At 37.6% G+C, this 144,179-nt stretch overlaps 1 long non-coding RNA gene across 1 annotated transcript; it reads left to right on the forward strand.

Moving 5' to 3' along the window:
- The first annotated feature begins 9,368 nt into the window (after nucleotides 1–9,368).
- LOC307000489 lies at nucleotides 9,369–78,468 on the forward strand. Its single transcript, XR_013798044.1, has 4 exons — nucleotides 9,369–9,588; nucleotides 9,938–10,019; nucleotides 10,807–10,906; nucleotides 76,191–78,468. It is a non-coding gene; the product is annotated as an uncharacterized lncRNA (long non-coding RNA).
- Nucleotides 78,469–144,179: the final 65,711 nt, after the last annotated feature.

Here is a 144,179-nt window from a genome sequence, read left to right on the forward strand (position 1 = left end):
ATGAACACCTGAGAGAGAGAGAGAAGCGATAAAAACTGATAAAAAATGCAATTTGCATGAGGTATTGCTGTATGCGAATAGCAGTGACTCAGACTTACCGCAGCGCTTCAAAAAGAAAAAGAAAAAACATGAAGAGGAGGGTTAGAGAGAGGGAGGGTGAGCAGGGGTGGGAAAAGATAAACAGTTGCTCCTATTGAAGCCAGTTAGAGATGATTTTTGCACTGCGCCGAAAATAAGGTTTCATTTTTCACGCTTGCGAAGCTGATGAGTACAAAGCGAGACGGTTCTGTAGGAATAAGCTATTGTTTTTCCACTGTGACACTTCACTTGAGAAATGTGATCATGGTTTAAATGGAAAGAACTCCCTCCTAATGCGTTTCTGAAGAGGTTGTGATAGCTTCACTAAAGTTCTTTATTCATTTGAACAGAATTGGCTTCAAATCTATACCAGCAAATGACTACATCACCTTTTGTAGCAAACACGGTTTAAACTGTGGCTTTTGAAACCCTATTATACCTTCAATTCATGTTTGCGCAAAGGGACAATACTATTATTGTGCTGATGAGCCTCTGTATTATTATCATTTGTTTTATTGCTATCAATGTGACAGTATATTTGGGAGCTGAAAGTATATAATAAGGCACTGCATTCTACTGTAGTGAAGTGAGTAACTTTTTAATTTTTTTTACTTTCTTTAGTGGGTAATGTTGCTTTTTAACCATGAAAAAGATCTGCAAATTCAAAGTCCACTCTAAAGGAAGTTATTCAAAATGTTTCTAACCGCCCTGATTGCCTCGATTAGTCTTGAGGTTTCTCACACATTTCTCACACACACGTCACAATATCCCTCATTTAAATAATTCCTGCCTAAGGCATACGGAAAATATAGGCCTGTTTGAGTTGCATGTTGCGTTGAAACTTGAAAGCGTGACATTTCTGAAACATGCTCGAAGTGGTTGACCAATCACAACACACTGATCCAGCTGACCAATCAGAGCACATTGCTCTTTTTGGAAGGAGGGGCTTCTCAGGGACCTAAATAATGTGTTATTTGAATTGTAAACTTATTCTAGACTCTAAAAGCAAAAATCAAGACTTTGAAAAAGGACATAACAGGTCCCCTTCAAGGTCTGCTAAAACACTAAAACAATGTCCAACAACATTAAAGTTTTAGTCACCTGATAATTATTAATACCCACAATAAATTCCCAATATTTTTTTATATTTGACAAAAAAAACATGGAACTGAAAAAAAAAAGTTTATGTACCAAGGAATCATTTTGGATTTTTTCCAGCATGTTCAGCGGTATTCAGTTACGTTGGATTTAATCTTCTGAGTTCTGACAAATTTGTCTTCTCACAAAATGTTTTCTTTGTCTTTCATTCATTATGTGTGAAAACTGTCAGAAATGCATTTAGTTAATCTCATGTCAAGATTTTTATAAATATTGACAAATCTAGCATTTAACTACAGTACGATTAAGAATGAATTGAGTAGGCTACACGATGGTTTCAAAGTGATTGTCAGCTCCGTTCTTTTGAAAATTTGAGGGTTGACAGCTGACGATGTTGCTAAAATAACATTCACATTATTTTTCTGCATTTGGCAGACAATTTTATTCAAAGCAACTTACACTGCCAAACATTTTCATGCATAGAGGGATCAATCCCACGACTCTGAATAGCTCACAAAAAGTGTTTCCTACTTGACAGATATCACAAAAAAAAGTGTCCTGAGATATCACACCCTGGGCTTTGTAAACAGTAAAACCGAATCTGACCGCAGGATGCTGTTGTTTAGCCAATCAGTTTGTTTTTCCAAGTTTTCAGGTTGATTTTTAGTGTTGCTGGAGTTTTTGGAGAGAGCAAGCTAATTCAGACTGGCAGAATTTAGCGAAATGGCTAACAGCGCTAACGGCACTTTTTAAGTTGTTATGCTAAAGAAAATAAGTGTTAATTTCATCTTAATTAAAAATAACTTTAACCTGTGAAACTATATTATCACTAGTACCTTAAAATAGCAAGAAAAAACAGCTCTTTGGGTGCAATTCATAAGGTGGCATCTCGCTGCTCAAAGCTCTCTGTATTCAGTGGACAGATGCTTTTGTTTGTTCCTTTCAACTCAACTCTGAGAATCCAAGGCACGGGGGAGGAATGTTTAATGCCTTGAATGTTAGGATGGCGAAGTCAAAGTAATTTATCAAAAAAACACAATATTAATTGATAATAATGGTTTTGATGAGATATAAACGGTTGACCTGTATATAATAATAATATTGTGAAATATATTATTACAATTTTAAATAACTGATTTGTTTAATGTTAAGTGATGTGATCCTGCACAAATCATGCTGATCTGGTCCTCATGAAACATTTTTTATTAGTTTCAATGTTGAAAGTTTTGTGCTGATCAGCATATTATGCTATATTTATGATGTACAGTACATTGGTCAACAGTTGTGGTTTTAAATGGTGCTTTGTACAGTAAATAAAGTGACATTGACCAATGGGAACTGGGATACATTTTTCAGGATTATTTGATGAAAGTATATTGGAAATAGTCATTTATTGGAATAATGTAAACGCCTTTACTTAAAGGATAATTCCGGTATTTAACACTTTGAGTGTTTTTTGTAGTTTGTTTTGGATGAACAAGAGTGGTGGACAAAGACATTTTGACAATGGTTCCTGTCTCGACTTTTTGACTATTTTAGAATTGCCCATGACCGCTTTAGAATGGGAGTGTATGGCCATGCACAAACATGTCCTTAAAACAACCCTTAACGTTCGTTTTCAAAACTGTGCAACTCACCAAGTGGTTAGTGGTGTTCGTTGATGTTCCAAAACATGTAGCGTAGCGAAATACAGTTTCTGTCGTGTTTTATTTGGCATTTTGTAAAATCCCATTGATTTGCTGAGGCCTTGGGTATGAAGTTGAACTCGACTGTGAATGTCTCGTGAGACCTTTTTTTACTCTATGCGCTAGACACGGAGTTCCGTACAGCGTATGGCAAAGTGGTTATCGCCATCAAGTGGTCGGGGGTGTGCCTACGCTTCAGACTCAAATATCGAACGGAAGTTTATACGCGGTTGTGAGGTATCTGAAAAAATAGTTCCACTATAGAAATATAAACGGATTGAAATCATACATTTCGCCGATATATTTGTTTTTAATCATCAACGAACACCACTAACCCCTCGGTGAGTTGAACAGTTTTGAAAACGAACGTTAAGGGTTGTTTTAAGGACATGTTTGTGCATGGCCATAGACTTCCATTCTAAAGCGATCATGGGCAATTCTAAAATAGTCAAAAAGTCGAGACAGGAACCATTGTCAAAATTTCTTTGTCCACCACTCTTGTTCATCTAAAACAAACTACAAAATTCACTCAAAGTGTTAAATACCGGAATTATCATTTAATGCATCACTGATTAACAATAACAATGCAATAGTAATTAAAATAAAAAAATGAATAATGATAATGTCTTTCAAAAATATTAAAAAATCTTACTGACCCCAAACATTTGAACAGGGTTGTATATTTATTTATAAAAAAAATTGTACCATGCCCATATGCAGTTGAATGAAAGATTGTTTCTGAATAAAATCTGTCCTTATCCATTTTTGTATTGATATATGTTTTAATTAATTAATATTTTGCTGTGATTCCTGTACTTTTAAGCATGCACCTTGAAGACTTTTCCACTGTTAGTTACTCTTTAGCTTCTGATTCTGTTGACCATTTTGAAAAGAAAACTGATGTCCTTCAGTCTCACATAGACAGTCTTTTGTTAGCAAACAAAGTCTGCTATGTTGAATGGTTGATTAAACAAAAAAATTGTAAGTGCAGATTATATTTCACAAACATAACCAAACCATAACCTTCGTTTTGTAAGCCTACGCATTGTAAGCCTAAGTAGATCGTAGAACCATTGCCATCAAAATTATCCACTTAGATCACAATGCTTTTGAGAAAACGCAGTCTTGGACAATACAGCCCTTTTCGATAGCTATAACTTTAGCTGCTGAGTGCCTCTGATGCCACTAATGCAAATCCAGTGATTCATTCTTCCTCGAGGGGAACTTTTGTTCAACCCTGTTAACTAGACGAGCAGCTCCAGGCTGTAAAAAGCCATGCTGTGATCCAGTGCTTCATCTAGTCTCTTCTCAGCTGTGCTCACCTCAGAAGATGGAGAAATACAGTTACTTCTCTGTGCCCTGGTCAAGCAGTCAGCCTGACATCTTACTTAAAGCCAAAACTGCTTCAACTACTCGCATTAAGCAGTGCTCAGCTCCTGGCACTGGCTTCAGAACTCTACCACCTCGAGTCCCCAGCCATTTTTATTTTATGGCTTTCGGAATTCACGGAATCGGAGAAGGTAAAGTGCTCGTATAAGATAGCTATAAAGCCCGGCTTCCCACTTAGCGCTGGAATAAGATTAAATACTTTCTGCTTTTACACTTCAAAAAGCAGTAGACTGCTTGAGCTCCCCGCGGTTGGTTTCTGAGTTCGGTCTGTGATTACACCGGCGTGCGCTTACATTGACGGCAAACGTCTGAACGTTTTCAAAGCATCAGAGCCTGATCACATCCTGTTTCAAAGAGCCTCGTTCCCCGCGCAGCCACATGCTAATGCAATTTAACCTCTACACACATCCATGCTGGTTTCATCAAGCAGCAAAACACCCCGGCTGCAACTTAATAATGATGCAAAGGCAACTCGAGTCGATCTCTCAAAGGCGACACTTCTGAAAACATGAAATAGCGAGAGGGCTTCTATCATCTCGCCTCAAGAATATCATTCATCTTTGTCTCCCCCTCTCACTTTTTGCCTTGTCTCTCTCTCTCTCTCTCTCTCTCTCTCTCTCTCTCTCTCTCTCTCTCTCTCTCTCTCTCTCTCTCTCTCTCTCTCTCTCTCTCTCTCTCTCTCTCTCTGTGATATCCTGAGCTAATTTGATGGTGGATTTTGCAGTCTAGTCACTGATTAAGGCGTCTCCATTCATCATGGTTCTGGCGAGGGTTCCCGAGGCTTTTTTGTTTGTCGCCTGTGAAAAGAAAGCGATGGCATTTTATTTTATTATAAACAGTTTACTTACCATCACTTATCCATCCACACGATAAGCTCGTCAGTCAAGAGGCAGGGAGGCAGATCCCATCACATCATGAAATTAGGAGCTGCGCCATTTCCTTGCCAACTTCCCACCCCGTGAAACAAAAAGACAATACAGCCTCGGCATCCAAATAAACACGTCAATTTATCTTTTTGATCGAGAAAGTCAAGGAGCTCTCCGCTTGGAGAGCTATTAAAGCGAGATGCTTTTAACACCGCTGAAATAAGTGAGACGTTTTCATTTAAGTTTGTGAGTTTTGTCATTAGCTAAAAATGAATGCATCAGTATCTTTCTTGCATTTTCAATCAAATGAAATGATGCTTCCATTAGTGCTATGGAGGAAACGTTAACACCAAGACATTATATATTTGGTATCTTGAAAATGATGTGTTGGTTTCTTGGTGTTTGTTGTCTTTTTTATTTGTGTTGTTTGAAACACTCCCAGTCGCAATAGATTTGTTTTTGGACTTATTATGCTGTGCAGACAGTGTTGATTTTGAATGAAGTTTACTCCACAGGGGTTCATTCTTTGTGCATGTCTTATTTCTGTGTTTATTTATTTTTACCCCGGAGAGAAAGAGAACTGGGTGAAAGTGTCTCAAGAGTTACTTTTGAAGATACTTTTTCTGACCATTGTGAGTGTGTTTTTTCATTTCAAAAAAATCTATTTTGTAACTAGTAGGCTATGGGGTTAGAATTGTTGCAACTAAATAGATTGAGATCGTCAAATACATGCAAAGAGATTCACAAAAATAAATCAAATTCACAAATAAATAGAGATATTTGTATTATATATATATTTTTTTTTTACAAATGTGTTTTATGTCACAAACACAACTATGCAGGCATTCATTTGTGAATCGCTTCCTGTGCATTTGCGGATGGCTGAACTCATTTATGGATCGCTTTCTGTGCATTTACTCAAACCAATTAAATAACGGCCACATTGCGCTGACCAGCCTTAGCACGTTCTCGCTACAACCAATCGGGTTTGACCTTACTCTCTGGGAGGAGGAAACAGTTTTGGCACGCCTGAAAGGAACTGTATTCTATGGGTGCTTCATTCAAACTGAGCTGAAGTGCTTTTTGTGTGGTTAAAACCATAGATATCATACAATAAAGGCTAGATGTCTCGTCCGCGCTGCTGGCCAATCGAGGTCGACATCCGCACACGACGGCCATCTCGCTCACTCGTAACATTGTTTTAATGGTGGATGTACTTTTTAAATAACCATAACTTGCTCAATTTTCTACAGATTTTCAAACGGGTTGGTTTGTTATAAACGTCAGAGATGTAGTTATGACACTGCGTACTTATGAATAATTATAATATTATATATTTCAACATGTTCAAGCATCTAGAATTATAGCCACGCTAATAACGTTTGTAAGAAACCAAACCGTTTGTAAAGCCGTCAAGATTTCAGCGAGATAAGAGTATTTGTGTTCGTGCTGATCACTCACCTTACAGAAAGCTTCCCTGTGACAAGATGGCCACCGGGTGATGCCGTTCGAGACTCCGCCGTAAGACATCTAGCCTTTATTATGTAACACCCTGTTTCCAAAAGATTATTGGAGTTTAAGGCTTCTTTATATTTCCATCACACTGGATCAGTGAATCAGGATAATACAATAGGATACACAAATTATGATTATTCACAGATCCCTAGCATCATGATCAGTGACACCCTTTCTACACCGGACGCAAGCGGCACGACAGTGCGTCAAAGCAAATACCCATTATATTATATAATCATTGATACTGTTTACACTGGACGCTGCACAGCGCGACAATGATTCACCAAAAGTAAACATATGCCCGGGCCGTTCTATACAGTACTTCTGAAGTAGGCCTACTGCAGGCACTTGCGCTAATTTAAGGACAACTGATTTGCACAGTCGCTTTGATGTGTCCAGTGTTGACCGCATTGCACAGGGTTGACACAATGTAAGGCATATAGCACAACGGCTGATTTTACCCTTAAAAGCACACTCATAATTACACATATAGGACATAATATCATGTATAATACAAAATATGAACCCGGAACTATACGGTGATCCGGACCACACGTGTGTCTTTTAGTCCCTTATATAGTCCGTATAGTCATCCCTGATTGGTCTTTACCCCAGTGACGGGTAGGTTTAGGGCCGGGGTTAGGGGTAGGCCATCGTATGATTGGTCTTAACCCCAGTGACGGGTAGGTTTAGGGGTAGGCCATCGTATGATTGGTCTTAACCCCAGTGAGGTGGTCCGGTCCATCGTGTGGTCCGGATAACCGTATTCCGGATAACCGTTTCTGTCATTTTAGTGTGTGTCTGCGTGAGGTAATCGGAGCTGCTAACACACACACACACTCTTGAAACCCCACCCTCTGTCTCGGGAGCAGCTAATTTGCATTTAAAGGGGCAGACACAAAACGGTGCATTTTTGCTAACCCTCAAAAAGTGACAATTTTAACATGCTAAATAAAAATACATGTGAGGTATTTTGAGCTAAAACTTCACACACACACTCTGGGGACATCAGAGATTTATTGTATATCTTGTGAAAAGGGCATTTTATCACCCCTTTAAAGTGTGTATGTCAGGTTAATTTTTTTTTTTAGATATATTAAATAAGGGTTAGATGTCTGAGTGAAAATGTAATTAGCATTAAAATTATTACTGTAACTGCCCTGCAATAAGATTTATAGCCATTTCTGTCAAGATCATATTTTTAAAACAAGGGCTGAGCTGTGACGTCATACAAGGGAGTCGCGCCAACAAAGTTCTATTGAAGTATGGAGAGTTTTGAGTCTGAGGAGATGCAAAATCCCCCTCAAACCTATACGATGCCCACAGCCATACAATTTTGAGCCTCCCAGGCGGGAGACAGATGAGGAGCCAAACATAAATGTAAATAATTAATATCGAAGAAACATAAATATCTGGTGTGAAGAAGAACCAGTGGAGAGTTGGTCAGGTGTCTGGTAGTATAGGCATAACTTAGCGGTGGAACGGTACATGTATTCGTATTGAACCGAAACGGTACGGGCGTCACGGTTCGGTGCTTGAATATACACGGAGAATACACGGTATGAAAATAAATAAAACTCGCGTGCAAATTAATTCATGCGGAACTAACGTTGGCTTACTGTTATACGCGGGTTATTTAGGGACACCTAATCTGTAGCTCCGCCTTAGCTCTGAAGCTCCGGCTATAATGAACAGGCTGCGGTGTCAAGATTGCAATGCTGGAATATGTTGGTGTGTGTGTGTGTGTGTGTGTGTGTGTGTGTGTGTGTGTGTGTGTGTGTGTGTGTGTGTGTGTGTGTGTGTGTGAGAGAGAGAGAGAGAGAGAGAGAGAGAGAGAGAGAGAGAGAGAGAGAGAGAGAGAGAGAGAGAGAGAGAGAGAGAGAGAGAGAGAGAGAGAGAGAGAGGCGCTTCAGTAGCATACACCGTAGGCACCGCATCAGCTACAGTCTCACTCGGGTTTTAAACATAGTGGAACATAGTGGACTCTGTGACCGGTTTTAACGGTGTTTTTGCACCCAGCACAAACAGTAATTCACCATCGTGAAAATACGCCTGCGTATACTAACGACCTAACTTAAATAACTAACTAAATAACTAAATAAATGTCCTAATCACTAATTCTCTCGCTCTATCACTCGTACAATTATCAACACAGCTCAGCGAGCGGGGGAGACGTCTCCCTCGTATGACGTCAAACGATTCGTTTGGGGGGATGGGCAGTTTTAAGTGAGGACTGAAAATAACGAACTTTTTCATCTTATATTCTGCCTTTAGGTATCGAAAAACATACAAAACAGTACATCAACTTGTCAAACGTGTATTTCCCCTAACTATTTTGTGTCAATCATAATTAAAAATTTAACCTGACATACACACTTTAACTGCTTCTATTGTTCTCATTTGTAAGTTGCTTTGGATAAACGCATCTGCTAAATGAAATGTAAATGTTTTGATTTTGTTGTGACTTTAACTTTTATTAGCCTACCATTTATTCAGGTTTATTCAAAACTTTTTCACTTTTGAAGGTACAAGTTCCAGGAGATAAATGAGAAAAAATATTATAATAATAATGATATTCATTATAAAAATTAAATTAACGAGTCGTTTTCCCGCTGTTTTTGTCTGTTTCAGCGATGAACGAATCAATCACTCGTATGAGTTTCTCTAATGAATCGGTCAAATACTTTAACAAAAAGGTCTGATTCGAATCGCGATTCAGTCGGAATTTACAGAATTATTTGAGCAGATCACTCATAAACATTGGGTAGCTTGGAGCGGTTTTTCACCAAATAAAAGAGTCAGAATAGTGGGACAGGCCAGCCAGCCAGCCAGCCTATAACACCGAAAAGGAAAAGAAAAAGAGCGCAAGATGTCTGGACGTTTGCCTACAACAAGCGATTTGCCGCCGATGAAGAAAATCTTCACCCCCTGCTGCACGCGCTGCTCGTGAACGACAGGTAGCTATAGACACAAACACAAAGCGCTTAAAGTACCATGCCATTGTCATAGTACCGTGTTGGTGATTTTATGAAACCTCAGTTGATTTTAGAGATGCTCTACATTGAGTAGGCTACACTAACACTGCTGTTTTGAACTAACGTTAGATCTGTTGAAAACTTTGAAAACAGCTATGCTACTGTCACTGAAATGTAATTTGTTACTCAGAAAACATGAACCAACCAAGATTTGTTTAAAAACGTTTCTGAATAATTTTAGTTTAGTCTTTGCCCAGCCACAAGGCAAAGCATGCACTGATACTTCTTCTTTGTGTGTGTGTGTGTGTGTGTGTGTGTGTGTGTGTGTAAGTTGTCAGACAACCTTGGTTCAGCCAGCAAAATGTTGAAAGAGAAAAGTTAAGAGAGGGGGAAGATACCTAGAGAGACACGAGGTAAGACGGAGTGCATTTTATTTAATAGAGAGAAATTGGTGCCTTTCAATTCAAAGAAACTGTCAGAGTCATGAAACAATATCACACACAAAGTCACACTGTTATTACAATGAGGCACACAAAGGTTTATAAGTACTCTGAATCCTCAGCACAATTTTTTTAAATAAAATAAACAAATAAATAAAAAATAATAAAGCTGAAGAATTGAAGCAAAATTGCATGTAATGGAGGCATGAAAGTGAATCTATGGTGGAGCAGGCCTTTTGAAACTGAGCAGGTATTTCCAAAGTTTTCTAGAAGCCATAAGATGACATAAAACACATATGTTTTTGAACAAGTTTAGTATTTCTTTAAAGGAATAAGTAACCCCCCCCCCAAAAAAAAACAAAACACTAGAAGTGTCATAAACAGTTCATTTGACAGTTCTGAATGTCTTCTGAAGCTAGCCTATCTGATAGTTTTGTGTGAGAAAAAGACTTTAATTTAGCCTAAGTTGTTATTTAGTTATGATAGTCCATTAACATACTGAGCCTGAAAAGTTCCATATTTTTTATTCACTTTCATCACATAGAAAATATATGTATTCTTTAACTCCAGTTCTATTTATCCATTTGTTTTCCAAAGAAGAAAACAAGCAGTATGTGTTAATTTGGTTATCTGAGCGGAGTAGTCACTGAAAAGCACACACATACTTTTTTTTCGGGATCTTCGGAGGACTGAGGAGATTGGAGCTTTAAATTTAACATCTAAATTTCTATAATTAATTTACAAAAAAACTATTGCACAGACTCAGGTCCCGAGATGTCAGCGCCATATCGGGACACTGGCGGCTTCACTTCTCACCAATGGAAGAGAGCGAAGGGGCGTCGTCCATCTTTTTTTACAGGGTGAGTAAATGACAAAATGTTCATTATTTGTTTATTTTTTTTTATTGTGGATGAAAATAGGAACCTTAAAACAGACAGACCACATGCATTACTATTATGGCAAGCTAGGTATAGGTGAATAAGGTTACCAGAAGATTATTTGTTTTGTTATTTTACATCAGTTCTGAATAATGCAATACTAATCTAACATTCTGAAGTGCCGTTCTGGTTAGATTAGCACAACGCTCAAGAGTTTTTCAGAGCTTCAAGAGGTATTTTTTTTATGCAAAGGAAGTAATTTGTAAGGTGGCTGATTGTTGCCCATTATTTTTTCAAGTAGCCTAAGGCTTCAATGCCATTCAAGAATCCATAATTTTTCTGTCCTGGGGCCTCATTTATAACCGTTGCATACGCACAAAACTGAACATCCCTGAACATGCCCTGAAAGAGGTGTAGCTACGCCACTTGCGACGCATACTTTGTGATTTATAAAAACAAACTTGACGGGACAATTTTCGCACCTGCACGCAAACTCTGACCCATGTGTAGGAACGTTTTGGAGACGGAGCAGTTTGGCGACACCGATGTTGAGCTGGAGTTAAATGGCTTTTTGGTCACTTTTAGACAGAAAATTTAAAGAAAATTACACATACACAGCAAGATAATACATATAATTTCACAGCCTATCACTTGAAGCAAACATCCATCCCTTCTTAAATGTCCCGCGCTAGCGAGCGCGTTGTCCCGTTTAGTGAATCTGACTGCTGTAGCATATATCTAACGGCAGATGAATGAAAACCGTAGGCTAAATCTTCATTATGAATCCTAATCATAAATACAGTGCATAATCACAATAACAGTTTAAATAAATAAAAGAATGATTTAAACTGTTTTACATCAGATGAAGATGAATATGAAGGTGAAAAGATGTATATGAATATGAAAAGAAAGATGAATATGAAAGATGAAGATGCAGATGAATATGCGAGGATTGCTTGCCATGTTAATAGAAGATAGTCTGAGAAAATATTTTTGCGCAAATAATGCACATTAACCTGTTAGCCTTCACCAGAGCGAGGACGCTCTGAAGCGTTTTTTTTTTTAAATAGTTCAAAGTTACTATCAGATTTAATGTTATTACCTTGACAAACTATACATCATTAAAAATATATAAGTCTCACGTTTCAGTATTTGACCACTATTGTATTCTGAGAAACTTATAGTGACAGTTATGTCTTAATTTGTGTCAGGATTTATGTAATGAAAAAATGAGTCGATACCTTTAATGTGAATTATGAGCATCAGCGCGTCCATTCATAAAAAAACTCCGGTGCTGTTGTCTTGAGAACGCGTGACAAAACAACGTTCCTCAGGGCTTTTGGCTCAAAAATGTGCAGATTTGGAGAAATATTGATATATTCTCATAGGTTTACATCAGATTTCTATAGACAGGAATAATATTTATTGAATTTATATCAAAATGCGTCCATGTAATCATATGCGCGCTGGATACTCTGATGTACTGTGTTTTCAATTCATACAGCAGACTGAGGGCGCCAGAGATACACAGAATAATCCATATACGGATGCACTGCACATGAAGAAGAGCCCTACCATGTGACCTTCCAGGACGTCACTTACATAAACACAGCTAGCTTTCAGAGATCGTTGTAACATGCAGATAAAGATGTTTTGAAGACAATAAACATGATTGCAATGATATTTGATTTACCTGTGTTCTTCGAGCCATGTCAGGTATTTTTATAATAATAGATTATATGTATAATGTAATGCTAATCTATATAGACTTTACAATAGTGCAGAATAACATAAACTCATTTATTTTCTGTCTGATTTTCTTTTCTGAAGCCAAATAAGCTCATAGAAGATTATTTAAAACACTCGACTTGCGCTTTAAAGTAAGTTTGGAGCACAAAAACGGTTTTAATCTCATAAATTGTCGTGTATTGATGGTGTGCTAAGCTAACATGCTAGCTAGCTCTCTAGTTGCACCTGCCATCTAGCTGTTATTTTTTATGATTTTTTTCTAAATCGGAATGCTTACTGAAATATTTATTTATTTAAGAAAGGCATTTGATACAGTTATAAATGTGAAAGGTGAGAACTATGAAAGAAATTAGGGGGTGAAACGGCGTGAATAGCCAGATCGTTAGCCATTATAATGGAGACAAGGGAAAAGCATATTTATGGCCATAAGCCGGCTGGAGAGGTGTGAATGAGTGCAGGAGAGACTGACACTGAATGGGGCTCGTTTGCACCACAAAAAAATAGAGACTGAATAGATGCTAATAGATGACAATAAACACAAGTTTGCATTTTAGAGTCAATTCAAAATAAAGTCATTTGAGATGATCTTGAAAAACATTTAACAAAATACAGAGTTTTAGACTTATCACCTTCAAATTTTAAATATAACATGGTCAGACATGTGGCTTTAGCTGGAGTGCATTTCTAGAGTGCTGACGGGCCAACTTCAATTTAATTTTCATGAAGATGTTTCATAAAAATAAATTTCTAATAACTTACACAACTTTGAAGCTATTCATAATTTTTTTTTCATTATGACAATAATTCATTCTACATTTCCAATAAAGTGCCAGGTGTCAGCTTTCAAATGAGATCATGCTTGTGCTTTTAGGACAAAGGGTCAATTAACTGAATCTGTTTTAGGTTCAGAATGCAATTTCTGGGGATTTTTCAAAAATGGCGCTGAAGGCTAACAGGTTAAGGCCTATCTGTTTCCATTAAAAATATTATTTGGCCAGTGGAAAAGATTGAGAAAAACTTTTTGAAATGTATTTTATACTATAACATTTTTATACTATAATTTTTAGCAGTTTAATGTGACGGCACATCCGTTTCTCATATTTTCCTAGTCTTGTACCGTTAAATATGGTATCACGTGGATGAATATGCATATTCAAATAATATGCAGATGAGGATGCATAGTAAAACGAGGTGTTGTAAGCCATATATGGGTATTTATTTTGGGCTGGAGACGCATGTGGGCACAATCTTACACTAATTGGGATTTATAAAGGGAATTTTGCGCAGGTTCTGGCTTACGCACGGTTTTATAAGTCTGAATATTTTTTGGCGTACGCCAATATTTGGCTTTTGGGCGCACACAAACACTGTTAGTAAGGATCCTACGCACAGTTTTATAAATGAGACCCCAGAAGAGCAAATAGACAGGTTTTGATATTTTCTCAAGTAGTTTGCCAATGAAGTTTGTATAAGTCAGATGGCTTTTCGATGGTTAAAAAAAAATATTAGTTTGGCCCTGGCTCAGATTGATTGTCACTCCAGTCCAGACAGACTAAAACCAATATCAGAATTTCACTTGCATTCTGTTTTGGACAGAATTTTTTTTTTTTATCAGAGAGGTCTCTCGATCTTTTTGATCTTGTCTGTCTGTTGCTCCATGACGTCTGACGGAGATCCATGCTGATGTATGACAGTCTTGCCGTTTTTGGCACTTTGTCTTTTTTTGTGAAATTGAACCTTTATTTGACTGCCGGTGAAATTTTTAAGGCTGCCAAGTTTAATTCTCGGCTCACTGAGCTGACATCTTCAAATACAGGAATTGGCTTTGGAGTGAAAGAGACAAGCAAAACATTAGCTATGGTGCTGTTTTCGACTCAGCCTGAAATGACTGAATCTCAGTTGTGAGGAGTTCGATAACCTTTGCAATCACAAATTGATTAAGTTAGGATATCCGTCCTTGTTTCTGCTTTGTAATTTAAATGCTTTGAACCAACACTTTAAGAGGCATTTTTATTGTTTTCGAATTTAGCAAGTGACCACAATTCATACCATTCCTGATATGTCTCCACTAGCTCAATAAATAAGTGTTACCACTTCAGTTGTGTTTATCAGTGTAAAAGCCTTCTCTTCTACTATGATAACAGTATTGTATGTGTTATAGTTTTAATAATTAAGATGTGGAATATAACTTATAATTTCTGGGAAGAAACTTGAACATTTTAAAGGTTTCCTTGTGTGTGTGTGTGTGTTTTTTTTTTACATACTTAAATCCAAGTCATCAAATCTGTTACGTTATCTAAATACATTGAATAATTAATAGGAATCTTGAATTATAAATTTTGTTTACAGTCCAGTCATTTGAAGATTCTGTTTTAATGAGTAGGCTTCTGAGAAGTTTGGTGCTCATACCTAAATTATGTCTTTTTTAAAACTTGTAATAATTTACTAAACGCATATTTAGCTGGTCTTGATGTCTTATTTGATCTCTTAGAGATGGATAAAATTGCAGTCACATGACATGGAAATAATTCAATTAAACTAGTATCATGTTTAGATCTTGTGCCTATACTTTAAAACACCATATATTTTATTGTTTATTACTTGGCCCTTTGTACTTGCATTATGGCATTCTTATTAAGAAAGGGAACATTTTTAATTATATTCTGTAGTTATCAAAATTCTGTCACAAATGCCTTTTATATAGAGAGCTGTACAGCTTAAGTTGTACTCAAATTGAAGCTATTTTTTAATGCACTGGTCAACTTGAATACGTTAGGCTAGTACTTCATTATCACTAAATACGTTGTGAGCTTCAAACTTGCTGCAAGGCAGCCAGTTTTAAAGTTTTGTGAATTTTAAAGGTGAAGATGAGGCCAGACATTTTCTAATCAGGCAAAATGTGAGAAGTCTGATGCAGAAAACCGCTGCATAGCCAATCGAGGAAACGTACTCGGTTACTATCGTAACCTCGGTTCCCTGAGAGTAAGGGACCGAGTATTGGGTAGCTATACGCAGTGGGGAAACTCCTTTCCTCGAGAAATACTGAAGCAAATAATTTAAAACGCAGTGTAGCTGAACAGCAGACACAGCAGAGCGTTGGTACACCACTAGACCTGGCCCATGACAAGGTCATGCCTCTGGTAGAATGAGCCCTAGCACCTATGGGACAAACCTGGCCCACGGAGGTGTATGCTAGAGAGATGGTGTTCACTATCCATCTGGACGGTCTCTGCTTCCTGACCGGTAACCCTTGAGTGCGACCACCGAAGCAAACAAAGAGCTGTTCTGTCTGTCTAAACGACGCAGAACGCTCCAAATAGACTTTTAGAGCTCTGACAGGGGAGAGCAAATTAGCCTCCCCGTCGTTCTCTGAGGGTGGAAGTGCTGATAGGGTTATCACCTGGGCTCTGAACGGAGTCGAGAGCACCTTAGGTACATAACCATGTCTTGGTTTGAGAGTGACTTTGGAGTCACCTACCCCAAATTCTAGACAGGAAGGGCTCACAGAAAGAGCCTGCAAATCTCCCACTCGCTTAACTGATGCCAGGGCCAGCAGCAGCGCAGTTTTTAGTGAAAGGGATTTGAGATCAGCCGATTGTATCGGTTCGAACGGAGGCCCCCTTAGAATGAACCATCCATCCAGCAGCATCTCGGCGTCTGAGTTTGTCCTGGTAGCTGCAGCGCTAGCACCAGACTGTGAAAAGCGGGCTCGACGGAGCCTGACCACTCTTCCTTAAACGCGGCAATGGAGAGGCTGTCGTCTTGTTCATTGCCCGATCTGCCAATGGAGACAAGACCTCGGTCGGAGGGGCGCTGGTCTGCCTGGGTGAACAGGACCGATAATGGAGACTGAGAGGGAGACCGCAAGGCACGCGGGACTCGGTCGACGTGGGCTCGCTTACTTCCATCTGCTCGGGCTGCCGTAGATTGCGGCGCTTCTTCTTCCACGGCTGAAGTAGTGCCGGGAAGGGAAGAGGTGTAGTGGTGTCGCCGTCTCGGAAGAGAGCTAACCGCGTCCGCAGCGTCAAGATGGGCATACTCTCTCAGTGTGAGCAGGCCGCGGCAGAGAGTGCATTTTGAGCATGGGCGGGTCCCAGGCACATGGCGCACTCCGTGTGCCCGTCCTCCTCGTGTAGAAGGAGAACAATGCTCGCAATTTGCTCTTTTGTGAACTGAGTGTTGCAGCGGCGAACACAACAGTAGCAGAAAAGGACATAATAGCGATTCTCGCCGTATGGCCTCAGGAGAGATTGGATCGCGCTTCAGAGGCGCTTGGCCATAGGATGTGCAGTTGCCGCTGCACAGCCAATGGGCGAGCTAGACGGTCTACTTAATTATTTGCTTCAGTATTTCTCGAGGAAAGGAGTTTACCCACTGCATATCCAGCTACGCAATACAAAGTGACCGTTCTCGAAAGGGAACTTGTATTTGCTTGAGTAAAGATAAATTAAAAGCAACATGAAAGTCAGAGAAAGTGAGCGATATTGAGGCAAAACAACTTTACTTTCTGGAAATTAAGATTAATTCTCACTAAGCAAGCGTTTAGTAACAATATTGAAGCAGACAGGATCTAATTTATCTCAGTGCACCGCAAGTCCAGAAGTTTGCTTTGGGTTTGTGTAGGTTGGTACATAAATATTTAGAGAGATTGCCCTAGTGACAATTTAAGTTTCTAAACTCACTGAAGTGTCTGTACTGACTATTCCACACAAATCAATTCGGTCTATAAGTATAAGGCCTGAATCTCTAGATCAGAATATGCTTGCAAAATGTAAGTGAATGCTGTTTAACATTCAAAAGTGTGGCGTTGGTAATATATAAAAAAAAAAAAAAAATTAAAGTTTTTTTAAATGCTCAACAAGGCTGCATTTATATACAAAAAACAAACAAACACTGTAATAGTATTATAATTTAAAAAGTATTTTTTTTTCCTGTAATGGCAAAGCTGATTTTTTTACCCCAGTCCTTAGTGTCACATAAACCTTTCGGAATCATTCCAATGTGCTGTTTTGCTGCTCAAGAAACTGCTTATTTTGCTGCTTATTTTTATTAGTTATTTTAATGCATGCTTGTTGTGTTAAAAACATTAATTTCTTAAATAAATGAAAAAAACCACCTACCCCAAATGTTTGAACGGTAGTGTAACTTTACACACATCCACCTCAAAGCTAAACACCTAAATGGGAGCACGGCTGCATTTATGAACTCTGCAAATGTAAAACTATTTTGTACACTGAAAGAACCACAGTGTAGAAAAGTAATGGAGCATTTAATGGTAACTCTCGCCAAAATTTAACCTAGGCTCTTTTTGTTAATCTACCCGAGTCAAACATTCAGAATTTTCGGTTTCGGTTCGTGTACGCAGAGTTTAAAAAGAAAGATTTTGAACAGTTTGAACAGTTTGAACAGTTCACAAGCTGCCAGCTAGAAGGAAATGAATACTCTGGTAACAATCAGTGGAGGGTAAATGAAATTCACAAGCGAAGCTAGGTGCCTTGGTTTGCTCTGATATTGGAGATGTTATTTGTTTCCTACACACAGATGGCACATAATGTCCATCCAGATCGTTCCTCTGCCCTAATCAGTCTCTGCTTTTGTTGTCATTAGACATTGATAAATTGGTAGCACTCTGTTAAGATCCAGCCTGACTTTATTGTTAGGTGAGAAATAACACATTCATTCTCTGCCATATTTTATGGTTTTCCTGATTTGAATGATGGTTCACTCTCGCCAAAAGATGGTTACAGCGTCTGCTCTAAAGACCTTGGCACAGCTTTAAGACAGATATTAAAAAGTGCCCTTTAAACAGAGGTAGGTGGGGAAAGTGCAGTGAGGATTGGATGACTGAGGGACTACGAATCACCTGGATTGGGGAGAAACGAGTCGAGTTCGGTGGTGTTTTTACTCTTCATTTTCTTTCTGTCAGCTTAATGGTCATCGGTCTGTCTGGCTCCTCTCTGCCGACTGCGACACACGCCGTGATTTACATGCTGTATAATCGGCTCAGTAATGGTTCTGATGGGCCTCTGTCACACAATTTGTTCTCTTAATATTGGCTTGGCTCACCTTCAGGGTCTCACTGATAAAAATGTGCGTCTCAGAACTAATTTCTTGCACAACACATCCTCTGTATAATGGCATTAAATGGCAGTTAAAGAACCAAACATTTTTGAAGGTTGCCAAAATGTGTTCCAGGAACTCGTGCTGTAGATAGCAAGATATTGAGCTTCCTTTTTATTAAAATTAACAACGTTTTACATAACAAGCAGGCATGTCATTCCATTTAAAAGTTTAAGGGAATTAATTATGATATAGAACTGTTAAGCAGAACCTTTTGAACTCTAATTGGAAAAAAAAAAAAAGTTATCTGCTTGTTATTTATTTTATAAAAGAGTGAACCAGATATGCTCTGCTCATGCATTTAAACTTTATAAATGTATTTTTTTTATACAATACTTATCCAGTGTTCAGTGACAGACTTAAAGTTGATTACATTTTGATTGAAATATGATTGAAATATTGATACTAACAGGATGGAAAGTGATGTTGGGGTCTTAATGATAATCAATTAAAATTATTTCCATGAAAACTTGTTTTGCTTGAAACATTTTGATTACATAATTATTTTTTTTTAATTGACAGTATTTCATTGTAGATGATAAGAGGAAATTTGTCTGGGGATATGGCAAAAATAGAAACTGAAGAAGTAAAATGATTTAGTTTTAATTCATTTAAAGCAACACCAAGTAGTTTTTCAAACTTCATAATATATTTCCAAGACCCTTATGATGGTACATCGACTTACAATAGGTTGAATGACACGTCTGCCATAGCCTGACTGGGTCTGTATCGCTTTTACTGGCACTACGGAACTTCGGGGTTCGGGTAGTAACCCGAGCACAAGAAGAACTACAATATTTGACTGCTTTACGGCATACCTCACTTCCCCCACCACCCCCCACTTCCTCAAATTCGGACGTGAGAGCCCAAATAGCGTTTGTTTGCCGGCTGGTATATCGTCTGTATGTTGTTGTCATGGCCGAAGCAGCAACTAAACTGAAGGAGGCAAAGGTTTTGTCGGAGGAGGACGAGGATCAATATTGGTCCAGCGTTCGCTCGCTGGCGTGAGCTAAAGGAGGAGGAGGGGTGCCCGACCGATGCTGACTTGGCCGGACTAGTAATAGCTACATTATTAGACGGACAAAATCATCTTTTAGGATAACTATCCTAATGACTGCAGGCTGATAGTCATGTTTGTTTATTTATTTATTTTTCTGGTGAAAGTGTCTTGCCTCAGGCTATAATGCAAATCGATTTTTCAACTTTGCAGATTCATCTATGGTTGCTTGATATTATAATATTGACGATATATGTCTATTACCTACCACACAAACATTGAATTGAATTAGCATATCCATTATGTAAAACAGTAGCCAATAGGCTACTATAATGACGCTGGCTTGTAAACGTGAGCTATGCGATCTTTTGGCTTTTGAAAAAAATAAAACCCATGAAATTATATTCACATGACATGCTGACATATATGCTACTGCACCTGGGATGAAGACATTTCACACGCAACGCAGGCAGTCTGCCCAAGATGTGAGAACTCCTTCTGGAGAGTTCGGGGTATCGACTTGTCAACAAATGCACGTATATCCCCTGGTGTAACCATGACAGATTTTGCGACAGTAGAAAAAGACAATACTGTTTCCTAACTGTAGGGGGACCCCGAGAGCAAAAGCTACTTGGTGTTGCTTTAATCGACCTTTGCAGTTAGTCTGGCTATCTCCAGACCAAGCTCATTCTTTTAATATTGAACATCAGTGTGGGGAGTCTGCTCTGTATTTCTACTGCACAAGAGGCGTGATCAACGGGCATAGTTCAAATGAGTGTACACAATTGGATAGTCCTTCAACCAATCAGACGCGAAAACTCCAGTTTGTACAAAACAAACGTGTTGGTTTGGAGCACTGATCAGCAGCTTGCAGAAGCAGCAATGGCATTAAGCGATTTTTGCAGGTTGTGCAAAAAAAAAACATGAAAGGTTAAAAGGAATTGGATTCGTCGCTTCTCTATCGTCATCGTGTTAAACCCACCAATAGCGCACCAGGTGGATAAGCCAGTTTGTGATTGGTTGGTTCCCGCAAATTTGTAAAGGAAGCAGGATAGATAAATGTACAGGTTTCCAGCCTGAGTTGCAGGGTGAAATCAAATCGCCGCCAGATTGGGCTGGGTTTACCCAGTCTACTTTGCAGTCATTTAATTGTGGTAATGGGATGACAGAAAACTTTCTGTATTTTAAAACTTTAAGATAAATACTGCATTAGAGGAGCTCCCCTCTGATTTTTCTTCAAGTTCAGATGACCCCTTGTATTAAATAAAACTATGGCAGATGTGTATGCATGAAACTCGCTGGAAGACATAGGAGTTCAGAAAGCAACCAACCCCACTCCTTACCCTCCCAAAAAGTTTATAAACAAAATCCATCTTCTCACCAGACAGAATGGCTCATAATTAATGCATCTAAGACTGCAGTTGTGTGGCTGTGGGCAAGATGGCATGCTGTTCCCCTCTGCAAGGTGCATATCCAGCTCGCCCTTTCCTTGAGCTGCTGCTTCAGTTCACCCGGAGAACTCTGGCGTTTTTAAACCGTTCATAACAGTTCATAATACTGGTGATTTAACTAATTACAGTTAGTTCACCCTGAAATAAAATTCTGACATTTACTCACCCACACATTTCATTTGCAGAATGCAAAATAAGATATTTTGAAAAATTGTACTTCGGACCCCATTTACTTTCATTGTACGGACAAAAATTATATAATATAATATAATATAATATAATATATTTATTATTTATTCTTGCAAATGCAGACATTAATGATTAAAGGACAGAATATTCTTTTTTTTGTGTGAACTGTCATTAAATGATCTGCATTTAGTCAGGTTTACTGAGTAGAAACTACAGTTTGGTGTGTCTGTCACTGTGAATGGTGAAGTAGTTCACTCCAGTATTTTGTGTTGCTTCATAAAATCCTATATTGCAATAAATAAATATAATGATAAACATGTTTATAGTTCCTTTCCAATATTTTCACAAGTTCAACGTGGTAAGTGCAACACCATAGCCTGATTATTGTACACTGTAAACCAATAAGTTGGCTGAACTCCAAAAATGTAAGTAATCAGTTGTCAATTTTTTTCTATCAAACTCAAAGATTAGGCTCTACTATTCATCACAATGGTAACCCTTGAAAAACTGCAACCTAACATTAAGCCCTCAGTACACCACTGATGCCAAAAATAAATTCCTAAAAGAATCCTAACTTGTTGGAATCAGACAAAAAAGGAAAAGAAAATCAAGTATGTTTGAAGTTGGCAAAGTCAATTTTAAGAAAAATTGAGTTAGTTTTCTACCGATGCCGATGCCGAAGCTCGAAGTGAGCAGAGCATTTTTCATGGACAAAGGAAATGTACTCCTCTCAGAAAACGCACACATGAAGATACTTTTAGATGTTTAATCGCCATTTAAAGCATTGGGATCACTAGACGAGGGCCTAAACTAATTTTTGTGAAAACCTCAAAATTGATTGACATTGAAAAGTGAAATTTTTCACTTGTTTTGCCTGTAGCACAAAATTAGTCTGTGTGCATTCATTTTGCCATCACGGGTCACTTTTCAGTGTACACTTGTGGGCATTGTTTATAAAAGGTAACCTTGACACGGCCCTTCTTGCTGGAGGTTGATAGTGATCAGTGGGGCACAGAGGGAGATTAACTCCGGTTTTTATTTAGTCCCAAAATTGATCTGTGTGAATTTTGGGCTGACATTAATGATGTCGGCTATTTGGATCTAAGCTGCTCGCTCTGGTGCAGGGTACTATCTGAAATCGATAGGGCCTTCTGTTCTTCTCTGTCTCGCTTAAACTTTTTCTCCTCTCTCAATCTTTTTCTTCCAAGATCCTGAGGTGTTTTTTTTTCTTCATATATGGTGAAAGCCCACGCTGTGGCCCGTGTACTCATGTGTAATCTTTGCCACACTTTTCACGTCCCCCCTGCCGCGAGCCGGTGATCAACATGATGATCCTCTCTTCTCTCAGCCAGACTGTCCCCTGTGGTCATTTTCATTCTCTCTCTTTCAATGTATCTTTCCTCATCTCTTTTTCTCTCTCTTCTCATTCATGTCAGTGTGAAAAAAAAGTTCTGTGGGGTTCTGAATATATTTTTTAAAGAACAATTTTAAAGAACATTTCATGCCAAAAATGTTCCATATAAGGAAATGTCTTAAATGATTGCATAATACTTTTATGTTTAACGTGTTATTTCATTTTTTTTTCTTGTGATAAAGTATGTTGTAAAGTACTAGCTGTTTAATTCATAAATGTAATTAAAATGAACAATTAATTAAAAAAAGTAATTAAAACAAACTGAAATGAGAACCACTAAATGGATATGAAGTGCCAGACAAAACCCTTTAAAGTTCTACAGTATACAATTTTTTTCTAAGAGAGTACAGTGGGGTTCAACATTCTGAGATCAGAATTTAGAATTGAGATTTTATGATGTAAAATAGATTCTGCTGCAGAATTTCTGCACTACATTTAGTTATAGGGTTGTCACGGTACAAATTTCAGTAGTCTGTACCAATAAAAATACATTTTAATTGTGTTCATATATAATTTATTATTATATGTTATATTATTATTATATGTTATATTATATTATTATAAGTTAGTATTATTATGAAATTGAGATATCTAAATTCTACTGTACACCAGTAATATATTATCAAGTTAAACTGAACTTTTATTTTGATGTAGTGAAGACCTTCGTATTCGTATTTAAAAAGTCTTACTCTCGTGCCCAGATGTGTTCTCAGGTACCGAAATTTGGCACCGATTGATTTAATGTGAATCGGTACTCTGTAGTACTGACGTAATTTGGTTGGTACCATTAAAAGTACAGAGTTCCGTACCCAACCCTACTATGTAGGAAGGTCACCAATCAAATAAGCAAATTTGTGCTTTTTACAGATGGTCAGATGCATTTGCTTCCATTGAAGCACAAGATGCTCTTTGGCTCATTCTTTTAAATAAAATAAATTAAACTTTTCTCAAATTATGTTGATAAAATAATTATGAAAATATATGAATAAAAAAAACTGTGTACAGATGTGCAAGTCGTTTCAGTATGCTTGTTTTTGTTTATTCTGCTGTATCAGCTGCATTTGATGTCATTGTAGATGAACTTAGAAAAACACATAAAAGCACAAAGATATTGTTTTGAAATGACAGAAAATAATCTAGTTAAGTCACTGGCTTTGTCTTAGAATTGCATTAGTTCTGTCTCAATTTAAAAATAATTTATATTTATGCAATGTGCAGTTTGATTTGTAATCTATAAGTCAAATTGACCCTGACTCTACATGGCAAGATCAATCTTTTCATTAAAGCTGCAGTTTGTCTCATAAAGTCTGGCAGATTGAGGGGACTTAGCCAAAATTGTGAATGTTTGCAAACTCTCATGCCCCTCCCCCACTACCATCGAGTACCCTCCCATCTAGTTTGCAAGCTCGTCAGTGTGTGTGCACTTTTTCTCTCCGCCATCACACTTTGTACAATCCAACACACCTGCAAACTTCAGGCTTGTGCATGTGATATTGTAACTAGGATGGATACCCGACCCGAGCCCGACGGGACCCGCCGGTACCCGACAGCTAGGGCCGGGTTCGGACAGATATTTAGAAATGATGTTCGGGTTCGGGTCGGGCTCGGTCACATCAGCGCGATAAGGCATTGAACATTTTAAATTTAAAACAGCTTATTATGTAGGTAGCCAATGTGCCTGATGCTTTCAATTCATGCAAACGTTCGTTTTTGTGATTAAAATGCATGTAAAATATTACCATAACATCTGTCTTCCTGTGTGCAGAAATTTGTTTATGTAGCCGTGACAACGAAACACGTGCATGTGTGCCTGTTAAGTGCGCTTGTTGCTCCGTGCGCACTGATGCGCTCATCCTGTTGACATTTCCGAATGCCTTCCTACAGTTGCTTAATAAAAGCGGGCTTTCCACACAAACAAACGTACATGTGTCATTAGTATGAGAAAAAATGGGATTTTAACTGTCTGTCTCGGGTCGGGCTTGGACATAAATATCTTTATGCCTGTCGGGCAGGGGTTGGGTTCGGTTACTGCTCTGTTGGACGCGGGCCGGACTCGGACAGAAAAATTCGTCCCGATCCGCACTCTAACCCCCAATTTCCACCAGATGCGTAACGGCTGCGTAACGGCTCAGCTGCGTGACAGCTCCGTGTTCCGTTGTCCGTCAATACCCACCAGGTCCGGATTTGTTGCGTAGCGGCTGCGGCCGAGGACCCACGAGATCTCGCTAATTCACGTGTGATCGCGCGATATGTAGTTTCAATAAACAGAACCACCAAACCAGGAACAGTTTTCCGCAATGATCATCATATTTTCCGCCAAATATGATCCGCCATGATCACGGTGTATTTTATTTTGAAAATTAAACGGATATTTTATTTTGTTTTGGTTTGGTCTGTTTTTTGCTCGACTTCCTGTCCTGCGCACTCTGCCCTGTAGTGCTGCGGAGCTCTCCGGCATCCGGCATCCGGCAAAAATAGAAGCTCTGCGTATCTGCTCCGGAGGGCTGCGGATCGCCGGAGTCGGAACGCAGCTGTTCTGCATTCAGTGGAAATACACACATTGACTTTAATGGAAACCGATTGACTCCGCCGCCGTGCGCGAGCCGTAACGCAGCCGTAACGCATCTGGTGGAAATTGGGGGTAATTGTAACGTGTGCGAGGGGGGATCTTTGGCGTGTGCACAAACTGTGATTGACAGTTAGATCTCACACAGCCCTGCGCTGATTGGACCAGACAAACCGGGAGCAGTGGATTCTTGCAAAACAAACAACAGGCTCCAGGTGGAGGTAGAATTGCAGATTTTTTTCTAAAACCGGCTGATTTATGTTTTTCTGTCGGATCATAGTGTCGGTTTCAGGGAATATGATCAAAAAATCTTGTCGACTTCAGCTTTAAGGGAAACAGACACTGAGCAGTAAAAGCTCTACATTTGACCGGTTTTGTCATTTATAATCATGCCGTAATCCCAGAACAAGAATGCATTGCTGAAGTCCCCACACCGCTCATTAAAGTTTCAAATGGAGGAGCATTAATCTTCACGTCATTGTCACTGTGCTGATGTGTTACAAGAAGTGAGGAGAAATTCCTAGAATGTTTCATGCTACAGTGGACTAATGTTGCTATAACATAATTGCAGGATGAGCTAAATGACAAAATAGAAACAGGAAATGATGGAATAGTAGGCTAGTCATTAAACTTTGATGTTTTTAGTTTTTCTCACTCATAAATAGTCATTGTATGTGTCGTTTGTAAACTTGTTACAATCTCCTTGCAGGGACCTCCTTCCTAAAATATGTAGGCAACTATAATTTTTTTATGAACAAAGACCCATTTAAACTGTGTGGGAAACATGGTAAGCATATTATAAATATGCACAAAGATGATGTTGTCACAACAATGAAGTGGTTGGATTAGATTTTTTGTCATTTAACTGTAGCCAGAACAAATTATGATATAAAAAAATTATAAAGTACGCTGCATATATGATCACAGGCTTCAAGTCGACTAAATTTCAATTAGTCAGTTAGTTGCAAAAAAATTAAAAACTCCACAGGAAGTGGTCACGCAGTCCATGACAGACTGATCGTAACACAGCTGGTGCCCTGTCCCAAATGGCACCCTAAACATTCGCGGTCTTCCTATGAGTTTGCACTTTCGTGACGTAACTCCACTTTGACTGTCAGGAAGAAGGGGGCGCTCACCTTCTGAAACCTAAAATGATAAATGGGATATCCTACGGTCTCACGGACTTGACGTACTGTACATGCACGCGGCAGCCATTGCAAGTCCACAAGACCGAAAGTGCTTATGAAGTGTTCCATTTGGGACAGGGCCGTGGTAATTACAGCATGTCGGGCAGGAAACTAAAATGTGTCTGTCATTCATTGACCTAACTATGGCTTGACCGCCCGCTCTAATCTGGAAAAACGGACGTTATTATTGGCACATGTCCAAGTGTTCGTGTGGACAGCTGATTTTTCTAAATAAGAAACTAAAACTGCCAGTAGGCGGCGGTAAATGTCTTAATGAGTAAGTCATTGAGTCATTCATTCATTTGGTTGTTTCCAACAGATGATTCATTCAGGAATAAAGTAAAAATGGCTCTCTTTATAAATCGGCCATTGAAGCATTGGTTCACTCGATTCATTTGCTCAAAATTCGTATTCATTTAGAAATTAAGCACCGCTGTGTGTTGCTCGGAGACGCACAACGGTTCTGCTCTGGATTTACAGGTAATATTTTAGTTATTACTAAAATCAGACAGTACTGTGTCTAAAATGTAACACAATATTAACTTTATTTATTGAACTTGTATAAAATCAAAATCACATTTGCGCTTGTGCTATTCGGGACAAAATCAGCACTCGTGTTATCTCCCTCATTACTCGTGTGAGATATCTTAACTATATTATAAGATAGAACAATTAGACAAACTCATACAGGGGCATTTTTATGGAGTTAATATTGTGCCACAATTAAATAAACAAATCCAGCATTTTGCAAACTAACTCGATCTGCTTTGCAAAGTAAAACTCGACTCGCAAACAAACAGAAAGCAATGTGCAAGTACAAAGGTCAATTTGAGCGAAAATGCAGTGGAGTAACAAATATGCATTGTGTTTTGCAAATATAAATAAATGAGCCTAGATAATATTTCACAAATAAATACAAACCATCCTACAAATTGCATGTAACCTTTGAACAAATACCAAATCTAGTGGAAACAAATGCATATCTGTCTGTTATGATGGTGAGCTTTTTATGAGATCTCTCGGCTCGATTTTTTTAAAATTCTTTTTGCACAATATTAACTCCATACATTTTGCCCTGGTATCTTGATTTTCAGGAGCATTCTAACTGCATTCTATAGGCTCCATCACACAGTGAGTTGTTCCCCTTCATCATGTTTGTCATCAATCTATTGTATGAAATGTAAATTGATCTACGTGGGGTGTCGCAGGTGCGATAAATGCGTTAATGATTTTAAAAATTTTTTTTCCCATAACTAATTAATTAAATTAGCACATTAAATCGACAGCCCTATGATAGAGTTTATAATTCATAAAACATATCAACTATTCATTTATTCGGACAGGTGGACTCATTGCGCGCCCACCCTGCAACATATTTATAGCACTATTTCTTAAACTTAGGTTTAAATAAGAAAACTATTAAGACGGATTAAATCAAGTGTTGTATTTCTCTCAGCTTGGATTAGAAGTAATATATTTGTCCATATATTTGGGGACACAATGTGATAAGATCCACACCCTTATTATTTGTAAGAAAGCAGAAGTTTTCCGATGAATGTTAACATGACAATTTTATCACATTACCCTAAAACATAAGCAGATATATTATATTGTATTGAGCCATATGGTGCACACAATACCACTGAAGACCATTTGCTCACATATGCATACAGCCCACACCAATATATATATACAGCATTGAAGTCTCCCAGGGGAAATTACATTTCCACAGGCAAATTAAATTTAATAACCTGACAAATTTATATCTGTTAGTGTGAATGAAATGAATGCAATGAGTAAAGGAGCATTAATGGCTATTATTTCTCGCCTACTCCTACTCTTAAAAGATAATTCTGTCATAATTTGCTCATGTTGTTACAATATTTAAATATGGCACAACAGGAGGTGTCACAGGAGCTTTGACATCAGTGATGCCAGACGTTATTGGCTCTCATATGTCTTGTGGCAATCCGATCGCGATGTGGCGCTTTTGATGATGCACATAATAAATCATGCTAATTGGAGAGAAATTGCGGAAAGGAAGACTGTCTGTAAATAATGACTTAAATTTTGAGTTGCTCCTCTCACAGAGCTATCAATTGACTTCGAACAATTTAGAAGATGTCTACAGTTGATTTTGTATGGTGTTTTTTGGAGCTTGAAAGCACCTGCTTACATTTCAGTTTCATTGTATGGAAAAGAGTAGCATGAAGATTGGTGATCTGTTAGAAGAAAGAAAATCACACAGTATAAATGACATGAGTCAAGTAGCTAATGACATAATGTTTCTTTTTTGGATAATCTTTAACAATTGATGCTATTTGTTTAAAATGAGTGTTTGGGTTGAGGGATTGGAGGTACCGCACTTTGAAGTGACAATTCCTTCCGCTGGAGAGGCTTTTGATGCTGAACCATCTTCTTAAAAAAATAATGAAGGAAGGGATGGTGTTTGTACAGAGAAGAAAATAAAGACAGGAGAACAGATGAGGGTTGGGAGAAGGAGAACTAACACCCACCGACTTCAGATCTCCATGTGCTAGCTGAGGAAGAAAAAGAGTTGGGAAGACGAGCTGAGATCTCTCTCGCTCATTACTAGCCACTGACAGACAAAAGAACTGTGGCTTTAGATTATAAAACACACACAATGTCGCTCAGTTTCTCCTGCAATCTGTGTGATGACATTTCTGTTACTGTGGCTTGTATGACTCAAAGAAAGTCCTGCCTTTGATTATTATTTGTTTGTCAGTAGATATTGTGGCATGGTATCCAAGCTGGTTATGCTAAAGATCATAAAGAGCAGATGTTATAGTTGTCAGTGAAAATGTAGTAACTGTAGTAACTATAGCGACACCAAGTATGGATGGTATGTACTGTATGTATGTGCAATGTATTTATTTATAGTTTATTTTTTCACTATCTTTATTACTATTTCATTATTTGATTTTATTTTCACATTACTCTCATCTTTTGTTTTTACTTATTCTCCCTTTATTTTATTTTCAATTTTCAACATAATATATACAGATATTTGATTGGCATTTCACCAATTTAGGTAAAAGTCAGTATAGTTTAACAAATCACAGAATTAATTATATCGCTTAAATTTGAATAGCTTGTATTGAATGTAACTGTACATTGACTGTAGCATTGAGTTGAGGGAGCGTGGACAAATGTGTTTTTTAACACTTGTTTTTAAATATTTAATTGCACTAAATTAATACTAATTTTCCCATTCTAATCTTTTCATCGACTTTTTATGCAGGTTCACTGACCCGATAAATTAACCAAAGGAGACTTGGAATGCACATTCAAACCCCACAATATCACACAAGCTTGCATTATATCGTACTGATATTCATATATTAGGGCTTGAGCTGCTCATACTGACATTGACATTTGCCTTAGGAAAGAGTTGCACACCAATCACAACTTTGTTAACCTGAGTGTGGAAGGAGGCTTAGTGAGTACTGCAGAGAATTCATTTATGAGATATGCATATTCCATATTTAACAGAGCAGAGGGAAATGTCCATTAGATCTCAGACTAAGGGGAAAGAACTCAAAAGCGGGGAAAAATGGTAAAATTATGCAAAAGTTATCCTTTTTACTGTCCCTTGGTTTGATGGAGAGTTTTATAATTCAATTTTTTTTTTAATATTACACTGCAGGTTGTATAATTCATAGAAGGTCCAAGGGTTAGTAACCAACTGAAGTGTCTCTGCAGATCTGATTTGCAAGTCTAAATGAACTTCTGAATGTGAACTGCTGTATTACTGAAAGTGACCAGGGCTACTCAGAGCTCAAGGTATTGAGCCTATGTATTTTTAATTAGGGGAAAGAATTTACTTCAGCAAACCTGAAGAGGATTGGGAAAAGAAAGTCTAGACAACAATTACCAAAATGAGGTTTTTTTTATTCATACAGTAGTAGGAGTCAAAGAATTTGCTTTAAAATGATAAAAAAAAAAAAAAAAATTAAAATCTAAAAAATGAGAAGTGTCAGTTAGATGGTTTATTTCTGATTTGTTTGAAAATTATAAGTTGGAATCCCTACAAGTCCAGTGTGAATTGTCCCTTTAATTTTGCATTATGGATACAACTGTTTTGGATTTGCTGTTGTTTTGCCGCTTTCAGCTTGTTTCTCTATCGCTGTTGTGTTGCAATCCCAGAGGCCACCATATACATTGGCCCACCTGAGGACTCAGGGAAAAATGAAGGTGGAAGGAAGCATAATTGAGAAAAGCAATTTATTTAGCTTATTTAAAGTTTCACAGAGCATTTAATTATCTTTCAGTGAATAATTCCCTGAAGTTTGCCACCTTTTCGTAGAGCCGGAGAAGTAATTCTCTAATTTAAACAGAGGACTGTCTCACTTTTTCTCACCCCCTTCCATCTCTTTCTTTTTTTTCTCTCTCTCTCTCAAACTTACCTGCCGTTCTATGAACCTGCTTTATTCACTGGCTTCATGGCTCATTTTTCGTAAAGCAGCCAATTTAACACAGGCTTAATCCTGCAGAGAATACTAGTGTGCTTCCAGTTCATTCAGTGATTGACGTCTGGAAAGATCTAATCGAATGCAATGTATTAGCAGGATTGACACTCAGGTGCGGCACACTGAATCTGTGACTCGGAACAAGGGTTGGTAGGTTTGTGGGAAATTAATTTTTGAAGGCGTTTTCAGAAGAAAAGAAAGGGTGCTGCTGACTACAAAACGTAAAGGGAATTGCTTCTGGCATAATCAGTCTGTAGATCACAAAATCTCTTTTTCTTATTCACTTTTCATTCACTCTGTTCTAAGTTTTGTCAAACTGTACATACAGTACCGGTCAAAAATGTGAGAACGTTACTATTTAAAATGTTTTTGTAACAATATACACTAAACCGTTCAAAAGTTTTTATTTTTTGAAAGAAATCAATACTTTTATTCAGCAAGTAAGTGATTTTTATTATCTATCGGCTCCAACAATTAGAAGATATTTAAATAAATGTTATAATCATAATAAAATTTTTTTTGATCAGTTATACAAGGCATATTTTGCTCAGTGATGGCTACGAAGAATACAGATATAGGCTGTAAAACCATAGACATAACGGTCTTCTCAAGTATACAAATCTTCTGGGTAAAGCCCTGCCCACTTCCGGTTTTATCAGAATATAGATACGAATAATTTTGAGATTGCACAGCCCTGATATATACTATATATATATATAACTTTTTGAAGAAGAAAGTCTGTTGGCACCATGCTGATGTCTGTTTTCTTAACTATTGCGAGCAATGAAGAAAATCACTACACACTGAGACTTGATCACTTGCAAATTGCAGAGTGTACAGTCAGTCAAACATATTGGATTTGAAAAACAATTCGACTTGATAGCCAAAGTTGCCTGGTAACCGTTCCCACTCATAGTGTTTCTCTTCACTCTTCTTTCTTAGTGTTCAAACTGTTCGATGTAGCAATTTCTCCTCTGTTATGAATCTGTTTTTGTATGCTTATAATCTGAGGATGTAGAAACAACATTCATCACTTCAAAACTGCTCGTGGATTATAGTGTAGAGTAGAAAATCCCATCAGAAATAGCTCTCTACTACAATAGTTTTACATGCATAATAAGTGTCTGAAACGGTTTGATCAAGGATCCGGTCTCACTAAACCCCTCCTTGCCGAGAGCCTCCTCTGCTCTGATTGGTCAGACTGCCCAGTCTGTTATGATTGGTCTACCACTTATAGCCCGTGTCGGTAACGAAGCACACATCACCACCGTATCTGAATTTCAGCTCCGGAAGCTTCCGTAGAGCTTGCATACTTTTTGATGTGAACACGAACAGTGGTGTCGGTTTTACTGTAACAATTCAAGCCCATGTCCTCATTCTTTGGAAGTGGATTTGCTTTTGCAGTATAGAAAACATGTCGACGACAACACGAACCAAACTCTTCCGGTCCTTAGCTATAGTGTTTGAGGGCAGACCGAACCTACGTAGGTTCTAGACTGAGTCTGGAAGACTGGAATTACTGACAGCTGGTTTCAGGCAGTTCAGAATTAATTCTTGCTGGTTCTTTTATTTATTTATTGTGCACATTGATCTTTCAAAAAGTCAAGACCTTTTACATTCACAATCAGCTATATTGCAGTAATATCAGAAAAAGCAGAATTTGGGGGCTTTAATGATATAAGATGATTATATGTTGGTTTTCATTTTAGGGTGGCAGCTTTTTGGGCAGCAAATTCACAATGGTAGATGCTAATATAAAGATGAATCTGAATGTTTTAATTGTGTAGAAAAATGTAAAGAGCACAAATAATATAGCCTTAAACGCATGCAGATTTACTTTTAAAACATTCGCAAAAGACATTCATATCCACAGAGGACAAATAAACCATGTAAGCTAAAACTTTATGCTTACAGAATCTTCTTTGGGTTTGAAAGTTGGACGGCATTGTCTTACATCCCCTTCTGTCAGTATCACCATAACGAGCACGTTAGTGACATAAATCTCACTAATTGAATTTGCATGTAGATGCCTAGCTTGATTTAGAGCCCCGTTCCGGGGGTGGGTGAATTGGAATAGATTCAGCTGTGGATGCAACATTAACTCCAAGTGCTTTAAATCAGCACACTGACAGACAGACCGCGGTTGCCATGTCAGTACAGAAGGGCATGTAAAATACATGGGGCCTTTTGGGTAACCTTGTGCAAAGTAGTTAATGATTCAGCCGCTCTGGGAGTTGGAGATGTTCAACACCGTGCCACGTCTTCTTTCAGCTCCTTCGTATGGATACCAGAAGGTTTCATTCTGCTGAAGTTTCTGTGTTCACAGTTTTGACTGCTTTTGCCTTTATTAGTTCAAAACACTGCTGATTCTGTGTTTTTGTTGGTTTTCTGATTTAAGAATTCTTCCACTGATGTAGAGCTTATGTAGAGCTTAAGCAATTTCTTTTGAACGTCTGATGGGAGCTGAGGATATTTTTCTAAAACAGGCAGTTAAATATATGCTTTTGAAATAAATGTTGCAAAAGAGTGTCGTGGAAGTCTAGGAATAATTTTCACAATTTTTAAAGGGTCAAAACATGCCACAAATTAATTAAAAATGCAATTAATACATCAATGCAATTGTTTTTTTTTTCTTATAAGTTATGTTTAAATATTAATATTTGAAAGCTTTTGGAAGCCAAATCAAAGTCATATGGTGCAACCAACATGGAGGAAAAAACATAAAACAGGAAATGACATCATAGAAAGGAACCCCGCAGACTCCCATGACTGTGCGTCAAGGTCAATAAATATCTTAAAATATAAGATAATTGACATTTTATTGACAATGCAAAGGTAGTTCTCGTTGCAAAAAAAATAATAATCTTAATACGTATGAATTAATAATTTATGATATTTGGACTTTATACCCTGAAAAATAATAGATTTTTGTGAACACTCGCAATATATTTTTGGTGTATGGAACACCACATTGTTTTTAGGAAAGCTCCACAAATTCATTTCTAAGAACTCAGCATGTGTTTCAAACTAGATTTCCCCCTCCCCCCACACACAATTATCATGCACTCTCATAGTTGTCACTGACCCTAATAGAATATTTCATATCTTTGTGCTGGTGGCATATGTCTTCTCAACTGTTTCCTTCATTATGAGGCTCCTGTACATGTGCATGTCCTTGTAATTTGGACTTTTCTTTAATAACTACCAATATAAATTAACTAGGAAAGACACCTCAGGTACCGAGAACAGCATACAAAATTTAAATTCAGTACATTTGCACTTTCCTCCAGCTACACACATTAACCCTGAGCACATTCCAGGGCTGCAGTCCCTGTGCGACACGCACGGAATAACACACTCTCTCCAACAGGTTTCACAAACAGATAGTTGTGCTTTCGGGTTAAAAGTTTCTCCTTTAAATCTTGCCTGGAAGTCTTTAAATCCATTCAGCCCGTCTCATGTTCCCGTCCCTTTTCTCATCCCCTCAACCTCCACTCTGCGTGCAGTGACGATAAAAGAAAAGCAAAACAAAAAAGTTTTGTTGTGAGAGAAGCGCAAAAGAGAAATGGAAGACGAGGGGAGCACCTGAAATACTCACTGTTTTATTTATGAAGGCCCTGCCTGCCACGAAGGAGACAAATTACCTTTTAACAATGTGAAATAGAATTTTGTTTACAAGGCTGCTCTTCCCCTTGCTTTTTAAATTAGATTTCTCTATGCTCCCATTTATATCCTCCGGCATTATCATCTCAATCTCTCAAAGCTTATCGCTCTTAAAGGCAAACGCAAGAAAGCAAGGCATGAATCTCTTCTCATAAAACCAGCCATTAGGAATATTCGCAAAAGCTACACCTCTGACTGCAGTAGTCCAGCCCGATGCTAATTCGTTGCCTTTGGGGGCTTTTGCGGCTACAGGTTATTTAAAGCTGGAGCTCTATCGCTAGAGAGAGAGAGAGAGTCTGACCCTCAGTAAGAGGTCACTCTTCTGGATATCTCCGGCACTGAGTGGCCATCTGGAGAAGAACAGAAGGTTAAGAGTATGCGGGGCCTGTAGCGATGTAAAACTGAGATGAAAGGGAAAGAGAGAGGAAAAAAGAGCAAGCAGGAGAGGAGTGCATTTTAAGGGCTTGTTGTATTATGGGGTTCTGCCTTATGGGGTTCTGCCTATATTGAACTGAGGACATCTCATAAATCAACAGTGCAACGCTCCAGCCAAAAGTAAAATGGAAAAGAGTTCATTTATATTTAGCCTTTTTTGGGTCTCCAATATTATTGTGGGCCTCTTGACAAAGATTTTTTTTCTAAAGTTCTTTTGAGCACATTAGAAGTGTCTTTACTAGGTGGAATAGTGTTGGAATAGAGTGTCTCTATTTAAATGGGATTTCAAGCATTTTTGTATAACATTGCAAATGTCCTGTGTTCTCTACCATATCTGCTATATTAGAAAGACAAATCATGTAACTTAAGCAGGGCTCGGATTTAAATGTGTTGCAAAAACTCTTAACAACACAATTACCTAAGGGGGACCCCCCCCCCCATCCCCCATCCCCCATTTTCCCATACAAAATTCAGGCTCTGAACTTAAGGTATAGGGCTTGCAGCAGGGACAGTATAGGGAGGCACTGATTCTAGTACAATTATACATTAGGGAAAACTTTCAATTAAATAACCAATATAGCACCATTATATCATGCACCTCTTGCTGGCAGGACAAATTTTTACCAGAAGAGTATAGTCAATCGACCGACTTGTCAGTGGGTCAGTGCTTATTCCTTATGTAAATTACTCAACATACTGTTTGTGTGCCGCATCAGAGGTATTTACTGTTTCTGACAAGTTTATTACTGTATTCCAGTGTGTGTAAGTGGACAGAATATCTGCACAGCTAAGATGGTGTGAAGTGAAAGCATGCATATCTCCATTCCTTGAATAACGAGGCTTGCATTAGCTGTTTCCATCCAAAGTTGCGAATTTAGCTTATGCACAAAATTGGGATATTGCATAAATCATTTGCGAATAACATTGCATCTGCATGTCAGTTAACTCATTAGAGTATTAGTTGACTATTAGTAGACTGTCTGCTTAATATCTCCTAACACCTAATTTTGACGGTCCCCAAACATTCTACTGACTATAAGTAACTTTGCAAGTACATCCTAACCCCAACCCTAACCCTAACTATCTACTAATACTCAACAAACGCTCTGCGAGTGAGTTTACATGTAGGTAAAATGTTACTTCTAGTCAACAGAATGTCTAAAGGGGACCATACAAATAGTGTAACCCTTTTTTTCCTTTATCATACATGACTTGTTCCTCAGAGCCCACAGACGAAACGCAATAAACACTGCCATGTTATCTTGCATTCGGATGCCTGGTGTTTGGGAACGCAACCATGTGAGACGCTTCTGAAAGGTCATTAAACTGAATCATTCTGATGACAGACTTTGGCTCAGGCATTTTAGAACGAAATTTAAAGTTTGATTTAGATCAAACCAACATTTGAGATGTTGTGCAATGAAATTGGTCTGCTGGTTATCCAATTGTATCCACTCTTGAGGCAAATTCGTAGTGTGTGCGCATGTCTTATCGGATAAAAAATGTATCCGCCTCAATCGAGTGCATATGTTTTTATGCATTTTTTTAAATTTGTACTCATCTTGCTTGTTTCCATTCATCCATTCATTCAGAATGCGATTGTCATACATAACTTTACACTGACCCAGCGGCAGAACTAATCGACTTGAATTTAAACAGAAAGAACTTGCCATCTGTGTATTCCAGTTACAAAGTACATCATGTTTTGCATTTCTCCAAACAACCAGGAATTGCTATTGTTTTTGTACTTTTACAGCTTTCTTCATGAATGCATTAGCATAGCATCTGTTTTCATAAACAAATACAAACTTGCTGATTAAATGTACATCACCTTATATTTCCCTTGTGGCTATCGAATTGTTTGTCAAGCACGGCCCTGTCTAGGCTGTATTATGTGCTCTTTATTTAAAAATCAAAGTGTTTTAGTAAGAATAGCTTAATGTTTAATGTTGGCCAAGGATTTTTAAGGTGGTTTTGCATTGAATACACATTTTTAAGGTCAACATTTGCATTACCGACCCAATTATGGTGCCAAATATGAACACTCTCTCCAGTGATAACATGCTAGACCAATTTGGTTAACAAATTGTATTTACAACACCAGAAGTACTTTAGAGTGCGAGTCTGGCCCGAAAGCTATTTGAATCTGTAAGGAAAAGTCTGCAATCAAATAAAAGAGGAAACATATGTACCTCCACAACTATTTGCAGAAGTGGATGGTAGTTATTTATTCTTCACTGTTCTCAAAAACAAAGCCCTAACTTTGGGTCTTTTGGTTTGAATGAGGTTTGGGTCTCACTGCCGACTAATGTTGTGTGGATCTTTTTGATTATACTGGATGTTTTAATACTCAAGTGCACAACTGAATGTAGCATTAGCTGTGTAAATAAAAAAGGATGTAGTACAGTGTGCCATTTGTTATGCAAAATATATTGTTTTATTAGTTAGAGAATAGCTCATTGTTTGAGTTTTCAGCAGCCATTACTTCAGTCTTCAGTGTCACTTGATCCTTCAAAAAATGATATCATAAATATTATCAATGTGGAAAAAACTTGAGCTGCATAGTATTATTTTGGAAACTTTTGAAGTGTAGTGTATATTCAAATCGACTAACATAGTTTTCCGCCATTTATTAGTATTTTAAAGCTTTAATGTTCAAATTCATTCTCATAGCTAATATTATTGTCCTGCTTGCATCTTCAAAACTTGCATTATGTTGCCGAGTGCTTATTTGAGGGACTGCATATAGAATATTGTATTTTGTCTCCACTGGAATGTGACCACAGTTTAGCAGTTTTTTTTCTTCTTAAAACTAAGGAGACAAATTATATATATTTGATTCGTTCTTATACATGAATTGTGATCAGACATACATAATTATTCATATTTATACATGAATTCTTGTTACATTGCACCTGTGACGGCTTCAAAGAATCCACGAATCAGTCTCTGTAAGACTCAGATGTGAGTCTTATTATTATAAGAGAATAATTAGGGGCCAAGCACTGAAGGTGCGGGCACCTATTGTATCTGTTCCCGTACCAAAAATAATTCTTCTTCTTCTTCCGCTCTGGGAGTCTATGGCAGCCCATAGAACCGATCGCGGGAAAGTTGTAATGGTTTGACATTCGGATAGAGGACAGTCCCAACATTAAATACACCACTTTTGGTGTGTCTAAGTCATTCCCTCTAGCGCCACCAACTGTCCAAAGTTTCACTCATGTTTATTCTAATAACTTTTGAACCACAAGGGCTAGAAACAAAATTCTTTTTTCCTCTGATTCCTGACCTCGTGACGATTCGATTGCACCCAATGACGTCATTTTGCGCCATGAAAAGTTTTCCGCCATTTTGAATTTTCCGAAAAAGCTACTTTTTCGAACTCCTCCTAGGCCGTTGCTCCAATTTCCATGAAAATTGAATCAGATCATCTACAGACCATGCCGACAAAAAGTTATGGAATTCAAGTTGATTCGCTTAGCAATTTTCGAAAAAACCCACAAACAAATTTTACGTAGCGCTTGCGAAAACAGACGTAAGGCTGTATCTCCGCAAGGCTTTGTTGGATTCAGACCAAATTTGCCACATGTCATCACAAGCATGACTTGAGGCTACATGCTGCGTTTCGGCGCAGCCCCACCTACTGGTCCGGAGATATGAAAAATGGCTATTTTTGCTTATAACTTCTGAACAGTTTGCCCAAAAATCATCAAATTGGTCTCGTTAGATTCAGGCCAACATGCTGAGTCGACTGATATCCAATTTTACCATGTCGGCCATTTTGGCTGTCGGCCATTTTGAATTTTGTGCTAAAATGCTGTATTTTAAGAACGCATGAATGGATTGTTACGAAACATGGTATGGGTCATCAGCACGATGCCCTGAAGGAGCGTGAGAAGTTTCGAAACAGCGCCACCTTGTGGTCAAAAGTTATAACAACATTTCCAAAAAGGCTAATAACCTTTGAATACATCTGCCTATTGAAATGCCACTGGTCTCAATAGATTCGCTGGGTCACGCTGAGAACATAGATACCAAGTTTGCCATATTTGGCCGAACTTCCTGTCCGCCATCTTGATTTTCAGTCAAAACCTACTTTGTCGAACTCCTCCTAGACCGTTTGTCCGATTTTCACCAAAATTGAATCGTATCATGTCCACACTGTACCGACAAAAAGTTATGGAATTCGTGTTGATTCGTCAAACCGTTCTCAAATACCGCGCAAACAAATTTTACGTTGTGCTACAGCTACAGATTTAGTGCAAAAGTACTACATCGCCCATAACTCCTAGAGTCCGTTTGTCCTAGACTCAAGTGTCTCACACCACTGTGATCCCTGGCTCAAGGCGGACAAAATGGCTATCTCCAATTTCGATTTAGGCCAGAAAAATTTTCTGCTATGTCGAATTTTGTCCGAAACCTACTTTTGCAAACTAGTCCTAGGTTTTTCACCAGATCGGAACCAAACCAGTCTAGGACATTTCTCTGGACTCTCTAGATCAATAAATATCGAAAAAAAAGTTGAACTTTTGCATTTGGGTGGCTGTAACAGGGTCATTTAGAAAAGGGGCGTGGCAAAATACACTAAAAAGCCTATAAATCCCATATGAAAATTCAGAACTTCACCAAAATTGATGAGCATATGTGTCAGAACATGGTGAGGAAGCATGCAGAGTTTCATGGAGATCGGACCATAGGTGGCGCTGTAACTGGCAAAAAGCCTTCAATCTTATTAGGGGTTCAAGCATGAAATGCTGAAACCCTATTGTAATTAAGGATTCGTAAAACGCATCGTGCAGGCCAAACCGTAAGGCCTAGAGACGTGAAACCTGGCCAGATGGTAGGCCTCAATTTGGGGACAACCTATCAGAGTATGACCCCGAATGGCCCATAGGTGGCGCTACAGCAACCAAAAGTTCAAAATTGATCATAGCTCTTAGACCGTTTGTCCCAGGATCAAGTGCCCCAAATCGTTGGAATCCTTGGCTCAAGGCGGACAAAATGGCCATCTCCGATTTCGATTTAGGCCAGAAAAAATTTCTGCTATGTCGAATTTTGTCCAAAACCTACTTTTGCGAACTAGTCCCTGGTTTTTCGCCCGACCGGAGCCAAACCAGTCTAGGACATTTCTCTGGACTCTCTCGATCAATAGTTTTTGAAAAAAAGTAGAATTTTTGCATTTGGTTGGCTATAACAGGGTCATTTGGAAAATGGGCGGGGCAAAATACAGTCAAAAGCCTATAAATCCTAAACAAAAACTCAGAACATCACGAAAATCGCTGAGCATATGTGTCATGACATGGTGAACAAGCGTGCCGAGTTTCATGCAGATCGGACCATAGGTGGCACTATAAATGGCAAAAAGGTTCCCTTATTATTAGGGGCCAAGCACTGAAGGTGCGGGCACCTATTGTATCTGTTCCCGTACCAAAAATAATTCTTCTTCTTCTTCCGCTCTGGGAGTCTATGGCAGCCCATAGAACCGATCGCGGGAAAGTTGTAATGGTTTGACATTCGGATAGAGGACAGTCCCAACATTAAATACACCAATTTTGGTGTGTCTAAGTCATTCCCTCTAGCGCCACCAACTGTCCAAAGTTTCACTCATGTTTATTAGGGGCCAAGCACTGAAGGTGCGGGCACCTATTGTATCTGTTCCCGTACCAAAAATAATTATTCTTCTTCTTCCGCTCTGGGAGTCTATGGCAGCCCATAGAACCGATCGCGGGAAAGTTGTAATGGTTTGACATTCGGATAGAGGACAGTCCCAACATTAAATACACCACTTTTGGTGTGTCTAAGTCATTCCCTCTAGCGCCACCAACTGTCCAAAGTTTCACTCATGTTTATTCTAATAACTTTTGAACCACAAGGGCTAGAAACAAAATTCTTTTTTCCTCTGATTCCTGACCTCGTGACGATTCGATTGCACCCAATGACGTCATTTTGCGCCTGTTATGGAAATTTTACATTTAGATGGGTACAACTTTTATTAACGATGAAGATTCATTTTTACTCATAAGCATTTAAAAGAATATAATCAAAGGCACATTATTAAAGATATAAAACTAAGTTTTTATAAATGTATGAGTTAGAACAAGGCTTGCAGGAACAATATGTTCTAAGAAGAACTAAGTAGCAAGTGACCTTTGTACTCCAAATGTGAAGACTATGTGTGTGTGTGCAGCTTTGATCGAACTAAAGATAGACAAGATGTGTGAACAAGAGCAGCAGCAAACAACAGGAATCTTTTGCAGACATGACGTTGCTCAGACCAGTTAGAATTTGGGTTGGACATGAGCTAATGAGCTAAGACGTTTCCTTTTAAGGTAAACGAGAGACAAATCTTTATGACAAGATGCAACCCACTCAGGATGTGTTGAGGGTATATAACTTTGGCGAAAGGGACTAGCCTTCGCCTTCTCATGTCAGATGCTCTCTGCGTGAGAATGCCATGGGCCTTCTCATACTTAGACACTGTCTGTATGTTGAACGCCTATTTCTTGCAAGAAATAAAATACTTTGTTTAATCTTTTGAGAATCGACTTTGTCTCCTTCATCCAGGTTTGAATATTGATAAATTTCCACAACAAATGGCGACGAGGATGCGATTGCAATACCGATGATCGTTGTGAGGGGAACAATTGACTGATCATCCCGAGAGAATACTCTACGGCTCAAAATCCTCAATGTTAAGGAAAGAGAATTGTTCAACTCCTCACGACGACCTAGGTGGACGCAATTAAAGAACTCACAGACAGTGAGACTCACAAGACGGTGAGAGGAAATTTCTTATGTAACAAATAAGACAAATTTTGTTGATTGATATTTGCGTATTGAATATTTTTTCCTAAAGAGTCACGTTTGGGATAGACCTGATAGCAAGTTCCCAAACAGGTCCGGGATAAGACCACAAAACGTATTAAAATTTCCCTAAAGAGCCAAGGTTTTGAGAATAGGCCTGGAAATAATTTCTCAAACACCAGACAGAAGCACTGGTCTGGGAAAGACCTATATTGACGAATTTAGGCAATTTTGAAAGACCTGCATCGACGGATGAAGGCAAGGCGTGGGGTGGCTGCGCCAGGGAAAATTTAATACGTAGAGGAGAGCGTGGGTGACTGCGCGAGGAAAATTGATAGGTAAATATAAAGTAATAAAAGAATAAATAAAAATACGCAAATATAAATTAACAAAACAAAATTAATTAATATAAGGAAATTGAACAAACAAAATTGTAAAAGTAAAAATGGGTAATGAAAATTCAAAAAGGAAAGATGAAGAACATGTTGATTTCTCGAAGGGTTCATACAAATTAATGGACAAAGCTATAGGAATTTGGTATCATGAATAGGTGCCGTATTTAAAAGAAAATTATGGGTTCAATGGGGGTTTAAGTATGTCACATTTGACAAAAACAAAAGCAAAATTGGTCTACTCACGTTGTCAAGAGGAAAGACAAGACACAGAGAAACGCATTATGCAATCTTAAAAATGACGTATCTTTGAAAAATGACTGCTCTGACATTGTTTCTTCTTCTCCCTATTATGGCGATTTTTGTTTTGTTTTGTTTTTGTTTTGTGAGAATAAGAGAGGAGGACAGGACGCATCCGGCTCATCTTCCAACTCCTCGCAATCCTAACCAGATTCCAGCCGCCGCAGAAGGACGGGGTCACGCAGTTCCTAACGCACCACACAAAGAACCATGCCACCGCTCTGCAGCCCTCCAGAAAATGAAAGTAAAGACTTTGTTTTTAGATGGCTTGGACAGTGACATTTCAAAAGCAATTCAAAAGAGCTGTGTCGGATGGCAACTGGCCTCCACAGTAGAAATGAGACAACACGCAAGACATCATGAAAGTGCAGCGGAAAATCAACGCAGCCAAGCAAGACAAAGACCTCATGTTGGCCCTGGTGACAATGCAAGGTGTGTATATGGGCAACAACAACTCCAACCATCACCAAACGAACCAGAGAGGCAAGGGCAGAGGAAGAGGAGAGGACGTGGTCGGGGAAAAGGACGAAACTGTCAACCATTTCAACAACAACGCAAAGAGCCCTATGACAAATGTTTTAATTGTGGACGAAAAGGACATTGGCGTGATGAATGCCCACACGGCAAAGGCGGGGATCAGGCGGATTGAAAGGAGGAGGAGGGGGTGAGCGACGGGGTTCCTGTCTCTCCAGCAGATGAGTATAATTTACCTTTATTTTCTGATTTCTGCTCTATGCAATGAAGACTTGCTTGCTAGGGTTTTCTATAAGACTCATATTTCTTTACCCTTGATAGAAATGAATGTTAATGACGCATCTTTGCTATTTCTGCTTTGACACGGGAGCTTCCAATTTTGTAATTAAAGCCACAGAGTTTGAAAAACCAATTCCACTCTCTGGTAAGACGACTTCTTACAGAGGTGCAACTGGTCATGTGGCCATAGAACCATATTCGAAAACCCTTGAGTGTTCAATTGAAGGGGAAAAATAGAATAAAAAAATTAAGCATTGTTTTTTAATTACTAAGTTATGCCCAGTGAATTTAATGCGAAGGGATTTACTTTGTAAGTAGGGTGTTTTTGTTTACTGTGGTGATCAGGGCTTATCAGCTGACATGAGAATGACGCATGAAACTGAAAGCACAGAGGATTTTTCTCTGTTTGTATATGAATGGCAAATTTCTGACACATGTCTGACCACAAAGCGGCTCATGACAGAGTGTTGCCATCTTCTGAATCTATGAGAGACTCAGATTTACATTGCACTTCTCATGTAAGCACTGATCATGATGATGAATATGCGCAGCAATGATTTAATGTTGACATAGAAATTGTGACGACTGACTATGTGTATTGGACTGACCAATGGTGTTTTGAATGTGAAATTGACTGACAAACAGACAGTGTTTTATGACATGGAAAATGCACAAGCCTCATATCGCTGGCCAAACCAGTGAAGGCTGAATGGCGTGACGCGGGTCCCTTCATGGCCAGGTGCCATGAACTGACCGACTGGGTCATAATAGATCAAAAAAAAAGAATGATCTGCCAAAATGAAGGTACCAAAAACAGCCATGTCATGGGACACTGAGAAGTTTGAGAGCAGTCACAGTGTTGGATGAGGAAGTGAAACTAAACAGACTGAGTTTAACACAACTCCCTGTCATAACAGACGGGTTGGAGAGAGTTTCCAAAATGTTTATGGGCTACTGATAAAAAATGATGTCTGATTGCAGATTGTGAGCCGATTCAAATAAAGCCTAAATCTGAAAATAGGCAAAATAAAATGCAGTATCCACTAAAAAGGAAGTGGCAGTTTGTAAGTGCCAGGCTCATACTTCGGGTAGTGATGACGTTTCTAAGGAAAACAGGGTGTCAGAGTTTAGCAGCGAAGGCTGTAGCTCGACTTCCTGTTCAGATAACCATAGCAATACAGCTGAATGAGGAACTAGGTGACAGAAGCGATGAAACAACACGCTTCTGCCTATGATAAAGAGAGATTTACAAGGCAGGCCGTGAATATGAAAATGGACAATGGGGCCCCAGCTAATAATAATAAACCATGTTTACCTTCTCATTTTCTTTCAGGTATATGCAAGTTTGATGCATGGATTGGACCATGTCTCAAAAGGGAGGATGTTTACTATTATGCAAAATAACTGATTTACCAAAGTTTTTCCACAGTGGCAGCAGATTTTTGCAGCAGATGTTTGATTTGTGGTATTAACAAGGTTGGGGAGGGGTCAGGCAATGAGACAGGGGGGCATCCCAGGCCGCAGAGACCATTCTCAAATGTAATGCTCGATTATATTGAATTATCAAAATCTGACAAAAAGAGATACTGCATAGTGGCAGTCGACATGTTTTCAGAATGGGTAGAAGCCATGCCAACAACAAAGGCAGATTAAAAAAGGAATGGCAAAACTATTCCTACAAGAAATTATCCCACCATGGGAATTTCAAATCCTGAAAAATTATTAAGTGGCAATGGTTCACATTTTGTAAACAGTGCAATTTTAGGTTGAAGCATTCCTGGGTACATCCGGAATCAGGAGGAACTAACTTACATGAGAATGAGAAAGATGGACTGGGAGGCACGAAATCCTCGAACATTGCCTGACACCACTATTTGTGAGCATGACATGTTGCAATATTGTGTTGAGCTGGATAAGGTGTTCTGTGATATCTCAAAACAGGTCCAGGCAGCAGTTCCAGAGCCAGCTGAGACGGCCCTGCACAGCTTCCGGCGAGGAGAGTTCGTGTTGATAAAGGATCTGAGACGAAAGCATTGGAAGGCGAAAAGGTGACAGGGACCATTCCAGGTTTTGCTGACAACTCAAAATGCGGTGAAAGTCGAGAAGCATCAGCTCATGCGGCTAGCTGCAACGGAAGAAGAATCCCACTCAAAGCTAACGAGTGCCAAACAGAGATCAGACTAACCAGAGACGTGTCATCCCGTAGGTTACCAATTTGAAAACCACCGTCACTGGAGAGCAGACGAATCAATAGTAAGAGACGATTGTGCAATTTCAGGAGTGGTCAGAACTGTATCAAGGACTTTGTGGAACTTTAACGGCGTGGGCATTGAAATAACCTGTCTGATCATATCAACTAGACCTGCCCTGAGACCAAAAATACATCGAGAAACGGGACTGATATCGTTCAAACAAGAACATTTTCTCGCCTGACAAGGTTGTAATGTGTGGCAATAGGTCACTAAATCTTATCCTCTTAATTAGTGTGGCTGTAAGCCTAGCACGAGATGATAGCATATAGAGGTGAAAATGACAAAGGGAAAATGGGGTAAGACCATGTATTTTTGTAAGGATCCATGTCAAGGGCAATATGTGTACGGAGGTAATCAGAGTTTTTGGAATTAGAAGAAATCACTGAAAATTTAGGAGAATTAATGGGGTTAATTCCATGTACTATGTAGAAATTACTGAATGTGAAAATTCTATAGAAATCAAAATATCTCCAAAGAAAGTCAAAAGTCAGAACCCATCAGAACACAGCACTAGAGACTTTGACAATGTATGGGCAGTGAAACCACAATTAGGCGACGTATGTTTATGTAAATTAGGGACCCAACAAGGGGCAATAATGGTTGGTACAGCACACTGTAAAACCACGATAATCATGAATAATAACAAATGTATAACATATTATTGGAAAATATGCAAAATGTTAGGAACCTCTTGTTGTTTTAATTTGACTGACGTCTATCAAAATGTATCAGACATAATAGAACACATGAAAATGGCCATAGCCACTCCAGATGAAATGTAATCTTCACTAGATAATTGGTTCTTGGGCCTGCAGGGGTGGACGAAATTGTTAATAAGTACCATTATGCCAATCGGATGTTTGATTTTGATTTTGATTTTTCTTTTAATGATTCCATGTTTAATTAACTGTATTTCTAGAATCACTGCTAAGGCAGTGACTGCCACAATGGTGAGAATGAGTCCAGGGGAATGCACAACAGTGATAAGTAGAGCACCAGAGGTGAAGTTAATGTGTCAGTGGCTGATGATGATGAGGATTATGAGAACAAGAGCGAACATGAGTTTGACTAGGAAATTAAGTAACCATGGAAAAATTTACCTGTTGTGAATTACTATGATTATGGAAGAGTAAATGTAAAATTGTGTGTATGTTCTTTGAATGAACATATGGGGGATTGTTATGGAAATTTTACATTTAGATGGGTACAACTTTTATTAACGATGAAGATTCATTTTTACTCATAAGCATTTAAAAGAATATAATCAAAGGCACATTATTAAAGATATAAAACTAAGTTTTTATAAATGTATGAGTTAGAACAAGGCTTGCAGGAACAATATGTTCTAAGAAGAACTAAGTAGCAAGTGACCTTTGTACTCCAAATGTGAAGACTATGTGTGTGTGTGCAGCTTTGATCGAACTAAAGATAGACAAGATGTGTGAACAAGAGCAGCAGCAAACAACAGGAATCTTTTGCAGACATGACGTTGCTCAGACCAGTTAGAATTTGGGTTGGACATGAGCTAATGAGCTAAGACGTTTCCTTTTAAGGTAAACGAGAGACAAATCTTTATGACAAGATGCAACCCACTCAGGATGTGTTGAGGGTATATAACTTTGGCGAAAGGGACTAGCCTTCGCCTTCTCATGTCAGATGCTCTCTGCGTGAGAATGCCATGGGCCTTCTCATACTTAGACACTGTCTGTATGTTGAACGCCTATTTCTTGCAAGAAATAAAATACTTTGTTTAATCTTTTGAGAATCGACTTTGTCTCCTTCATCCAGGTTTGAATATTGATAAATTTCCACAACACGCCATGAAAAGTTTTCCGCCATTTTGAATTTTCCGAAAAAGCTACTTTTTCGAACTCCTCCTAGGCCGTTGCTCCAATTTCCATGAAAATTGAATCAGATCATCTACAGACCATGCCGACAAAAAGTTATGGAATTCAAGTTGATTCGCTTAGCAATTTTCGAAAAAACCCACAAACAAATTTTACGTAGCGCTTGCGAAAACAGACGTAAGGCTGTATCTCCGCAACGCTTTGTTGGATTCAGACCAAATTTGCCACATGTCATCACAAGCATGACTTGAGGCTACATGCTGCGTTTCGGCGCAGCGCCACCTACTGGTCCGGAGATATGAAAAATGGCTATTTTTGCTTATAACTTCTGAACAGTTTGCCCAAAAATCATCAAATTGGTCTCGTTAGATTCAGGCCAACATGCTGAGTCGACTGATATCCAATTTTACCATGTCGGCCATTTTGGCTGTCGGCCATTTTGAATTTTGTGCTAAAATGCTGTATTTTATGAACGCATGAACGTATCGTTACGAAACTCAGTATGGGTCATCAGTACAATGCCCTAAAGGTACTCAAAAGATTATGAGACAGCGCCACCTTTTGGTCAAAAGTTATAATGAAATTTCCAAAAATGCTAATAACTTTTGAATAAATTTGCCTATAGTAATGACACTGATCTCAATAGATTCCTTGGGTTATGCTGAAAACATAGATACCAATTTTGCCGTAGTCAGTCAAACTTCCTGTCCGCCATCTTTATTTCCTTTTAAAACGTACTTTTTCGAACTCCTCCTAGACCGAACGTCCGATTTTCACCAAAATCGGATCGTGTCATCTCCAGACCGTACCGAGTAAAAGTTATGGATTTCGTGTCGATAGACGAAACCGTTTTCGTATACCGCAGTGGCAAAGTTGAGGCATGATGCCAAAATGACTATTCAGGCTTTATATCTGCAATGCCTTGACATATTGACACTAAACTTTGTATGTGTCATTGTCACTTCACTCTGACCACATCACATCAGTTTCGTAACTGCGCCACCTATTGGTCGAAAGTGATAATCATATTTTTAGTTATTGTATGTGATTTTTCAACCATTTTGCCAAAATTCATCTTCAAATGTCTTTAATTGCTCCTTGCTGCAGTGGGTCTCACATTCCCAGCCACTTTGGCATGTCTTGTCGTCTTGCTTGCGCTTGGCCCCGGTGATTGCTGCCTGCAGCTATATTTATAGCTATTTTCAGTCTCTACTCAATATTTTGGGTATTTCATAAAGAACAAGCTGAAAGTGTGTAATCAATTTTAAAGTTAAGCAATCAACCATATTACTACAACTATAATGTAATTTAAATGTAATGGATTTTTCAAGTTTACAGTGTGCAGCCAGTGAGGACCCTCTCAGAGTGCTTCTCCATTTGTATTTGGCCTCTAACGAAATGTTGTACTGTATCTGCGAGGCCAGAGACCAAGGTAAAATAACACATCCATTATTTTCAGCTTGAAGATTGAACGCCCACCACAATCTAGGCCCAAACCACCGTTTTTTTTCCATTTATTTCTTCCCTTGATAAAAGAAAAAACCCCACAGAGTGACAAAGGTGTATTGGAGTCATTAAACACTATAGTGAGAAATGTGGCACACTTGGCATGGCCCTCTCCACCGTGTGATTGATTGGGTTGTTGACCCTCTGCCAATTCCTGTTATAGCAGCCACACTGGCCAGTGTAGTTTAGTGATTCCGCTGTTTATCTCGACGATGCTTCTAAATATAGACTATTCTGCTTCTCGCTGTTTAATTGATTTAGATCGCTGCATGCTCTCTAAATGACAGATGTGATTTCCTGACATGCTGCTTTAGTACGAACTGCAACGTTCCTAATGCATGCACTCATTTGCAAACTGTTGAACTAGCTTGTAATTGATATTTCTAAGTACCATCTGGAAGGCACAAAAAACAAACAAAAAAACAATTGTTTTGAGCTCTAAACGACTAAAAACAGGGGAGCACAAATTATTCCCGGGGTGAGGGGCTTATTCCTTTTCACGTGTTTTGTAAATATCTGCAAATTGCTTTAAATAGCACTCCCGCTTTCATTAAAAGTTATAAACTGGTAACGGTTCCACACCTCATTGCCCTCGCATAAGATAAACACATCTCTGAATTTAATTTCGATCTCATTTTGCCTGCAATTATTGCATTGGTCTGCTATATCTCCTTCCCTAACAGCAACATTTATTTTCCCTCTGAATCATATCACGCTATTGCTATCAACTGCTTATTGCTATGGAGATCTTAAGTGCTTCCTGAATTCTGGCTCGATTTTAACATTTGCTTAACGCTGTCAATGAACAAAGGTAATCTTGATTATAAGTGTTATTTGACATTTAAAACATTTCTGTGGTTTAGAGGGTCATGTGAATGTAGATCACTCGCAAATTTGCTAGTATTTTGTCTCCCGAATGGAGTCTCATAATAATGCCAGTGTATAGTACTATCCATCTGTCCATCCGTCCGTCCATCCATCCATCCATCCATCCGTCCAACCATCCGTCCATCCATCCAGCTATTGTACAGGTAGCTACCAATATACATTTAAATGTGCAAATGCATTTATTTATTTTAAAAGTACTAAATACACAAATAACTATAAATGTATTTAAATACATTTGTACAGATGGCAATAAATGCAATACAGGTCTAAAATATAAACGTGTATAAAAGGCTTACCATAGAGAATCAAGGTAAGACAAAAACACAAATTTGGAAGAAGGATTGATGTATTGACTCATTTACATTTTGTTGATTTTTAACAAAAACTTTACATAGTGTCCCTTTAAATTTGCAAAGATGACACATTTATTTTAATTAATAAATACATAAATTTGCTCTGATGACTGTGCAAATTTACTTCTACAAATACATAAATTGCATTGAGTCAATTGCTAATTTATTTAAATTTGCACAGATGAAAAAATTATTTTCACAGATGACAATACATGTAACTTGTTTATTTATTTATTAGAATAAATATGCACAAATGACAATACTTTTGGTTTATTTAATGAATACATTTGCACAAATGATGATATTTATATAAATAAATGAATTCGCAAAGATTACAATAAATGTATTTTATGTTTTTATTTATTTAAAACAAAAAGTAAAATATCATACACTGATAAAGTGCAGCTTTTATATCACCAGCCTTGTGTCCATACCTGTGTGTGAGTGACAGCCGCAGTGTGGACACAAGGGCGATATTGATATGGTTTAGATTAGCCTCTCCACATCCATTTGCTTCCATCTTCCTCTTTTTTTCCCTCTGTCTACAGAGATTCTCCATAATCTTTTCATGTGAAAATCTTTCTTTGTCATTCTTTCAGTAACCAGACTAACCAGGCATTCATGAAGAAATAAACTAAGACAGGTCTGAGTGTTTGGTGAGGAATGGTCTTGAACTGACGACCGCTTCTCTGTTTATTTGATTTTCTGTGTGGAGGCAGTTGAAGTTGCCGTCACGATGCTGCACACAGCAAAGTGAAGGTAGCAATTTGGGTCATGGACTCCATAAAGTAAATCTCACCAGTTTAGCTCCATGTGCTGTGTGTATATTGTAAACGACACCAAAAATTGTTTGGGTTTATTTTTTTGAATGACTGCAAGAAAAAGACCCTTGAGGTTATGTGTGCTGCATGCAAAACAGTTTGATTAAAAATAAGCATAAAAACAACTTTAGAATGTGAGTTTCAAATGTTATGAAACGCAATTTGCATTTTACTTTTATCTGATGTATTTCTGTGTGAAACAGGAGATTCAGTTAAAAAAAATGTTGAGTGGGACTTGATTTTATCCAGTACATTTAGTTGAATTCTATTTTTTTCAAATATATTATCATTAACAACATCCAAAATAACACTGTTATGGCTAAAATAATAAAATAAAATCCACTTTTTTTCTGAACGTCTCTAGAAATTAGGGCTGTAACGATTTACGATATTAAACCGAAATCGCGACACTCAGATCCACGAACCTGTGTCGCGGTATGAGAAGGCAGATCGCGATCGACACAACCCTTCCCAGACTTATCTTTCTCGTCCAGAATAGATCCTAGGGCTGTGACGGGGTCTGTTACATATTAGGTATGGGAATTTCAAGCAAAAATAATATTCGAAGATCGCTGGGTATCATTTGATTATTATTCAAAAATCGCACCTCTCCCCCACACGCACGCACACACGCGCGCGCGCGCGAGCGAGCACACACACACACAAGCAAACACCAGAGCAAGTGAGCAAAGCGCGCGGTGTTTGCTTGTATGTGTGTGTGTGTGTGTGTGTGTGTGGCACCGGCGCGCGCGTGAACTGGAGCTCACCTCATAAACGAATCGAAACTTAGAAAGCTTGAAATACTTTTACTTGATTTAACGTTAATTCAAAACATAAAGAAATGGTGGCTTAGGCTAATTCGTAGGAAGTGTGCATTTCTCTATATAGGCGCGTTCACTTTGTGGCAAGCGTTATTCCTGCGCTTGAGATGCGGGTCATGCGGAATAGGCAATATATTATTTGTGGTTTACAGCACAGACAGTAAGCCTCGGTTACCTCAGAATAATTTTTAACATGCTCGAATCATCTCCACAATGGAATATAGTTCTGTTTGTTTTTCAAAAGTATTTTGTTACAAGAAAACAGAGTTATAGCTAGCTATTTATTTGGCTTTTAAAATCCTCCCTCCTCGCAAGAATCGCGGTTTGTATCGAATCGTGGGTCAGAAATCGGGATATGAACCGAATCGTGGGTTTGCTGTATCGTTACAGCCCTACTAGAAATTCACGATATTTTCATGCGTTAACACAGAATCATTCATGAGAATGTTTGAAGTTATTATGTGTGAACGAGAGATGATATATTCTTGTTAGAAGCCTTCCTTCTCTTCTGCCTCTGTCCTGTAATGTTGTGCAAAATAACTAACAATAAATGCACATGATCAAAGAAGGATTGGTTTATTAATTGCCCCCGCATGTGCATAGACGAAAGCATATGGGTTCAGATTGACCAGCACCCACCACCATCTCTCCTTCTCTCTCTCAGCAAAAAATAAACAAACAAACAAAAAAACTTGCCTCTCACTCTCTAATACAACTCATTATCCATTTGCTGAGAGCGTTGTTGTGTAATTGAAGGGTCGATACTAAACTGTTCCTCCTTCGTTATGTAGGAGGACATTCATTAATTGGGTAGATGATTCATCTAGATAATCTATATGCTCTCCCTGCCTGACCAGCTCGCAAAACCTCTAAAACTAGCAAATCAGACCAGGCTGTAAAAATACTCCAACTTAAGGAGGTATCTACACTTGCAGACTTCTGCTTTGATCATGAAAACACCAAGTGTAACTCCCCGTTGAGATAAAAGCGAGACACGTGGCAATCTGACCACTAATTCAACCAGGTGCATTACGCGAATCGTCCAACTGTAAATGTAGTTATTCAAGCAATGTACACTACCGTTCAAAAGTGTAGGGTCATTAAGATTTTTTTTTATAGAAAGTAAATTTTATTCACCATGGATGCATTAAATTGATTAAAAGTAACAGTACAGTGTTTTTTACAATGTTACAAAAGATTTCCAATTCAAATATGTGGAGAGCTCGGGTACGACTTACGACGAGTTAAAGACTAAATGGCATGGTTGCTTCAGCAAATGTGTCTCACGCTATTGTTAACACTCAATTCTAGGGTTGGGTTTAGTGTTTTCGTTATTTTCAAACACGATTAACCTTTTGGCGTCATTACATTTCCGAACTGCCGTGCAACATACGAACAACACGTAATAAAAGGTTGCCAGATTCATGTTTATCTGCTATGGATAAAACTGAATGCTCCTTTATCCTTCCTTGCTGGACATTTCACTTTGAAAGTGTCGCGAAATGTGCAAGAATGTAAAATGCAGAAATTTGAACATTTAACCCTGACGACGAAGAAGATGAGACGCATGACAGCTGTTGCCTTTTGTACCGCAATAGGCAAATCAACTTCTATGAGCCACGTTCAGCAAAGTTCATTGTGTTATATTTCCCTATATCACACGGGGGTTACCCAATACCCATACTGTAACTGAGCCACATTGTGTGGTGCATGTGACCATTATTTTCAGTATGTTGGTTGTTTGCTTTGCATCCCTTAACAGTAAAACAAAAAGGATGTTATACTGAGATGGATGAAAATTGCATTTGCTGCCATTGTAATTCTAAATCATACACCTGGCCCGCTGTGTTAAATCGATATTCGCACACGCTCATGTGAGCAGTCATGCAGAGGTAAATCCTGTGGGTAGATCAAGCACATGACATTTCCTGTGTTCTCAAGGTCACCAGCCTTGATTCTCTCTCAATGAAGCCTACAGATAAAGACAGATGACCCTGATATATACTAATAGAGGGACATTAAAGGAGAGAGCTCACCAAAATGCCTCGCCGCGCAGTTCACGGCAGAATAAATTACCCCTTCCATGCCTCTCCTTTGTTAAAATGATCACCCCATGCCTCTCGAGTAGAACTGGCATCTCATATTCACACATCACTTCACAATGTTCTGCTCATACTAATAGGACAGGACTTGAAGACATGAGAGGCGTCTATCATTGTGCCGGATGTCAGATGTGAAAATGTAAGTTTGATTATTAAGGCCCCCTTTGTAGAGGTCATTTTGACAAGTTCAGTAGTTAGTGACAGTCTAAGAGTGTTCACACTTGGCATGCGATTTCTCTGGTAGTGCGGTTCATTTGAATATGTTTGATCGCTGCCATTTGAACCCTGGTGCGCACCAAACAAGCAGGCCGAGACCGCTGAAAAGATGGGTCTCGGTCTGCTTCCAAATGAACTCTGGTGCGGTTCGAATGATATATGAATGCAAGACGGACCAAAGACATGAACACGAATCGAAAACGGGACATGATGTTACAAGATGTGACCCTAGAAAGGACAGAATGCTCACGTCATAGTCGTGATGTTGCCATCACAGTTCAGTACAGGCATCAGAACTGCATCTCCTCGCAGCAGATCTTCGTTTGTGTGCGTGACCGAGGGATTCCTGCTACTGTTTTGACTCCTTTACACATTTTATAAGCTCGACTAGTGCATTTATCCCAGCACACAGCATTGTTTTGGATGTTTGGTAAGTTCCATCTGGAAATATACTTCCTAAAAGCTTTTATAAAAATCTTTAGGTCCAGTGTCAAAAAGTAAAACGTTGTAGAGTTTCTCACCATCTGGGTTGTAACTTTATTAAGGAAAAAAAAAAAACATTGTACGTGAGTTTAATCAAATTATTAAAATAATCATAGCCTCAATCAGGATGTTTACATGGACAAAAATATAATTAAGACAATACTCTGATTAAGAAACTACTGTACCATATAAACAACAATTTCTGATTACCTTAATCTAATGTCATACTCGAAGTAAACACAAATCGAATTAAGACGTGACATATTTAGATTTTAGTCGCATTATCGAAGTGCATTATACAGTGCTCTTACATGCACCCTCATAATGCGATTATAATGGGATTTTGCCAATATTGCGAAAAAGAACACAAAGTTCTACTTTTGGTAAATATAAAGGCCATTGGATTGTAACTTTGTTGAGGGAAAGCAGCATTGTCCATGGGCTAAATCAAATTGTTAAATTAGTTAGACCCTCACTGATATGCCTATTTATTCCTTTAGAATGATGCCACGTATTCTGGCGACAGAATATTCCTTAACGGTGTCACGTTTTTGTGACAGGCGCAATTTCACTAGACAAGACAAGAGACTCATATGTGATGTTGTATGCTACTCGGTGGCCTGTGCTGTTTATCATTAATATGTGTGATAATAATAATAAAAAGTCAGAAGTTTATACAAAAAGTTTATATTGAATATCAAATATTTAACGTTTAACTTTGAATATCGAATGTTTAAGAATAAAATAAGAGGAATAGAGGAATATGCTCCTATGCTCACCAAGGCTGCAATTATTTGATATAAAAAATTACAATTTCTATTTTCATATATTTTAAAATGTAATTTATTCCTGTGATCTATTTTCCTGTGATCAATTTTCATCATTTTCATTACTCCAGTCTTCAGTGTCACTTTGTGTCAGTGATCCTTCAGAACTCATTCTAATATGCTGATTTTGTGCACAAGTAACATTTTGTATTATCAATGCTGAAAACAGGCCTTGGGTTAAATGCATGTTACATTCCCATACGAAAAGCCATTTCAAATCATAAAACCTCATGTTTTATGAATGAGGCTCATGCAGTGAATACACTAATTTTCTAAAACAAAAACAAAAAAACAAGTGTCTTAACATTAACAATATTCCCAGGTTGAAATTTACTTGAACAAACTCTCCGCATCTCGTTGCATTTACCCTGAGCATTCACACTGTCTGTCAGTGGAAGGGCAATTCCCACATGCTAGTCAACTTTAACAACCTTCAGATGCACTCTCAGCCACGACTGCCAGGGTGAATTTGTAATTAAACCTGCTGGTTAACAGGAACACCTGCAATGAAGGAAAAGATTTGGAGGAACGACGGAGAGATAGCAAATTCTAAATTTCATTAGAGATCAAGAGGACTTCAGAGGGCTTGTACGAGCTTCTGAGGATGAAACACAAATTTGCATTCAGCGCGGCTCTCCGTTGGTGTCTTAGAGACAGCTTTTCCAAGTAGGAAATATAATGAAGTACCTTCATATTGATGTTTTGACAAGGCACGGAGAAACATTGCACACGTAGGGAACAAACATCCATGCTTGAAAACAAATAAATCAATGGGGCTGGCCTTCATCCAGTTAGCTCAGCTTTTGTGTCCAATCCAAAAGGTGTATGTGTATAATTAAATGTGTATAATTATAATTATTTCAGGTTCAAATACTTTTTGGGGGCGGGACTATGTTTATCCAGCCAGTGAAAGAGAAGTGTTCATTAAATTAGTTTACAGGCCAATGACGTGCCATGAATGTATGAATTTATTCAGAAATATAGTAAAAATGCAGTTCATATTATGCAGTTGAAAAATCATGAGAATGTCATATCAAGAAAGGGATGTCAAAAGGCATGGCTCCCAAAAACGAAATGATATTTGTTTTAAAAAACACTTTTTTACTTCAAAACATTATACTGTATATACTTATACTGACACAGATATGGTAGTTTAAAATGTTCTACATTTTTTTAAAGTCTTTTATACTCACCAAGGATACTCACCTCATATTCTCACCAAAATGTTTATTTAATAAAAAATACAGTAAAAATGGTGAATTACATGATTTCTGAATATTTTCTTAAACATGGCATAACGTTTTTTTTATTTATTTAACGTATGAATCAACATTCATTTTTAAGAACGTCCACTTGTGGTTTAAACCTGCTTTTAAAAAGATTGTTGCTTGTTTTCTTTTTTTGTTTAAGTATTATTATTTTTTATAATTATGCACAGTCTTATAATGCATGCCATTGACAATTAAAATGGTCATTATTTTAGCAGTTTATTTGGTGTTGCAAGAGAGACAGAAATTGAAAATGAACTTTAAGAATAACACAAGCATCTTTTAGTATTCCCTGAAATGTACAGCACCACGATAAGCTCTCTCCATGCTTCCGTTTTCTTTTGTATAATTAACACGTTGCACTTCCCGAGGAGCAGAAAAGCTTCTCTTGGCTGCATTGAGGAACTGTCACTAGGTGGAGACCTTAATCTAGAGATGCAGAAGGAAGAAAGAAATTGGGTAAATGATGCATAAACATCGTCACAAAGCAAAGTCCTTGTCTTTGACTACTCTGGGAGAAGGGGATGCAAACCCAGACGAACATCATCTTTCTACCCCATACACACACACACACCAAAGCTGTACAAACAATATAGCCTAAAGCTATTTGTTTTCCTACTATATTTTCTTTTGGGGGATACGGGTAGCGGATGGAAAATGCAACCCTATTATGCCACGACCGTGTCCTTTTTGCTGAACCCTTGTGTTGTATGAAGTTTACTCTCATTAATAGAACTGCTGCTCTGCCACCACCAGTTAGTCTGAATCACTGTTGCTTGGCAACAGTGAAATACCTATCCCCTATTCCTCCTCTCAACATGGCAACTTTTTGTGGATAATCAATGTGTTATGTGCAAGGCTAAACATTGGTAGCATGATTAGCTGGAAAACGGTAACCCCCCCCACACACCCATTCTCTTCCAAAAAATTGCTTATGGAGGAAATTAATGCATGCAGTCAAGGTTATGACAAAGTGAATGGGCAATTTGCAGACATTGTTTCTTCCCCATCAAGTGTTTTATAAGTGCAGTCTGTGGTGACTTTTGGAGAAACTAAAGAGCATCTTTGTCTTCACTATCCTTAAGGGTGGGCACTGTGATAAATTTTTTTTATTTTACAGTATTTCACTAATTATTTATATATATATATATATAGTATCTCACAAAAGTGAATACACCCTTCACATTTCAGAAAACATTTTAGTATATTCTCAAGTGACAATACTATAGAAATGAAACTTGGATACCTGCACAGGTTGTTGCCGGGATCCTCTTCCACTCCTCCATAATGACATCATGGAGCTGCTGGATGTTAGACACATGGCGCTTCTCCACCTTCCATGACCCACAGGTGCTCAATAGGGTTCAGGTCTGGAGACATACTTGGCCACTCCATCACCTTCAACTTCAGCTTCCTCAGCAAGGCAGTTGTCATCTTTATGGTGTGTTTGGGGTCGTTATCATGCCGTTCGGCCCAGTTTCTGAAGGGAGGGCATCATGTTCTGCTTCAGAATGTTGGAATCCATGTTTCCCTCAATAAATCTCAGCTCCACAGTACCAGCAGCACTCATCCAGCCCCAGACCATGATGCTACCACCACCATGCTTGCCTGTAGGCAAGACACAATTTTCTTGGTACTCCTCACCAGGGCATCGCTGCACATTCTGGACACCATCTGAGCAAAACAAGTTTATCTTAGTATCATCAGACCACAGGACATGGTTCCAGTAATTCATGCTCTTGTACAGGTTGCTTTTAGCCAACTGTATGCGGGCTTTCTGGTGAGCCAGCTTCAGAAGAGGGTTCCTTCTGGGACGACGGACATGCAAACCGACTTGTTGCAGTGTGTGGCACTAACAAGCTGACCTTCCGCTTCTGCAACCTCTAAAGCAATGCTGGCAGCACTCATGCGTCTGATTTTTTAAGCCAGCTTCTGCACCTGACGCACAGCACGTGAATGTGAAATGTGAAGCAAGATAACCCAGGATTCTGTTAACACAGGGTTAATTATTTCAAGTGTGAAAAGCCCTACTATGTTGTCACCACGATATATATATATCATCATACCGCCCAGCCCAAACTAACCTTACATTTTTGCTTTGTTTTCCAGCAGCTTTGCTCACAGAGCACTGAGTCTTTCGTTTACAGAGATAATGTGGCTTGTGGTTCACGCGTGTTTGCTAGGTGACAGAACCCTAAGTTTGCTGGAGTGGCAGTGCCCCAGTTAAGCTCCCTAATAAAGCCTGACAGGCAGGCCTCTGCCCAGAATACTGATGCTGGCTGCCTGGCTGCTGGCAAGCTGATGGACAGGCACTGAGCAGTACTGGCTTACGCTGGCATTACCCTCACACCTGAATTTTAAACCACTAACTAAAGGATCTAATGCCTCAGTACCCGTTTGGCCCTGAACAGAAGCGAAACCTTAGTAATCCAAGTTTTACATCTCAGAAACCAAAGCTCGGAACTTGTTTCTCTACATTTGGTTGATGTTTTTACAAAGGTGTCATGATGTATCATGCTTCACAGACACAACAAATTCCTGTGCGCTTTCGATTTTGACCCATGATGTATGAGTCGTAGGAGTTTGCTGAACTTTTATTAGATGTGGAGATGTTGAAGGGATAAATCTTCCTCTAAGCACTTTGTTGTAGACATTTGTCAAATCTTGGCTATAGTGCTGGTTCACTAACACCATCACAGTCTCTCTCTCTCTCTCTCTCTCTCTCTCTCTCTCTCTCTCTCTCTCTCTCTCTCTCTCTCTCTCTCTCTCTCTCTCTCTCTCTCTCTCTCCCCTCCCTCTCTCCCCCTCCCTCTCTCTCTCTCTCTCTCTCTCTCTCTCTCTCTCTCTCTCTCTCTCTCTCTCTCTCTCTCTCTCTCTCTCTCTCTCTCTCTCTCTCTCTCTCTCTCTCTCTCTCCCCCCCTTCACGGCATTAATGCAACACACACACATATAGACTTTTTATTTAGTTTCCCACTCTCAGGCATCTGATTCCCCACAGTTCGCTGATTATAGAGGAGAGGAACATCAATTATTGAAGCCTGGTTTTCTATGAGTCATCATGATGTTGCTGAATTAGCCATCTTGACTATTTTCCCTCAGACTGTCTGCATTTCATCACGTCTCTGCAGCAGACAGTGTTCCTTAAAGGTATAGGTCACCCAAAATAAAAATAAAAAACTCCTATCATTTACTCATCGATTCAGACCTGCATGACTCTATTTCTTCCATTTAATATGAAAGGACAGATTCTGAAGAATGCCTCTAATTTTTTTTCATGCAATAAAAAACCCTACAAAAATGACAAAAGATCCATAATAGCAGTCGATACAACATGTGAGCAATACCCCAGCTCATCCAAAGTCATGTCAAAATTGGTCATTAGACAAGCAATCGGCATGGAAGATTAGTCAAGTCACAATTTTGATCACAAGTTTTTGATCACAAGCTTTAGGGTCTTCATGTAAAGTTTGTATCATACTTTGGTTAAAATTCCTCAATGGTTGTGTAAAACACCCTTTTTAACTCCTCAAGAACAGCTCTGTTCACAGCGAATCTGTTCGATGCATGTCTCTTTAAATGATAATGAGCAACAACTTTTTGGCTTTTTGAGGATACATTTTTTTAAAAATTTGTGGATTTTTTGATTGTATGGTGTGTCCACACACTGAAAAGACACATTTATATACAAAATGTTGCATCCGATGACCCCTTTAAAAGCAGTTGAAGAGTTTTTGACTGCATAAAAAATAATTTAGCACAAATGTGGCTATACTCCTCAACATCAGCTCTCACTGTCTTGATCACAGGCAAGGGATTTTGTCCAGGAATACTAAAATCAAAATGCTAAAAAAATAAATATAAAAATAAAGAGGTTCCTACTTCCTACCGCAAACTGCATTCATCAGATCTTGCTCTTCCAACTTCCAACTTCCACTCTGTGTGTTGCCTAGTAACGAACGTGCTTGCAGCGGGAACACGTAATTTACCCCGGAAACTAGTGATGCACTGAAATGAAAATTCTGGGCCGAAACCGATACCGAAAATTTTGGATGCACTTGGCCGAAAACCGAAACTGTAGCCGAAAATGGCTTCTTTTAAAAACTTTAATATAATTTATATTGCTTAATTTTTAATGGATCTGAAATGAAAAATCACAAACAATAGAATAATCATCAAACTTTTATTACCACTAACAGTTACATAACAAAACCTAAAATATTTTATATATTATATAATATTACATGCGCTTCATGAGGCACACGCGCGCGGTCTCTTGCTCTCTCTCCCTCTCTGCCATGCATGCGCTACACGGTTTGGAGCACTGTCTCGGTCTCGCGGGCACATTCGCTCTAGATTCCGGAGATTTTAACTAATTCGCGGGCATCAGTGAGCCGCTATCAATATGCGGGATACTCCCGGAACTTCCGGGAGACTTGGGATGTCTGTATTTCTATACTGAAATAATATCGGCATTATAATTATTGATTTTTCATTACGCAATTTTTTTGGTGCCCCCTCAGCTCTTGGTGCCCTACGCACAGCGCGTGGTGGGAGCGGCGGTGCTGGTCGTCCTCATCTGAAACTTTAAAATACTTCCATACCGCTGACATGCTTAATCTTTGCAGACGCGTGCAAACAGCTCGACCGTGAGTGAAACCTGCTTGAGCACGGAGGGGAGCGAGGGGTGGGTGATGAGTGATAACAGCTCGACCGTGAGTGAAACCCATGCGCTTGCGCGCGGATGGGAGGTGCGCGGTTGACATTAATTTTCGGTTGACATTTTCGGCTGGCTTTTTTATATTTCGGCCCGAAACCGATAATGCCATTTTCGGCGACCAAAATTTCGGTGCACCCCTAGCGGAAACGACTTATTCTAATTTCTGATTTGCTGGTAGCTGGCATTTAACTCTGTATAACTCGAGAGATTCAGAAAGCCCACAAACAGTTGGCTAAAAGCAACCTCTACAAGAGCATGAATTACTGGAACCATGTCCTGTGGTCTGATGATACTAAGATAAACTTGTTTGGCTCAGATGGTGTCTAGAAAGTATGGCGATGCCCTGGTGAGGAGTTCCAAGAAAATTGTGTCTTGCCTACAGGCAAGCATGGTGGTGGTAGCATCATGGTCTTGGGCTGCATGAGTGCTGCTGGTACTGGGGAGCTGTACCTCCGTTTGCCTGCGCCTCGTCCATTAATTGTATAGCGGGACAAGTTATCCCTTACTCCTCAGCGTGAGAAATACAAGGTGTGGCGTGTGAGCGTGTGAACGGGTTGAAATGTGTGTGTCTCACACCCAATGCGTGAGACTTGAGAGCCCTGCTACAAAGCCTCTCCTTCCGAAAAGCTCTGAGTGCTCTGATTGGCCAACATACACAGTGCGTTGTGATTGGTCAAACACCTCAAGCATTTGTTGGAAATGAAACGTCCCTTACCATAATCTCGAGCTTCAGCTTCCATGGCTGTTAACACACAGTTAATAATGTTAATAATGTTTTACCATATCAGTTCGAGTCTGAAGGCGGATTCTGAAAATGCGGATAATCAAGCGACCGATCAGAACCAAATTTGCAAGCATGACTTTAGCAAAATGTTTTACAGTAATGTACTTTCCCAGGTTCAGTAAGCTGCCCTCTGTAAAATGCGCTGTGGACAAGCTAACTTTTGGGTTTTACTGCAGGAACAGCGTTATACAGTAAATAAATCTTAACATCTGATTCCTAATTTCATTCCTTTTCGGAAGGCCAAATAAAGACGATTTGCTTTCGCACTACACTACAATTCACCGAAGCCTCATCTTCTCTCTTTGCGTTTGGCTTTGTGCGGCCATTATGCTAATATTTTAAATTATGACGTAGTGTCATATGTTTGCGGAAACAGATATAGTACATTACACAGTAAATAAAAAGGAAAACATGAAAAAGTTATCAAAAGACACCTTTAATCAATCTAATGTGCCCTTGCTAAATAAAACAAAATAGGGGTAGGTATGAATTTTTTAAATTTTTTTTATGTTTTAAAAGATAATTTCCATCACCATCTTTTCCACAACAGAATGTTGTTAAACACAAGGCGTAATTTTAAATATGTAAAAATTACGTTTGGTTCAGATTAATAATGACAGAAGTCTCCTGTGATGCATGTATATCCACAGGGTCAAAAGTGTCCCTGACCCAGCCGCACAGTCAGATATTAATATAAAAATATTTTGAATGTGCCATTTAAATTCTTTGACATTACCACAATGTAACATTTCATACATGGATCATCTTGGTCACTTGTTATGCTTAATAATCTCTTGCCAATTACTTAAGAATGACGGTTAATTAGTCATTATCTTTTAATTGCTGTATTGTAAAAATATTCTCACCCCCATCTCTAGTTATTTGAATAGAGACACGGATTACACTGCCGTGATATGAGGGAAACAGCCATAGCCCCCAGCTTGGTAATTTTGCTAACGAGTCATATTCTCATTTTGATTAGATTCATTTTTGTTTTTCCAAACTGCAGCCTGCGGGCAGGTTTTCTTCTTCTGTCTTTGCAGTTCTTTATGGTTGTGTGTGTTGCTGGCAGCTGGCAGAATCTTTTACAACAACTCAGCATGTTTGTTAGTGGAAAGTAGCTCATTTCACTGTTTACTGTTAAAAAGAGTGTTTGTTATTGCAACTAAACTGTTAAAGCGTGAAAATGGATTGATTGTACATTAGGGGGTGTTTCAATAAAATGGTGACAAAGGATCGCATTTAAACAAGGCCATGGCAAAAAGTGCAAAGTTTCTTCATACGTGTTTTGTTTTTCCCAAGGGAAAGTGTGTTATAGTGAGAGACAGGGAATGTAAAAAGGCCACTCTTAACTCTCATCAAACAGAAGAGCCACAGCTGACTGGTTGGTTATGTGATCAAGGGAACAAGTTAATCAACAAGTAAGTGCTGCACATAATTTGACTTCCCCAATCTGGCATATTTTTATCAGGGCTGTACAGCTCCAACACTGTGACCCCCGACAGCTGAATTAGCTCTTTAAAATGATGAAAGACTACCCAGCGAGTCTGAATAAATGCACTTTTATAGCGCTCTCCACCATCATTTGATTTACCACTACCTTGATCAATAAAAATACATCTCCATTTTCAGTGGCAAAAAGCAGGCGCTGATAGCGTAACATTAATTATGCCAGTTAAATTATATTTTGTAAAGGAGCCATGCTTATTCTGAATAGACAGCAATGACAACAGTTTAATATTAACTCTTTACTATAAGGTTTACATAAGTGATTGCTTTAGATATCATGAACTAACAAATTGTAATTATATTTTGGTAACACTACTGTACTTGAAGGAACAGTTCAGCCAAAAATGTACTCACCCTTCTTAACGATTCTGAGGTCTGCCATGCTTGAGCTCCTCAATGCCCAAGGCAGCAATGCAATGTCCATTGTATTTTATAACCTCAAGATTTCAGTTACACTGGAAAATAACTTATATTCTTATGGAGCATTAAATATTTACAGTAGTTATGTCTCTGGTGGTGATGTGTGTGGGTGGAGAAGCTTTGTGAAAACATGTACTAGTAATAACCAGACAAGAATTTATGACAAATTCAAATTTAATTCGACAAAGGCGAATAAAGGCGAAAAAGGCGACAGTGGCAAGGAACCAAAACTCAATCACGTGGCAGAATGGAGAAAAAAAAAACTTGGGAGAAACCAGGCTCAGTCGGGGAGCCAATTCTTCTATGGCCAACGAACGAACAGTGTATGATTATGATTCAGGCAGCATTACAGGTCACAAGTCAGATTGAATTGGAACATTCAGAATATTATCCAGTTCCATCTGGTTGAAGATCGGAGTCATCACACCGGTAGTCGGGTTTGTTGAGGATCAGTGCCGATGGCTGTCGTGTCGATGAGGCCTTCACAGGACACAACCTTTACTGACACTTCAGGGATGTGCCTGTGTCTAGGCGCAGGTCCTCCATCTGATCTGGATACGGCACGGATACGGCTGACTACATCATGCGTTGGGGTCGTGTCTACTGTACACGCAGGTCCACCACTAACCCTTTAGTTAATGTCTATCATAATTCATTTGTGTACATTTTTAAAACTTGAAATGTCATAAATACCTTATTATATGCATTAATGAACATTAACCTAGATCAATAAATTCTGTATTATATGCCTTTTATAATATAAAAAATATACAAATAAATAAAAAATATTACAAATATGTTAATTAAATGAGTGGAAACACTTTGCAGTAGGGTTCCATTTGTGTATATTAGTTCACAACTAACATATGAAAAATACTTTTATTTATTTTAATTAATATTAATTTGAAAATGTACTAATACATTATTCAAATCAAAAGTTGAATCTGTTTATATTATTGAATTGACCTGAGCTAACTAACAGTTGTATTTTCAACCTAATGTTAACAAAGATTAATAAATACTGTAACAAATGTTAGTTAATGCATTAAAAGAATAGTTGAAAATTGAAATTATCCCATAATTTACTAATTTAACCTCAAACCATCCCAGGTGTATATGAGTTTCTTTTTTCAGGCATACATAATCAGGGTAATATTAAATAATATCCTGGCTCTTCCCAGGTTTGTAATGGCATTGAATAGTGCCTGAGTTTTTGAAGCTCCAAAAAGCGCATCCATGCATCATAAAAAGTAATCCATAAGACTCCAGTGGGTTCAAAAATGCTTTCTGAAGTGAGGCAATTATCTTTTGTAAGAAAAATATAAATATTTAAAACTTAGAAATAAACTGTAATCACTGGCTTGTAATCACATAGGATGTTTGACGTATCCATAAATAAGCTAAGGTGAGAATTGATGAACGCGGAAGCCCAGAGGATAGAGCAAAACAAAATGCCAGTCATGAATTAGAAGTCTAAAAACAGAAGTTTGAAAGAAAAATTATTTTGATAAAAGAGAAGAGGAACTTCGTCCTACTTCTTACGTCGGGTCAGAGGTCACCCTTCCGCTGGAACTCAACTCAATGTGAACAACTGTACTGCCGCGAAAGTAACTCATATACACCTAGGATGGCTTAAACGGACTACAACAGTATTATATTGGAGTAAAGCTCTTTTCCTCACTCACGCTGCAATGTTTCCCCTACCATTTTATGTATTTATATATTCATATATATATGGGCTGTGAAACGATTAATCGCGATTAATTACATCCAAAATAAAAGTTTGTGTTTACATTATAAATGTGTGTGTACTGTGTATAATTATTCTGTCTATAAATGCATACACGTGCATGTAGAAAAAATAGTTATTTATACTGTATGTAAAATATTTATATAATATAAATTGTATAAAAATCTATATACAATATATACATGCAAATATTTCTTAAATATATACAAGCATGTGTTTGTATATACTGTATATATTATATATATATATATATATATATATATATATATATAATTATACACACACATATTTATTATGTAAACACAAACTTTTATTTTGGATGAGATTAATCGGGATTAATTATTTATATATATATACACATACGGATGCGCAAGCTCCATACTTTAGCGGCTATGATTTTCGCGATGCAGAAAACACGGACAGAATCGCGGAATCCAGTAATAAAAACAGAATTTGTAAATGTTTTGCTGAATAAACAAAAAATCAGTTCAGTACACTTGAAATCAAACCGCGATAGAGACGTGTGTGAATATTAAACCACAAAAGACTAAATACGAATCCTGCATGATCTGTGTGAATGAATGGTCATCAGACGACGCACAGACTGAAGTGTGTGACGCTCCTGCTGTTTTTTTGCTTATATGAGGACACACAATAATACATGAACTTCACCTCCAGACCCGCTCTGAAAGTCACTTCGTAAGCATTTAACCGCTTCATTTGAGAAAAACTATCATCATGTCAAACACAAAGAAACTCAAAGGTCTTCAGGGCAACCCGGCAAAATAAAAGTTCGGTTTAACTTGACAGAAATATATTACTGTTGTACAGTAGAATTTAGATAGGTCTCAATGGAATAATTATACTAACACAAATACAAATAAATTATCATCAAAACTTAATTTTTTTAAGGAATAATCAATTTTTCATCCATGTTTTCATTTGAACAGTAAAGCTCATTGTGCAGCACGTTGTTTGACAAAAATTGTATATGATAAAAAAAAAAAACATTATTGTTTTATGTCTTCATTTGATTACCAGAAAAATAATACTGAATTTCTGTGAAAATTTTTTTTTATTTATGTATTTTTAAAAATGTTTTTAAAAGAAATGGAATGTTTCATGATTTAAATTAATTAGACATCCTTTTTGATTACTAAAAATTTTACACCACGTATCCGCGACACTAGTAGTTTCGGGGGGTCTACCACCCCCCCTGAAAAAATTCCTTGGGAAAACACTGACACTGGTAATGACAGGGAGAAGTTGAGGAGAGAGAAGTGTGGGCAAATACCGAGTCTCGGGCACTAACTTTAGAGAAGCAAAATTAGAGAGGGGTTGTATGTCAGAGATGCATAAATTTGGCCGATGTTAGCAGGTCCTCTGGGACCCCCACAGCAATTACTATCAAAAGCGCTGTTTTATTTTGCCGCAGTCCGCTTCCCCAGAGCCGCCCGCACGCCGCTCCTCATCACTGCTGCAATAAATCAATTTTCATCCTTCTGCCACCACTGCCACTTTACCAGTACACACATACACACACAGTCTCTGTCTCTATTTTAACCACTCATTCCCCATAAGGGCTTTCCCTTCCTCTTATACACAAATATGACAGACTGACATCCTGCCCAGCATACAAACTAAGTAATACTCACTATTACTCACAAACGCATACATATAAATGCATTTCTAAACCGACTCAAAAATCAGAAATCATATTAATGAAAGGACTCCAAATGAATATCCTTTTCAAACTCGATCAAGTATTTTTGATTTGCAGATTCAGACATATTGATACTGTTGTCCCTTTTTTTTTTTTTTTGCATGTGGGTTTGGAGAAAAACAAGTCAAGTTGTTTCTAGTGCAGAGATGTGATTTGTTTGTAGCTTATTCAATTGCATCATACTTAAAATAGAGTTGATTTATTTTTTATTTAATACATACAGTAAAACAGCAAAAACAGTCTTTCACTTATCTTAGAAAGCAAGGCTTTACTGCATGATGTGCATATTTAGAATTAGGTGGGAACCAAACTTAAGGTTAATCAGCAGTTCAAAAAGCCATATTGGTGTAATTTTAGACAAAAAATTAATTGCATTGTGCCATCTCAAGCCATATTGTAATTATACCTTTCAAAAAAGTTGTCATAGAATATTTTTTTGTCTGTTTTTTAAGAAAGTCTCTTAGGCCCTGTTTACACCTGGTATTTAGATGCGTTTTGGATCGATCGGATCACAAGTGGACGACACTAAATACAGGTGTAAACATTATCTAAAACATTTTGAGCTTGTCCACTTTTCAACCACTTCCAGGTGACAAATGTATTCGACCAAATTGCTTCCATAGTGTAAATGCTCATGTGGTCGAACGCGTTCGAACATCCACAAAAGACCTAATGTATAGGCTAATCATTATGGGAAGCGCGGGATTTAAACTTTGTCGGCTGAAGACCCAAGTTTGGTTTGAAGATGAAAACCGTACCAAGCACAACGTTCTCTCCCCATTCCTGATATTTTAACAAAACAAAAAAATTTGGTTTTCAGAAATGACAAACTGTTTTTCTATGTAAAAAAAAAAAAAAAAAGTGTTTATGAGTTTGGAAAAAAACTATAAAAATAAAAAGATTTTTATATTTTGGAGATGATAAACTGGTAAGAAAAGTTAGAATCAGCTAATGTGTTTTTTTGTTGTTGTTTTTTGTTCTTACATGAGAGACAGGAATGGTAGCCATGTTGTAGCATGACAACCTCTTATTTGGATTTGAGTAGACTTGTTCACCCCAGTGTCTATAGTGATTAAGGCCTTATTTCAAAAACTCTGCATGCCACCATTGACATTTTCTGTGATAGTATGATTTTTCATTAACAAAGCCACAAGTGTAGGCTACCCATTGTGACAATTCATGGGTAACATATCTCAGATGCTGTTTCTGCCATACAGCTTATGAGATCGGATTGTTGAGACTTAAATGTCAAGTTGCGGATCTGCGTAAGTGTCCTTGTTGGTCTGAGCTTTGATAGGTTATTTGAATCTGCTTTGTCGCAGAGTCCACTCTGATATTTGGTGGAGCTGGGTGTTTGCCTGCATCCCTGGTGACAGGGAAGTGTCTCATTTAGAGCTTTTCTGAGTAACCGGTGAACAGAAGCACTCCCTGACTCAACTTCATCATGTAAAGCGTTGTCAAAGAAGTAGGGGGCTTTACTGGCTCAGAGGAACAAGCTCTGGAACCATGCTGTGTTCTGGGAAATGACAGCAGTCTTGGAATAAATAAAACTCTCAAAATCAATCTGGGAAAGACATTATTTGTGTACTCGTACCAAAACAGCATGTAATACATTTGGATGGGATTATATAAATATGCATTTCGTGTTTTATAAATTCATGAGTTGAATTTACACTTTCTGTTTTCTCAGAATATTAATTATTGAGCAGTCTAAATATAAGATTTCAGAGCCAGTAAAGCATTCCGAATGCAAGTATAGTAAATTTAAATTTCGTATTGTCAACTCAAGTTAGGACAAAAAGGCTTCAGTCGGCGAGTTGCCAACTATCTCAGTGGTTGTCCCCTTAAATGGATACTTCAATCTATCCTGCTTTACCCCCATTTTTTTCTGCCGTGTCTTTTTTTATCATTCCCTTTTTACTTTGTGCTTGCCAGCTTCTCCAGCTTGGTGTACCACATTATGCTTTGTCCTCAAGTGATCTTCAGTAAACAGCCTGAAAAAAACTGATTAAACCTAACAAATTATAGCTAAGCCCCTGTTGACTTCAGGTGTTTGCCCTTAATCCCCATCAAGATGGCATATGAAGACTCCAGCCCTGTTTGGCACTGCCACCCTGTGCATTTTAGGATGAAGTGGACCAATTTATGCATGTCTAAAATTTACAGCTTTATGGATTCCAGGAATAATCGAGCTCTTTCAAGAAGTGTCCAAAGTGCAGGCAAAAGCTATTTAAAAGTGTTGCAATTACTCTACTCCATTTTCTTAACCCTCTTTTGTTTAGGCGTTGAATACATTTTGAGGTAAACAAATCTCTCACCATCGAGGGCCTGTGGCATGTTTTACAAGTGGCTCAGGGTACGGCCATCAAATTGATCTAAAGTAAAGAGCTGCAGATGCATAAACTATTAAACCCACCTAGATAGACATTTGCATCCCATCTCTCCCTTGAGTAATTTCTTTCTATCTCTTACAGTCCTTTTCCACCCACTTTCTATTCCTCCCTCCAGGACCCCACCCCACACACACACACACAAACAAACAAAAGACATATTTCTTCTCTTGCTCAACCTTTGACAATTTTACCTTGTGGCCATAAAGCATCTAATAGTCTGGAACGCCACAGTTCCAAACCCTTAGTCTGCACATCTACAGGTACTAATGTATAGTATGTCTCACCTCAGTGCTCAAGGTTTAAACAGAACAAGTGTTTGGTTTGATGGCCACTAGACGGCACAGGTTTGAAAGCGATCTCCTTCCGCTGGCCCACACTAAAGATTTTTAAAATCTCATCAGATTTGTGTTCCTGTAGTATAGTGAGTGGAATGCCGCAATGTGACCAAGACAGCATGCCACACACTAAAATATTTCATTCACAAACAACTCCCAACTGTGAACACAGGAAATCTTGCAAAACCTCTCGCCCTCAAACGTGACTTTAGAGTAGGGCTGCACGATATTGGAAAAAACATTGTGCAATTTTGTTTTTCTGCAATATAAATCGCTTTCAATTAAATTCAACATTTGGTTAAAACAATATTGGATTGTTTTGACAGTTATACCATTTATGGAGACCTTTTACAGCCTATACTCCATTTCACAGATTGTCATATCTTTGCGTGTTGTCAGACAACTGCTGAATTGGAGCATGGGGCCCAGTTTGAAGCCTGTTAAACGGCCATGTGGCATCCACATAAAGAAGATTGATCCTCGGTGTCCCATTGAAGATGACCAGCCTTACTACAACACAACTTAACCTGCACGCACAAGGCTGCCACGCTAGTATATCTGCCACCTAGAATCACATTAACCACTAACATTTTGACAAGAGCTGTTTGTCAGTCTCAAGCCTGATAAGGTGGTGAGAGACTTGTCTGGAAACTTCTGCTATTGTTCAGCCCATCAGGCCTTCCCCACTGACATGAGGCCATAAATGTGTCTAAATCTGAATAGTGGCTGTAGGACAAAGCCTATGTGCTATGTTATGCCCATCCATCTTTCGTGGTTTTTAAATTGTTCATTGAAAGACAGCCGTCAAGATGAGCTATATATTATGTGGTTTATTGAGATAGATGCTATCATTAATTATCAGTTTTCTTATTATCCATTTGAACTAATTTATACACAAATTTGGGCTTTACAGTACACAAACCTTTTCTTACTGCACACATTTTATTTCCGCAAATATATCTAAAACCACTGATTCAATTCACTGCATGGTGAAGGTCACAGTTCTACACGAGGAATGAATGAATAATTAAAATGAACAAGTATACTTGTAATCTGGTTTGGATTGGTAAACACCAGAATGGTTTTGTTTTTATTATTTTTTATGCTGTTCAGGATGAAAACAAAAACTAAACTGATTTGAGTGGGGTATGCCAATGCATCATATTTTGCTGCCTATCTTAGCAAAGCAGTAGTATTTGTTCTCTTAGCAGCTTGTCAATCGTCAAATCCTTCGTCATGTCTGTTTAGGCTCAATGTTGGTAAACGGCCAAGATTACAAGAACTTGGGTGATATTTTGCATGCTGTAATGCTGGATTAAACACCTATTCTTTGTGCGCTGTAGACAATAGAGTCTGTCTGGATGGCTGTAATTAAAATTAGTCATAGAGAAAATATGGATTTTCTCACGCAGTCCAGTATTCTAAAGCAGAGCGGGTGTGAAATTGAGAAAATGGTGGCTGTACTTTCTCGGTCCACCGCCTCAGGCAGCAGTGCTTAGAGAGAAACCGATTAACTCACCCCAGGCCAGCCATGACGGACGTGGCGACCCAACAGTCGGAACAAGTCAAGCTTGCGCCCCCCGCGTTCATTCTAAACGCATCCTGTCAAATCTGAGTTGAATTTAACTGATGTCTTGCTGCCTCTGTCTCGCCTCACACTGTGTATCAGGAAACATGGTTTAGACCAAGAGATTTTTAGACCCCCCTACTCGGAGTCGTCTCTGAAGAACACTTGTGGCTTCTTACCTCTAAATGCTGGGTGGTTTCAACCCATGTTTGGGTCATATATGGACAAACCCAAACCATTGGGTTTAAAAATGTAATTAAAAGATGTATACCAACGGTTGGGTTTTGTACATATTTGACCCACATATGGGTTGAAACAACACAGCCTTTTTTTTATAGAGTGTAGCACAAATAAAGATTAATAGGTCAATAACATTGTTCATTTGTTTCTAGATATATTAATTTGTAGTATTTAGTAAATCAGTAAACATGTAATTTGTTCCTAAATTGACCTAAATACATTTTGTATATGATGAGAATGTTTTTAATTTCTGAATTTTAATAATTTTGTAATAATTTTTTTAATAATAATAAAAAAAAAGTCTGGCTGGGTAATACTACCGTACATTATTGTACATTTTTCAGTAAGGACACATTAAATTGCTAAAAAAGTCACAATAAATACATTTTCTAATGTGAAATATTTATATTTTAAATAAATTGTTATTTAGATAAAAATAAAAATCAGTTTATTATAATTATAAAAAAATATTTAGCAGCTTATTAGATTGAATTCTGAAGGAATTGGAATGGTATTCTAAAATACATTTTAAAATATTTGGAAAGTATTTTCTATCTATCTTTTCTATTTTAATTTGTAATAATAATTTACAATATTACATATCAAATATTATCAAATAAATGCAGCCTCAAGTTGTGTGTGTGTAAGATGTATTGTGTGTAATATATGTGTGTGTGTGTGTGTGTGTGAGATGTATTGTGTGTAATATCTGTGTGTGTGTGTGTGTGTGTATATATATATTCCTTTTCTTCATCAGACTCTAATTTGTCATTGACCCTAATATCGGGAAATATCACTTGAGTTTCGGATAAGTTAAAATATCTCATCTCACTTTCTGTTTCCCCCCCGAGGCACTTTGTCTATATTGAAATGTCAAGTCTATCCCTTAGTAAGCAAACATAGGAGGACACAATGAGACAAGCATCAAGGAGAAAAAAGTTTACCATCACTTATTCTCCCAATAGGATCTTTACATTGCAGAAGTCTCTAGATGGCTGAAAATGTCATTTTGCACTCAGCCTCTGGAGTCTAACTCGGTATTTCAATTTACAATGACTGAGGCAACTGAGGCCTCTTTCTGGTTGTCCGCGATATACTTGCAATGCATGTCATGTCAAAATGCAGCAAGTCTTTTATTATTTTTTTGTTTTTCTTGTTGTGAAGGTGAACGTGAGCAGGTGGAAGATGCGTCTGTGACTGTACTCGTCTGTCATGTCAAGCATATCCAACATTCTATGAGATTCTGATCTGGATGCGTGTGTGCAGCTCCTTTTGAACATCAGGCATTGTGCGCATGGTGTGTGTCAGTGGGGTCTCTACATGTCATGTTTTTATACCAGATATTGGCACGTTAATATCTTCACACAACCATATATTATCTGTTTTTATTAGATAATCCCTGCTAACTTCTTAGGCCTTGACATCTGCCTAAAGACTTAGGATATAGTCATGGATCACAACTCGGATTTTCTTTCTCTTTGGTGTGTGTCTGTGCGCATACAAAACACAATCTTAGTGATACTGCAATGGAGAGACTAGGATAAATACATCAACTGCTTTTCTGTTGTTGTTTAGTAACTCCACTCGGAGGAAGATTCATGCATTCTATTATCGGAGAGGTGAGGATGTTCAAAGATGCGGGAAATTTTTCAAATCACACGGTTCTGTATCTGTAAAAAAGAGTGCAGAAATAAATACATTTGAACAGGAATGGAGGGGTAAAATCTTGTTAATTTTTTGGTTCTTCTCTCTTCGTTTCTCTCTCGCTTTCTGACTACTGATGTGTGCAAATTATAATGTAATGTGTTTAAATGTTTACTGGAAATCATTTAATCTAAAAAATGCTTGCATGAAGGAACTGCCAGCAAACGTGATTAGATTATTCATTCCCGAGCATCTCAAAACAAATGTATATTCTTTCTTCTGCTCAGTATTTAGAGTAGCTCTCGATGTTAAGGCTTCATTTGATGTTTTTTGAGTCTCAGTTCTCACCATTTTATGGCGTAGTTCTGATAGGAGATGTCTGATAGAGTCTGTGTCTGATAGACATTTATTTAAAGTTCATTAACTTAACTGTCACATTCACCTCCAAAACCTTCAAAATTAATAATTGGGTCCATATTCCCTTAAAAAATTATATATATATATGTATATATATCGTCTCTGTCAGGCAAAACCCTTGGAAGTCCAAAACAGCTACTTTTCAGGAAATGAAAAAAAAAAAAACATATTTTTAAAAGTTGATATTGTGGCTTTATATATGGTCAGACTTGCATGTGCCATTGTATTATAAACGTTTTACCAAAATCAAGCTCAAATGAAGTTTCTAGGTTCTAAAATATGAAGTGCTATGCACAGGCTATTTATGACAGCATTGGCTATGACTCGACAAGATATGCTAGACTAAGACACTCTTCTCCTCTCCTCAAATGCATTAATTTTGCACCTTGATGGGGTACATTATTTTATTTGTATCTCAAACCTGTTCTGCATATTTACACTGCTCTGTTTGATCTGTGGATGAAGTCATTGGATGGCACATCAGAATCGCCCTTGATTATTCATTTGTACACAAAGACAAGCGTGTGCATATTTCTTCTCCTGTTATCACTTGTACAACACTGGCAAGGGAAATACAGTTTTCTTTAGTCTGTTTGATTTGTCTTATTTTTGCAGTTCCCGTATTTATATTGGTTTTGCCAGATGCTCTCAGCATCTATGATGAGACCTAAATGGTGGAAGAACAAGCAGAGAAACTGACATGATAATGTCATACGACACTCGTAAATGTTCATACCCTGATATTAAATTGATCGTCATATTTCACATGCAGTTATTTTATGTTATTATGACAATTGTATGTTGACTCAAAACTCAGTGGAGGGTGTGATGGGGGCAGATTAGCTGTTCAAAGCATATTCATGATAATCTCAACAGGTGTCATAACATGTAACAAATGACAAAGATCAACCAACGTCGCTGAGCAGACTTGCACTGTAAATAACAATAGGGACGTTATAGCGCTCTGGCCATCTGGAACTGTGTAGGAATTCCTGCTGGGATGATCCACCTGTGTGACACCAGTGTATTACATTTATTTTCATATTTAATCCTGGCTCAGTCAGTCTAACTCGTTCTGCTAAACAATTTAGGCAGTAATTGTGAAGGGGTTGGAGGGAATGTTGATAAATCTGAGGTCCAACTGTCAATGAGCCCAAGCCATGGCTCATTTTAGTCTCAAGTTTAGCTGTATATCATCATTTCTTCACACTCAGACAGATGTAGCCTCTCAATAATCATCTATTAGCAAGAAAACAAGGAAGAGTATGTCCATACAAAGGTTGGGCTGACAGTCTTAGGGGGAAGACGTCGATACTTTTGTGATGAGTGTTGGCTAATACTTGAGACCATAGATATCACAAATTGTAACTATTTTATACTTTGTTTTATAGTTAAATATAAGATAGATATCCTAAATTTAGGAATGAACGTTTGGTGTGAGATTAAAGTCTATACTATATAAAAGTAAATTTGAAGAGTTGCAAAAGTAAATGATGAAACTTTTAAGCACTTTTAATATGACTTTCATATAACAAAAAGAAAAGCAAAGTTCTGTTCTGTTAGTTTTAATAATAAAAAAGATTCCTTTAGTTTAAGAAACACCCACCTGCTTTATAACAAGCACATTCAGTTCAGACCAAATCATTGCTGCAAGGGTGAGGAAAGTCTACACTACCATATCTGCAGCAGACGGCATTTTTTCCCTAAGTAAAATTCTGTCTCTAATTAACCACACATTTAAGGGAGTTCTGTGTAGCTGGGGACATTTTTGCCTCAAATGTTACTAATATTACATGGCTTTGTTGTTTATGGTTTAAATTATTTGTTTGCTCTTTGATCTTTATTTAATTATTATTATTATTTTGTCTACCAGTTCAGATAAGATTGACATGGATTCATGAAGACGATTCATGACCGGCAGCTGGACAGGACACGGCAGGACTGGAACAGGCAAGGCACACTGGCAACACCCAACGGGAAACATTAGACAATTAACTGCCACAAGACTGCAAATACAAGGAGAATAAATAGGGAGCAAATAAGACGGGTAACAAGGGAGGACAGGTGGGGCAAATAAACCAATAATCAGATAACAAGAAGGGCGGGTTTACTACAATGGACAGCAGAGCACATGGGACAAAGAAACAAAGAAACACCAAACAAAACAATAACAAGAGCACATGGTCAAGCGAACATGATCAAAAGCCATGTGCCTAAAAAAACAAGACACAAATACACAGCCAATGAGAGCACTGGCCAACTGCATATCCACACAAAACATGATAATATGAAAGCACGCAGCCAATGAAAAATGCAGAAGACAAACACATGGAGCTTGTAAGGGGAATAGGGGGAGGGCCAAGAGGAGGAAGACATCCTTCCTCTCCACAATGGTACTCAGACTGCCAGAAGGACAGCATCCCCCCCATCTCCCAGGCATGTCATTACGTTGCTGTCTTGCCACCAGCCAATCGCTGCATTGCTGAACAAGTATCGATATATCTGCCCTTTCCAATTTACACAATAACGTGTAGTAATCTCAGGCAACTTAATCCAGATATTTTAATCAAATCCAAGTTCTTTTGAAGAACCAAAGATTATCCAAAGACTTATCCAAAGATCAGTTATCATGAGTAGAAGATCTGGCATGTCAAAGAATCTCAGATATATTAAGCGAGGTACGAAGAATGGACGTGTTGTGCATTCAGAGATGCTCTTCTGCAGACCTCGATTGTAATGAGTGGTTATTTGAGTTACTGTTGCCTTTCTATCAGCTTGATCCAGTCTGGCCATTCTCCTCTGAACTCTGGCAGCAACAAGGCATTTTTTCTCACAGAACTGTCACTCACTAATTTTCTAATTTTTGGACCATTCTCTGGAAATCCTAGAGATGTTTGTGTGTGTAAATCCCCTAGATCAGCAGTTTCTGAAATATTCAGACTAGTCCGTCTGGCACCAACAACCATGCCACGTTCAAAGTCACTTAAATCACATTTCTTTTCAATTCTGATGCTGTTTAAAGTTCAGCAGATCATCTTTCTTAATATGCGTTTTTCAGCGATCTTGTTTTCTTGTGTTCTCGTACTTTGTCATCATCAACCGTCGAAGTTCGATTCCAATACTCAAGAACTCAATTACAGAGGACACATGAAAGTGCCCCGGATGTGTTATTGATATCCAGGATTCATCGAATGCAGACTTGAGAGAAACGAACCGTTAAAAATCCTAGAAGACGCTGCGGGCAGTCTAGGTACGGTACGGAAGTCTGTAAGCTTTAAACTTCTAGTTCTCACTTAAGAGATTCCTACTGCAAACTCGAGATACGTAACAGCTCGTGGAAGTAAACATTTGTCAGTCTCTTTTGCTTAATTTTAATAAAGTGATACAGACCTTAAGAAATCAGCAGTATTTTTATTGGCATACTAAAAATAATCTTAACAATGACAAAGCAGTAAAACAGGCTACTAATTTTCATAAATACACACGGTAAAATAAAAAAGATAAAAACTTATATGAAAACAATGTCTATAATAATACGAGAGAAATGTTTAATAGTTTGTGACATTTGTTTGTGATGTTATATTGTATTAAGCGTGCTTTGGTCGTTAATCGCTGTTTGCTGAGATGGTCAGTTAATCAGCAAGATCGCGGCACATCTCAATTCTCACACAGATGGGTTCTGTATGCGCGCGTCTGTCCGCGTTCGTTCTTTTAAGGACGCCTGGTAAGACCGGTCTCAACGAGAATGCAATTCCGTTCTTTGCGTTCTTGGAATTGAGAAACTGCCCATGTCTACATGTATAAATGCATTGAAATACTGCCGTGTGATTGGCTGAGTAGATATTTGCCTTAACGAGCAGTTGAACAGGTGTACCTATTAAAATGGCCTGTGTGTGTGTGTGTGTGTGTGTGTGTGTGTGTGTGTGCGCGTGTGTGTGTGACAAACACACAAGACAAACAAATTTCTGCGTACATCTGTTTCCAAAAATAAACAAATGAAAGCGTTCAATTTAAGAGGACAGTTTACTCACAACGGACCTATTCATGAAACACTAGCAGAGCGAATTTCTGTGTAAATCATTGTACAAATCCATTTGTGTGTTTCTGTTCTTCTGGTCTTTGGTGTCATCAATTTGAATACCATGCCCCAATTTGCATACTACTTCTGATTCCACACTTCTCACATATCTGTCACAACAAACTTGAATGCAATGAATTATTTACATGTTCCATTAAAAAACCTGTTTCAAAGTGAACCCCTTTAACCCCACCGAGAGTGTTTTATGTAAATGTGTCTTTGTGTGCTTTATGGAAGAATTTAAGGAGTGTTTGTGTACAACAGTTACTGTCCAGCATTTGTACTACACTGTTAGTTCACCCAAACATAACAATTATGTTATATACAGTAAAGCAAATACTTTTCAGAAGACTTGGTTTGAACCATTTAATGATTGATTTTACAATCTGTATGTGTATGTCCAATTAATATTTTGAACGATTTGAGTTTTAGGCGAATAGACTTTCAATGGTGGGACATAAATCTCTCAGATATCATAAAAATATATTTGTGTTCAAAAAAGTTATAGACACCGTAAAACAAATCTATATAAACCGAGTAGTTTAATCCAAGTCTTATTATGTGATGAACAGATTTCATTTAGGATTTTACCTTATTGGTTTTTCACACACACACACACACACACACACACACACACACACACACACACACACACACACACACACACACACACACACACACACACACACACACACACACACACACACACACTATTAAATATAATACAATTTTCATTATTTAGTACTTTACATATCCTCATACACACATACTTTCCTCGTTTACCCTCACATATATAGCAAACATTGATTGAGACTGTGCTTTTTGGCACTGCATATTAATGTGTTAAATGAAAAAAGATATAAAGTAATGCTTCTGATGCTTATCTTGTCTAATGTGCCATGTGAAGATCACAGTAAAACACAATGATAGACTTGAACATCATTTATGTAATAACTATTCTCTTTGTATTAACAACAAAAGGACTAGTTCACGGAAAATGAAAATTCAATATTCACCCTTCTGCCACCTGCATAACTTTCTTCCTCGGAACACACCAAAAAATATATAATATATATGCAGCAGTCTTATTATATAATATTATAATATGTAATATACTATATAATGTAGAATTGTAGGGACCACCTTTATGCTTTTTTTATTGTGTTTCTGCTGAAGCTCAGAAGTTTCAATCCCTATTCATTATAAATGCATGGAAAAGAGCAACAAGTGCAGTTCTTTAAAACCTCCCTTTTGTGTTCCACCGAAGAAAGAACATCAATTAGGGTTGGAATGACACTAGGGCGAGTAAAATGTTCTCAATTTCTTCAAGTCATTACTATAGCAGATATATCAGATATTTTCTACACTGCCTGAACAAATGGATCAGATTTCATCACTTACAGAATGACCAAAGAACAGATTTATGTGCAGTGTGACCAAAGCCTATAAGGGCCCTTGGCTGCTTTAATGTTTCCCGGACCGTGATGGCCACTGGGTGGAGCTGTCTCTCTGCCACACACACACAAACACACAGACACACAAACATCTAAAGAGACAGTCATTTTTGTCTTTTTTCTTCATTTGCTTGCCTACCTTTTTATACTGTAAAGACCATATTTTTTATCCCCCTACACTAAACCTACCCATCGCAGAAAACTTTCTGCATTTTTACGTTTTCAAATAACCGTTTAGTATGTGTATTAATCCATTTCCCTAGTGGGGACTGATGGCTGGTCCTCACAATGCATGTTATCTTAGGTTTTACTATCCTTGTAGGGACATTTGGTCCTCACAATGTAGGTTAAACAAGTACACACACACACACTAGTAGACACTTACTAATGTTGCCGTTACTGAGAAATCTGCAGTGCTTTCCCTGAGTGATCCCTTTACCACCTGCAGAATATACCGGAGAACATGTGAAAATCCTCTGTGATGTTCAGCTGTGCCTGTTAGCTATCACACCTTCCGACAGGACAGCTTCCTTGGCCTTAGACAGTTTCTCTTGGCCTCTTTCCCACAGTTTTACCATAATATATATGAGTAGGAGGTTTTTACTGTTATGGTGAAGAACATCGTCTCAGGTGTTATCTAACAGACCTGAGCCTCTGAGTCATTGTCTTGTGTAAATCACAATGTGAAAACGCTGCTCTGCCTAGTACCTGGTTCCCTATGGAATTATCCTTGCCATTATACTGACACCTGGGAGGCGCACAGCAATTTTGAGAAACAGCGTTTTTAGATCATCTTCAGCTATGCTGGCAGCGTAACCTCCAAACAATGGAAAATGATTGAAGTAAAAAGGCAAATGTGTTTCAGGAAGTCATTTCTGCAGCGTGCATATATCGCATTCTGTGGTGAACGCTTCTAATCTGTGATGAGACTCCTTGCTTTGGAAAGTGATCTACACTTGACCTAGGTGAAAATTGTCTTCTGCTTATGTGATTTGGAAGCAGAAAGCCATTATATACAGATATGCACAATGCGATCTTTGTAATTTGCTGAGTGAAAATAATTCACTGCTTTCACCTTTTCATTTCACGTTTCCCTTCTTGCCGACTATTATCAAGGTGTTTGTGGCATCTTAAAAATCTTCCTTTTCCTAGTCCTTTTATATAGGAACAAGTTTTTTTTTTAACCCATAACTAACTTTACCACACTTGCCGATGATAGTTAAATGGTCTTATTCTGATGTTTTATTAATGAAAATTTAAATTGTCAATGTGTTATTGAGTTTAGGTATCTTTTTACTTTTTACGAGATTAACACACTTTTTTAACACAAGCAATTCACTTTCTGTTATTTTTAGCTGGACAGTTTTCACATCAGATTGTTTATTTGCATCATAGCTGCTATACCACTGTGATGTTGGTTGATTGATTGATTGATTGATTGATTGATTGATTGATTGATTGATTGATTGATTGATTGATTGATTGATTGATTGATTGATTGATTGGTTGGTCTTTTGATGTTGTACAGAAGCATCATGATATGTTTACACTGTGGCTATATGTGTTTCTATCTGCCTCCACATGTATTTCAAGTGATCTGGTCACAAAACACTTCGGACCACACTTACATTACTGTTCAAACATTTGGGGCAGGTAAGATTTGTTTAATGGTTTGGAAAAAAGTCTCTTATGGTCAAAACTCAAAAAACAAAGCAAAAATAACAACTAACTAAAACAATAATATTGTGAAATATTATTTCAATTTAAAACTATTAACTATGACTTTTAACTCAATATGCTCTTAGTATATTATACTAATTAAAGGGCACCTATTATGACATTTAAAATGTTCCTAATGTTGTTTAGGGAGTCCCCAACAACAGTTTTACGTGCATGCAATGTCAAAAAACACTTTTGTTTTCGTATAATATGCATTTATTTTTACCTGATTTGCTCACCGACTCCCAAATGATTCGTTCAACGACTCATTTTTCCAAACCCCTCCTTTGCGCGACGCTAATCTGCGATTGGTCAGATGACCCAGCAGTGTTTACAGAGATAATACTTATTGTTTAACACGGAGTACAATGATGCTTTTATCAATTAAATCGTGTTATAATAGTGATTATAGTCCACTGCTTTGTAGTTTGTAGTAAAAAACTAAAAATAAGATAAAGAATTTAATGTTATGTTACTGAGATAGCCCAGAGTTCATATTGTAAAAGCACAATCAGCACAGTCTTTGTTTGCATTAGCCCGATGCATAAACATAACGTAAAAAAAAAAAAAAATGCAGTTACGTTATTACGAGGTATTATTCTATTCTTTAAGACAACTCCGAAAACAACGACAAACACTTCACATATCTCAATACAATTGCCATTGAAGACCTAGAAGCTAAACGGTGCTTACACAACAAACAAAATAATTATTAAGCATGCTACATAAAACATAAAAGCAACAATTATTAATAACACTTACAGATTGTAATACGGAGGAGGAAGCTGATGCAAATACACTTAGAAATGAACCTTCCTTCAATATCAGCCGGCTCGCGAATCCAAGTTTGATTGCATTTAAAAAGCAATCGTCTTCAAAATGGCGCGAACCAAGCACAAGGCTCGGACTTCTGTGGTATAGTTATATGAATTGTAGCCACTTAGTCTTCAAATGCTCCTCGGGCAGATGAAAAAAGTTGGCTTTTGAGTCGCACTTCAGAACACAGCGTCTCGTCGCCATGATGTTTTCAAGTTAGTTTTCCCTGGCCTTGGAGCGCAATAAGTGGGCGTATCGTATTCAAATAACTTGACAAGTTGACGTCATCTAGTCAGAGAAAAAGCTTCGGTCTTCTAACGATTCATAAAAATGACTCCGAGTCGACTCTTACTTTTGAAAGACAATAACTTTATATACGGTGCACTTTCATATTTCAAACTTTGCATAATGTTTTTGTTCACTTAGATCTATGTTACACACTACATGAAAGGTAAATTTAAAAATTCCATAATAGGTGCCCTTTAATAGTTAGTAATGTAGTTGTAAAGTTTAGGTATTAGGTAGGATTTGGGGATGTAGAATATGGTCACGCAGAATAAGGTATTAATATGTGCTTTATAAACCTTTTTCCATACTGTGCTGTGAGCTTGAGAACTGGCCAAGTACCATGTTCACAAGGTCATTTGAAGCGTTTGGCCTCGAGCATAATTGCAATTATTAAATAGATCTGTTTTAACACTTGTGTACTGTCTGCATTAACAAGTAATCTAATTGCTCATACTTGTCCATACTAGTACAGTGAATTGTACTATTTTCAGCATACTGAAGTTTCATTACACTTTCCTGTGTGTGTGTGTGTGTGTGTGTGTGTGTGTGTGTGAGGGGCTGGTTTGCTACAAGAATGAGATCAGTGTGATTAAAAAAAATCTCTTTCCATTTCGCTTTGTAAATGTCACCCAGGCAACACCGAAACGCTTGCTTTCTTCGCCTCCATTTTCAGAAGCATGTAAAAAGCAACCTGCTATAAAATTATTTTAATTACAATCTTGACAGAATGCCAGCATTTCTGTGAGAAGTGTTTTTAAATAAATAAATCCCTGCAATTCAAATAAGTGTGATCTTTCACTTCCGAAAGGGCAAAATGCACCAGCGTCGCTCTTTCTGCACCTCATCTGAGAATAATTCTATATATATAGGAGATTGTTTATTATAAAGAAAAGAAACCATCATCTGCATTATGTTATATTATCCGTTGTTCAGCTGATCTTCCTATGCAGTTCGAGTGAGTCATTGCTATTTGAATGGTCACAGAGGGTATGCGAAGGACTGTTTGTGCCTTTCAATCGAGCAGTTTCTACAATTTTGTGTTGTTGTTTCTGCAGTCCTATCTATCAGGACCCTGTTGTTTACTTCTTTTCTTCGGTTTTTGCAAGGATATTCACACAACAAAAATGCGAGGGATAAACATGAAATTCTTTTTCAGCTCTTTCCGTCACCAAATTCCTCATCTCTTTTTGGGTGTCGCTTACATTCTTTTCACATTAAATTTTTACTGCACTGACTGGTTTATCTACCCCCTCAATGGTATACACACATTACTAATGCCATTTGCCTTTTCTAAATGTAGCGTTCACGTCAAGACTGTGTAGAAACAGTCATTTTGGACCTTGAGAAATGCATGAGCTACTACAAGCATAAAGAATGTGGTCATTCTGAACATTTCTGTTAACGATTGATTCTAGGTTCCCGTTACACATTCTTTTGGGAATAACATTTTGTCTCCCGGTGTTGATGAGTTTGCTATATACTGCTTTAACCCTCTGTGGTCTGAAATGGGTTTTTGGGGGTCCTTGAGATGTTTTGACATTTGTGCTCATTTCAGTTACTTCTAACATTTCCACGGCTAAAGTCTGATTGCACTATTCAGCACAAACTGGGCTGCAATAATATGTGAGCAGCATGTGTGCAAAAGTTTGTATTTTTGGTCCACTGATCGCTGGCTTGTTGTTTGAGAAAGTACTGGCACCGAGATTTCTCGCCAACATTTATGTAGGTGGTATGAAAGTGCCACGGAGAAGCAAGCCATACAAATACACATTAAAGATAATTAGAGTAAAGCTAATGGAAACTAGTCTTACAGAAGGACCTTTTATTTCCACAGCATTTATTTGAAAATAGATTTTTTTCTGCATCTTCTTGGTGGCTTTTCTATATTTTTGGATACGCTGAGGATGATTTTGATAATTGGCTCTCCAATGTTAAAATGTTTCTCAGATTGTGTAAATCTGCTGTCAAACTTCTCCTTAGGTGTCTTCATATTTTGAGGACTGATCAAATATACTGCAACAGTAAGTTCTGTAGTAATGTTGGGTTAGAGCACTGCCAACAACCTTGGGTAAATGTGTTGGGTCCCAATGTGCACAAATCAGGTTGTAGACTTTTACTGCCAGAAGCAAAATAAATATGGATGTGTAGTCAAATCACACACTTGGATTGGATTGTACTGAATTCATATTGACAGTTGAACAGTAAATGTCTCTTAAGGCTGGAATACGCGACACAACTTTTGCTCCGATTTTTGGATAAGTCAACAATAGTTGAGGAAATTCGGCGCCAGTCTCCAGATTTTGGTCAGTCAGAGTTGACAGATTTCACAGAAAATCGCGTAGTGGATTTTTTTAGTGGAAAATGTATTTTAGTTAAATGACATAGGTAGCTTCAATTAAATGTAATCTATTGAACAATTGAATGTCCTTTGGTTTCTATTGCGTTCATAATACTCATCACAGTGCACTAATGTTGAAATTTGTCTGTCGTCAAGATGATCATGGTTTTCACAGCATGCAGACCAACAGATTTGTGTTAATTAATTGAATCAGGAACTAATCCAGCATACCATGTTTTCTTATCTAAATAATCATCTTAAGTCATGCAACATATTGGCTTATGAGATCAACAGAGTCATTCAGGATTTGTTTTTCTTGGACAGTAGCTACATTCTCTGGTCTTTCATTCGTCCATCTGTTGCAGATGTAAGCTTGACAGATAAGAGTTGCTTAAAGTTTGATCTGGTAATTGATCGGCCCTCCTCCCAAACCAATTACAGGCGCAGATTTGCATCAGAATTACTTAATTACTTGATTAGAGTGGATATTGAATTAATTGGATGGTGGAGTCCTTGTAACAATGAAGTGAGTGACAAATTAGGGTTCAATTATGTCTAACGCATGGCTGTATGTTCTATTTCAAGGACTTTAATCTAAGCAGATCTAAACAACCAATTCGTATAGGAAACACAGCTGTTGTCTTATACACAATCAAGGGATGCTCATTTTTGCATATAGTCACATCTTGCCGTATGAGACCGTTTGCAAGTTTTCTGTCAGTGGAGAAGCTGCCTAAATAAATTCACATAACCATGGCGACTTTGGATTTATGCCTGATGCAAGTAGCAAGTAATTGCACATAAAACAAATCATAATGTACAGCAGTATAAAATAAATGGAGAAAAATATTCTTCACTCAATAATGCAAATGCTGTAAGTTGCTCAGCCTAATATCTTTACAACGTACTTTTATTTTGTGCAAAAAAAAAATATTACATTGAACATTCTGTTAAATATTTAACAAAATGAGGGCCAAGCCAAAAAATGGCTTAATATTTAGTGGTCGTATTGGTTTTTGAGAAGATTTGTTTCAGTATATATATATATATATATATATATATATATATATATATATATATATATATATATATATATATACACACAATTTTCATGACATTAGTTCAGTTTTTTTCAAAACAAAAAATTGCTTTTTATGTTTACTTATTTTTTCTGAGAAGCTTATTTTTCCAATAAGTATTGTGTAATGTGAAATTAAAGTGATTAAACATTAGTCTAAATGACATTTCTAAACACATTCAGTGGAATGGAAAAGAGCGCAAGGTCTAGAGATGCATTTTTTATAAAGTTTAATTTATTTTAACTTGAGCGCACTGTTTTTAAAATTCCTCGCGAGTGCAACTGTTAAAGAGATCCGTCTAGTGTGTGTTTACATTGGAAAACAATGGAAAAGTAGCGCAGTGGAATGGAAAACATACATTCTGTGTGAATGGCCCCTAACAGACATCAGAGTGAGCAATTTGTTATTTGATGGTGTCATTAAAGGAATACCTTTTTTCCGTAGATCACAAAAGCAGGTATTTTGAAGAACGTTGAGCTCCATTCAAAGTTAGACACTATTGATTTTCATTGTGTGAAGATCATAAACATTGTGACATCCGCGTTTCTGCTTTCTTCAGCACCATGGACAGTTCCTTAAAGAGCCATAATAACTCAAGCACATCTATCTGAACATCTCTGACACACACACACACACACACACACACACACACACACACACACACACACACACACACACACGAATTGAGTTAAACACATACTTTTTAGTCTTTTTACTTAAGAGATATCACTGGACATTGGTAACTGTAAAAATATAAGATATATACTTTCATAAACCCTAAAAATGTATGAAACAAACTCTTGGTGTCTGGTCTAGACTGCTTTTATCACCATGACAAGGTAACACTTTGTTTTAAAATCAGGACTTTCATGGAAATCTTCAAAACTCTATACATTTTCAAACACCGCATGCTGGGTGGAATTTATCTGGAGAAACTCAAACTGTTGCTCTGCTCAAGGGCGTTTGTAATGTCACAGTGCTGACAGTCAAAGTATCGGATTGGTATCCATCTTCGCAACATTGATGAATCTAGGTCGGAAACCATGATTCACTTAAGCCGGTTATCACCAAAAAAATCCTGAATGTATTTAACAGTCTTTGTGACATACCTCCTATGGAATAGCGTTCCTTAGAATTTCATCCCACCAAGGCTCTTTTTCCGTGTCCCCAGTTACCAGTGCTATTCATGGACAGCCTGTTCTCATTTCTTACTCATTAAAGTCTTTACCCTCTGAGGTAATGGAGTGGTTCAGACAGGCAAGCACTGATCTGTAGCTTGTTGGGCCTGTCACCGCTGGTCTAAGTGCTCTTTGCCGGGTGGATGATGGGGAAGTGTAGGAATGCTGGCTGAAGGAAAAGGAACTGGAGCTTTTCAGTGCAAACACATCCAAGGAACTTGTTTCATTTGCTCCTATTCTCCAGCTGCCACAGTAAGCCACATTAATGCATGATGAAGAGTTGTGATGCTGGAGGTGGTGCGGGTTCCCACTGGGCAGCGAGTGTTGAGGTGAGTCGAGCTGAACGGGGCTAATGCCACTGCCTGCTGCCCAGCAGTGACGCCTCTCAGTGGGATACAACTCTACGGTCAAGCATGAGTCGAGAAGAGACGGGCCATAACATGCGCGCCTAACAAACGTGTTGACGTGCTTGAGCGCTTGTGCACACACAGACACAACACTCACAGATCCTTATGGGCTTCCTTTTGCCTTACTGTTGTTTCTGTGAATGTTTCTCTGCTGTTTAATATTGAATTTACACATACCTGATCTATATCTGGATTTGTCAATTTTTTTTTGGTACAGTACAGATAACGTAGAATGTTTCAATTCAAGATATATAATCTAGTAACTTCTAAATAGTACATACAGGGAACATCAAGGCACAGTTCTTTCTTTTTTTTAACTGATGAGAGAAAAGTGTTTCATGACCCTTGTTGTGAGGGGGAAACCTGTAATTCAGATAAAAATGAGGTTTTGTTATTGTGACAGTCACTTTGGTTTCCTACTGTTCCTCTGTGTATACTGAATGAAGTGTTGTGTCAGACTCCAGCTGAGATGATGAGCAGTGTCTTCTGATCTCATAAAGAGCATGAAATACTGAGTACTCTTGGGGTGGGATGAATGTAGAGGTCTTTTGTCCACTCAAAATGAGGCCACGAGGTCATTGTTCATCATTGCATAGCCTCTACTGCATAGTTTCCTTGCATCAAAAGTGCAATTTTTTTTCATCACTCTTAACTCAATGTGGTTTGACCTTTGGATTTCAAGGTTGTTGTGAAGAAAATACAATGTTTTTACCCTAATGCCTGCTACAGACTGTGCAATTTCGGCAACCCTTTAAGAGTGTTACAAATCACACTGTGACATGAATATTGTATATGCAAGTTTAATATTGGCGAATGCACTGTGACATGAATAATATCGCAGGCCATCTTTGTTCGCAAGACTGTGACAACGGCCGTCTTTTGAACCTCTCTCACTGTACGACGTAGGACCGCCGTTTAGAAGCCACGACCACAGAAATCACCACGATTAGTCATCTTTCGCCTGGGACAGCTCAAAATCATACGATGTGTACCGGGCATAAGGCAGCTAGAAAACGAGCATCAATATTGTATGTGAACATCTAAACTTGACTATCTAAACTTATCCTACGGGATTTGTGTACATGTGTACAGCCATGCATAAAAGCAAACTGAATGGGTTACCTAGTGTTGCTTATGGATTTGCTGAAATTTCTGTAGTTAAAGTTTTTTTTTAGAAAGATCAATGTACTTCATTAATGTTTAACACCATCAGTATGCTATATGGTTTCTGGGCCAAAAAAAGTCTACTAAACTGTGATAAAGTTAGAGGGCCACAAGTTCATCCAATAGTAACACAAGCGGAGAGGGAATTATTATTATTTGCAAGACTGCTTGGACTGATCAATTGCAACATACCATGGAGGGAAACAACCAGACAGTGGCCATTCATCAAGCTATTTTAACTATTATGTATATATATTCTCCCTCATTGCAGCAAAAAATAAATAAAAATAATAAATATTGTATTGTGCATGCTGAAAGATATGAATATGTTTTTAGAAACCAATCAAATGCATCTCTTTGGTTGTGTGTTGAGATGGGCTTTGGTGTGGTTTCTTTGTGATCAGCGGGTTATTACTTTCCTGTGCTGTGTGTTTATGTGTGCACTAGCTCTCTGGTGTTGAATTATAGTCCACGTGTTGAGTGGGCTGACTGGAGGTGGACAGCACCAGCGCTGTCTCTGGCAGTAATGAGAGTTCATCGCATGTTTGTTGCTGACCAAAGCATTCCTTCTCCACAACAAACAGCCTACTTCCGTCCCTACAGCTGCAAGAACAAAACTGAGCCTCTGTGCTTTTGTCACATCATATATAGGTGTGGCCAAAACAACACAAAATCGCAGGCAAAGTTATTATTCATAATTCGTAATCAATTATTTTACGAATGCAATATTTTTTAAAGACATCATGTCTTCATTATACAGTACGTACATCTACACTCAATCGTAAATATTGACTGCAAATTCTGGTGAAGTGCACATTGATGATCATATTAATAACGATAATGAAAAAAAATAAAAAAAATTAAAAGCAACAAGGGACATACAATGGAACCAAAAAGAAAAGAACATTTTCAAAAAAAGAAAATGGAATTTAATGTAAATTAATACAGAATATTTACGATTCTGCAAGATTTTTAGGTCACTAATCAAAGCAAAAATGGCCTTGTCGACTCTTTGGATCAGTATGCTTTTGATTTTCCACAGACCATCACAGTCTATTTGGTAAATTGGTTTTGATATCAGTGCACCAACGTACCAGCTTACAGTCACACTTTCATTATGTTTGGTTTTCATTTTCCTGTTTCCTCTGTCCTTAGTTTCCCACCATCATTAGTTTCCATGGTCATTCATTAATAGTTCACCTGTTTGTATTCAGAATGTTATCATGTGTGTTCATTTGTCTAGTGTTGACTGATTTTTAGTACTCACTGTTACGTTGCTTTATTGTGGGATATCTGCTTTTGTTTATTACCTTATACTTCCATCCTCTCTTCTCCTCATCTTCCTCTATGGATATAGATTATGGGTTATATATATTTGGAATATATATATATATATATATATGTGTGTATGTATTCAGATAGATATGCCGGAGTGAGTGAGTATGATCTTTAAGGAGCTGTCCATTGTGCTGACAAGCAGAAACTGTCAAGTAGAGCAATTATTTAAGGCTCGTCAGTATTTATTTTGGGCAACTTATTTAAATTTGCTTACAGTCAGGTCTCAATGTTTATGTTCTTTTCACACAATGAGAGTCAAGGGTGTCTTACTTCGTATGAGGCAAACACGTTTGGAATAGCATTGGGGTGAATATATAAAGACAGAAGTTGTAATCTTTGGGTGAAGAATCCCTTACTCCATCAAATAACAGAATGCTCACTCTGGTGTCTGTTAGGAGTGTTAAATTAACTTCCGATGTTGTGAACATTATGCATTCTATACTGTTTTGTAACGTTCTGAGTTCTTTCATTTTGCATTACATAATTCTTAATGGGATTGGGAAAAAGATGCTTCTTCGTAAAAAAAGCTTTTTTTGTTTTGAAAACAACTGAGCTACTGCCATGAAACTATATATAGGCGGTATACAGTTTAAAACAAATCACTGTTAAATCTTGTCAAATCCAATGTTTGACAGTATAAAGCACTTTCTTTTCTTTTTGTGATGTTTTCTTTGGAGAATCTGATGGGGTTCTCAACAAGTGAGAAGTCTTTGTTACAGTCGCTCTTGTAAAATTCATAGGGTTTCATCTAAGGTAGAATTTTCAAACTATTCAAGTCTTTTTGCTGCTCATTGTTTCACCTCATATAGATCATGGCTTGAAGCAACAGCACACACTTTTCACACATGTGCAAAGGCCAATCAGCATGGGTTATATGTGGGTATAGCAGTCACCTCTGTTATGAAAAGATAATACACATGCCGTATCCAAATGGGCCAATAGTTCACCATCTCTGTGTTAGATGCATGCTTCTCAACTGATTTTGCTGACCCAACATGAACCCCCTCATTTAAAGAGGATGCATTTTCCCGTACAACGACGCAACACTCGGCTTAACTACCATAGTACGATGCATCGTTGGAGACACTAACTTTGCTATTTTTGTTCTCCATTGTTTTGCTTTATTTCCAGATGTTTAATTCAATCACAAGTTCTCTCTTACGTCACTTCAGCGGTCCCCCTGTGTACTTACGCTTGCACGAATAGTGCTTTATTTCTCTTGACAAACTAAAAGACGTTAAATGGAATTTGTATGTATATTTGGCATGAAGAACATAGAATGTACTGCATGTTGCTAGTAGGCGAACAATGATTTTGGGAAAAGCGCCACAGAGCATTACTGACAGGCTGGGAAGAGAGGTGCTGCAATAATGTAAAATATGTGAAAAAGAATGTTTTTTTTTAACATGCAAGCTTGAAAATCTATTTTAGTAGACCCCAAAAATGAAATTAAGACTTTGTAAAAGAGCATAATTTTGCCCTTTTTTATGTATTTTGCGTTGCATTTTCTTTTACTGAGCATAGTTTTAACCAATTATATTTTTCAATCCCAAAAGCATGATTAAATGGTTTAATTGCCTTTTATAATTCCCATCAGAACATATCTGCACATTGTTTTGTGTAGTGACCCAGCAGTGATAAGAAAAGAGTGGTCCTAATGGTGGCACTCCGACCTGTCCCAAGGTCATCAGAAGAGATAGATATGAATCGTTGTTTTTAAAAGCAGCAATAGTGACATCTTTCCATCCCTCGGTTCACAGTTAGGAAAAAATGCGACGTTGTTTAGGTAATAAGATGCTCAACTGACAGTCAGATTGTGACAAACGATCCCGCTTGCGCCGAGGCGCTCGATCAGGAATGCTAAGGGTTGGTCTGTAGCCTTACGTTTGCTTCTGAGTAATTGCATTTGAGACTTCATTAATCAACAAACAGACAATAAAGTAAACCCTCATTTAGCCCTGATGAAGCAGAGACTCTCTGGCAGATCTCATAGACTCGCAGAGGAAGGAGGAGGAGAGCATCTGTTTGTCATCTTCATTGCAGACAGACCTCTGGCCTCATCATGAAGTCTGAGAGTTGTGCTTATTTACTGCAGAGGACATTTAAGACATTCAGACTTGTGTCGAGAGAAATGAATATGAATGCTCTGCTGTGTTGAGAGAGACATAATACTGCAGGTGTGCTGCTAAATGATAAAGTGCATTCGGAGGGTTAATTATTAATACTATAATTAATTGTGGTTTCATTTTTATAGTATCATTTGTATTATTTATATACATTTATATATAAATAACATAATTAATAGACACACTTCAAAAGTTTGGAATTACACTATTTTAATGTTTTTTTTGAAAGTCTATGCTCAAGGTTGCATTTAAAAAATACTGTGAATACATTAATATTCTGAAATAAACACATTTTTAAATGTAATGTTGTCCTCTGATGGAAAAGCTGAATTAAATGTTGAAGAGAGAATAACATTTTCAAGTTTTAACATTTTCTGGAACAATTTCTTTATCATCCATTTGTTTATATTCTATTATTTTCAGCAGGATGTGACATGGACAGCCACGGCTAGGGCTTTCACGGGTTATCCAGCTGGGTTCTGCTAGCTTCTGCTTAAATTGCATCATATAAGATCTGTCCCTCACCACAGTCCAAAACACACCGCGCAACACAGAGATAAGACAGCACGGGAGTCCTCCGGCTGTCTCTAGCGCAGTTTTCTCCTCCGCATAGTCTTTATTAAATGGCAGGCCAGAGCTGGTATGTCAGGCCCGGCGTCCTCTCTTTGAAAGACTCTCATCAGCATTGATCTGCCTGTTTGCCCATGGGAGCAAAGAAGCTGTAGAGATGAAAGCTGCCCTGTCTGCTGTCACCCACTGACATGCATCCATGCGCTTACACATACATACACGTACACAATGTGTCCTTGCCTTGTCCTCTCAAGTTTACCTCAGTCGAAGAAAGGTGAACTAGTTGGAGGAGAATATTCGAGAGAGAGAGAGAGTGTAAGAGTGAGTTTGCAGGGTGTCTATACACATAAACGCATTTTAATTTTAATTTTAAATATTTCGCATGACATCTGTCTTAGATTTGTCATCTTTGTTTTTAGGCTTAAAGTAGACTTTGAATAACAGATTTTACACCTGGTCATTCATGTGTACTGACTTCTTTACTATCCGTTTTGTTAAAAGTGTTCCACTTACACTTGGCAACATAACTGCGTCTCCGCAAATCTAATATAAATTGAATCTTTAATTCCCACGCGATATGCAAATTCACGTTCACGTCGTTAAAAACAAGATATGAGCTGCATTTTATTTATCATTAGCTAATTTCAAGAGTGGCATCAGCACTCAATATAATTTAGCATCACTACTTTTAATGGAGACTTTCAGTTTCATTTGCGGCAGTTTGCACGTCGGCTTGCTGAAGAGATGCTCAGCCATATCTGTGGCGATGCGTGTTTGTAAACCGGGGGCCGCTCTCTTATGTTAATTTTTACCGTATTGGGAGGAGTAAAATTTACATATATGTGACTTCAACAAGCAAATGCATTTTGTTCAGTTTCATCTGTAATATAAAAAAGTGTCCTCTCTGTCGGAGGGCATTTGCCTCACGATTAGATAGCTTTCCGATCACAGAAAAACAGATGAAGTGACCAGGTACGCATAAACGTTTTCCACATGCATTACAGTCCTTTTAATATGTATGGAATGTTTAATAATGACTATATACTTGGTTGAAATTTATAGCATTAACTATTTACAGCGGAACAAGCTGAAAGCTGTCAGTCGGTAACTGATGTGCATTGGTCGCACTAATGGTTTGTTAGAGCTGCAAGCTTTCATGGTTTGCACGGTTTAATTCTCACACTTTAATAGTATTTATAACTCCTAACTTAATAAAACAAGCTGTTACTTCGAGGAATTATTACATCAAAATGTAGATCTGTATGCAGGTGCGAGGTACTTTATCTGAATGAAATACATACACCTCTCACACATTTGCTTGCGTGCCAGCGATTATGCCTCCGCGTGCCAGTGTTGATCTAGATGATTGATGGATGGATGGATAGACAGACAGACAGACCAGCAACATTTACCAACTTGCATATATTAAAACATTTAATTTCATATTTGCCAGGATAGTTGGCGGCAGTGGCTCAGTGGTTCATGTAGGTTGTCTACGAACTGGAAGGTTGGTGGTTCAATCCCCGGTTCCACCTGACCAATTGCCGAGGTGTCCATGAGCAAGACACCTAACCCCAGCTGCTCCCGACGAGCTGGATGGTGTAGCACTGCATCTTTAACTCAGAAGCTGTCTTTCCATTCCCCAGTTTAATAAGTTTTTTCAAATACTATTCAAAATATTTAAAGGAATATTCGAGGTTCAAAGCATTTGTGGTCGATAATGGCGTAATGTTTATTACCACAAAAATTAATCAATCATTGTTTTCTTTACAAAAGAGGTTACAGTGAGACAATTACAGTAGTCAGGACAAATTTTTGGATGGATGGTTCAAATGTAGAAAAGAGAAGCTCATGTTTTTGTCTATTTAGCTTCTATTGAAGTCTGACTATTCCTTCAAGACATTTAAAATAGCTTTTGAAAAGTGAATTTGAGACATTTTAAAACTAAGAACCCTTGAAAACCTTATTTCAGACAGAAGAGGCAGCCTGTTTGCCGAAAGAAGAGAGGAACCGCGATCTGTCCTTCCTCCCACCTCCTGAGAGGCCCATTTGAAGCATTAGAGCTTTGAGGGATGGAGGTGACTCAGAGAGATGTCAGAGTGGAGGGCACAGACTCAATCCCTCAGCTTTGTGCAGAAGGACAGGATCTGTGCCTGCTTCTCTGCCGCGCTCGCAGCCAGACGCCAGTGTGCTGCATGTCAAACAGCCAAGCAGGGCCTCTATCCACCTGACACACGTGCAAACACACGCAAATCCTTCCCCCGTTTCAATGACTCTCCTTTAGACCTCCAAACTTCGCAAAGGCTCTCAGCTGACCATGCCTCGTCTCGATTCTTTGTTACGTCTCCAAGCCTTTGCTTCTACTCATACAGCTTAGCTCAGGGGTTTTGATGGCTAGAGGTCCTTGTCACAGACTTGCAGACTTCCCCACTTCAGTTAGAAGAGGCTGTATGGTCCTTAGTCAGAGTAGATGCCAAGTTTAATTTGACTTAAATGAAAATAAGTCTGTGAGGGATAAAAGAGCAGACTGTTCAGTAGGTTGGTATAGCTTGCTATATACAATCACTATATCAATTGTTCAGCTGACCATACATTAAAAATATGTATACCATTCAAAAGTTTGGGGTCAGTAAGATGTCTTATTCATCGAGGGTGCTTTGAATTGATCAAAAGGAACAAATTCAACTCAACTTTATTTCTAGAGCACTTTTAAAAACCACAATGGGTGCCAAAGTGCTGTACATAAGAATAACAAAAATAAACAAATGTTATTAACAAACACATTATTAAAAGCTAAGGAAAATAAATATGTTTTTACACCCTCTGAAATGACCCTAGACTAGAGTAGGATATGTTTTTAAGGACAACGGGAGCTCATTCCAGAGTCTACGAGCTGCCACAGAAAACAAAAAAACTAAATGAAACTATCACCTCTACATTTCAAACGTGATCGAGCAACCGTCAGCTGATCATTGGAGCGAAGAGATCTCAAAGGTTGATATAAACTAATTAAATCTGAGATATACTCTGGTGTTAAGCCATAGAGAGAGATTTGAAAACGTATAACAACACTTTATACTCTGGATTCGGTGTCGAATCGGTAACCAATGTAATGAAATAATTTCAGGAGTAATATGGTCTCTTTTTTTGGTGCCAGTTAAAAGCCCAGCAGCTGAGTTCTGAACAGCTTCAGGCGAACCAGGTACAGATCATTACAATAATCCAAACGAGAAGACACAAAGGCAGGAACAACCTTCTCCAAATCATTGAAAGAGAGGACTAAGATAAAAAAAAAAGTTAATTTTAAAAACAGGATTTTTTTTTGCAATCGAATTTAAGCTCAGAGTCAAAAATAAAGCCAAGGTTTTTCATTAAGGAATTGCTTCAGTTGTTTTCCCTGAAGCAATGACAGGTTGTCATTAGTATCCATACCACATCCCTACTGACCAAAGACAAGAAATTCTGACTTGTCCTTAATCAGTTGTAGAAAGTTGTTTGCCAACCAACACTTCACATCAGCCAAACAGTTACAATGACTCAAGAGAAGATTGCAAAGAAATTGGGGGAAGGACAACAGGTTGAAGTATTGTATTAATAGTAGAGAAACGTATTTCTGAATTCTAACCGTTATTTGAAATAATGCCAGAAAAAAAGTTTGATATACTGTAGCTAATTTAACTGCTCTTTGAAACTTCGTCAAACACTCTCTCAAAGATTCGTACGGAACTTATAATATATCTTTACGCTCAGCCTTCCTGCACTCTTGCCTAAGAGCACGAGTATTGCTGTTCAACCAGGGCTGCGTCTTGACTTTCTTCTTCCTAGTTTTCAAAGGAGCCACAGAATTTAAAATATCAGAACACAAAGGGCCCTATTTTAACGATCTGAAACGCAAGTGTCAAAGTGCAAAGCGCAAGTAACTTTGTGGGCGGATCCCGGCGCTGTTGCTATTTTCCCGGCGGATAAACGACTCTTGCGCCCGACGCAAATCTAAAAGGGGTTGGTCTGAAGTAGCTTCATTATTCATAGGTGTGGTTTGGGCGTAACGTGAAATAAACCAATCAGAGCGTCCTCTCACATTCCCTTTAAGAGCAGACGCGCTTGTTCCACGGCGGATTGCTATTATAACGGCGGGTTTGCCGGCGCACGCCAGGAGCAGTTCACAGCCAAAGAGACCGATGTTCTCGTCAGGGCCGTAAAACACAGAGAAGTGACATTGGGGATGATGGGAGAAACCCACCCAAATTAGCTTCGGTTAAACAGGCGTATAATTTGGGTAAATGTGTAGCCTAATCTAGATTTTTTTTTTTTTTATCTAGATAGATCTTTTTCACATCTTCACGGACACAACCTCCCTCGTGTGTTAATATTTTTCCTTGTAATAATGTATGATTTGCAAAAATTAAAACTGCTGCGTCTGTTTATAATTATTAGAGAATCAAAGTGGATGCTCGTTAACACACTACATAATGGCCAAGCACGCGCCCTTAAAATACCACATCACTAACGCGCAACGCGCCACTGTCTTTAGACTGTTTTTATCCTGATCAGTGGCGCAATTGCTTTCTAAAACTGGAAAATAGCACCAGGGCAGTTTTGCGCCGGAACACGCCTCCTCTTTGCGCTGAACCGCCCCCGCGAGCGCAAGTTCATTCCCTACTTTACCGACGTGCGTCTGTGGAGGGAAAAGTCCGCTGTGCGCGGGTGCAAAATAGGAATGATACATGCGTCGGTGTTCAAAGTCAATTGCGCTGGGTGCAAGATAGGGCCCATAGGGTTAAACTAGATAACCAACTCTTCAGATCCCATACCAGAAAAAGGTAAGCGCATCCTTTATAATCCCTAAAAAGCTATCACTTTTCTTAGCTCATCGTATTCTGGGTAGCAATTTATTTTACAGTCCTGTTCCGCATGTACATACTATGTACTTATTATTATAGCAATTAATATAACCAGGTACGGTAACTCTTTATTTTGCATTGTCATTGTTACATGTAGTTATGATAAATTATGCGTAATTGCACGCAACTAGCCAAACCAAACCATAATCCTAACTCTATAGTAAGTACATGTAGTTACTTAATGTTACAGTATAATTTCAAGTGTAATAAAGCGCTATGCTACGCGTAGACTTACACACACTACACCTAATGGTTGAGGGTATGCAACACAAATTTGGCACCCATCATCCAAAGGCAGTTTGCTTGGCCTTCAGACATGGAAAACATTTACAGTATGAGAAAAAGATTTCAAAATATTTTCAGGATATTACCATGAGTGCTTTTAAGAGAATAAGAAATGCCAATGAGCCCACTCAAAGTCATTGAAAGATGATTAATTAATATTCATTAACATACTATATATATATATGTTTTATTATCGTTAAATTGGTCTATGATTTTGACACCCCCTTCATGTGTGACAGGTGTGTTCCATACTGTATATTGCATACCCCCTTTCTGCACTTTTGTATTGGACCTTAAGACAGTACAACCTGTCTGTAATGAAATATCCCTCACATCCTTGTTTCAATTGACATTTAATTAAGGGGACCAAGGTTTATACATAGAAAAACATTCAATTTAATCTCCCTGTTTTGTCAGCCCTTTGCTACCCTGTCCCAGCCTTTTCCAGTTCTCTGGTTCTTTCCAGACTCTTTCCTCACTACACATCATGCAATTTTTTTTATTTTTTTGCCAGCATCCTCTTTGGGAGTCAGCTGGGCCAGCAGAGGCGTAATATAAGCATCTCACTGCTGATGCTAAGAAAGGAGAAGTTACTTGACATTTCAGCTGACAATGACCTCATAGACTGTGTGTTTCTTCCTCCCATTTTTAATGTTTTATGCAACACTTTGCCTATACATTTGCCAATTATGTAACTGTTGTTATGATAAGGGCAGGGCATCCAACAATTACATGCATGTTGTGGTGGAAGGTTTATGTGTGCTTACAGTATATGCTAATCATCTTTAAAAATCAAGGTTGAAATTAAAATTTCTATTTTATATAATAATAATATTTTTAATATTAGTTGTAGCCATAGTAGTAGTATACTCATTTTTATCCATTTTATTTTACTTATTGTATTTGAACAGTCCAAATGTTATAAGAGTCAAAAAATGACTCTTCAACTCTTCTTTTTATCCAAAAAACAGAGAATGAAAACCCCTCACCCCAAACAGGAACAGAGACCAAAAAAAAGTATCTTTACAAAGTAAAAAAGTCTTCTATCTTCATCAAATGAGAAAAGTAATTTAAAAAAAACTACTGTCAGCAGATAAAACACAAACAGTTCTTGACAACCAGCCAACAACATGATGTGTTTATTAAAGGAGATCAACAGAACTAACTTACAAGACTATTTCAGACTAAATGACTCATCCCTAATCGTAGGACTAAGTGAATGAATCATTTAATCCTGGTTTCACAGACAGGGTTTGGATTAATTTAAGCCAGGATTAGGACTTAGTTTAATTAGGACATTTAAGTAGCTTTCAGAAACGAGTCTTGAAGAAAAAAAAAGAAAAAAAAACCCATTACTGGCGTGCATCTTGAAACAAAATTTTGTCTCTGACATATTTTTAAGATGTGTCAATGCAAGTTGCTTTGGGTTAAGACAGCTAAAACATGCTGTTTAGTCCGGGACTAGGCTCAAGCTTTGTCTGTGAAACCGAAGGTTAATATACATACATTTAGATAAGAGGTGTTCCACACCAATCAACAATTTTGGAAAAATGATCTGTATGTGTGCAAACATAGATTAGTCCAGCCATGCGTATGGCACAGCCTCATTTTCATATTCTTTACAATGTTCTTATTTCTCTCAGAAGGGAGATTAAATCTTGATGATATGCAAATACGCAGATTGACAAATTGTGACCTTTAGCTGCTGTGAGGTTGAAGAGATTTTTCAATAGAGTGGAGGAAATTGGTCGATTGGCGACTCTTTTCAGTCCTCTCAACATTTGCATGACAATGTTTCATATCACACATACCGACTATGGTACTTAAATCTCAGTTACGTTTGTCATTTATTTGTAGTTTCTGACAATGTTCTATTTTTCGACATCTTTTTTGATGCTGCAGACATTGTCGATGAGTGTAAGAAAGTGAAGTAGCCAGTGCCAGTAGGAATTGGTTTATTTAAAGCATCCAGTTTGTCTTTCTTTTCTTTTCTTTTTTTGGTATGCCTTCACATGAGCAATGGACCGAGGCACAATCAGATTTTATGACTGACATTTCGCCTTGAAGCTTGCTAATTTTCCCAGTTCGCCCACTTGTGAGTGATTCAAATAATAGGTGGGAAGCTCAAACAAAGCTGACAAAGATTTTTTTCTTTTTCTTTTTTGGTCAGCGGCGACATGCAGTGACTGACTCACATTTTGCTGAACTAATATAGCTATTTCATTCTTCACTAATGCCATTATTTCCCCTCTTAGATAGTTTAAACACGACAGTTTTCCCTTTTTATGAGTTTCAAAGTGCAAAGTATATGTCAAACACAAGCTTGGAAGTGTTCAGCAACAAATAGCATTGGGCCACAGCCTGAGCGTGAGTAATCAACCACTTTACTCTGCACTTTAAGGAGAGTCTCCAAAACTGAAAGCTACAGTCACGAACCCTGAACACAATTAGCCTCAAACACACCAGCACTTACCACCCTCACAGGTCACACTCTTCATTTATCAAGAGTATTCTCCTATTCTCCTTCTACTCTTTAATTCATGCGCATGTAATCCCTTTTCAGTTCTTTACTAAACATAAGCAGAAGCTTAAGAGGCTGAGGCGAAGGCCATTTTATCATTTCAAATCCCATGGAGAAGGATTACGACAGGCATTTTCGGTTCGGTACATCTTGTTACCTTCTATCAAATTGCGAAATTGCGAGTCTGTCACGATAAACCGACCACAAAGGTTTATATGAAGCCATTGGTTGCAGTTTGTGCCTGTGTTACCCGTGTCAAAAATTAGATCTCGATTCTTTGAGCTACTATATGGATGCAGTTGAATCTCACTGAGGCATTAGAAGAATGATTCTCCGTTTAATTAGCCACTGAACCTCTCAAGAGATAATTATTCGTGCTGCATCCAACATGTTATTCAGGCTCCTCGTGTGCTGAGCAGTAAACAGAACGAGTCTGTGAAACTGAAGTTGTGACACACACTAATTAGTCATTTTTCACTGTTGTCTGCACTGGCATGCTGCTGTGAATGCGTTGAATACGAGTCAAGAACTCGGAGCTGTCAACGGAGACTTCTACTTTGATGTTTTGAAAACGCTCATTGAAAACTATCTAATGACCCTGCCTGTCCTTTTGTGAAGTGTCTGTAATTTTTGATGACTTCGCTTGCAAAGAGTTCTGCGGTCTTCATAAAGAGGCTTAATGGTAGCGTATTGCATATACAGTGGATTTCATGATTTTTTTTTTTTAAAGAATAATAGCCTACTTTTACTCAGCAAGGATGCATTTAGTTGATCAAAAGTAGCCTAACAGTAAAGACTTTTATAATGTTACAAAAGATTTATCTCAACTAAATGCTGTTCTTTTTCATTTTCTATTTGTCAATCGACCTGAAAGAAAATCTGTATCAGAGATTCTATAAAAAAACAACAAGATTAAGCTGTTTTTGACATTGATAACTATAAGACAGCATTATTAGAATGTTGGGGAGTAAATATTGACATTAAGTGCAATTTTATGTTTCTGAGGAATATAACATCTGAGGATTGGAATTTTAAAGAGGAAATATTACATGTGCTAATGTACACTATTGCTGGATAATATTTAGCAGCAAGAAATTCAATAATTTCCTTCAAAAGGTTTTCCTTCAAAAAGTTTAGATTTTGATTTATCATTTTTTTAGTGTGTGGAACCACTATCAACAAATTATTTATCTAATAAAAGGAAATTATTTAGAATGATAACCAATAGAAGTATAACCAATCTGGTTTATATTTGCTTTCTTTGTATGCTAAATCATATTTGTGTCTCAGATAACTTTGTCGGACATTTTTCTTAGTTTAGTGTATGCTAGATTATGCATAGGCCTTTTTAAATAGTATGTCTGGAAGTGTAATTTACTATAAATTCTATCTCTATGTCTCTTCAAGTAGCCCCAGAGACTTTTTGAGCTGTGCGATTTAAAAAGGTCATTAAATTCCTCTTGGTTCCTATATTGAGAAACCGTCTTGGACATTATATAACTCTGGGTAACTGAGTTCATAAATTGCCTTGTAAATACTTCTATAAACTCAATCCTCTGACTGAGTGTTTATTTTCAACACTGTGTTTATTGCATACCAGAATATTTGCCCAGAGGAACACAGTTAAAATGCAGTGAACACCTGCTTACATCTGGCTAAAAGCTAGCCCTTCCCACTAATCCACCCTATCAATAGAGATTCGCTTCTGGAGAAACACTGAAGGCAATTAGTTTAAAAGGCATTACTTGACATTTAACTCCTGGCCTCTTTATGAGCCAGTGAAAAGCTGACATTTGTATGAGACTGAGGCATCTCTGGGCTGGCAGAAGGGTCCAAGACCCACAGACTGGGCCAGGGCTGTCTTCACCCAGACAACCAGAGGGGGGGAGGCGTTAGGTCAGACTGACTCTTTAGGCAACCCAGTGCTCAGTAATTGGCAGAGAACTGTGAGTTTATTGGACAGTCAAACTGCAGAAGAGTGTCGGTGAAATACTTCCACTGCTGTTGGATGAGGTCGATGTCTTATCCTTGAAGGACAAAGACGCATATCATATGTAATGTACAGAATCATTTCTGAGGCACGCTCTGCAATGATATATACTGTATACAGCCCAGTGTTTCCCTAGGTTAACCCTCTGGGGTCGGCGGTCGCGCCGGCGTGATTGTCTCGCTTTTTTTCAACCAAAAGTTTGCAGATTCAAACCATGCAAGGAGTGATCTTTGAAGTTAACACCAAATTCAAGAGAGATCGTTTCTGTAATAGGTGTATTGTTGCTATGTATGAAATTATCTTTTATAGAACTCATTAGTAACATGAGCATCGGTTTGTCTTGATGGCAGACTTTTTTTTTTTTTTAAAGGAATTAGCTGCCTTTTAATTCATGGGTTAAATTTGAAATGAATTGGATGGATCCTAGGATATTGGCTTAGAATTTGAACTGGAATTTCATTTATATTTATATTTATTGAAATTAAACATGAAATATTATGGTGTTTAGTGCACACAATGTTATATGTATATATAAAAAGCAATACAAAAGTATTTTATTCTCACCAAGGCTGCATTTGTTTGGTTAAACATACAGTAATAACAGTATTATTGTGAAATTGTATTACCATTTCAAATAGTTGCTTTTAGTATATTATAAAATGTAAATTATTCTTGTGATTTTCAGCAGCAATTCCTGTCTTCAGTCTATCAATGTTGAAAACAGTTGTGCTGCTTAATATTTTTGTGAAGTTATGATCCATTTTTTCATTGATTTGAAAAATATTTTTTTATAATATGAAAAAAAAACTGAAAAAGGTATTAATCTTACTTATGTGTATTTTGTATTTTGCAGATGTTTTTATTTATTTATTCAAAGTGACATATTGCATAAGATATACATTTGATCAGTTCATGCATTCCCTGGGAATTGAACCCAGTCAAACCATCTGCACTACAAGACTGTATTATAATTTATACAAATTATAATGCTGCGTGCAGTTTTCTACCTCAATTCAAATTCAATTCAGGTTAAGCAATTGAATTGAAATTTAAAAAGCATTATCAATTCAAGTCTGGATAGCACACAATCCATCCTGCTGAATGGCTTATGGTAATGCTTTACCTGTTGCGGGGAGCTACTTTTGTTAGTTGCTACTTACTGTGGAAATTTTAGATGAAATGGAATGGTGCCACCAGTTTTCAAACATTTTATGCCTTATGAATAATAAGTTTAGGAAGAAACAAACAAACCAAGAAACTACAAATGTGTATGCAAACTGTTAAAAAGAAGCTTGACAGACTCCCCACTCAATCATTCTTCTTCATAAAACACTCCTCCAATTTTTAAGAAAGCTCAAAACAACAGCGCTATACCCTGGATTAGTGCACATAACAAGGATGTCAGCAGTGTTTTGATATAATATAGTGCCCTGACTCAGAGATGTATGGCTCGGCTTGATTTATAGTGCGTGAAACGCTGACTACAGGTATTGGCAGGGCTTACGTGACCCCGCGTCTCACGCCACATATACATAACCGGCTAATGGTGATGGATCTCCTGCGCTGACTGCAAATGCAATCTATTTTCATGACATCTGTCAATCAACCTGGGCTCACCGTAATCAATTTCACTTCTTGCTAGCTCTCTGAAGTGCTGTGCGTCCAACTCCCATGGGAGGATAGCTGTTTTAAGCCTGGGTTTTTTTTCCGAGTCGGAGCAATTGCCTGCCTTTTTCTTTTCTGCTTTAACATGATGCTCCCCAAATTTGTTTTTATCTAAATGGCTGCAAGTATTAGCTCTAGCTGTGACCCCTGTAAACTGAAATGAGAATTGATTTAGCTGAAAAGAGCTTCCAGTTTATGATGAAGATTATTCCACTCCCTTGACAAATAGCCTGATGCCACTCACCGGGGGGAAACACACACACACACGCACGCGCACGCACGCACCCGCACCCACACACACACACGCACGCACACGCACACACACACACTACTATCACTAATAACAGCAATACAAAACAAATAGGAATGCACTGAATGCCTCCAGCTCATGGAAGCAAATATAAATGAGCTTTGCTAAGATCCAATTAATGTAATTAGGATTCTCATTCGCTGAAATGAAAAGCAGTGGGAGTCAGCTGAGGACATGTGCACACGAGCAATATTGAGAGAGAGATGATACTGGGCCCTATCACACACCCGGCGCAAGACAGCGGCAGGCGCAACTTTTTTTGCTAGTTTCAGCCTGACGCAGTTATCCTTTTCACGTCCTGCGCCACGTTGTTTAAATAGCAAATGCATTTGCGCCTATCTGTGAGCCCATGGGCGTGCTGGTCTGAAAACGAGTTGTGTTCAGTCACATTGTTGGCGCGTTTCTATTTTGAGGCAACTGAAATAGACTGATGTATTTTTTTATGTTATTTAAAGAGCGCATTAGTAATGTGGGCCTATAGGCGGATCCACAACGCCCGTACACTCTGCTTATTACACACACAGAGTTGCACAGCAGCACATAAACTAGCCAAATATTAAAAATAAAAAGATGAATATTGTGTACATAAAGATATGGTGGAATCCGGCTTGTCCTGTAGATGGTCTGCTTGCGTGCTTTATCCTCGCGCACGAGCAGATCCGTTTCCTCTCTGAAGACGCGTTCAGTCTTTCCACTTGAAATTCCATCATGTAAATAGCGAATCCGCCATGGCGCGAACGCAATTGGCTTTTTAAAGGGAATGGGAGATGATACTCTTTTTTGCATGTCACGCCCAAAACACACCCATTACTCATTAAGAGAATAGGGACAACCCTTTTAGACCATCCGGGTGCGCCGACCATTTTTCCCGTCGTTAAACTAGCAAAAGTGGATTCGGACACACTCTAAGTGCACTTGAGCCGCGCGCTTTAGACCATGTGCTTAGATCATTAAAATAGGGCCCAATGAGTGTCCCTTTAAAGTCACCATAACAATCTAAATCAACAATTCCTTTTTATCTATTGGGTGTCCCTCATGAATGTGAGGGATCAACATATAAGGATAATTAATAGAACAGCTATGAAAACAGGAGCGGGAAAACTGAACAAGGGAACACATGATGAGAATGAAAACAAACTAAAAGTCTATGATGACACTAACAGAACATAATGAGGACAGTAGGCCTATATGTGTATATCAGTGGTTCGCAACCTTTTTGACTCACCGTTTAACACACTATTTGATGGTTATCCAATATAGGCTAAGTGTTTTCTGTTTTCTGCTGTAATTGTGACAAAGCTGCTTGTTTAAAAAAATATATTGAACAGAAACTGGGAGTATTGAAACGTTAAATTAATTAACCACAATTAATTTTGTGATTCCAGAAGTTTCAGGAACTTGATTTTAATTTATATTAAAGTAGATTTATATATTTACAATAATAATTTATTAATTTAAATACTCATGTGGCCCCCTTCAAAGTTTGATGAGGCCCTGTGTGTGTGTGTGTGTTTGTGTGTGTGTGTGTGTGTGTGTGTGTGTGTGTGTGTGTGTGTGTGTGTGTGTGTGTGTGTGTGTGTGTGTGTGTGTGTGTGTGTGTGTGTGTGTGTGTGTGTGTGTGTGTGTGTGTGTGTGTGTGTGTGTGTGTGTGTGTGTGTGTGTGTATAATGTACGGAAAGGATTGGGAACTTGTTCATTCTCACAAAACATTCAGTATTGCTTCACCTTTTTATTTTATATTTATTATATATATATTATTATTATTTTTTTTATGTGGGAGGTTCAGGGAACCAGCAGAATCTCTGTTGATAATCTCTTTTCACCGTACATTGATCTTTGAAATGTGTAATACAGTGGTCTTCTTTGTCTGTCTGCAGTTGCTCAAAATTAAATTGTTTATGAGCCCATGCTGGTGAAGGATTTTTTCTTCTTCTTCATATTCAATGCAATTCAATTTCGCGTTTCCTTCCTCCAGTGGATTGTTGTCATTATTTAAAGGATAGCTCTCATAGAACTACATATGTGTGCATATTGATTTCTGATGATGTCTGGGTTTATTTATTTATTTCTAACTCCAGTGCACATTAGTTGTTTATTGAACAGAAGAAAAACAACAACTGCACAGATAATCATGCTAAGATCATTAAAAGTAATATAAAATAAAATATATTAGGTATAATTATGTGCTGCCTCCTCGAACAAAACAGCCCTGTAGAAATCAACAACTTGACGACACCCATTGTACTTCACTTTAGAAAAAAAAAGTGACATTTAAAAGTCTACAGTACTGTCACGTATAGAAAAGTTTCCACACGTATAAGATGACAGATGTGCAGGTGTGTATTTTTTAAAGGTTACTAGCATCTTTTTGTATGTAGCGTTGTTTATAACACCAGTGCCTTACTGCCGGCTCCATTTCTCTTGGGCCCTGGGTGATATTTATGTTTTGTGTGGCGCTTGGGGGAACATCTCGTTTCAAACTTCAGAAAAGCAAACTCTGCAATTCTGGGTAGCAAGTATGTCCTATTTCAGATTCCTCATCTGGAGGTCATTCTTTCTCAGCCCACCATCCTATTTTGGGGAAGAAAGGGCAAAAAGACAATTAGAAGAAATGGTAATATCAATGTGATATAACTCACAAAAGTTTGAAAATAAAAATAGAAAACGTTTTTTAATTGTAATAGTATTTCACAATATTGATGTTTTTACTGTATTTTCATCAAATAAATGCATAAATAATAATAATAAATTCCAAAATTCCTGAGTCAGCATATTTTGTCTGGAAATGTAATCCTAAGCACATAAAACTCAAAATGAGGGTCGTAAATCATAGGTCAATAACACTGATGTAAAAGCCCCTAACCCTGGTTGTAAGCCTGACCTTGACATAAACTGTTAACTTGTCCCTCAAATCTGATTGGTTGATTGGAATGTTGTTCTAGGATTAACAAAGATGTTGATCAGGAACATGTTGCACTTGGTGAAATCAGGCTCTGCTTTTTTTAGGAATTAAGTTAAAAATTTTAACATATCACAAATATTTGAGGACACATTGGCAATATGTCTAAAAACAAAATAGCAACCCTTGCTATTGTGCCATTGAATATGATGTTAAAAATTATATTTGAAATGTTTTTACTTGGAGATAAGAAAATACTTACCATTATCTGATTTCTGGATCAATACATCACGCAGACTATTGATTCATCAAAACAGTTTAAGTTGAATTTGCGCATTAAAATCATTAATATTTTTAAGATAAGCCTTCACTGTTAGAGGAAGACAAGCCTTACTATTTATCACAAAAACGATTGCACATCGCAAGCTTGCATGTTAAAAATAAACGAATTGTGTGGGATAGAAACGTTTTCCCTTTTGCTTATCTTATTGTTAAAGAAAAGAAAAAGGCAGTCAGTCACTGACAACACTCCGTCACAGCACTCATTCATTCAACAGAGAGAGTGATGCTTGACAGAGCTAATGACAGAGAAACATCATCTTGAGTTATTTCACACTAAATAATGACAAAGCTAAATGTGACATTAAAAGCTGTTAAAAGATTGATATTGTTCTGTAACTCTTGAAAAATAATAAACAAAATAGGTCTGGTAATTTGCAGTTAAGGTCAAGGAAATGTTACAAATGATGACTCTCATGATGCTACATTTCTGTAATTACCATTTTAATCTTCAGAAATTGTAAAAACTTTCCTTTTATATTACCAACATGCCCTTTGGTGTATGTTGGTGTCTGATCTAAAAAACATAAGTGGTATTGGTTTGGTTGGTGATTTTAGTTTTTTTTTTTTTTTTTTGTGGGATGAGATTCAGTCATCAGCCTCTTGGAATCAAACATTCTCAGTGAGATGATATAGACGCACATTGAAATGCTGAACATGTAATTCACAAGCTCAAGATGTGTTTCACATAGAGAGAGATAGAGAGAGAGAGAGAGAGAGAGAGAGAGAGAGAGAGAGAGAGAGAGCAATTAAAATATCCACTCGATTTTTATTCCTCCCAGACTCATTCTTTTCTTTAAGAATGCGCTTGCAAGTCACCATGCTGCAAACAATTAAACAGAAGACCACGTTCTTTGTGGCTCAAAATTAACAGCTGTTTTGGCTGTTAATTGAAATGAATCCCAGCTGACCAGGAAGGAGCCAATTAACTTTTCGCTTTTCTTCTGAATGGGTGGCACTGAGGGAGACATTTGCCTTTTCTCACTTGATAAAAGAACACTCATGGTGCAAATGATCTCTTCTCTGCTTTAAACTGTAAATGTATTCTGATACATAGCTCGCAGGAAGTGTTGCATGTTTTGCCAATGTCGTCTCTGTTCCCTTTTGGGATAGAAACAATAAGCAAGGGTGTAATGAGATCACGGAGAGGCGTTAAACTCCGATTGTAACTCCTGATGCGGCTCAATGTTAACTAGACACAAAGGGCATGAGTTATTTTCATCTTCTTATTATAACATTCTCTTATATCTATGAATGTGTCATCGGTGTAGTGTGATAATGGTCAGTATACCGTTCAAAAACGTTGTATACATATCCGGGCCTCATCTGGGCCAACTATGGCACATTATGGCTCACTTCTGGCAGCGGCAAAGATATCTGGCCCACACACATCAAGCCAGTTTTAGTGTTGAGTTGTGGTTTGCTGTGAGTGGCCCAAGATGTGGCCCATGTGACTTTTGCTGCTGCCAGAACTGAGCCATATGTGCCATAATTGGCCCTGATGAGGCCCGGATATATATGCTATTGCCAGCCACACTCAGGTTGAGTCATCGCCGTCATTCCATGCGGTATGTGGGCCCGAAGATGTGGGAGATGTGGGCCACAACTGTGCCAGATGTCATTTGTTATCTGGTAAAGATTTGGGATCATGTAATATTTTTTTTCAAAAGTGATACTAAAGATTTTACATTGCTACACAATTTCGATTTCTGTTTCTGAAATCCTGATTCCTGAAGAAAACATGTATCAAAGTTTCTACAAAATATTAAGTAGCACTGCCATTTTTAACTGCGACGCTGTAGTAATAATAATAATATTACTTCATAATAATAATATTACTTAATAATGTTACTTCAGCACCAGCATATTAGAATGATTTCTGAAGGATCATGTGACACTGAAGACTGGAGTATTGATGATCAAAATTCAGCTTTGCCATCACAAGGATAATTTACATTTAAAATGTATTTAAAAAATAAAATATGGATATCTATTAGAAAATAAAACACATTCATACATTTTTAGTTTAACTTAATGTGTTACGGTCCCTATACACCGGACGCGAATAGCGTGTCAGGCGCGAGTGATTTCAATGTTAAGTCAATGCAAAGACGCGTCCGGTGTGAACGCACCATTATACATATTTGATTTCAAGGTAATTCTGGTTTATTTTTTATTATAATATATTTAAAGAAAAAATGTATATTATTTTGTATTACATTTTTATATTTTACATTACTTTAACTATGGATACAGTGTTAGGTCGCTGCTTTATCTCCAATGTAAAATCAGGCAAACCGGGTAGAAAACCTCTTGAGTAGTGGCATTTGCATTGCTGTTTGCTCACAGGTTCAATGGCAAGGCATCAATGGCAGTGTAGTCCTATAAATAGTTTTACGTAGGTGCACTGGTTTGTGTTATTTAACCGAAATTATGATAATCCTTTTTATTTGCTTTTTTATTATAGCACAGTGTGTCTTTGACTATTGCAGTTTGATAATCTCAGCAGTTTGAGTTGATTTTGAGTACAGGATGAACAGTTTAACAATATTTGTTGCTTGAGTTAGCGACTCATGGTTGTGTGTGTTCATTTTATATCATTAATCCAATCATCAAGGGCTGCATTTCTTCATAGATAACCCATTTTTCATGCCCTGTGTGTTGTCGAGACACAAGGAATGGAGAAAGAGTTGAATAATAGGGTGCTAGTATTAGCTCAGAGCAATTCCATTGAACTCCAGTGACCAGATCTCAATTGGCGGCTGTTTCCATTTGACGAGCGATTAACCAGAAGCTCGTTGCCCAAGCAATTGACCTGTCACCAATACGAAGGCTGTGCCTGATAAGCATGCAGGTGAAGGGGGAAGAGGATGTGGAGATTGACGCAATTAGCCTAATGAGTACACAGAGTTTCTGCCAGTGCCTCTGGAAGCTTTTTCTTTTACCCACAACCGCATACCAACAGATGCAAAATCTGATTACCTTGTTTGCAGGACCAGCAGACAATCTTGCTTCGACCCTAACCCCAATTCACTCACTAGAATATCAATAGGGTTATTTTCCCTTTTACTCAACATAATGATAGTGTTTATCTGGAAATATTTTGTTTTGAGGCAGCCGTTCCAAGGCTATGATTATTTAATGTGTAACAACTGAATGTGAAGCACAAAAGGGCAAAAGTAATATTTAAAATGGAGGCAAAAACTAATCATTTATTTGTTTACTGATACACATTATAGACCCGAGAAAAATCCAAACATTTCTGCATTTCAATGACAGACTTCACTGTACTCTACTCTTCTGTCCAAACCTTTATGAATTGCTTTATTCTGCTGAACACAAACGAAGATATTTTGAAGAATGACGGTAACCAAACGATTGACGGGCCCTATTGACTTCCATAGTATTTCTTTGTCCATATGGAAGTCGATGGCTACTGTCAACTGTCTGGTTACCAACATTCCTTAAAATATCTTCCTTTGTGTTCAGCAGAAGAAAGAAATTGGAACAACTTGTTCAGTTAAACAATATTAAACATTCTGCCATAAAAACACAGGTTACATACTTAAAGATAAGAGCACATTATGCTGCCTAAATGTTCATGTTGGCATTAATTCCTTGTGCTTATTTAATGTTGATATTAATTCTTTAGTGAGGGAGTCTTTCATTGCACAGGATGTCCTTTAATCCTAATATTTCTGATATGTGACTTGCATTTATTTTACATGGGTGCACATGAGAAATCCCGGCTTAGTTGTAAGCTCCAGACATTGGGTAAGGCCTTTATCAAATAGCTGCAATGAGGAAATCCATGGAAAATGGCCCAAAATTGTTTATGACTCTCAGCTAAAGCTATTTTATTATATTTATGATCTTTTCAAATGGCATCACTGAATAATATCACTCTATATTCCAAAGCCTTATTTGGAGCCTGACTGGTTGGCCATGGTGGGCGGCACCGATTGAAAGCTCCTCTAAATCTTCTGATACTGTGGAATGAGCTCATGGTTGAAACATGGTTTGGACATACTCCGTCGTAAGTCAATGCCAGCAAAGGTTAGACCCCCCCAGCTGCTTTCAAATTGTTGCCAAGCAGTGGGCAACCCTGTTGGCATGGCGACAAGTGTTTGTTTCCACACAGCCAGGGACTCTAAATAATTCTGGTGTTGTGACAGAGAAGGAGACAGCTTGTGAAACAGAAGGAAGATTAGCAAATATGCCCAGGTTCGCTGGGTTATGAAATTGTTGATGGTCCAGTAGCATTTTGGATTACTATCCTTTTCAGTGTTTTCTTTGTAGAAAAGAAGAAAAAAGCTTCCTGGTGGGAAATGTCTTATAGATCCACCCACTGGGAAAGAAAAACTATAAATGAGATGTCTAATATCTCAGTTGTTTCTCCTAGATAGCTATGGGGTTCAATGGAAAGTTTTGTTTACAGGGTTAGTTCACTCAAAAATGAGTCATCATTTACTCACCATCATGTCGCTCCAAGCCTGTATAGACCTTGTGCGCCAGAGAAACAAGCAGCTTTCTTTGTCTTTGAAATTATGTATAGTTCTATAGTATCGCTGTCGAAGAGTAGTTAAGTGGATTTACTTTTTCTAAATTAAAGGGGACATATCATGAAAATCTTTTTTTCAATCTTTTTAAACATAAATGAGAACACCATTAAGTTTCCTGAGGTGTATATATATATATATATAAAACATTTTCCCTCTTGGCACTAAGGAGCATATAAAGCTACAGAACTGAGATCAAATCTAGACTAATCTTACGGGGACTTTTTAAATATATGCTTACAACCGACTCTCTCACTGTTTTTTTAAAGACTTGAAAGAACATCCTAACAGAAAACCTTTTGGACACTTCTTCTTCGGCTGCACGTTTAGTGTAGATAATTAACATTTTACAGCTCCTTGAGAGCAGCGCAAAAGACCCATCACATTTTAGAATTTTTATGCCTGTCATGTTTGACTATTTTACTGCTCTTTACATTCTCTTGTACATTTCTTGAGTGTGACCAGCATGCAAAAACACAGCTCTGCTTGAAAGAAGATGGCTTATTCAAGGTTTTCGGGGTGCTTTGACATATCAATTGAATGCTCTTCAAAGACATGTTTATTTTCATGTAATATTTTAATAACCATAGCTCAACAGACAACAATGATATTAATATTCTTTTACGTTACATTTAACAGTTTAGTGTTCCTTATTTAAACTTCCTTACATTGTAAGATATATATTTTCTTTTTCTTTTTTTTCAGACAGTATAATTCCTCTATTTTTGAGTTTCAGTGGATAGTCTTCTTAAAATGAGTTATTACAATCATGCAGTTTGCATTGGAAGGTTTAAGATTATTTTTATTCCAGCAGAGTCTTGCTTGCAATATTATATTATGTCCAGATGACACTGCACACAGAAAACTTCAAACCTGTATGTACTATATACACATTTAGGTGAGGCAGTCAATGTTTCTTTCTTGAATGGGAGACGACAAAAGCAGTGCTGTTCAAATGATTGATAAATGACTGTGAAACGCCACTCTGACAAGTCTAACAGTCTTTTGACACAAAACCAAACAATCAAGCAAGCCTTTTCCTGGTTTTTAAAACCTGTGCATTCACAGGTTACAGATGACAATGTTGATTTATGAACTGTCACACTCTGTAATCTGGAGCCGTTCCCCTGCAGAGCTACAGACAGGAGCAACAAAAATATGAACATTTTTACCAGTTTTAAGATCATGCTGTTTAATAGAATGAAATGAGAAAAGACATATAAATTGCTCTCATTCATTTCCCAATCTCAGAATGTTATACATGTCAAATTTGAAAAGAATCACTATGAAAAGAAGTCAAATATGATAGACTTGAAATATGATAGTCATCCGCTTTCAGTATCTTTTTAGTTTTCAACTATTCATTGATTTGCCATTATCTTGTATAGTCACGGAATGAAATCTTTAAAAAAGGAAACTCTGAATCATCTTCCACACTCTGTTTATGTCAACGTCATCGGTTTAGTCATTTAGCTGCAGTATAAGCACATCCGTGACTTGTTTGTTCCTAAGATGAAGCCTTGATGTAAAGAGTTAAGAAAATGCCACGTTCCCTCACTCTGACCTTTCAGTTTCGTGTTTCCTGACTGGAGGCTCAGTCACGCACTCGCATTGGCTGTGCGGTTCAGCGCACATATCTCATAATGACTTCATGCTAATTGTGCATTAATTCATTATGTGGTTCTCTCACCATCATGTGTGACACAAAGCCTTTAAGGCCAATTCATCAAGATTTTCCATGCCATTTCATTGATGCAGATAAGCTATTTCATTCCTGTTTTTTTTTCAAGGAGGTTATTATACCAGAATTCCACATATGTTTTCCATGGGCGACCTTAATTTGTTTTTTAACTAATTTGCTAAATGCATGTAATGCAATTTGTTTGTTGGTGTTTGTTAAAAACACCTGTATTTAAAATTGACTTTAGTAGGAAAACACTCCAGGGAATTCATGTTTCCCCCCCTCTCTGTATTATCTGTGAATTTCACACAGCGCGTTGATCCCGGGAAATCGCCGCGAAATTGCCAGAGTGCCTTCTGTGTGAACGCAAACACGTCCCGGGATTTATGCCGGGATCGATCCCGGGTTGGGGACCTAGTAACATTGCCGGGATCAGTCCCGGAACGCGCCCTGTGTGAACAAAAGCCAGGATCAATGGCATAAGGGGTGTGTCGTAGTGATGACGCACGTGCCATCGCCCGACTCACGAAAGTTTGTGTTCGTCATCAACAAAGAAAGAATGAAAAAATGTCTGCAAACACGAAGCAGAGACCACTGAGCTCCTTACTATCCGTGCTGAAGCTGAAATCGTTCGCCAGCTTTGTGGAACGGTACGCGATGCGTAGTGTACATGTTTCGACGCGTACGTTACACATCTCATCCTGACGACACGTGTCTTGACGGGATCTTACCGGGATGTGTGTGAACGCACTCTCAGATCCCGGAAAATCACTGGCAGTGTGAATGAACCAAAATCAAACGATCCCGGGACACATTATCCGTGTATTTTCTGGAATCTCTGTGTAAAAGTGGAGGGATAGTTCACCCCAAATTGAAAATTATATTTACTCGCCATTATGTTGTTCCAAATCTGAATAACTCTTTCTTCTGTGTGACGAATGGAAATGTTTTGAAGAATATTCATGCTGATATCTTACTTAATAAAAAAGAAAGTTGGTGATCAGGGGCTGTCCAGCGCCAAAAAGGACAAAAAGCATAATAAAAGTTCTCAAAATGAACACATGCACTATTTATTTAAGCCCATAGAGTAGTTTTTCCTTCATTTTTTTGGTGAACTATTCCTTAAAATTGTTATATACATTTACATTACATTTATTCATTTTGCAGACACTTTTATCTAACACATGAGGACTTACACATGAGGAATACAGCAAGCGATTCACGGTGAAGAGGCAAATAAAAGAAGTGCTCAAAATACAAAGTTTCAGACATAGCTCAGAGAGCATACGCTACAATAGGGTGGAATTAAAGGAAAGTGAAAGCATAGAATTGTTTTTATGATGAGGTAAAGTGCTCACGGAAGAGATGGGTTTTCAGTTGTCTTTTGAATATTGTATGTCATATTATATATAGTATTTTAGACTAGGTTACAATACATATCTACTGTAGAAAAAGAGTTTTGAGTTTTCATGTAGACTATAGATGGTTTATTCATATCTTGCAGTGTACTTTATGCAAATCACAAAGTTTGAAGTGTATTTATAGGTTGTCTTTTGGATTTTCATTATAAATTCAGCAGTATATTGACAGTTGCTGTACAGTATCAGCTGAGCAAACAGTTTTCAGCTACATTATTGCCCCACATTGCTGTTTCACCACCAGTCTCCTATGAGAATATGATTATATCTAGAGAGCTGTTCAAACACTGAGCTTTACATTTGCTTACACTGCCAACATATCCCAGACATTTTTGCATCAGCATGCCATAATGATATGTGCTTCACAGTAATATGTAAAATGACACAAAATAGTGATCTGAGCTCATTTGACGTCAGAATTATGTTCTGAATTACGGAAATAATGTTGTTGATGCCATAACTTTCCACTAAACATGCAAATGTGAGCTATTCAGATCATTATTTTGAAAGTTGTACAGTTTTTTAATGAATGGACCCTTATGCCCTTCGTTTAGAAGCCCCACTATGCCGGCCTGCTATTTTGTCAATCTCTTATCACCCCGTCTGGAAATTTTTTGAAAGTTAAGACCATTTGGGGGACAGTACTCATCCTTTCCGCCCTCATAAAAGGTGAAATATGAGAACATTAAAACATTGCTGTTAATCTGTCTGTTGGAAGCGGCACCATTAATCTTAATTAATTCACTACATTATATTTCTCACTTAATTACACACGCTACAAAGGAAAATTGCTCAGAAAACGTGCCTCTCGATCCATCATGGCTGCCAGCAGGTTGTGCTATCTCTAGTAATTACCAAAGGTTCTCACACCAGGGACAGGAGAATGTCTTGAAAATTGAGGATCCTATTATCAAGTTGACGGCTGTAGACTTAACTCCTCATCGTTTCGTCCCTGTAGAATATAAACATGATTCTTCAGAGCCAAGCTTCATATTCTTGTGAACATATACTTTCTGAATTCGGTGCAGGTTAACATTGACTTAATGATTGTAGATAATGCACATTTGGTCTTGGGTTTTATCCTTTTTAATTTATTCATTTTAAAATTATGTATTGTTTGATGGCAAAACGACAGTATATATATATTAAAGTATATATATATACATTTTCTTCTTACATACATTTATTATTTATAATATTAAATGTATACTTTTAATACATTTGCATAAGAGTAAAATGTATAAATGTGTGCGTATAAGAGGATGTGTGTGTGTGTGTGTGTGTGTGTGTGTGTGTGTGTGTGTGTGTGTGTGTGTGAGAGGGTAGAAATGTATGTTTGTGAAAGGAGAATGAATGTGAATGTGAGAGTAGAAATGTATGTTTGTGAAAGGAAAATGTATGTGTGTGAGAGTAGAAATGTATGTATGTGAAAGAAGACTAAGTGTTTGAGAGTAGAAATGTACAGTATGTATGTGAAAGAAGAATGTAAGTGTGTGAGAGTAGAAATGTATGTATGTGAAAGGAGATTGTAAGTGTGTGACAGTATAAGAATGGATTTTGGCTTGTACGGCCCCTCATAATCATCCATTCTTTCTTAATCCATTTGGATCCAAATTAGTTGGACAAATATTTAAATTATATATATGAAGACTTCAGATGCAAAAGCCTCTAAGTGCCATCTGAAATGTTCTTCTAAAATGATCATTGTTATCAAGCTTGTATGTTTATGTTCAGATATTTCACTTTAATGGCCTATGAAAATAGGCCTATTAATTGAAAATGACCTATTAATTGTCATTAAAGTGAAATTACTGAACTTAAATATACGAGCTTGATAAAAATTATAATTTTAGATGGCATTTAGAGGCTTTTGCATCCGAAGTCTTCATATATATATTAGCATATTATTGTATGGTCATTGGCACTTATAAACACTGTACATAGTTGGTTACTTGTTTTTTTGTTTAATCTATTGTTACTATATTTATCTTACCGTTAGTATATTTATTTTTTCATGTGGATGTGATAGGATGTTTTATTTTAAATAGATTTTTAATTTTATCATCTGTATGGCAACGTTGGGTAGGGGTGGGATCTAAGCATTGCATTGCACAACCTGTTATTGTAATGACAAATAAACTACCTTGACCTTTCCCTTAAAAAAAATTGTCCAAAAACAACTTATTGGGATCCAAATGGATTAGGAAGAATGGATGATTCCTTTAATACAGGACAAGGTTTCATGAAATTAGCCTCATGAATATAAAGTTAAATGAGTGAGAAAACACTTCCACACATTTACTGTCACTTTTATGAGTTTATCAGTCAGCTCACTTCCTTAAAACTTTCTTTTTAATTTACTCATTTATTTTCTTAGTTGACTGAACTTCTGTTAATTTTTGATAATGTGCTGCGTTACACACTGAATGCACCTGTGAGTTCAGCTGCCGCTTTGCAGATGTAATGAGTCCACAGCGTTGCTTCGCATTTAAACTTGAGTAAATTATCTACTTGGAACCAAGCCCTTGTATTGTTTAAAAATGCATCTCGCATGTGTCTTACAGAAGTAGAAAGTAGCCACAGAAAGTTTTACTAACTGTCAGTCAAAGAGAAAAAGTGTGGATTATATTTAGAAACCTCTGGTGAGTGGTGGTATTTTAGTGGCTCGTATGAAGAAGATGATCGTCATGTAGCCTACTGTACATGTTCTGAAAATAGAGCACCATTACAGCATCACCAGTCATTCTTGCTTCACTGACACCATCAATCTCCCTCATTACTAATTAGCCGTCAATTTCACCACCACTTGTTTTTCAATGAAAGGACAATGTGAGAATAAACCTCCATGACTCTCAATTTCACTGTCCACTATGAAAAATAAATCAATTAATTAATTGACCTTGATTAACCTCCCAGCGTTTGATTGATATTCTCATCAATGGCAGTAAAATATGTCCTTGCGTTAACACTTGATAAACTCTGGATTCAACTTTCCAGGTCCTTAGCTTCCAGTTGAATGACGGCACTATACACTGGTAAGCGTTGAACACCATATGTTTTCACACATGCACTAGTGTTCTTTTTTTTTTGAGGCATTAAAAGAAATGAATACTTTTATTCAGCGCTGATGCATTAAATTGATCAAAAGTGACAGTAAAGACTTTTTAAAATTGTACAAAAATCTTTTATTTTGAACTTCCTATTTATCAAAGAACCTGAAGGAAAAATGTTTTCAGGATTATTTTTAAAAGACATCCATCTTGGACTCCCTGAATTTCTGATATGAGAAATGCAGCAAACTGAGAAAAACTGTAAGATATGGCCGGTTTCACAGACAAGACTTAAGCCTAGTCCCAGACTAAAATGCATGTTTGAGGCATGTTACTGTTACGTGCCTCAAACATGCAAGCACTAGGCTTAAGCCTTGTCTGTGAAACCGGCCATAAAGATCTTAGATAGATAGATATAGCCTGGATGCCAGCCTAACTTAGCCCCGCCCACAACATTTGAGGTCCGGACGTTCAGTCTGGACTTGATCCATTGTGGAGCAACTATGCTCGAACCAGAGCTGTTTGGACCAATTAAATTGTCAGGGAGCGCTTTATACGATGATGAACAGATGATCAACAGTAACGTAATCACCCACGTCAGGGCATTCATTTTTAAATAGGAACAGAGAACCTCGATTAACGCATTCAACATACGTTGCTTACTCCGTTTCTCTGATTGGTTGTATGTCTATCCAATTGAGTGCAGAGGCATTTTCTTTCGGTTGAAACACTCCCCATAATCACAGCCAAATGGAGCAGTATCAGACTCATATTCTGACTAGAATCTGAGTATGACGACGTCAGGCTAAGATAGATAGATAGATCGATAAAAAAACACTCAGAAAATTATGGCATACTTGGCAAAACTTTAACAGCTGCAATTCTTGCTTTTGAGCAATAGAATAGAGTAGAGTAGAGTAGAGTAGAAGAACTAAAGTTGTTTCAATATCTGCTATTATGAGTAATTATCGTGGCACCTTAGTAGATGATACTTTGCAGTTACTGCAACAAATTAATGTTAATGTTATGCACGTAGGCTCTGAGCATAAACTGATTTTTCTAAAACTTCTAATGGGTATCGCTGACCATCCCTCTGCTTGAAAGAGTAATGCAATAAAGTCTGCCAGCGTAAGCAACACGCTCTTTGGGTGGCCCATTAGGAGTCTTCAATGACAGCCGAAATATCACCTCTGATTAGTCACCTCTAACTCCAGCTTCATCCCCCTTCAACGAACACATTATTTTCACATTGTCAGAATCACTGTGCATATCAGATGGGGCCCTATAAGTTTTAAACGCCCATCTTAATTGCACAGCCACACATGGGTTGATCTCAGCGTTGACCGCTTTCAATTGCTCATTTATGCATTTAAGTGAAAAATATTTGCTCTGGAGAAATGCATGTATGCCTAAAATTCCTATATTCTCAGCTACCTCCTCCTCTTAATAACCTTAATCAGACCAATAACGTAATGCTTTGATGAACCGAGGCAGTCGGCTCAATTACATTTTGCTGAGGTGGCCGCTTTTATAACCAGAGGTGTGGGCCTGCGGTACTGCGTCCCAATCACCCGTCATCAATCAAGGAGGGAGAAATATTTGGAGATCCCTCCTAAGCTCTGACAGTTCAATGCAGCGAAGGCCAAGGTGACTCTTCTGTTTTAATTGCTTTCCCCTTTTATGACTTCATGTCTCCTGTCTCATGGGGCTGTTGCTCTCGAAAGGTTCACTTTTTCTGGTGGCCCGCTGTGCCCTGCCGGGTTGTTTGGTCCTGAAGGATGTCTGCTTGATGGACAGGTTGACATTGAGTGAGTGAATTACTTTTGCAGATAGTACATCAAGGTTCTTCTGGAAAATAAAACCATTAAACTGATGCAGTTTAGACAGTTTTTGCTTTACAGATGTCAAGTTCTGTTCATTTTTAATTGATAAAAGAACACTGCATGTGACTGGGTCATTTGAGCTAAATTCTCTACTTAAGGGAATTATTTTAGATTGATCTGGTTTGAATGGGAATAGCAAATCTGGTTTGGAAGTGGACATGGGCCGGTTTTATGATAGTTTTCATTTTCATTAAAATTTTGCTTTTGCATCCTTTTTGAAGCTTAAAAGCTCCTGGCCCATTTCAGTGTAATTTTATAAAAAGTCTCAACAGTACGTTCTTTAAATTGTCCCCTTTTGTGTTCCTCTGAAGAAGGTTTGAAACATGAAGGTGTGTAAATGATGACTCAATGAGTAATTTTTTGGTGAACTATTCCTTTATCAAATGCAAAAGCCAGTCTTTTGTTCTTCTCAGATATTAGCATTTTGCTCAGGTACAGAAGAGAAATATTTCTCTTTCACTTGTATCTTTCATTCTGTGTTTGACTCCATTCTCCGACCATTCTCAGTTTTGTGCCCCTCCTCAATCCCATAATCCTTTGCTCTTTTCTCATATCTCATCTCTAAGCCCAACATTCAGTTTCTTTCCGCAATTAATTCCATAGCTCCCTGTATTGCTCCCTGTTTCTCTTTCTTTGTGGATTTGAGCTGGTGAAATGAAAAAAGGGGGGTTTTAAAACAATTTTTTTTCAACATTTCCTTTCAATTAATTCCACATTTTTTCCCCTCTCATTTCCTTCAAAATGCAATTAATTTAGTGCTGCAGTCTGGCACGATGGCTCTCATTAATAGGAATGGGAAAAGTCTCTTGCTCTCAGATGATATTGCAATCAAATGTTTATGAAAATGCCACAGTGATTGTAATTAGAAGTGGATCTGTGTTGCATTGGCTTTGCCCTGTGCATGATGAAGCCTCTAGCTCGTCCTATAGGATGCAAATTAAGGCATGGAAGTTTGAGGCAGTCTCTATAAACCAGGAACACGTAATTCAGAAATAAACTGATAACACCTTTCAAGTTACAAATTGAATTCTACTTTATTTAATTGAAGTAGCAGACAATTGCATTTGAATTTAAAGGGGTCCCCTTTTATGAAATCTTGATTTTGTTGGGGTGTACTTGAATATGTTTTCATGCTTTATTGTTAATAAAATGTTTCACATATTTTTACATACATGTCCTCTCTCCCCAGTCTGGGCTAATGCGCCATTTCGATGAAGCCCCTCCTCCCAAAATATGAAATGTGCTGTGATTGGTTAGCTGGCCCAGTGTTCTTTGATTGCCAATCAAATGTGTTTCATTTACGGACTAAGCATGGTTTTCACAGGACATTTCAGTGTGGTATGTTTACATACAAACTACTAATGCTGAAAAAGCATAATAGGACCCATTTAAGTTTAGGTAACTGTTTCAAATATTTTTTTCCCCTTTTTTTGTTACCCCATTTTTCTTACATTTTAGCTGAAATTAACAAAAACATCATAAGAGCACCATTAAAAAAAAAAAAAAAAAGTGATTTTGCAATTTTTAAAAGTCTTTTAAAAATCCTTTGGACGGTTCACAGAAGAAAAAAAAACTTTTGAAAAACTTTTTTAGAGCTTTTTTTTTTCTTTTTCTTTGATGCTTGCAGCACTTGCCATGGCGTTAAAAATGACATGAATTTAGAGACTGACTGAAGAATTAAATCTGGATTCTAAGAGCTTTTCTATACACTCTAAACTTTCTAAACATTAACAGAGCTTTCAAACATTTAACGTGCCAATTGAAAAAGTTTTCTCTTCAGGTGCACTGCAGTTCGAAAGTTTGGAAACGTTAATGTTTTGAAAGAAATCTTTTATGCTCAACAAGGCTGCTTTGTTTGAATAAAAATACAATAAAACAGTAATGCTGTGGATATTACGATTTAAAATAGCTCTTTTCTATTATTTTAATATATTTGATATTTAATATATTGATTAGCCGGACAGGACCGGCGGAAAAGGCAAAGACTCGAGGTTGGGGACTCGGGAGGGAACTGGATCCGCCGACCACAGATCGACTTGGCAGAGAGTCCACTCCTGGCTCTGAGATGGACTAGGCAGTGCGCATAGACTCCGGGGCTTTGATGGTGGCCTCAGGCACTCAGGCTGTGAGGGAGAGGACAAAGTGCCGCAGCATCCAGCCCAAATACAGCACATTCTGGTTCTATGGGAGGAGAAAAAGGCGCCACGCTGGTGAGTCCATTTTTAAACTTCTTAGGTTCCATGGTCTGTCACAGTAGGCTGTATGTAAGAACACAACGAATGGTCTTTAAATTCGAAGGAACACTCACAATGAAACATCAACAACACGGAACAATGAGCAAACAAACAGGAAGTATACCTCGACCTCGTCCTGCTTGCCACATATATTGAGAGAGGTTAACAGAGGGAACTAAACATGAACAACTGAACTAAATGAAAACTAATATGAAGCCATGGGGGGAAACAAACTAATGCAGACACAACAGGAACTGAACATGATATTGACAGTATAAATGAGTCCACAAAGCACAGTTTGAGCAGCTTTGATAAGGGTTTTGATAACACTTTACAGTATTTTAAGAGACATTAGCAAATAAGTAAGGATTACAAAGTGGCCGAAAGAAAAACATGAGCACAGCTGATCAGGTGTGTTCTCTGTGCCTTCATTCTCAGAGGCTTCTCCCACACTGGTGCTCAGTCTGGTAGGTGTGATGGACAGATTCCGTAGAGATAAGACTAAGCTCTTATGCGTATGCTCCTGACCCCTTCAGAGGGGATGTCAACTTGCTGAGCTGTGCGTAAAACAGAGTTTAGAGAGAGAGAGCGAGAGAGATATTTCTGACGGTGATCAAATTGTCTGCTTGACAAGCCGTTGCTGGGAAGGCTGTACAGATTCCTGTGAAGGTAAAACTGTGGCTGTTCATTTTTTTTGAATGTCTTATAAAAGTCACCATGAAATCAAAATTGGCAAAAGTCTTCTTTTTTTTTTTTTTTGGAACATTGCTGTATTTGTTAAAAAGGGTTAATTCGTGCACATCATTATTTGTAAATGCATGTGCCCTCGTAATCTTAAACCAAAATAGCTTCCCCTCCCTCTTGCAGCAACATCTCTTCTCTGATGATGTGTTTAATGGTGTGAGGGCGGGACAACCTGTCACTCACATGAGGTCACAGCAGTAGCAAACCACAACCATCCACTCATTTACCGATTGACAAAATCAAGTCCCGCCCTACATTTGTTCTTGTTCGAGAGGCTGTTTCACTCGGATATGCGCCACAATTGGGAGGAAGACTATTGCAACTTCCTTTTCATTCATTCAAGCACCGGATTCCTTTCGAAATTCTTCATGAAGTGTCTTGTATTAGCAGGATCTTAAAGAATCGCCTTAACGATATTGCTTTTTGTCACAGAGATAGATGTGATTTATCAAGACATCTATAGATTTAATAATCATGGTGTGTTACAAAAACAAACACATTGGTTCTGTTAGGTTATAGAACGCACTAAACTGTTGTTAATATTGATCCCATTTTTATTTTAAACAATTGATCCATTATTGGTAAGGCAACACAAATGACCATAACAACCTTAAAAACTATTTATTTGTTGTAAGATAAACTAACCCAGCTGGCAAACGACACCATCAAACCCTTCGTCTCTTTTAAAGCCCATTGTTTCCAGCTAGTGGTGTAATATCAGTTGTTCATGGGATGTTTAGCAGGTTTCATGACTGAAAGCTTACCTGCCTTTTAAGGAGATTTCTCATTTCTCATAATTGGATGAGCGCTGTCTGCAAAAATGGATGAGACGCTACAGAGCGTGTTAAGCAAGCCTAAGCCAACAATAATTACAGATGCATGCTTGAAATGATTGAAAGCAAAGTATTTTTTAAAGTGTAATCAATGGTCTTTGTCTTTTAAAGGGGAAAGGTCAATTTAAGAGCTTGAGGGGAAATGTGTCCCCTGGAGGGAGGAAATCAAGTCTGATGGATTTAGCGTTTAGTGCACAAAAGAAAAAAAAATCAAACAATACATAATGGGACAAAAATCATATTGCTCACTGAATACATAGTTGAAATAGTATAAGGCTTTCATCTTAATGAAGATGTTTTGTTATCAGAATATGTATACCGTTCGTATAGAGTAAGTTTGGGGTCTTACTAATGGGGTTCATGTAATTTTTTTAAAAGACGTCTCTTATGCTCAACAAGGCTACATTTATTTGATAAAAAACACAATATTGTGAAATATTATTACAATTTAAAATACATTTTTGTATTTACATAATTGTAATATAAAAAAATAAAAAAATCAGCATTATTACTCAATTCTTCAGTGTCACATGATCCGGAAATCATTTTAATACGGCAATTTGGTGCTCAAAAAACATGTATTAATATTATTATTGTTGAAAACACTCAGTTGTGCTGTTTAATACTTTTGTTGAAACTCTGATGCCTTTTTTAAAAGATTTATTTGAAAGCAGATTTTTTTTGTAACAATATAAAAGTAACAATTTATTTCAAGAAAAAAAAAAAAAAACTTTTGAACAGTACTGTATATTATATATTTATATGTATTTCTTTATTACTTCAGGTTTCTGCATTCAGAATTTTATTTCATATTTAAAACAATAATCAATAATTCATGACATTATTATTTAAATTGTATTAAATTCAAAATGCTGTGTGTGTGTGTGTGTGTGTGTGTGTGTGTGTGTGTGTGTGTGTGTGTGTGTGTGTGTGTGTGTGTGTGTGTGTGTGTGTGTGTGTGTGTAAAATTAGTCTGCCTAAATGCACTGAATGTATGTGCTACATGTGGTCTCCTCTCCATCATATTTACATTACAATTCAGACTTTCACCAGCTTTATTCGGTCTCAAACCCTCAAGGTGTCTTCCAAGTTCTTGTTCCATCTGAGCCTTTTTCATTTTGAGGAAAGTTGACCAGCCAAAGTGTAGATTGAGTGAGATGAGTTGCCTTTTTATCAAGAGGATGTCTGAGAGCGTGATAAAGCACAGAACACACTGCACCTCCACACACTCTTAAAAATGACTCTGTGCCACAGCCCCCACGTCTCCCACACTCCATACCCTCCTGCATCTATTGTGCAATTAAAGGTGCTTTGATGCATTGCTCCATCCCTTCGTGTCCGGGGTCATGTGCTATAAACGGCAGGTGTCTGAGCTGCCTGCGGAGATTTATTTATTTATCTTTTTGTTGCAGAAATTTTAGGGCACCTTTTGCTTCTGTTCTCTTGGGACTGTTTGGACTAAAACTCTCAGGAAAATAAGTTTCCCTGAAATAGAACATATGAAAGAATGGAACATAAAACATAACCTGAGATATGATCCATAAAGTGGACATTTATGTATATTTAAAGGTATATTATATTATATTATATTAATCGTATTTTTCCCGCCAAAGATCAATATTAGTCAATTTGTTTGTGCCAAATCTAATCACATATTATTTTATATATTTTTTTCAACATCTTTTATAAAATCTTTCATATAAAGCAAATTCTGCTTTATATTATCTTAGACTATGAGTGTGTGGGATTTTATTTGTTTTTCATGTGTTGTCAGTGAAAAAAAAATCCCTCGGAGTTGAAATCGTGTTTGAGAAATGTGAGAAGAGCCGGTATGCAAGAAAAAGTGAGGGTACGTTAAATATTAAAATATAGAAGTACCGGTACCGGTGCGTTCCGGCCCACTTCGAGCACATGGTGTTCTTTTTTAGTATAATACAGCTTCCTGACGCTTGACTTTCACTGTTTTTTGTTTTTTGCACATACTGCCACAGTGACGAAACATTTGCGATAAATACTTAGCAGACACTTTTATGCAAAGCAATTCTTTGTAAAGAAACAATAACACTAGAAGTAGACGTAACGTTATTTATTAAGCTTGAAAAGTAAAACGAAGCTTGTCCTTCACTTTCACGGAGTGTTCCACGCAATAATACATATTTATATTAAGTTACGGAATACTTTTTTTTTTTTTTTTTTTTTTTACTGTTCATATGAAATTCTTTAGCTTTTAGTGCATTGAGTAATATATTTGTCTGCGTATTTGCACTTTAGCGCAATTATACTTGCAGCTTAACGTAACTTGCAGTTATATGTAGTGAAAACACAAAGTGGCACTTCGGTTCCAACAGACGGCTTGTTACTCTGTCACAAATACTGTCAAATATTCCTCTCGCTTGATGGCTGTCAATGCTCACACTCATTTTTCTCAAACGGCAACAGCAGTACTGTAAAAGTTTGCAGTTAGTCTTAGCATTGGCTAGTGTGCAGGGGGGAAAGTGTTTGTGTGTGACTTGAGCAGATGAGCGCAAGTCATGCCCACCTGTGGCTTTGGTGGGGTTTTCTGAAATGAGGAGAACCGTATGATGCATGAATCCATCTTAGATGATTCAACACAGAGTTTATTGACAGCTGCAGAAGAGTAAAACTCTGTTTTTCACATATCAGTGCCATGTCTCTCAACTTTAAATGATGATATCATTAAGTGGTTTGCCAAAACGGTTAGCACACTGATCACTTATACTTGTGTTTTTTTTTATGTTATTGAGCCAAGTGCCACTTTATTTCACATCAAATGGGTCTCTTTGTTGACCTCAATCTATCAAATAGACATAACTATTTAATAAAAAAAGGAAATGTCAAAAGTATTTTTTTATTATTTTTTTTACAATTTTCATAAATTATTCATTTGTAAATATCATAGGTCGAACCAAGTAAGTTTGATTTTGTTGACCAAAGTTTTTCAGATATTAATAACAATAGGCCTTAGACAGGGTAAATGCCATATTTAATTTTACACTGATGAAAACGAGGCTGTGAGTGATAGATTTTTGGAAAGATTTTTATCAGGTGAACAAGTGTAACATGGAAGAGGAGGATCTAAGTGCAGTATACAGGTGAAACTCGAAAGATCTGAATATTGTGCAAAGTTCATTTATTTCAGTAATTCAACTTAAAAGGTGAAACTAATATATTATATAGACTCAATACATATGTGAGATATTTCATATTCTTTATTTGTTTCAATGATTATGGCTTACAGTTATGAAAACCTTTTCACAATATTCTAATTTTGAATTTGGGTTTTTTTATAAGCTGTAAGCCATAATCATCAAAATTATAACAAATAAAGGCTTGAAATATCTCACTTTGCATGTAATAAGTCTATATAATATAATAGTTTCACCGTTTGAGTTAACTAATAAATTAACTTTTGCACGATATTCACATTTTTTCAAGTTTCACCTGTATTATATAGACTCATTACATGCAAAGAGAGATATTTCAAGCCTTTATTTGTTATAATTTTGTTGATTATGAATATGCTGTTAACTCTTAAACAGTTGAAAATGGTCAGGAAAAAAATTATTTATGTCACTTTTTTATATAATATAATAATATATAATCACTGAAGTAACACATATCCAATTACATATATATATTTAATATAATTTGGATTTTAGGAGTTAAGTTATAAAAAATAAAAATGTTATGCAAAAAAATAAATAAATAATAATATGCAAATTCATTTGCATTTATAACACGTCTAAGTGTCCTAAAATCGAGGCATCCAAATGCTGAAATGTCTCATCTTCAAGCTCAGGGGTTGGCAACTTTTGGAGTTTAGCACCATCCCTAATCAAGCATATAATGTAAATTATGACACAACAAATAATAAGTTATCCTGAAGACTTTGGTAAGATTTTTCAGGTGTGTTTGATCAGGATTGGTGTTAAACTCGGTGAGAGTGCGGCTCTCGAACAAGTTTGGCTACCCTTGTTTTATCATAAAAAAACTGTGAAACCCTGCAAGAAAATATCTAGTTAAAAATGCGAATATGTAGTCAACTAAATATAATGACATCAGTTTAACGCAAAGTCAGAACACAAAAGAAGATATTTTGAAGGATATGGATAACTAAACTACTATGGGGGAAAAAAAATATTATAGAAATCAATAGGGACCATCAACTGTTTGGTTACTGACATCCTTCAAAATATCTTCCCTTGTGTTCAGCAGAATAAAGAAATTCATACAGGTTTTGAACAACTTGAGGCTGAGTAGATGATGACAGAATGTTAATTTTTAGGTGAACTATCCCTTTAAGTCCTTGCATGGATAAATGGCAGATTTAATGTCTTCTTGAATAAATGAATAGATAAGACCAAAACAATTAGACTCACGTCATTGACCCAATAGCCGGGGTCCTAGTGATCAGCTTGGGTTGCATCAGAGAGGTCTGGGTCACATGGCCCGAGGCTTTGGTGGCCCCTGACATTCTAAAGGTCCCGGAGTAATAACCCCACTGGCCTGGTCTATAACCCAGCCATGATGTCCTAAATATTCATTAAGAGAATGTTAGGAATCAAATGAGTTTACCATGTTCTGATTTGTAGAATTTAGTGATTATTCTTTTGCATATCCCATCATTTCATCCTGCTGTCAGTTAGTCCTGCTTAGTCAGACCAACAGTAATTGGCAGTGTTATCGTTCACCTTTAAATGCTCCCTCTCCAACGATATCGATGCAAACCTTAGACCATTCCTCTTCATTATAGACTCCACATTGCCAATATGCAGTTAAAATCTCCGAACCTTCAGACCGTTATGGACACGCTGTGCTCCCATCAATTAGCTCACTGTCGATTCTAATGATGTTGATTAAAGTTGTGTTTTAGTTTGGGGAGTCTGTGGCTGGACAGATATCAAGGGCAGATGCTGGTTCTCTTCAAGAGATACTTTGCCATGCTTTTTGAACCCATGTCGAGAGTTTTTGAATGGGGTATTGAAATTATACATCCTCATTGTCTGAAAACCCATTAGCAAATCTAATCCTTAGTGCCGTACAGAGCTGAAGTGGCTAAAGTGTCTCTAATAATGAAAATAATTCCTTTGTTCATAAATTATTCTAACGATCAAACTGAAAACCAAATGGAGTACAATAAAAAAAGCAAGTGTTTAAAAGTAAGCTTTAAAAGAAATACATTTTTCCCACTGATTCGCTTAAACTCTCGTTTATTATTGCCTTGAAGGTGAAGTAGCCTCTTCAGATTAATTGTTTGCCATGCTTCATGTCTTTTTGAGTTTAGATGAAGAATTCATGTTTCGTTGAAAATACTGCATTCAATTGAGTCCTAATTGAATGTGAAGGCCAAGTATGGTAACCTGGTGTGGTATGGTAATTTGTCCTCTGCATTTAACCCATCCAAGTTAGTGCACACACACATTAGGAGTTAAGCTATGATCATCTCTAGGCCTTTTTGTTAGGTTAAATATTTGGATGAGAGGATGCATCATGCCTAACAACACGGCATCTTCCTGTGTTGACTTGCTTGAGACACTTTAGGACGTTTCCTAATCTTATAAAGACTGATTAGAAGAATGATTACGACTTGATAACATTCTACCCAGGTCCTCCATGAAAAATGTTAGCTTGCATCTCGGCTGCATGCATCCAGTCTTTCGCTCTGTGGTTAGTGCACATTTATTTGTTTTCACCATAATTCTGTTCAACCCTGGCTGCATCACTCACAGATCGACTTGAGATTCTAAAGTAAACCCTGATCTACTCAGATCATTACTGACTGCAATTCTGAAACTTCTCTTCCCTCTTGGATTTCACAGGTTTAGGGTTAAGGAGTTTTCCTCTTTTAATGTGGGGGGAATTATGCAGTAACATGCGCACAACATGTGGCAAACAGCTAAAAGTTACATTTTTCAAAAATAATATTTGTTGACTACATTTTTTTTATTGTATTGAATATGAATGGAAGCATTTTTGTGCCACACAAGAAAAATCATAATTTGGTAAAAGTTATAATTTCAACTTTTACCAAATGATGATTTTTATTGTGTGGCACAAAAAGGCTTCCATTCATATTCAATACATTAAATGCTGAAACTCTAACATAAAACTCTGATATAGGCTAAATGTTTAGTAAATTATGATTTTGTTCTCATAATGATATTTAACTTAATTTTGTACTCATATCATAATTATGACTTGGCATCTGAAAATGATGTATCTTTTTATGTCATAATGACTTTCTGTGTCATAATTCAGATTTACCAGAGCAATTTATTTCTTGTGGGGCAAAAATTGCCTTTCATAAATATCAGTTCAGCAAAGGTTTTAAACACAAATGGTTTTACAGTATGTTTTTGCTATGCTAAATGTGATGATAGACAATTTTTTCAACATATTCTAAAATTTTCCACTACAAAACGTGAAAATTTTGCTAATGCTTTTAAAAAGTAGTGGGGCACCAATGTATAATATATTGGAAAGTGCCATATACTGTATTAAAATGACAATATTTTTGTCCATATTATTCTTAAGTAATTTCAGTAGTGCTTGCTTTTCATGCAGCTTCTGATCTCTGAGAACATTTGATTCCTTAAAATTGCCTTTTCTGGTGGACTTTTGTTACTGTACATTACATGACTCACCCGTGCATTAGAATCATAGTCTTATATTGTGTGTAAGCACCACTGAGGCAAGAGGCAAAAGCCAAAAGTATGGTATATGCCCCCCCCCCCCCCCCAAAAAAAAAAAAAGATAAATACCCTAATCATTGTTACCATCTAGCTAGAGAACATTACATTTCCTTTCTCAGACCCCTCTTTCATCATTCGATTTCTTTCCGCCTTCTCTTCTTCTATCATAACCCTTTCTCTCCTACAGTATCTCTTCTCTTATCTACAGCTGAGTGTATGGGTGCCAGCTGAGAGCAGATCTCTGTCCACGGGCCATGCCCCAGCCCCTTCCTGCTTCCTACTCGGAGCCAGCTTGCATCATGCATCATGGATGTGTCGTTCCTCTGTGTGCGTGGAAGCAGGGATGCCGCGCTGGCAACAGCAGTTTATTAATCGGGTCAGGTGGCCGCCTCAGGCAATCAATAGAGAACAGAAGGCATACTGGCACATAGATGCGCACTCTTACACACAAAGTTCTGTGATGTGGATTGCTTTCGAGCTAGTGTTTAAACTGCCCCGCAAAACCAACTCAAGTTGGGCTCTGAGAGACCCCAAGCACATTTTGAAACACACTTAACATTTACAGTTTTTTCCAACTGCTGCACACGTTTTACAAAACTATGTCACTTTTTTTCAAAACTCTACACACAATTCCCAAAACTGCACACACAAAATGCAAAATGCCTCACATCTCCTTCAAAATGTAACACTGCATTCAAGAATGAAGCATTTGCATCAAATGGCAAACACTTCTTTCATAATAGTACATTTTTGGATATACCATGTAAACACTGTTGTTCTAAATCTAAAGCTCAGGGTTGTATCTACATTTCAATACAATGTTCTACAGTTAAAGTAATCTGCTGAGAGGGGTAACAAGTACACTTTAAACACCAATGCAATGTAGAAACAGAAAATATTTATCAGGCCAAACATTACTGTTGTATACAGTAGCATACAACAAAACCATAAACATATGTGAGCCAAAAGTATATTCTTTAGAATACAGTAAAGAACACAATTGTGTGTGTTGGGTCTCTGTCCGTTGGTGGTATCCATTGTTCAAAACAGGTAATCTGACATTTGACCTATTTATAGGCCTATACTACAGTAAAGCAGTGATTGGTTAGTGATCAGCAATTACTGTAGTGTTTGCACATGTGAGGAGTGTGTGTGTGGCCTGGTGAATAAGTGTAGCATTTTGATTGGTTGTGTTTAGAAAAGGAAAGCAAATCACTTCCTGCTAGATTTTTGTGTTTTAGGTAGAGGATTGTTTTGAAAAAAAAGTGTTTAATGCAATTGATGACTGAGTCAAAGGCTGAGAAATAGCTTATGGTTTTGAAGATTTGGTGGGTAGTTTTGAACTTTAAGTGAGAGGTTTCAAAAATGCATTTGGAAAAACAGTGAGTATCAGGTTGATATTTAACGATGGAGGTGGGAGGTCTCAATTTATATATACAGTATATATATAATAAAGTTTTACTGGAAATTATTTATGTATTAAATTGCCACTTTCAGGCTCTAAAATCTGATTGGATGAGCCACATTCAGAACCTTATACTGTATGCAATATATGGACTTGCTCAAATCCATCATGCCCTCATGCCACATCAAGTCATAATTATGACAATGTCAAATTATATAAACACAGTGGTGGGCCGTCAGGGCCAGCAAGGCCTTCTCTGCTGGCCTAAACACTATCAGAATCACTGACTTGCACTTTAATATTATTTTTTTATGAATGAGTATTAAATTATTCCCAATAGTCCGTTATCTTAATGCCATAGCTTTTCTCTTGGTTGCGCTGCTTCCAGTAGTGTATATTTATTTTAGCGCTTTTATCCAATCATATTTCAGTCATCATGTGTTGCCAGGGTCATATATATCTGCCTCAAGGCCTTCAGAATCGATAGTGCGGGCGCCTATAGCTTAAAATGAATGGCAATGAAACTGTTGCTTTAACCAATCAGATAATCAGTCAGATTTAATCAGCCAATCAGATTTCGAGTTGACTGCACCGGGGCCATCCAGCAGGCGTACAATAACGTAAGCATTTTCACGCCCTTTGATTGGATGGTCAGAGCGCGTATTATTACTGGTAGTCAGAGCTAGCTGACCGTATCTAGTAGTGAACTGTGTAAACTAAAATATATAACGTTACCTGTAGATTTAATAGTTTTTCAACCCACAAATGAATGTTTCTTTCCTTCCTCGAACACCAGCAGGTTCAAACCTACCGGAAAAAATCCCTTACTCAGCTTACGCAGAGTCACGGAACTCTATCGATCTGTCCCGGGTAACGTTACGTTAAAAACAGAACTGACTGCAATGTAGCAGGGCGGCTTTTGAAGGCAAAAGTCGCGCTGATCTCATTGATATCGTTCAAAAATCTGTGTGAGAGCATGTGTCAGCTGTACATATCGTCATGTTTAGCGGTGACTGTCCCTGTGTGCTGTGTGTTCACTGCTTCTGTCGAGCAGACACTCTCAGCGTTAAAGCGAATTAAAACTTATGCCAGAAATACGACGGGACAGACTGGACTTTCAGCACATTAGCCTCGATGGCGATAGAAAAGGTTGTTGGGACTGAAAAGCACAGACAACCTGTACAACCAAGTAATTTAAGTATTTTTGAGGAAAGAAATTAGGATGGATTTTGTATCAAAAATAATCAGTAGTTTTGGAGAGTTTTAATAGTAGTTTTAATAATGCATTTTTGCCCCCGTTTTTGTCCGTGCTGAATAAGATTTTCTTCCTATTTTTTCTTGTAAATTTATGATCGAAACACCTTCTTTTTTTCAAACATTAATAGGCCTACTATTGTAACCATTGAAGGATAAGACAAGGGAGGATCTTATAATCGGAACGCAAGAACCACTGAACACTAACACAAAAGCCGAATTCACTCGCTCGTTTCTCTACCCGGCCTTTCCCGAACTCACCGCATTAACCCTATAACTGCCGGTGCAAAATAAAAACAGGAATTTCACATAGAGAGTATGTGCGTGCGCTGCTACACTATTAAAAGTTATTAATTCAGGTTGGACATCACTGAAGGCCTAGGTGTGAAATGCACGGCCCGCCACTGTATAAACATATATAAAGATAACAAGTCGAAACTATGACATTGTAATTATTAGATATAGATGCAATTATGAGATAAAAAGCTGTATTTCTGTCATGAAAAGTCATAATTCTGACATAGAATTTGGACAGATTTTGAATTGTCTACCAATTGAAGCTAGCAGGATTCAAGCATTCATACTTTTAAAAGGCGATACAAGATATTGCTTTTGAGTATATTGATATCAATATTTATCGATAATGACATTGTATTGATATTGTGTGAAATTAAATTGACAATTTTGTTTTCCTTTTTGTATTTTAACTTACAGCACGTTGAGCTGCATTTTATGCATGAAAAGTGCTATACAAATAAAGCAGTCTAAATATTTGGGCAAATATAACTCATAACGTGATTTTTTTTTTTTTTTTTAGCTCACAATCTCAACTTTTTTATCTCATGATTATTACTTAGTATCTCATATTTTAGTGTCACTTGTTTGACACTTCATGACTTTTCCCAATCTTATAAAGACTTATAAGAAACCTATTTCAACTTGATAGCATTCTTCACACGTCCTCCATGAAAAATGTTACCTTTTGTCTCCGAGGCTGCTGTGCAATATCCAGTCTTTTGCTTTGTGGTTAGTCCTCATTTATGGTTTTCCTATAATTCTGTTGCATCCAGGCTGCATCACTCACAGCATCTATTTGACTAAAGTAAATCCCATCCCACTCAACCCATTACTGACAGACATTTTACATGCACAGAGGGTAAAAGGATGATGGTGTAGCTAACCACACAATCCAAACGCCATCGCATCCTGCAATTTGTCATGTGATTTCAGCCCAGCCCATTTTTTTTTATGGCTGCAGTAGATTGGGTTAACTGATGACACATACAAACCCCTGAGCAATTCATTACGCTTTCAATGGTGAAACAGCCCCTCTCAGATATTGAGTTTTGAGGGCTGGAGATGCAAACTTTAAGATCCATTTGAGAGGACAGTTAGATAAATGACTTGAAGAGGCCGATGGTTATCTTCTCCGGTAATAGATTTCTAATCTCTCTGTCTCAAATGACTGCAGTTTTCTCTCTTTTTTTTTTAACAATACTTAAAAATACTGCTCTTTATGCTCTCAGCATTTAATTCAGTGTGTTACCATGCCATAAACCACAGAGTGCATAGACTTTTAGTGGAAACTAATTGTGATTTTTGTTTTATGTATGTCATTTTTGCTACTTTACAAATATTTAATGTTGTAACGTAATTTTTTTGGTGTGTGTACTCATTTTATCATAATAAAATACATTGCGGTATTGTTACGCTCTGGCTCAGCGTGGCTTCAACAGGAACGCGATGAAGACTAAATAAGAATAAACATGCTTTAATAGCAGAATGCATGCATAACCAAACTTAGCTAGTGCGTTAACGAGAACCGACAGGAAACAGAGAACAATGAGGAACTAAATACACAGAGCTAACGAACATGATCAATGACAGCTGGTGAGATGGGGGTCCATGGTAACTGATGATGGCGGGAAACTCAGACATGGGAAAACAGGAACTAAAGAATACAAACTAAAAGTCCATGAAAACAAAACTAAAAGAACATGACTGTTACAGGTATATATATATATATATATATATATATATATATATATATATATATATATATATAGTGATCTGAAATCCTGATTGTAATGCCACAGAAATACAATTAATTAACAAAAAATAACATAACTAAACTACATTTATTAACATTACGATTAGATATGAAATCTATACAATTATCTAAATAGCAATCTCAATATCATAACATGGCATTTTTACTATATAAACAGCCATTCTCTTTAGGTGAGACGTTATTTTCAACCAATTTAAGCGCTTAACATGTACAGTATTTTACATTATTCCTAAATCTAGCACTTGCATAATAAGGAATGAAGCATAATGTATTTTTTTTATAAAATGAAATTGCAGCTATATGTTTAGTGGATGTAAATCGTGAAAGTGTGTTTTTATATCATGATATCACATAAACAGTGTGATTGCAGTGAACACTGAACAAACTACAACACACAGCAAATAATACTGCATGTTTGAGAAATGTATTATTAGATGTTATGTTATCAATCTATAATCTATAATTTTACAGAAAATTGAGCAAATATATAATGTTGTCATACGACAACACTGTACTGCAATGTAATATATACAGCTTTTCAATAGATAGTGGCATCAATTATATTGAATTATATTAAATAATACATGTATTATTTTATTTGAAAGTGTATGACTACAGATATGGTCCTGGACATCTAAATCACTAATTGACACTGATGCTTGCTCAGTGATGCAAGTCGACTACAAGGGATTCAGGCCTGTTTGATCCGGTAGCATTGATTACCGACTTGTTGTACACAGTATTAGGCAACATCTAGACATTTCCTCTAAATGATATACAGTACATGTCAACGTCCTTATTACCCCTTTCTCTCTCAAAGTTGATTGCTGCCATCAATCAGTTTCATGATGTTAAAATGTGTTCTCTTTATCTCTGGTATCTCTATGTTCACATATATTCAGCATTCTTGTGATTTTAGCCTGTAGATGCAGACAATCTGTCCACTAGCACTGCCAACTGCTATTCTACATAACAACCAAACTTTAGCATCACAAAGAAAACACTTTGAACAGATTTTTTCTTCTGGTGCTGTATCATCATGTTTGTTTGACATCTCTTTCTTATTAGGGCTCAGGCTGTCAAAGTTAACACATGTTATTGACTATATATGTTCATTGTTCGATTTTGACTTTACAATTGCTTCATTCTGTTCTGTGCGATTTCTAAAAATTGATTGAAACATTTGGACCTGATTGGAATTGATTGAAGCCACAGCGCAAGTGCGCACACACACACGCACGCACGCACGCACACGCACACACACTCCCTAGCGGAGCATGCCTTTATCAGTGAATGGGAGAAGACATTTTAACGGATCATTTTGAAAGTCCCAGATGGGATGCTTAACAAAAGTATAGCAATTTGTATTCTTTGCATGGTGAAATTTAATTATCATCGAAGCTCAACATGTAAAATATCACCCATGTGTTAAATGCTGCCATTCATAGAAATGTTAATGAGAAAAACCAGCAGAGGACAAATGCACACAGTTACATGTTACACATGTAAAATTACACCCATGATTTTTTTTTTGCATTTCAGATTTGAATTTCTTTAAATTTATTTTAGATTTGTATTTCCATGTTTTACATTTTGATGCTGTATATTTTGTGTGTGTGTGTGTGTGTGTGTGTGTGTGTGTGTGTGTGTTTGTGTGTGTGTGTGTGTGTGTGCGTGCGTGTGTGAGGGAGAGATAAAATAGCACTTATATATTTTAATAATATAGAATAATAGTGCAGAAATAAATAACCTGCTCTGTGTCATAAGGAGGATGTCAAGCATAATATCATTATCTAACATTCCTGTTAGATTGGTAGTTTTGTGGTAACACAAAGAAAAAAGCTTTTTTACCAGATACTAGGTGAACAAAAAAACAACTGCGTAAAAAAATTAATAAAATATTGTGTATTTATGGAAGAATTGATATATTGTAAGTGTTTAAAAAAAAAAACACACATTTCTTGTGGCCTTAAAGGGATAGTTACCCTCAAGCTGTTCCAAACCTGTATGAATTAATTTTTTCTGCTGAACAAAAAGGAAGATATTTTGAAGAATGCCGGGAACAAAACAGTTGTGGACCACCATTGACTTCCATAGTATGGAAAACAAAATACTATGGAAGTCAATGGTGCTGCCCAACTGTTTGGTTACAAACATTCTTCAAAATATCTTCCCTTGTTTTCAGCAGAAAAAAGACATAGGTTCAGACATTTATACAGGTTCAGAACAACTTTTGGGAGAGTTAAAAGATGACATCATTTTCATTTTTGGGTATCCCTTTAAAACCTTCCTGGCACATTGCAAAGATGTGAAATTTCATTTCACATCCAGGGGGGGAGGAGTATCATTGTCTATTATTTTTCAAACTAAAAGGTTAACCGCTTTCTGTTGGATAATGTGGCGTAAACAACTTGAACTCCCCACAAAATCTGTCTGAGGAAATATTTCACCCCCATGCGCAATTCCTAATCATATAGATTCCTATTGAAATGACTGGATTTCCCCTGAAAGTCTGCAGAATGACAGTAAATGTGACCACAAATTGAGGGCCTTACAGGATAACAATGATTTTTTTCTTCATTAACATTTTTTGTCCTGTCGATTAATTATTGAAATTTAAGATAAAACGAACACCATGCAAAAATTAAGTGAATTAAATACCCCCTCCGCCCCACACACACAAAAAAAAAATGAAAGAAAATCCACAAAGCTAACAAGTCGAGTGCTAATAACATGTAAGTGTTTCATCGCACTCAAAAGCAAAGTGGGAGGGAAAAAAAAGCATGAATCAGACACACAGTCAAACAAATTGCAAAAGTACTTATAAACGGTGACCTATTTGTGTACTTACACAGTATAATTGAGCGGTAAATCCCCTGGCCAAATGAAATGCTTTTCTCCAGACCGCATAGCAAAACAAGGCCTGTGGAATTGTGCGAGTCCCTGCTGGAGAGCATGAACTCTCTTCTGCCCACTCTGTGCTCAGTGAAGGAGAGCGGGAACGGGGAGGAGGGAGGGAGAAAGAAAGAAAGAGATGAGATAGAAATAGTGGGGTGTTCATTTCTCCATAGTCTGTCCGAGGAGGAAAGATGAAAGGCACAAAAGTGATACGGAGGGGGAGGAGCGTAGATCTTAGTACGCAACACCTTCTTCAGGCTTTTGCGACTGATTGGCAAGGCGTTCTCATTTGTATTTATTTGATTAAGACTATGCATAATTCATTCCCCAAACAGGAAAAAACACATGCCTCCGGCAAGCTTTTCACACACTTCCTGATCTCCACGCTGCTCTTTGAGTCTCTCAGGAAAGGCGCTGGAGAATTTTTTTGATCCAGCATGTGGTGAGTGTTTATGCGGGTTCATACGCTCGCCTCCTTTGGGGTTTATTTATTTATTTTTTAGAAACAACAGAGCGCTTAGACACTACTGTAGAATGCGTTTAAAATGTGGTGGAAGGCGTTCTCATGGCTCTGTAGAGGTTAATGAAGACTCCAGGGTGTGGCAGTAATATATATATATATATATATTATTTTTTTTCACCTGTCCATCTCCACAGCAACTCAAGGGAACTGTTCAGTTACCGAAGAGGAGAAAAGCCAAGCCATGGTTGTGTTTAGTGAGCGGCAAAGTGTTAACAGCAAAGAAATGTCCTCAACTGGAAGCAATTTCTCAGTGCCTGAAGGTGCACCAAACATCAACTTGTAGGATTTTAAGGAGTTCTCTGGCCTCACTAAAAATACAATTCTGCCATTCCTAATGTTGTTCCTGTCTTCAAACTCGTGTCTTGCCACCGAGAGTTACCAGGGACTGTCAAGCTCCAAAAATGAAGACTGTATTTGAGTTGCCAAACTCTATGTACACAAGAGAAAACAGTATGTTTGTGTTCCGGTGATAATTATATGCACATAGCATTTCTGTATAATCCTGGTTTATCTGGGAATCATTTAAACAAGACTCAGGCCTGAAGAGGGAACATCTAGCCTGTGCAGTCTCTCATGTATATATACAGAGAGAGAGGGAGACAGTTAATGACATTTGTTAAACATTACTGCTGCAGATGCTACATGGCCCGTGATCAAAGGCTTAAACTGATAGTTTTGCTTGCACTACACCTATTCCTCTGCTAGATGGCAGCAAGGAGCAGCCCTAAACATACGTCCCAACTTCATTTAAATGCAGGTTAGTGATCTGTAGCAAAGAGAAAGTCGACCCCCCCCCCCCCCCCTCTCTCTCTCTCTCTCTCTCTCTCTCTCTCTCTCTCTCTCTCTCGCTAGAAGCTTGGCCCATGTAACATCAGATTTAAAACTGAAAAGGCAGATCTGACTATGCGCACAAGAGAGGCCAGACATGTTTTTGGTCTACAATGCTTTTAACATTCTTTTCACACGGCTGCTCGCCGCTAAGGCCATCTAGAACTAGTCGGGTCTCGGCAGCATTGTGTTGCATAGGCGTATAAAAGCGTGTACGACAGCGGGTAGCGCGGCTTCTCAACCACCGCTAAAGCTGAGCACATCAAAGCAAAGCTGGGAAATCAGAGGAATCCCTGCATCAGTTCAGATAAGAGCTAAGTTCCATTTAGTGGCTTAGCCACATAGTGGGAACGGCCTCCTTTTTCCTCATCTCATAGCGGTTAGACTAGCCGGCTTATCTATCTCCCAGCTATGTGCCTTGGTTTATTCAGGGTGCTGTTTACCTGTCATTTCCACGGCTATTTTTGTGTTTTGCCGCAGCTACCTTTGTACTCCCAGTTTGCCATTTTCTAAATGGCTGTATAAAGGTCCTCAATTGGCCAATTGAACACGCACACACTCAGATCAAAGCTCTCGACGAGTTTTCGTGTGTAATGTTGCATGGAGTGTTGCTGCTAGCAGGAAGGGCGAATGCTAATTGATGTCCTTAATTGCTTTATTGAAAGTCAGTTCCACTTGTTGGAGAAAAGTGCCTCTGACAAGCCTCTCTTGATTATTCAGTGATCATAAGGTCGATGTATTGAAGTAACTTGCACCATCACTAAACAACCGTGATATGACTGAGCTTCAGTGCCGAAAGCGTTTATGCTATTCGGGTGTCTCTACATTTTTGTTTCGAGGAGCAGTTGACATCTTAACATTGACCTTTCAGCCTAAACTGTTAGTTACCCTCAGGTACTCATTAGTTTATTGTTCAATTCCATCAGCTAGACTTGTCATACGCTTCCGCTAGGCTAGCAATCATGCGTCCTCGATCCAACTACACTTCATTTTCAACTCCGCCTCGGCTTTAAGACACGGAGAGCACGGCTGAAAAATGAGACGCACAATGGCTCGTTTGTCTGCTACCTTGGACTGTTTGTGCAATATGTCATCCCCTCCTTTCTTTTATACCGAACGACGTTAGTGTGAAGGCACTCATAATGTTTCTCATGACAGATCAAATGGAAAGTGACAGTGGGAAGTTATGTATAGCCACAGGGACACCATTACACATGGTAAAATATGATCCGGGCTTCGCGCCTTGTCTGCGTTGTGTACAAAGTGTACAAATGGCTTTTAATACGCACTTCTAAGCGTCATTGGTGTTTTGTGTTGCTCACCGTATGGTTGCAACTTATTACGGGCCTACTTTTGCATAGAAACGGTCATCAGTTTTGCTCTGTGTGCAGCTTGTTCAAAAGTGTATGATGTGATTTAAAAAGGAATGGAACAACTGTATTGAAATACATTTAAATGTTTTATGTGTATCAATTTGTAAAAGAAACGAACCCAGAATAATGTTAACAGATAACTGCATACAGGTTCCTTTTATTTGTAAGCTGACCAATAAGAAGGGATATTTAAATAATGCAATGTCATTTGTTTTACGAAAAAGGTAAACTGCATCACAATTTAAATTGCAGTTTTTTTTTTTTAGCAACAGGCTCTATATGGAATTTCTAACAGGTTTTTAGAATAACAGTTTCCAATTCATGAACCGCTCTACAGATTTTTGAAAGATCTCAAAACATATGAAACTGAAAGACTAGACATTTGCCATAATGAAAGAATGAAGTTCTCTTTGCACATAGGTGAGTACAGTAGACTCACTGGTTGATGGTGATGTGCGATTTGTTCCGTTTGTTTAATATATTAGGAAGTGTTGGGTTGGTTGGATTATATTGTGTCTCTAATTATCAAGACTATTTTAAAATATCAGAAGATTATCTTTGTAGGGAGCATAACAATAATAATAATAATAATACAATTATAAAGCCAGCTGCAGTCTTTTATTGGTTTGGTTTATACATCAACCTCCCCCAAAATTGTTGCCACTGATTTTACGCAATTATGGCATATTTTTTTTTGTATTTTTGGGATTGCGTACTGAAATAAAAGTTTTGGCCAATATAAAACCATTTGGAGAAGCATGTCACAGTAACTGAATGAAATCTGGATGATGAGGAAGTAACTGGACCATTTATAATTAATACAATATTTAGAATAATAAAAAAGAGAAAATCAAGTACTGAGGGAGAAAATAAACTATATTTAAAATGTAATAAATAATAATAATAAAAAAAGAACACCATAGCGCTTTATTTCATGCAGGACCCCAGGCGATACCTTCTCTCAAAAGAGCTGAATCTCTTGTGAAGCACTGCAGATGCTTTAAAGTGCCATCTGTGACAACCGCTGCTGGCTGTTTCAGAGCTGTGCAAGAACAAACACCTTCAAACAATAACAGTTTATGTAACCACCTACTGTACATGTTCTTTGAGTTTATATGCTGTTCCTGCAATTACCAACTGGCTTAATAGGCTATCTGCTTGAATCCAGCCTGTGAATAGATGCTTGCACTTATTAATGTTTAATGAATCCTTAATACGATACCTCAAGTAATATGTTGGCAGAGGTGCTTTTGATCTCTCTTGAAGACTTTGTGCAGCAGTAGATGCTATTCAGAGAATTATACGTTATTACGTGTCTAAATTTGGCAAGTGCCAATACTAGAAGTGGCCTGGTACTTCAATATTTTAATCTGTAGCATATACCCTCACTTTTTTCTTTCAGCACTTCTCACATGTTTTCACCATTCATGGCAGTTGAAAATCCTTTTTTTCCAGAATTAAGGGGATGTTCTCAATCAAATTTTGTTGATTTCTTTCGAATAAAATAGATATATTAGGTCAGGATTTGTAGGGTATACTTAAAACCTATACTACTAGATGTATAATAGTAAATTACTGTGATTTCATAGTAGTATCTCAGAAAGGAGAACAAAAACAGGAGACAAGAAAAGAAAATGTTGAATTGCCTCAAGCTATCAGACATGCTGTGATGTGAATGCACATGACCTTTGACCTGGAGCAATGGTGTGGGTTGTGTAAGATATTTGTCAAGTAGAGGAAAGTTTGGGGCAGCGCAGTGTTTCTCCAGTATCTTTCTAAAGCCTTTTAATATATCAATGCTAAGACAGACTGTCATTGCCGCATACTGCTGCGCGGCTCAGGTTAAAGAATGATGAAGACCGCTTCTAATACCCGTAGCTTTTGTTAAATCCGTGTTTTAATTAATAAAGGCTTAGGAGAGATGATTCATTCTGCCAGTTATTAAGAAATACTTTCAGGCTTTTAATGCCAATTTCCCCTTGTTTAATTTATCCTTATCAGTGGTATATGAATTTTAACTTGGCCATGAAGGCCAATGCTGCGGAATTAGGTAGCACCTGAATGCAGTGTTTAACACTAACCATGCATAAATAATAATGTGCAGATACATGCCTTTATACTGTATATCGCTAATTATAGAAGCGCTGAGAATGACTGTACGAGTCCAAAAGGTCTGATTAGCACCTGCTAGTCATTTTTCTTACTGAATCTTTTAATTATAATTTGTATTATCAGCACACCATTTTTAATGAATTTGAATTGAAGAATCAAAATTTAGTTCGACCATCACGATCAATGTCACAAATTTGCATGTTTGAAAAGTGACTAAATCACAATGGTTTTGCAATTATTCTTTTTGGTAACACTTTACTTGATATGAAGGTAAATGAAGGAAGTTTTATGCATCCTTAATGACAGTTGTCATAAACATGCATAACACCTCCTTCATATTCATGACATGTGTCATGTCATGATTATGAAGGTGTCATGTCAGTCTTATGCACATCCCTTCAAGTAAAGTGTTACCGTTGTTGTTTTTTTTAAATAAAAATCACAACAATCACAAATGTACATTAATGTGACAAAAGAAGAATCATGTATTTTTGTTTTATGACCCTACAAGTTTGATCAAAATATGAGGAATATAATATATATATATATATATATATATATTTAAATATGAGAGAAGAACAAAACACTTAACTTGGTTAAGGTTTAACTTGGTAAAAAAGAATTGATCTATTTATTAAATCCTCTCTTGTTTTTGCATGTGTTCATAATTTATTTGTATGACAGCCTGGCCAGAAATTTGGCATGTTTCATTGTGTTATCACAAATAATTGCCTCCAAGCACAACTACACAATTTGCTTGCAAAACCTTTAACACATTTTTGTTTAATAATATTTGAATAAAGGGTGAATATGTCAAT

This window comes from Phoxinus phoxinus (assembly GCF_949152265.1).
Source record: "Phoxinus phoxinus genome assembly, chromosome: 6".
NCBI lineage: Eukaryota > Metazoa > Chordata > Actinopteri > Cypriniformes > Leuciscidae > Phoxinus > Phoxinus phoxinus.